Raw genomic sequence first — 142,914 nt, 5'->3', positions numbered from 1 at the left:
TAGGCTTAACAATGCCCATTGGTTTTCTTAAGGTGTGCAGATAACCTGGCTACATTAGAAGATGTGACCTTCTCTTTGCCTTTGCCATCCTGACAATGGTCTTGTTTAAGCATAACAGTAGTGGGCTCAGAGATGACTAGTTTCGAGCTAGTCTTATCAAGGGTAACTGCTTAGCGTCGTACAACCCTTTAAAAGATATATGCTGGATATATATTTATATATATCTCTGACTATTGGCATTGGCTAATTTTTACTTCGGTCAGATGCATTGGACTAGCTAAAGTTCTCCAGGTGAGATTATGAGCTAGAGTAAATCAAAAGGTAGTCATAGTTGGTGAATTCCTGTTCACTGATCAAAGACATTTTATTGACAAATAATCACCAATGGCGGGATACGCTTTCTACTTTAGCAATTTTCTTTCTCTCATTTTCTCTCCCTCTCTCCATTTCTCTCGAGCTTGACGGTTCCTCTCCCTCCCTTTCTCTCGTAGAGCTTCGCTCGACAATTCCTTTTTCTCCATTTCTCTCTCCTTTTTTCCGTTTCTTTGTTCATTGTGCAATTTCATCTATCTTAGTAGCCTGGGTGAATAACTAAACAGCAGCTAGGACAATTGATCTACATCGACAATAGGCAAGTAGACTACCTCTCTGAGACTCTATTTCGATGTCAATATATGCAAGGGTAAAATTTTTTAGAATTTCTCTTTGATCTTAATTCATTTTGTGCTGATCTTTACTCTTGTTGGTTTGATTTTGTTGATTTTAGTGGTTGTCTAGTGATTGTGCCGTACGTTTATTGGATGGATTTTTGATTTCAGGTTCTCTAAAATTAATTGTGTTCTTATTGGAAAGCATGCAAGAGGGGTTTTAGAGTGTCCCCTACTTTGTAACTCAATTAGGCTTCTCTTGAAGCCATGCAACATGTATTATTAAACGAAAAGATAACTAAATGGATTATTTTAATGATGTGGACTCTTAATTTCTTGTCCTTTCCATTGTTGGATGTTGAGAAGAAAGAAGACTAATTACATTAAACTGAGTTTTTTTTTTATAGTCTTATTTCTGTTTCGCATTTCTTTTTCCCTTATCCTCACAAGAATTTAAACGAATAACAGAAATAATAAACTTAAAAGAAATCTTGTTCTTCATTTTTGAATTTAGTGGTCTAAGTTATAGACGTTGTTGATGGTGCATTTTTGAAGTAGATAACCATTTTAATTATAGACATATAAAATCATTTAAAACATGTCACATTAATAGTAATGACTAGAATGACAAAATTTAAAATAAAAAGTGACAGTACTCTGCAAATAATAAATAGGTAGTAGGTACATATATATATATATATATATATATATTTATATATATATAAAATCCTTATATATACTACACCATTCCACCATTAGTCATTATTTTTTAAAAAAAGATGATAAAAAAGTGATGGAATATATCACATTTATACAATGGAATGAATGTCCTATAAAAATATGGTATATAACATTAAGTCCATATTAACTTTTTATGGACATACATACATCCATAGCAATAAATAGTAAAAAAAAAAAATACAAAAAATCTAAATAAAAAATAAGATACACAGATTTACATAGTTTGACACAAAACCTACATCCACAGGTTATTTGAAGAGCTAATTCATTATATTGAAAGCATTTTATAGTCTCTCATGGTCTTTCATACCTCACTTATCTACAATTAGGGGTGAACATTTAACTCGGCCATCCGACCCGACCCGTAGTTCTGACCCGACCCGAAACAAAGTGGATCGGAAACATGTAATTCTGTTTTCTAACCGTTTGATACCCGGGTCGGTTCGGGTAATTACCCGTTAGCCGAATTGGCTTCATTAATCGAATAGAAGGAAAAAAAAAATTGAGTTGAGAGAAATCAACTAGCATGATTACAGTTTGTTTTATACGGAATTGGATATAAAAAATTGATAAAAATTGAAAAAGTAGCAGAAAAGGCAAAAAGGTAGACTCTTAGGCTCTTAGCTCTGTCCTGCACTTACTTTTCAGTCTTTTCCCTCTTCAATGTCCTGTCTCCCTCGATTTCAGATATCACGACAAAGTATGGGTCTTCCATGGTGAATCTATGATGTGCTTCTCTTCCAAAACATCGAGTTGAGTGCCTTCTTTATGTGAAAGTCTTTGATGCCTTTTGCCGAACTAGTCTCATTCGAAGTCAGCAACCCATGATACAGCACAACTATTTCCCTTCGATCGCGTTATCATTTTCGGAAAATCCATACCTCCAGGTTCCACCGGAGACGATCGAGTCTCTTGGACCCAAAGAGCTTCCGATCCTGAAAATCTCTGGTAACTATGGCTTCCTTTTATTGACCCAGTAAAAGATCCACTCGAGTCTCAACTATTTTTCGTGGAGAGTATTCTTTATTATTTATTAAATTATTTAATGATGCTTGAGGTCGGAATAGCCGCTTTCTTCCGAATCAATTTCGGATTCGGTTAATCGGGTAACGGTAGAAATCGGAAATTCCCCTTTTCGGAATTAGATGATTTTGGGTCGGGTCGGGTCGGAACACTATTTCTCGGGTCGGATGAGCAGTCCTATCTACAATGGTCAATGGGGGTTGATAACTACCTTTGTCTAGAGAAAATAATATCTCACGAGATTGAAAATAATGTCACCTTATCCTTTGCGATAAACGACCAAGCAAACAAAACGCACCCATGACTTGATTTTATGATTTACATGATGAAGCAGCTTGGTGGACTTGAAAGATAATTCTGAAAGCTGCTGCTCTATTTGGTTGTTTTCTTCCCATATTACAGTTACTCTCTGTTATAAAGCCCACTAATTCAGATTTACAACAAATTCTCAGCCCGTGTGAACATTTCTAAACAACTTAGGCTTCATTATTTGGAAATCAATGTTTTTTTAAGTATGCTTTTGGTACTAATTTGCTGTATTTTTTGGTATTGCAACATAAAATAAGTGTTTTGGGAATGCTTAATTGCTTTCGTTTGGGATAATTGGTGAATCATGTTCTGCGAAATGTGCTAACATGTTTGGGTAAGAAAGGAAGTTAGTTCCATGTGATGTATCAGGAAATTGCCATTATATAATACTCCCAGTACAGGACATGCCATATGTTAAAAAGTAATGAAAGCATAAAAAGTCTTTAAAATGTAAAAAGATCTAAAAAAAAAATTCAAAATTATAAATCGAACTTTTGAAAGAAAAGGCATTAGAATATAAAGTTCATTAATCCCTTCTAGGCATTAAAACCATATCTTAATCCTTACATCTGAATAGGGGATTTCCCAATTTTGATGAAACCGTCCACCTTACATCACTGCACTAAATTAATGGTCTTGGCTAGCTTTTAACGCATACAGCGCCTTTTAAGCTTCCGGTATAGATGTTCCGTATAATTGTACGAGCTGTTCGCACTTGCTTTCTATATATTCCTCTAAACCTAGATCCTCCCTATACTTTCCACATATCAAAGAGAGGATTAGGAAGAAGAATGACCCAATAACACAAGTGGTAATGGCAAGATATAAGGAATGTGCTAACACAGCATATGCACCTGTGATAAATGCCAGCACCATTGCTCCCATAGCCATCAAAATAAACTGGAAGGCTAGGTTGAGAAAATCGTAGCGAGTTTCTTCAGATTCAGAATACCTAAACAAAAGTGGCAGGAATAGGTGGATAACAACAGCAGTACTAGATAGCACTAAGGATATGGCATCAGTGATAATGAACGCTTTAAAAGCAGCATTTCTCCTCAAAATTGCAGAGCCTTCATAATGTGGGTCACCTCCAGTACCAACAAAACCACCAGGCATGGTTATAGCTGTGGCAAAGGTCACAGTTGTGATGAGTGCAGCCACTACCAAGTGTGCTTCACCCGCTTTGTCTAAATACTCTTTCATCCTCGCCTGCGACTCCTTCTTCCTCTCTTCTCTCATTTGTTTTTCCAGATCTTTTGGAACCTCTTGTTCCTCCTTGAAGAATACCCTTCTCGAAACAAATCGAGATCTAAACCTCATTTGCATCGCCTATCAAATTTGTAGTGTACTGAATAATGAGAGTAACAGTATTTTTCACTTGTTATGATAAAAAAAGCCGTAATCAAGATATAGGAATAATACTACTTGCATTTTTTTTTCTTTACGAAATATATTGTTTCTGAAGTCTGCAAAATTTATGAAACAAAGTGTATTTAAAATCTTCGATCAGGGGAGAGGGCCGAGAGCAGCAGTGAAATCTCAATCATGGGCTGTAAACCCAAGTCAGGCTTGAATCGGTCGTGCTGCATGCTTATTGGGCCATGACCAGGTCGATCTAGTTCTGCCCAGAGAACTAGGTAGATATCCTATACCTCAAATATTTCAGGACCAACAAAAACAAATGAAAGCATAAACTTTGCCAAAAAACGTGTAACTAATTAGTGTTCCATTTTGGTGGGATGAAAGAGAACAGATCGATTTTGAAGTTACCTCTTCTGCCGATAACTTTCCACTAGTTATAGCGACTTGATAAGCATTATGGTTACTTTTGTTGAAGGCCATCTTATCTACTCCGGGGTGATTCATGAGATCTTTCGTCCTGTACGTGAAATTTCCGGAATATTGGTGATGGAGAGGAGTGTTCCCTTCGAAATCCTTCTCGTTCAAAAGCTTGCTGAAAGACAAATTGTTAAGGATCGCTTCCATTACATAATCTGGCCAATCGCCCTCCACCGCAAAGTGCAACGCATTCCAGCCTCTGTTGTCAACCAGTTCGCAACAATCTGGACACATGCGTATAATCGTTTCCATGGCCTCAACATCGCCAAGATGAGCTGCAATGTGAAGAGCTGTCCTCCCCTCTTTGTCTTTCATGTATGCTACTTGTGAATCATGTTCCAGCAACAGCTCTAACCACCCCGAATCTCTGTATGCATCCAATTGCAGTGGAGTCAGGTGCAGTGGAGTCAAACCTTCTTGGTCTGCTTTTTTAGTTATATCTCCTCCAATTTTTTCCAGAATTGCTTTGATCAATTCTACAAAGAATTTGAATACATGTAAGTACTGTAATAATTACTTTGTAACTGACACAACAAACGCCAAGGTGCTTTGGATCAATTGGCAACGATACCTTGCTTTCCCACTGAGAGAATCAAGGATTGAATCCCCCTTCCCCATGTATTAAAAAAAAAACAAGGATATAGAATTCCCAGGATTTAAATTCTCTGGGATTCTTCATCCAACTCTAAGGTTTAGATAGGAAGAGAGATCGAGATAGATACAATGCAGTACCTTTGCTATCCCAAAAACCTGCTATATTTATTAAATATTTCATGTTGTCCTATAAATTCATTTGTACAGCTATAAATGAAGTACCTCTGTTCGTATTAAGAATTGCAGCATGCAAGGCCGTTCTACCTAAGGGACCATCATAAGCGGGTGATTTGCACTTGTGCAGAATTTCCATTGCCAATTCTGTATAGTTTCTCTCAACGGCAATGTAGAGTGGAGTCTCCCCGGCATCATTAACAGTATATGGAAAATCTGGGTCTTCCTTGATTAAAAGTTTTGTCACTTTAAGGTGATTATAACGTACAGCCTCATGTAAGGCTGTGTCTTTCTCTTTGTTTACCATCCTAAGCATCTTCCTTACTGCTTCAGCCCCTCTTTCAAGATCTTGATAATGTGGATATTTCGCATGTTCGATCAGAACCTCAACGATATTAGCACGCCCATACCTTGCTGCGACATGTAACGGAGTTTCATCTTTGACATTGACTTGACATAAAAGCGAGGGACACATGTTGAGTATATCTCTCACAAAGTTATTTTCTGTTGATTCTATCCCATTTTCGAAGGTTTTGATGAAAAGATGGAGGACTGTGTTTTTGTTTGGTGTTAATAATGCTTCTAGTGGCCATGAAAATCTATAATCATTATTGAAATACGAGATGTCGCCTTTTGCTGCAGCATTATAGACATTCCGATGCATGAAAGTGGTGGTCATGGCCTCTCTGTTTTCCACACAAAAGAGTAATAGTCCTGGAAATCTGAAAAATGAAACTGCATGGAAAGTAATATTACACATTTGTACTAAATCGGAGATCACATGGAAGATATTTTCTTTTTCAGTTCATTTTGTTAATTCTATGAATGGCATTCATTTGTTCATTCAAACCTGGCTAATAGCTAGTAACTTGAAAATGACTTATTAGGGGCATGTGATCACTAAAATGATATTTCTTTTAGGGCCGAAAATGTAAAGAAGTTAGTATTTTTTTTTTAAGGCGGATAACTTTATCTCCCTGGATTGCAGAAATTATGATGTATTCTGCCCGGCTAGTTAAGCACCAGAAACTAAAAATTGAGATTAAGAAAACATGTAAAAAAAAAAAAAACTATAGAGAAATATTAATTAATGATAAAATTTGAAATTATTTTATGAAACCCCCAAACCAAGTTTAAATAACTCAAAAACTCAAAATTATGAGAATTTTTCCAAAAATAAAAAATCTAAATTATTGCATAAAAATTAAATATGTAAGTAGGCAAGAATCCTGCAAAACATTTGGCCAAAATTAAAATCGGAATCACTTTCAAAATTTGAACCGAAATATATCCTAAGAAGGCAAAAATGGATGTAAATAGAAGATTTTGAAAAAAAAAAAAAAACAACGTTTATATATTGCCCCAATCGAATATTTAGCTTTTCTTGTCACATTTTTGCAAATTCACCTTCTTATAGCAATTCAATGCAATTAATATAGAATTTGGATCAAGATATCCCATATCAATTTGGGTTTGCATCAAATTCATATTTAGAATATACACACAAAAAAAAAAAGAATAAAACAATATATATATATATATATAGCCAACTAATTTTGCTACAAATAAGCCTGCGTGTTAACACACCACTTATAATACTGTGACCCATTATAACTTCAAAAAAATCAAAATACCAATAAAGTTTTAGCGTAGTTGACGTAGAAAGCTTCTACATGATCAGCAGTGTGTTGGGTGTGGAAAAAATTAGACTTGTAAATAAATTTTCTCATAGAAAATACGCTGAGTTAAAAGCATATTGATTGATAAGTTTTAATGAAAAAAATATCACTTGGTATACTGATTGCAAGACAAATTATGGAGAATGCAGAGTTGTTTTCTTCAAGAACGTCTAAATTGAAACAGATGCAGCACCACTTGACATTTGAAGATGAAATGTAGTATATATAAGCCGAAGTCCTATGTTACTCTTTCTTTTTTACTTAAAATATGTGATTTGATTTCTTCTTCAAACTCAAAACAAACCAGAAATCTTTGCCCCATGCAGTAATTGCCAAACGGCATTTTATTTCAAACTCTTTGAATTGGAAGAAAGCTTATAGCCCTTCTAGTTGTAAAATTATTGAACATATCATTTCAAATTTAAAAAAGTATAATTGTTTTTTTTTCCAATGAAAATAATATAAGTTTAAAAAATGCCATATAGTATGATTCATTATTATAAGAAATAATATGAAGACAATTATTATTTTTTGAAACGATATCCTATAGTAATATAATATTACTCTTTAAATTTAAAGACAATAATTTCATTTTTGACTTAAATATAATATTATTATCCTTTTCAAATTTGGAATTGCAATATCAATCTTACAAAATAAAAGCATGTTCTTACCAAATTGGAACCTAAACCTGATAATTGCATTTTGTAAAATGAAAATATTATTAGTCCAATGACTATCATTTATTTTTATGAATTACTTTGAAAAATAATATGAAGATAATTATTATTTTTTCATATAATATTATATACGAAAAATTCTATTATTTTTAAATCTAAGAAGAAATATATAAAAAAAAAATACAAGTTGTTAATTTGTTCCACAAAGTTTCAATAAACTAAAATCTTCAATTTAGATTATTTGTAAGTTCATTAATATTATTATTATTATTTTAGGACAAAAATATAATTTTGCAAATGAGCATAAAATAATAATTTTACAATGTCAACTCAAAGATTAGAGGACAAAAATGTAATTGCGCAATGTGAACTGAAAGCAAATATGACAAAAAATTAATTGTTCAGGTAATTAGGACAATGTGAAATCAATGAAAAATTATAATTCATCTTTTGAAGTAAAAGGAGATATATGACAAGAGTTTTGTTACACATAAACTCATACATCACACATCACATATTTTTTTATTTTTTTTAATTTTTTTTTGAGTTATTTTTTTTAAACTAATTAATTTTTTTTACTCGTTATCTATATACCAAACATTTGATAAAAGAAAAAAAAGAAAAAAAAAATTAAAAAAATGTATGGTGTGTAGTGCGTAGGCTTATGTTTAGAATTTTTCATATGACAAACACCAGTCAGTACTATATTAATTAATGAGTAATGCTATATATATTTATTTATAATTTTATTTATAAGAATAATTTTGTTAGTTTTCTTTTAAAATTCAAATTTTAAATTTTAAATTTCTTGGTTTTCAGTCTATCAATTCCTGACATGTGAAAAAGTAAGATTTTTATAATAAATACATTTAACATTTTTCTTAATTAATTAAGAAGTTATTTAGTACAATAACTTGATGAAAAAGATATCACTTGGTATATATATGGAGAATACAGAATTAATTTGTCTTCAAGAACTAAATTGAAACAGATGCAGTAGTACTTGATATTTGGAGATCAAAATGGAATATAACCGAACACCAAGGAGACTTTTTTAAGTACTTAAAATATGTGATTTGATTTCTTCTTCAAATTAACTGAAAACACAAACCAGAAACGGCATTTTATTTCAAACTCTTGGAATTGGAAGAAAGCTTATAGCCCTTGATCTACTTGAAATTATGCAGCAACTGACTGGGAACTGATGGAATTAGTATATAAGCACTGCAGTCAAGAGATCGAAGCGGAGCACTACAACATTTTGGTCTGCTCATAAGTTTACTTACTTAGAGCTACAACTACTCTCTGCAGAGTTTTTCAGTCACTTAGAAAAGAAAGGCATATTAATCTGGTGGGGATAGATAGATAAATAGATAGATACGAGATGTATGATTACTGAACAAGAACAAGAGCGATAGTAAAACTAGTAGAGTAGTACCTTACAATTAAGCTGCTCGGAGGAAGACCGGCTTTCCCTTGAACCCAAGATTAATTCATGGAGAGTTGGGAGTTGTGATACTATATATAATGGAAGCTGGCTAGCTAGCTTAAAGATTTCTCTATGATTAACCACTGTGAGTTACAGGGATTCAGCTTGAAGAGAGTTGACGGCATTGACTTAGGTGGGGCATAAACCAAAGATGCAATTCTTTGCCGGCGAAAGTCATGCCTTTGTCAGTTGAGGACTCTGCCATCCAGCTAGCAAGTCCGGCCAACTATTAACTTCCTGAACTTACACAGCTCTGTTCGGTAGTTGGAGTTGGCTCAACATAATTAATAGAATTTCTTATATTTTATTAAACTCAACTCAATTTATTTCATTAATTCAAATCTATATTTTAATTTATTTCTATTTAAATACATCTTATAACATTATTTTTTTTAGTGCTCCTATATTTATAAAAAAATTACATAAAAACAATCTCGTAAATTGATATGACTTCATCTGATTCGTTAGATATATTTTACAATAAATATAATTTTATAATATGATGAATCATATCAAGTTACATCAATTAATTTTATAGTATTACTATTATGTAATCCTTTTATAGTTAGAGTATATTTATTTTTATATTATTGTGAAACCCACTGCAATGATGCATTGGGTGCGTCGAAAAATGGAGCAAAAAAACCATGGATCAAATTCCGCAATCGCCAATCATTAGCCCCATGGGATACCAGAGGTCTATTAATCATGCATCGGATAGGAGTTTCTGTGCTTCAAACATTTTTAATTTGTAATTGTATTATATATATATATGTGTGTGTGTGTGTGTGTGTGAATGCATGTAATTACGATGTGGCAATAAAAAGGATTGCAAAGAGTTTTTTTTTATTAAAAAAAAAAAAAAAACTATTCAAGAGGGAAAACTAGTATGTGAGAAGGCCTAATACTAAGTAAGACAGGAAGAACTAAATGGCATGTTTTGTTGTCACATTCCCAATACTCTAGTAGAAACCTTCTGAGCCACAACCATTAGGTTGGAAGAAATAACAATTTCAAATTAACCAGATAGAAATAGCTTAATACCAACATGGAGGGTTAGGAACACCAAAAGGAACTTCATAAGAAATAATATTAACAAAACTGATGATATTTACATCGGATTCCTCTTTCATAGTTTATACGCGATTTCTGTTTGGCCATTGGTTTGTTTTGATAATTGTACATTCCCAATATATAGATATTAGACAAAAACAAACGACATCCTCGACAATAAATGTTGACTGTGACTCATAACTTGGTGCACAAGAGAATGATGATGGAGTTTGCAAGATCTTCCTAAAACATTGATTTTCATATTATGAATTACTTTGAAAAATAATATGAAAATAATAATTATTTTTTCATATAATATTATATACGAAAAATACTGTTTTAAATCTAAGAAGAATTATAAAAATAAAAATATATATATATAAGTTGTTAATTTGTTCCACAAAATTTCAATAAACCAAAATCTTCAATTTTATTTGTAAGTTCATTATTATTATTATTATTATTATTATTATTTTAGGACAAAAATGTAATTTTGCAAATAAGGGCAAAAAGGTAATTGTACAATGTGAACTGAAAGAAAATAGGACAAAAATGTAATTGTGCATATGAGGGTAAAATAGTAATTGTCCAATGTCAACTCAAAGATTAGAGGACAAAAATGTAATTGTGCAATGTGTACTGAAAGCTATATGACATGTTCAGGTGAGGGCAATGTGAAATCAAAGAAAAATTACAATTCATGTTTTGAAGTAAAAGGAGATATATGGCAAAGACCCTGAGTCAGAACCATATTAATTAATTGAGTGGTTAGTTAGTACAATAACTTGATTATATATTTATATATATGGAGAATACAGAATTAATAATTTGTCTTCAAGAACTAAATTGAAACAGATGCAGTAGTACTTGATATTTGAAGATGAAAATGGAGTATAAACCAAAAGAAAAAGCTTATAACCGAACACCATGGAGACTCAGAAATCTTTGCCCCCATGCAGTTGAAAAACGGCATTTTATTTCAAACTCGAAGAAAGCTTATAGCCCTTGATCTACTTGGAATTATGCAGCAACTGACTGGAAATGATCGATGTATATAAGTACTGCAGTCGAGATCGAAGCGGAGCACTACAATATTTTGGTCTGCTTCTAAGTTTATTTAAGAGCTACAATTACTCTCTGCAGAGTTTTAATATGTGGGGTATTAAAACCAAAGTTGCAATTATTTGCTGACAAAAGCCATGTCTTGGTCAGTTGAGGACCCTGCCATCCAGCTAGCAAATTCGGCTTTTAAGAAAGGAAAAATATAGTTAAAAGTATAATTGTGCACTAATCTGTGTATCAATGTGATGTGATTAGTTAAAAAGTAGATTTTATTGAAAATAGTGTTAATTTAAATTTTAAGTATAAATAAATTAATATTGGTACACAGATTAGTACACGACTGTATTTGTATATAGCAAAACTCTTTAAAAAATTTCCTGGAAGTTACACGGCTGTGATGGGTTATATTGGGCTCAACTTCTACTTTTAAAAAATAAAATAAAAATAAAAATAAAAAAAATTAACTCTTCTAATTTATTTCTTACATTTAAATATATATTTTAATCTATTTATATTTAAATATATCTTATAATATTATTTTTCTTATTATTGATCCCGCAACTGGTACCAATAGGTGGTCCAATACAAATTTTTTCTTTTTTGTCCATATTTTTTTAAACATGTTTATTTTTTTATTTTTTGAAAAAACACCAATTTATTAATAAACACTTTTTTAATTATTAATTTTTTTTTTAAAAAAAAAGAAAACTAAGTATCGTCGATTTGAAGTACGATTCATCGGTCCAGCATTTTTCTTTTATTATTGTGGAACCACTTCAATGATGTATTGGGTGCGTCGGAAAAATGGAGCAATGTAGAAACCATGAATCAAATTCCACAATCGCCAAGCATTAGCCCCATGAGATATCAGAAGCCTATTAATCATGGATCGGGTAGGGTTTCTGTGCTTCGGAAATTTTAAATTTGTAATTGATATATATATATATATTAGTGTGTGTAATTAGGTATGGCTAAAAATAGGATTGCAAATAGAATTATTATTATTTTTTTATATATAAAGGAAACCATTCGAGAGGGACAAGTATGTTACAGTGACTTAATCGTAAATAAAAAGTTTTATGTGTAGTCAATTTTACGTACTCTTTATATAATCTATTGATGTGACTTTCTGTATCACTTTTATTTTAATATAAAATAATTTATTTAGTCAATCACATCAGTGGTATACGTAAAAAGTATGCAAAAACTTGTATATAACAAAACTCAAAACTAAATAAGACAAGAACTACTGAATGGCATGTTTTGTTGTCACATTCCTTCTAAAACTCTAGCAGAAATGTCCTTCTAAGCCATAGCCATTAGCCCGGAAGAAATAACAATTTTAAATTAACCAAAAATAGTTGAATACCAACAGGGGGTTAGGAACACCAAAAGGAACTTCATAAGAAATAATATTAACAAAACTGATGATATTTACATGAGATTCCTCTTTCTTAGTTGATACATGATTTCTGTTTGGCCATTCATTTGTTTTGATAATTGTACATTCCCAATATAGAGACGTTAGACAAAAAACAAACGACATCCTCGACAAGAAATGTTGACTGTCACTCAAAACTTGTGCACAAGAGATTGATGATGGAGTTCGCAAGATCTTCCTAGAACTTTGTCAGCCAACAATTTCAGCAGAGAACAATTCCGAAAGTTTCTGCTATATCAGTAGCCATATGGCTCAGCTTGTACTCAAAACTTGACATGAGTTTTTTTGCATGCAGAAGAATTTTCTTATAATTATCAGAATTTTCTATTGCTTAACTCCAATATTCCTCCTTCCAAGAAACTTTCTACCAATCTCTATAAAAGGGTTAGTAGTACTCGACCCATGTCAAAAATAACCGGAACAAGGCAAAGCTCATCATAATTCTGCAAAAACATTTAAAAAATGGTGGAACTTATGCTACTTTGAACATTGTTAAGCATTATCCGATGCTTGCTCTAATTTGATATCTTTTAAGAAAGACACTGTTGTTTGCATTAATCAAAAATCTTAAAAAATACTGTTGTCTTTCTTGCTTACTTTTCATTTTCCTTCTACATCTAAAGATGAACAAAATTACATATTTGCTAATGACATACTAACTTAAGAGAGGAGAGGCTTCTCTGCATTGAACTCACTTTCTATGTCATATGCTGCATAGTAACCTTCCTTCCCTTTAGCCCAAAGCACAAAATAAAGGCCAGTGAACATAAGGAACATGCCAATAAGGCTGCATTATGAGAGTTGAATTGTAAGATATTCGAATGTATATGTGCTTCTACTTACAAGCCGATGTGGAGGATACACAATCAAGATTTGATATGTAAGAGAAGTTTAAAATCAATTTTTCTTGTAAATCAAAACTTGTTATACTGAGAGTGTATACTTCACACCGACTTGAAAGTTTTCAAATTTTCACTAAGCAGTATCGTATTGAACAGGGGGTTACTAACTAAATTACCTTCCAATATTAATGGTGTCTCCTAAGGTGGCCATAGAGAGAATGACTGAGCAGACTGTACTAATGGGGCTAAACGTGGAAACAAAGACTGGCCCTCTTTTTTTCATTGCCCATCCGTTGAAGCTTACACATACTCCACTCAGAAAACCTCCCTACACATTCAAATGTTTACAAGGTATATATTATATAAATGGAAAAGCAAATTAATGAATATACTTTAGAAGGATCGAGGGAGGGTGATATTTACCAGTAGAGAAAAGGCAATCAAGTCTCTAATATTCACAAGTGGCCAACCAATATCAATTCTGTGATCTTGAATTAGTTGGACAACTGCAGTCATAACCATACCCATCAAGGATGTAATTGCACACAATGACATTGGTGCTGGAAAATCACTCAATGTTTTAGCCTGTCATTCATCACCGTATCCACGGATTTAAAGGAAAGTCACAACACTTTCAATATAAACAAGTGCAAGAATAGGAATCATATTCTTGTACTAAGATTTACCTGCAATACAACATTGCTGGATAAAGCCAAAACTGCTGCAATGAGGTAGAGGCAGCCTATGATCTTTTGTGTGTCAAAGGCAATATCAGGAAAGGGATGTTTTAGTTCAGCCTCTCTTGCTGTAACCCCGGTGCTATGCATTATGCTCATTGTGAGAGCACCTACAACACACAGCAACGTGCCTATAATCTTGACTTTGCTGTACACGCAGCTGAGTTTTACCTTCTCCAGTCTACAATTATTGCAAACTATATCACCAAGCATACAAATAATGTGGCACTCAAAAAACATCATTTGATCTTACTTTTTATACTTTAATGTAATGTATGCCCATGCAGTTTTCATGTTGTAGAAAATTCACAAAATGATGAGATATGGAGACATGCCCCAAATAAAGTGAAAAAGTAGAGTGGCTACCTGAATGTCCATGCAATGACAAAGATAAATCCTGGAGCAAGGTTTGGCATGGCGGTTGCAGTTGCTGCTGAAGTTAGCTTTATCCCCTTTAGAAATAGGGTCTGGAATAATGTTACCCTATAAAACAGACAAACATATAAAAAGAAGAAAGAATCAGAGCCATTGTGCTTGTTTTCCATTTCTTTTTTTAAAATCGGTGTTTTTTGGAGTTATCAGGAGCTGAAACATTCAAATTCAAGGTTTCATTTAATAAAAGATAACCATACACACTTGCATGCATGATGAAATGTTTTAGGGAAAAATACACAAACTCTCTCACAACTACCACCCAATTTGCAATCATCCCTTCCAATCTATCAATTTAGGTAATCAGCCCCCAAATTATAAAGAAATTATAATCTACCCATTTTCCATTTAAAAGACAAAATTATCCTTAAAACATTAATCAAAAAAACAGAAACAAAAAAAATACCCGTACCCTTATTAAATAAAAAAATTAATCCAAAAAATTAAACTAAAAACTCTAAAATATTCTTTTTTTTTTTTTTTTTACGCTTTTATGTTTCAGTTTTTTGAAAAATAATTCTTTTTTTTTTTTTTTTGTAATTTTTGTTTTGAAGAAACTTAACTTTTTTATCAACTGTATTTATTAAAATTTTCTGATATTTTGAGATAGTGATTGCCAAAAGTGATGGTTTGGAGTGATTACAAATTGGGTGGTGCTCTAATTGGGTTTATATATATATATATATATATACATATATATATGCATCTTGAGAATTTGATAAAAATTGAGTTTGAAAACTGACTCTTTAATTTTCTACGTTCCATGAATTGAAATTAAATTACATATGTTGGACGAAGTCTTAAGTCCGTAATTAACTTCATCCTCAGGTTGGGGAAAGGGTAAATAAACTAATTTGTTAGGTCGAGTGGACAATATTTGAAAAGATATATCATCCACTCATATGTTTGGAATTTCTCTCCACGGTGATATGCACAAGCTCTTTCAACACAACTTCCCAAAAACAAAGATAAATCATAAATTCATCAGAGAATAATTTTCAGTTTTAAAATATATAAATTTTGTGTAATTTTTAAAAAATAAATTTAAAATTTAGAAGAAAAAATTATTTTTTAAAAATTTATTTAAATGAATATGCAAGAAACTTACACATTTTTTAAACTATATTTGTCCCTTTTTTCTAAAAAAAGACTAAATAATTCTTTGTTACCCCCACTTTCCCAGCTAACAATAATTAATATTAATCTAAATCAATCAAAACAATCACAAAGACAAGAATCATCCGACATGACGAGTGATTTACTCATTTTTCCGAACTGTTCTTCCGGAAATGAAATCAAAAGTTATCGAAATATATGGATAAAACTTTCTTACCCTCCAAAAGAGATCAGAAGCAGCTGTGTTATTAAGTTGAAGCTGAATTTCTTGGGCCATCTGCTCCTGCAATACATGCATGAAAGCTTTCGTTTGAACTCAGACTTGATATATAACAAGGAAAAGGAAAAACCATACCAAGCATTAATATATCAGAGAGAGAGAGCAAGAACCTTTCGAAATAAGTGGCAACGGGAGAGATGATGAGGAAGGTGGAGAAGGCAGAGAAAATAACAATGGTGAGAGGTCTGATTCCAGTAGACATAAGATAACTTAGCAATACAGAGTTCCCTGCATATACAAATTGCACCCCAATCAAACCCCCTATTATCACCACATCTTCATATATATCCCTCTCCTTCAGCTCCATTATCTCCATCATCTCTACCATGATCTCTCTCTCTCTCTACCCCAAATATCTTCGTCTTTTATGAACCAATTTCCGCAGAACTGTATCTACCTTTACCTCTCCTCCCTCCCTTTTGTTACTAGAAAACTCTTCCCTCTTCTCCCTTTTCCTGCTTTTTCATGAATGCCTATCCCTCTCTGTTTTACCTTTGTGTCTTTCTTGTCTTCCCTTCAGCATGTGGCGGTGGTTCTGTCTGTTTTTCTTCTCTATCCGTGTTTCAGAGTTAATTAAACTCAGCTAACTTTCATGGCCGAGCTCTTTCCTACCAATCTTCTTCCGGTCCTCCGTCCTGAACTTGTCTTGAAAAATGTTGGGTAAGAAAATGTAGGAAGCCTATGTTACTTCAACGGCTCTCCCTCAATCTAGCTTTTTTTTTTTTTTTACACCTCCATCTAGCTTGTGTGTGTGTGTGTGTTTTTTATTTAGTAACTTTCGGACTAATTTTTGTTACTAATTTGCTTCACTTTGGGATTTTTGGTTTAGATGCTAAAGATTGATAGGACATATTGAAATTTTTTTAGTGGAATTTCAGTTAAGATATATTTTGGTGGAGCTATGTTTGCCACCTCAGAGTCAATTTTAAGTAAATCTATAATTTCTTCTTTCAAATTTTCTAATAATATCAGACTTGGTGATTGATTTTCTTTCAGGACCTACTTGGCACAAAATGGGTATAAAATGTTATTAATATCATGATCAAATTATCAATTGAGGGTAAGGACCTATAGCCTATATTGAAGGGAGCAATGTTATATATAGTCGTGATGCATGCAAGCGTTGTGCAATCCTTTTAAAAAAGAGTGAAACTCGCTATTAAAAATTAATTTTTTATCATGTGAGTCATATATTACTTTTTTCAAAGTGATTATGAGGTATTTGCATATTTTACGACTGTAAATATCATTTCTCTATCGAACGTAGTAAAAAGAAAAACACCAAAACAAAACAAGAAAAAAAAAAAAAGGTATAGGCTGTCTAAATTACTCTCAGTGGTTCGTTTGTTTAGCGGAATCTAACATTCTTTTGGGCATCTACGTTCTCATGAATGTGATGTTTGGAAATTTGGATTATTAAGAAGATGACTCAACTCCCATTTAAAAATGATTAAAAATATGACGTAATTTCTATTAATATAAGATTCCTACGTTTGATTTCTTCTTAGAGAGCTTAAAAAAGGTTGTTGGTTTGCAAGTAAGATAGCAGCTAGACATTAGTCTTCAGGGTGCAAGTCTATAGGTATCTCCCAAGGGCCATTTTCTTTTTTAATTCATCGGTCTCGTTGTTTTAATAAATGAATTATACAAATCTCAAATAGATAAATCATGTGAGAGTTTTTATATAAAAATAGACTCCATTTTGAAAAAAATGAAAATGAAAAAAGGAATGAAACCCACTTTTCTATAATGAATCTTTTCAACTTATCTATTTGAAACTTATAATTTGGATTACTCAACTTTTTTTAATGAAAAGGTTTTGTAATTTCATTCACCGCATGTAAAAAAGATAAGAGGAATGGTAAAGATTCGAAGTTAGCTACCAACAAAAATGGCGAGGCGAACGCCCCACCCGGCGTTGAATGGTAAAGGTGGACTTTGTAGTAACAACAGTTGGACTTGTATTTCTCTGGAGGAGGAAAGGGTAGCAGCACGTGCATGCATAAATATCCGGCACAACAAACATGGTTACGGCACCTTGTTACATACGCAACAACTAGGATCTTCCAGAGTATGATGCTAATACTGTGTACGTGTGGTGTAATGTTGTGGTGTTCGAATTGAATGTTCATGAGAAATTATATGCACAAGGATAACTTTCACGGACAAAACATTGATCGGGCATAAAAAGTTCATTGAATAGTGAAATTTATTGGCCTGGTCCATGTTTCTTCCGTATCTGTAACATGACTCGACCTTTTGCTATTTGGAAATGAAAAGTGGTGTAACTACAAAGAAATCTCATAAATTAATACAACTCCAAATGATATGTTACATCTATTTTATAATAAAAATAAATTTTACAATTTAATGTACCATATTAAATCAAGTCAATTTATAAATTTACTTTTATAGAATTTCTTTATAACTAAAGTATTTGTATTTGGAAATAAAGTTCTCCATTATGCACACTTCATGCGGAGAACATAAAATGCACAAAACGTTATGGGCCGCATTGGCAGACTCACTTCTATTTAGGTGGAGGGCAAAGAGGATGATATTTGAATTGGGTTTTGGGTCTTGATGGCTTGGAGGGCTTTGCTCGGTACTTGCAGCGCATCTGAAAGTTGCAATGACAGAATCGGCAAAGGTGAATGATTATGACGATGGCGTTTACTTTCTGCCGTCACACATCAGCATCTAGCTAGCTATAGGACTGGCGTTTTATGCCCCGAGGCTCTCCAAAAGTATGTACACAGTACAACACGATAGCAAGTAAAAACCATGGAAACGAGGAAAAAGATAGTGTAGGTAAGGACAATTCTCTCTGCTAGGAAGAACCAAACCAGTTTTATGGCCTCTCAAGAGTTCAAGCAATATTTAGTAAGACAAAACAAAAACATCTTGCTTATATGTTCTTTCTTATCAAGATGAGCTCTTCTCATCATGGTGATCGAGTATCGAAGTTCACGTGTTGGGACTACATCAAATGTCTCCATGCAGCCTTGGGACTGCAAAGGCAATGCATCAAATTGGCGAGTACAAAGCAATCAACCGGCAGAGAAGAAAATGTGAGAACATACAGGCTTGATGATTAAACATAAATGAATAGGTACTGAACAAATATTTATTTGGTGGGAAGAATCAAAATCAGTATCCTTGCGTGCAAGGTTCAGGCAGTATTGACTGAACTTCAGAAACCAAAACTGTGATCTTTGCTGCAAGATTTTCCGTTCTTGTGTAGATAACATCTCGTCATTAGTGAACTGCTATAAAAAGTCACCTTGGAACTGACAGACCAAGCTCTAAACCAACAAAGAATACAAAGGCATATCAGAAGAAACATACAGTAAAGCCAGTCTTTAAATGGAGAATAGCAGAGATGGTAGCGTTCAGATCTCATCCAAGTGAACTAATCGTAAGTGCAATATCAAATGTATTGATTCTGAGAATATTGTAAATGATATGGTATAAGATATAGCTAACCTAGCCCCCCAAATTCCTCTGAAACCGAGATAACATGTGACCCGATCTTCTAAAGCAGTTTTCCACATTAAATTTAATTTGAAATTTTGAGTACATAGGAGGATAGATGCAGGGCCCACCTCCAAATACAGCACACATGCTCACGTACCATCAACTCCATCTGAGAAAAGGAGCAGCTATGTTACTACAGAATTCTTACTCACTTGTACGTAATTCACACCATGTGAAACAAATTCAAGCCAAATCCCCTCTATCTGAAATGGTATTTGCCTACGACCCCTATTCCCCTATCATCTTTTTTTTTTATAAGTACCTCTATTCCCCTATCATGCAAGGCCACCTTCTTAAACTTTTGATATTTCCAACTCTTACTTATCCTTGCATTGCTTGCACGAAAATAGCTTATAACCAACAGTTTTCTAGAATAAAAGACGCCTATTATTGAACTTTAACACGTTAAAAATATTTTAAAATAATAATAGTAAAATTGAGGCTGGGAAAATAAAAAAGCTAATCCTCGGAGATTATGGCAAATTTATCCACCAAATACTCTAGTGCCACCATGACCAGTTGGTATTATTTATTATACAATCCCATCCTGCAACCGGCACACAGAGTTTGCCAAAAGAGAACCCACTTTTCATTCCAATTTTGGCAATTTGATGATTTAGGCATCTATGGGAACCCTTTACACTCTTTTTTCTCTCTCATGAAAATACAATAATGTAAAATCTAATGGAGATGAAAATAACAATGAGGCCATGGGACTACGCTGAAATTTAATGCTCACTCACAAAATATCCTAGTGGAAGCTGTCTTCTATAAGCTCGGATTTAGCTTTAAAGAAATGGAATGCATGAAGCACAATAGCAAACGGAACTAATTTCACCCCAAAAGAAGATCACCAAGAAATGGAACAAGTATGGCACAAGAGCAAGGAAACTACTGAGTTTACAAAACAATGGCATAATCACCAATACCAGACATCAAGTATGTTTTTTGGTAAGTAACATACCTGGTGTTTGGAACTGGTATGTAAAGATGCATAGGATAGTGTCTTGCAAATTTTAAGTAATCATGATGCCATAGAGAGGAAGAGGGGGAAGCTGTACATGCTATGTATACGGCCAACTTCTTGAAAATTTTTCTTCAGAAACTACATTTTTTATAGCCGCCTTTAGGCTTTCTTAATGCTTTAGGAAATGTTATATTTCCAAATTTTGCTCAAGAAAGCTAGTATTGACAAGTTCAAACTTCATTCTCCATGGGAAATGTTGTGCCTTTGGAAAAGACAGATATCATTAAGAAGACGCTGAACTTTTAAGGAAAGACTATGGAAAAGGATAAAACTTATTCCAAAGGGAAAGCAAATGAATGAAAAGTATAGATAAGGTCAATTTTCCAAGTGAAACCATGTTATTTGTGTTGGACTCAAAGCATTTCAAGAGAAGATGAAGAATCCTCCTTTGGATGAAGTCAAGAAACTGCCAAGGAGTCCAAACAAAACCACATAATTCCTAAGGTAACTAGAACTTTTGTTTCATCTTTTCTTTAATTTTGATGACTAGAACCTTTGGGCTACTTGATGTTTTCTTCTTTTTTATAATTTGTAAGTCAAATGTGGAAATTTACTCATGTAATTTGCAGCCTCGTCTTCTATATTAGACTACCAAAAGAAATGTCCATCCACTCACCTGTCTATCGCAGATTCCATCACAGAGGGCTTTGTGTTTGACTGAACCATGAGCTAGATGTAAATCTTGGTGAAGATTTTGGGTTTTCAACTTGTCGTTCACATGAGTTAGTCAAATGTCTTGGCTTTTTTTTAATAAGGTACTAGTAGCAAGACGTGGAGGTTTCCAAAGGTTTTGAAGCTCTTTCCGGCAGTTCCCTAGCTGTTTATGGTTTTAAGTAATTTTCGATGGGATAATGAGTAAAGGTTCTCAGTACCAAAAATATACCTAAAAGTTTTTTCAAATATTTTTATCAAAGGTCTCAACCAGATGATCAGAAATAATCCTCAAAACACAATTTACACTGATACAAGCACATCCTAAATTTTAACTGCAAACGCTATTTACTAGATTCAATAAAACTTCTTACTAATTAGGGGAAAAAAAAAACTGCAATAACACATAACATTAAAGACTTTCTTATTACCCACCCATGGGTAGCCCAAGTGGTAAGACGAATTTGTTTGCATGAGCCCCATGTCACAAGTTCAATTCCCCCTAGGATCAAACTGCGATTTAAGTAGGGATGTCATGGCGGTGGGTTGTTGTGTTAGTCTTTCCAAGGGTTTAGGTTCCATGGGTGAGTCCGAAGGGCTCTATCGTAGGGTGGTTCCCCCGTCATCAAAAAATAAAAAATACTTTCTTATTATTTTGAGTTTCTAATTAAATTCTCGTGTAGGGTGTCATTAATATATATGAGTGAAAGCTTGATTCTGTAATGTCCCAATGGAAGGCCCAAATCACATGGCCTATACTCCAAAATAACCAGTCAATTATACAATTGGAGCCCCATTGGAACCTTATAAAGAGCAAAAACTTCTCCTTCCCAAGCAACGTGAGATCTCATTCACCACCTACCATTATCCTTATCATATGGGGGTATCACAATCTCCCCTCCTTAAATTCCCGACGTCCTTGTTAGGCCTGTCCGTAGTAGGTGGCACAGCTCAAGTCCCACATTTCTAGTTGGGATAAGCTCTGATACCATTTGTAACACCCCAATACAAGGCCCAAACCAAATGGCCTATAGTCCAAAAGGACTAGTTAATGATACAATTAGATACCCATTGGAACCTTGTAAAGAACAAGAACTTCTCATTCTCAAGTAATGTGAAATCGCATTCACTACCTACCCGTATCCCTATCATATGGGGTATCACAATCTCCCCCCCCTTAAATTCCCGACGTCCTCGTCGAGCTTGTCCATTGTAGGTGGCATGGCTCAAGTCCCACATTTCTAATTGGGATAAGCTCTAATATCATTTGTAACGTCCCAATAGAAAGTCCAAATCACATGGCCTATACTCCAAAATAACTAGTTAATGATACAATTGGAGACCCATTGAACCTTGTAAAGAGCAAGAACTTCTCCTTCCCAAGCAATGTGGGATCCCATTCACCACCTACTCTTATCCTTATCATATGGGGTGTATCATAGATTCAAAAGACTTTCAAGGTCCAGTCAAGCTATACGAACTGCAAACTACCTTCAATTAAGCTACCCAAACTACCCCAAATTACTACCTAGTAAAAGCCATCCATACGGTAACGAGAAAGTGGCACATGTTACAAAAAATGCATAAATTTCATGAGTAAAGGAAACTTTCGTATGTTACCAATTAAGGGCCTCCTTCCCTGAATAACACCCTAAAAGTATGTATGAGTACTTTGATTTTCTTGCGTCATCTATAGCGACTTAGATAGGTCTTGGGCTATGCCTATCCTTATTAATACTACCGTTTACTTATACAAAAAGAAAAAAAGTATGCATGAGTACTTCTGAAACCAATCTCAAAATTTAAGATAAACCTGAAACACAAAATTCTATCTTTATAAAACCATACTTCTTAATGCTACAAATAGGGCATATTTCATACTTATGTATTGGCAGGAACTAAACATTACAGTCAGATAGTAAGATCCTCACTAGAGCGCTTCACTGCCAAACCATTACCCCAATTCACCAACTCATGAAATGGACTCATTAAACTAAGAGCATAAAAACCAACAACTACAAAATCTAATAATATTGCCTCAGTGTCTCTCCCGTCAGTGGCCAGTGTCTGAATAACTGCGACCAGTCTGTACCCTAATGCAGCCATTATACGACATTGGTCTAGGAATAAGAACTAAACTACCAGCCGCTTTAACACTCACGGACATGAGATATTGCGCAAGCCAAATCTATAAAATTCGTCAAAGAGTAATTTTAATTTAGTACTCCACAGTTTCCAATCCCATCATTTTCATTATTCAAAGCAAACACTGGAATAAGTATCCGTGTAATTCAAAGCAGGAGCGAGAAATTGAGGAACGCATTAATTTGGAGGTAGGGGAAGCAAGCAAAAGCTACTGACAATTTAAGCGAAAAAAGTTTTTTGTTTTTTTTTTTTCCAAGTTTTGTACATGCTACTACAGGCCTGGAGAAGTGCAGCAGAGTGTACCCTGCGAGAGCGCTCGAGAACTCCTAGATGTGGTGCTCAGGCACGTCATCATTCTCGCCACTGCCACCGCGCTGTGAAGTGGCAACATTGACTGCACGCATCCCAGTTCCGCGGGACACCTACCGAACTCAAATATAAAATAACTAAATAAATAAATAACTTATTTAAAATGAGAATAAAGTGAAAATTCAAAAGGTATTTACACACAATAATTTAGAGGTAAAGAGAGACCTGGAGAATGAGAATCGGGGAAGAGAACTCGAAGTGGATCTAAAGGGGAGAGGGACGCCCGGAGAAGTGGACGTGGCGGATTTGGTGAACGGAGATGTACGGACATTAGATCTAATGGCGGATTTTACGGAAGATAGGGATGCTCTGCTGACGAATCTGTTGCATGCTGAAGCCATCGAAGGATTGAAGAAGAAGAGGAAGAAGAATACGTGAATGATTCGGGGAGGCTGCGAGGGTTTAGGGTTTTAGCAGATCCCAGACGAGGTGAACGGCCACTGTAGCTTGTTAAGGCTGCGTTTAACCGAGTTTGAGCAATCATACTTAACTATATTTTTACATATTTTAATATTATTTTTTATTTTATTTTATTTTTATTAAATTAATTAAATTGCTATAATTATCATCTATATATTATATATTTATTATAAAATAATAAAATAAATATGATATATAAAAATAATAAATAGAATTAATCATCGATTTTTGGGTATAGCTTATTTTCCATTTTCTTGCAATTTTTAGGATTTAAAATTTTAAATTCAATGTCTTAGATTATTAAAAAATTAGAAGATTACATCCCAAATTAATAAAACTTAACACTTTTATGTTATAATTTAATTAATACAAACTTTAGGTGCGTACCTTGTATGTCCTGTGTAAAAATATAGATTTCAAAAATAAATATTTTGTTATAAAATATTTTCACGAGACTTGTATATTTAATTTTTATACAAATCATTACTCATCAAAATATAGATAGCATCACGCCATTTTTACAATAATTCAATTATAATAATTGAGATGAATGAAAAATAAAGTAATACAATCTTGATGGTCGAATTTTAATAAAGAAGAAAAGTATCAGCTCTAAATAGCTTGATATAACATATCAATTTTGATAATTTGAGATTTGAAGTTTAAAGTTTTTTATAATTGAACATGTAAAATATATCTTTTGTCTATAAATAAGTATATATATTGTTTTTCTATTTCTTTTTACGAGGCACTCGTGTAAACCTCAAATTAATCTGTGCTGGTTTGTTGATATATCTCTGAGCGTTTGAATAATTTTTGTTTCAGAAACTCTTTGGAACAGAAGCTCCGTTCTCATGCATTTAACGGCCACAAATAAATTGATTACACATAAGCAATTCACATAGAAATCACATGAGATGCATCACATTGTACTAAAATCAAAACTAAAGAAATCGGTGTGATCTATCTATTTTCTTCTTAAAACACAAACCCACTCATCCCTCTACCCACGTCATCGCACGCCGTACGACATTTGTACCGACGCAGGAGCTCCAGACGTCAGTCGCACGAACACCGTCAAGAATCAGATAAACCTCCCTTCATTTGGTTTGGCTTCCGGTATAGTTGAATTGGGTCTTATTCAACTGTCATCGAATTCCTTGAAACTCCAAAGTTGATGCACAGCTTTTACTTTCTGTCTTTTTTCCTCTAAAAGAATGCCTTCTAAAAGGTCGATGCTTTTTTCTTTTCTCTAAAAGGGTGTATTTTTTCTTTTCAATTTCTGCAGAAACAGCATCGACCATAGTCATTTCCGCCCACCGCATGCCGATACACATATATAGTAGATTCCATGATTTCCATCTATGTCGCGGCGGAGATTAGTCAAAGGAGTATTAATATCCTTTGGCGTACTGGACGGGTTAACTACTCCTGAGAGCGAAAGAGGAGAGAGAGAGTGTGTGTGTGGGGGAGGGAGGGAGGAAACCTCTGCAGTGCAGTCAGCCGGATGTTAACACGTAAAATCCACGTGGCACACTTCTATTGAAAGGCGTTATTTGGGAAAGATAAGTTATTCTCTTTTTGTTTTCTTTAGAGTCGAGCCAAAACAAATTTTGGAGACCTATATGTAAGCACACAGCACACCAATATGCGGACTAAAGATGATGTGATAAGTTAAAAAAAGAAAAAAAAAAGATAGAAAACAAGAAAAAGAGGAAACGCAGCTTCCTTAAGAATCTTCATCGTTTCGTCTCGTCCAGTCCCTGTGAGAGGTTCTTCCTCGACTAAGCACGTATATTTTCCGGTGAATCTTCTCCACCATTTTCAGTGTCGCCACCAACTCTGCTACGTACAAGCGGGTTGCGCACCCGACCCGCGTATTAATTGTTATTTTAATATTTTATTAGATGTTGTTCCTTCATCTATCCAACCATTCTGCAGCACGCTTCAAGCTCTAACTTTCTGAAACCAAGCCAACCATTCTGTGGGTCTGAATAAAGAATCAACTAGGAAGACTAGGCAGAAAAATATATTCTTACCTGCAGTAGCGACAATCAAGAACGCTACTTCTATAAGATGATTCTCGCCATTTTCCTTACAATAGGGGCATTGACTTCAGTCTCAACTAGACCTAGACCCGCTCTAAAAAGCAGGATTGCTTGAATGGAAAGAACAAAACGGAAAGACAATCATACGAAACCTCTAACAACAGAAGGCAGTATCTATATTATATACAGTAGAGCTTGAAGGAATCGACCTTAACCACTGCTCAGCTTCATCTCGCAGCTCTTCTACCATCAAGCAATACCGTTTGTTCCATCACTACCTACTCACTGTATAGCAACCTAAGCCTCTGTTTTAGCTTCCCGAAACAGAGCATCCACCACCCACTTTTTTTCCGCAACTTCTCCCTCAAGCCGAGCGTAGCCAACCTCAAAGCACCTTTCGCCGTCGCACATCATCCTCTCGAGGTTAGCACTTCGATAGTTTTTTTTCCCTTCTCTCGGTCTGCACTCTAGTTAACTTTCTCTGTCTCTCACTCTAAAATCATGCTCTCTATCTCTCTGTCTTCTACCACACTAATATGCTGTAGCCGAGCCACCCTCTATTCCATCGCCGTTGTACTCCAACCAACCCAGCTCAGTCGTAGTGTTCATCTTTCTCTGTGCCTTCATCTTCGAATGGGTGGGCTGCCGACACCTTCCTTTTTCCTCTGTGATTTGCTGTGCAAATTATAGAATTTTCGAGTTTGGATCGTAGCTTTTCCCCATTTGACTAGTGCATCCCTTCACTCAAACTTTTTGGTCCCTTATCTTCGAGCGTCTCATTCTTCAGCGAGAGTGAGTGTGGGAGGAGATTTCGATGGTAGAGGAGTTTCAGATGGAGGGAGTCTTCAAGCAACCCAGTTTGATAAAAAAAAAAAAATCAAAATCACTCTCTTCCCGCTCTAGACAAAAACGAGAAATGCGCCGTTTCATTTTTCCAGATCAGTATTGGTCCGCGATTGGGTGCGCTGCGCGCATGCTAGAAGAGTTTTCCCAAATTTTGATATTGTACGGATTGAGAGTGGTTTATAGTAAGTAGAGATTGTCTCGGTGAGTTTTGAATAAATGAAATGAGATAGAGAGTTTTAGGTTAAAATTAAAAGTTAAATAAAATATTATAAAAATACTATTTTTTTAATATTATTATTATTTTAAAATTTGAAAATGTTTAATTATTTTTTATATTTTGTGTAAAAATTTAAAAAAATTATAATGACAAGATGAAATGAGTTGAAATTATCTTTATATTTAAACTTAAATTTTTTTATTGAAAAATACAACTCAACAGTCTTACACTACATATCTACTAAAAGAAAAAATAAATAAATAAAAATAAAAATTCTCATCAATAAGTATATAGTGTAGAGCCTGTTAAGTATAATAACTCTTTTGTATTATCATTATATCGAGAGAGAGTTATTGCAATGCTAGCTCTCCTATTGGATTAGTTCCTCTCATTCTCATATCCCAACTACCCTCTTTAATTTGCTAGAAATCAAATAAATTTGTGCCTTAAAAGATCACTTAAATTTTGACTGAATAATACTTAAAGAATTATTATATTTTCAAATTGGTATATAGAATATATCATCCACTTCATTTAAATTGTAAGATTCGATTTATAAAATTTAAATTTTAAAATTTATCTTTTAAATTAAATTATACCATATAAATATTTTATTAAATATGCTTTACATGCCAATTTCATGAAAATATAATTTTTCATATTATCGGAGCAGCCCATATTTTTCAAAGCCCTCGAGTGAAGTTTCTTCGTTTTGATTAGGAAGTATCCTCCTAGCAAGGGAACTTGTCTTTGCCACATAATTATAGATTGCAATTCAATTTCAATGAAATTGGGTCATACTAGGTAAGCAGGGGAGCGCGTCTTCCATTCCACTTTTGGCCATCAACCTTGACGGAATTAGCACTTCCTCCTGTTCTCTTCTAATGAGTTTTATCATTCTTCATCTCTACCGATACTCTCGGGATTATAGATTCGATCTTATTTCAGACATCATGTGTTAATAAAAAATAAAATAAAATTCTATAATATCTATGCAATTTAATTAAAAAGTCACCTAAAACATATCATGTTATTAAAGATAATAAAAATTAGAACTAATAATAACTTCTTCACAATTTCTAAGATGAAAATAGTGTATTTCTCTTGCAATTTTGTTTCCTTTTTGACATCGCGAGCTCATACAGAAAATATCTGCAGCCTCTGGCTTTAGGTATGACAGTCGAAAAAACATATTCGAAATTAGAGCCACATGACAGATGAATAATACAATAAGAAGAAGAAGAAGAAGTGTAAAGAATTTTTCATTGATTTATTGCAAATTTGCCAAGCTTCCTTTGAGTATAACTGTTTGATCTACACCTTTAACACGAAAAATTGAAGAGAGTTTCATGTGGCAATAAACGAACGTAATAGTATCAGACCCAAAAAAAGGGTCAACCTGGAGAATCGTCTCTCCAGGCCACTTGCTTGATTGACAGAATTTTCAGACTCCAACAAAGAACTGTACTTGAAATTAGGGTTTGGCCCGTAAAGAGCCTGAATTCCTCTCACGTCGTCTATCTTCAGCTCCACCTTCTTCGTCCTTGGACCAATCCTCGGATACATGACAGACTCTTTCACCGAACTATGAGCAAGACCCAGTACGTGCCCGATCTCGTGGGTAGCCACCGATTCCAAATCGACGGCCACCTTTGACTTCTCCGATTCGAAGTCCACGGCCCACCTCTCCGCTGCATCCAGGTGGAGATTCCCGTTCTCCGGTGAGAAAGCATGAGCCAACACTCCCAGCACCCCATCGAACGGCTCTCCGTCGTAGTGATCCCCCCCGAAAAATCCAATTCGGATATTCGCCGATTGGTAGTCCATCGTCTCGGTGAAGTTCACCGGAATTACCGACTCCCACCTCGAGAAAGCGCGCCTAAAAGCCGTCCGAATATCGGACGAGCTCAAGTAATCGATCATGTTGGACGGATAGAAGGAGTAGGTTAGCGTCATCGGAGGCGGCCGGAGCCACCGCGGTTGGCCATTAAAGAAGGCAAAGTGACGCGTTGTATGCAAGTTATGCGAGTTGTGATCACTCATGCCACACCTCGGCGATATGATGGCCAATATAGTGTCGGTGTCGAGCTTTCCGGTGACCGGCAATCCAAGGTTTTGCTGGTAGAGAACAACGGCGGATTCGAATTGAGTGTCGAAGATATCATCGAATTCCTCCTTGCGCGGTGGCTTCCGGAGGTAACCAAAACGATTGAAGTAAGTCTTGAGCTCCGACATGCCGCTGACGCGGGAGCCCTTCCCGGCATGTAGGAACCGGATGAAGCCTTGCCACGTGGCGTTGTGGGCATCGACGGTTAGTACAGTTGACGAGTCTGGTGGGGCTCTGGCGGGAAGGCAAGGGCGGGAAAGACAGATGAAGAAGAAGGAGAAGAAGGAGAACATGCAGTGGTAACTGAAAAACGGAAACATAGTTACTACTGCTGTTAGTTGTCTTTTAGGGAAACAGAGAGGTTTCGGGATCGTTGAAATGGAAAAGCTTTATGAAGGAAGTTCGAATTAGAAAAACATGATCATATCACACTGTTTTGTTTCTTTTTTTTTTTCTTTTTTTCTTTTTAATAATGAAACAAATAATAATTCTTTGTATGAATTCTAGTAATCGTCGAAGTTTGGCTTTGATAGGATCGAAAGCACAAGAACATGCCGAGAAAGTTATGAAGATTCTGACGTGCGAGCCTTTCCATTGCGAGTTCTGACTTTGGTTGCGTCAAAGTGGGTCAACCACTGACTCTGTTTTATCGGTTGGGATTTATTTATTTATTTATTTATTGGGTTTATTCATTTGCCTATATTCATTTGGATTCCTCTCTTCTTTCTTGGTCAAGAGTGAAAGTGATCATATGAATAAATGGTACTGGTTTGATTTGTCCAAGTTTTAGGTCAAGCTTACTCCGTTGTTTGTTGACCAAAATTGATGATTTTCGTGTCATCTTCTTTAACTTCTACATTTAGAATGAGACCGTCTGTTGATGTTGGATCCACACGAATCACACAATGTGGAGCTACGTTTGGTCCCATCACAAACTTTACAAAATAATTTTGTGTACATCTTTTTTTTTTTTTTTGTTTGAACAAGAGACATTAGCAAATCGCATGCATATAATCTTATTCCGGTCCGAACCTAAAATACTATTAATCCATTATCTTATAGATAACACAACATCGTTGTGTGTTTTTAGTCCTCAATTTTAATTTTTTTTTTCTATAAATATGAATATTCAATTACAATCCGAATTTTTATAACTGAGTACATACCTAGATTACAGCCGAATTATAAACCCGGATGCAAATTTAAGCGTAACCGGACATCTCGGATCCGCATCTAGTTTACACCCTTAACACCCCTTCCTTTTCCCCTTCTTTATAAGTGGCTAGCCATAGCTAGCAGACGAAAATACGAAAATAAGAGGACTGCTAGAGGTACCCGGCGATGGGTACCTGTTGCGGAATCGGCTGACGTGGCATAATGCCACGTCATCCGATATAATAAATAAATTAAAAAAAAAAAACTGTAAATTTTTGAGGATGCAGTCTCTCCCCACCGCCGGTCGAAATCTCGACAAGTCACCTCTCGCTACATGTCCTCTTCCTCTTCTTCTACTTCTACGCCTTCTTCGACTTCCAATTCCCGACGATGTCTATCGCCGTTGGTTTCTCGGACGACTACGATGATGCCGATGCCTTCGGTATCGTCTCTGGCTAAACGTTCACAGTCAGTGGAGAGGAGGAGGACGGCCACTCCTCGGCCCAGTTCTCTGGACTCGAGAGCTGGGAGCGGCAATGGTGAAGTGTCTGCGGCTCAGAAGCTATTGTTCACTTCGGCGAGGAGCTTGTCGGTGTCGTTTCAGGGTGAATCGTTCTCGCTCCAAGTCAGCAAGGCGAAGCCTGCGCCGTCTCCATTGCCGAGCGTGAGGAAGGGTACTCCGGAGAGGAGGAATGCGACGACACCGACCAGAGCTGTCGATAAGACTGAAAACTCGAGGCTGGGGACGGATCAGCAGTGATGGCCTGCGCTGTGCCCATCGACGACGACTCCTCCAACGGGACGACCTCCTCCACCATCGACGGAAAAGCAGCAAACTGGGTCTCTTTCCAAATAGATTCAAGTTTTTGCTACGGTCTCTTTCGACCATCGACGTCGCAGTGCTCTTCTCCTCCACTTCCCATCGCCGGCATCCTTTCCACCATTTACAGAGTAGGTAAGGAAAATAAAAAAACTGAACAAAATCAAAATGGGTCTCTTTCCAACCAGAATTGAAATAAAAATTCATCAAACTCGACTAAAAAAATCCAGAAAGTTTCGGGAAGGAGATGATAAAGCTTGATCTCAGAGAGAGAGAGAGAAGTTTCAGTGAGAGAAGCAGTTATTATGTGAAAAATCAGTATTGCGTTTTGTAACAAGGAGAGAATGGAGCTTCGTTATCTGTTTGCTCTCACTGTGACGAAGGGAAGGGGGGGAGAACCGGGTGTATACGAAACACACCGTTTCATTTGCACACGTGGAGGGACGTGTACGCAAGGGGTACGCATTGCCGATTGCAAATAGAGTTTTCCCGAAAATAAATGCTGTACAAAGACTGCGTGGACATGGGCCTTTTATCCTAACCCAATCATATTTTTCCTTTAATAATTCATGTGGTTACCAAAATGGCCACGACTCTTAGAGGCTATAATCCTCCACCTATGTATATACAAATTATTGATATTTGAGTAATGCTGTGAGCAGTTTGTAGTCCATAAATGTTATATAATTATTTTAAAAATAAATAAAATTTATTATTAAAAAATTAATTTTTTTATATAAATTTTATATTTATTTATTTTTTTAAATAATTATACGATAATTACACACTCACTAATATAATTATCATTTCTCTTTATATTTATACACCATGATGACCGCATATTTTAGTCTCAACAGGAGTCGTTAAATGTCGGCATCCTCAGTTACGCTTTCTAACAAGCCAGCAGCCACGGACCATCTGGGTGCATGACGCAATCACAGCCACGGAGTTGATCTCTGTGTTTCTCTCTTATCGGTTGTTGCTTTCTTGGATCGATTTGAGTAAATGAATATGTGATCCCTAATGATCCATATATAAATAAATAATCCTGCATATATGCTACCTTTATAAAAAAAACTTTCGAGCACATGTTTCCTTGGAATATATAAAACCCTCAGTGATTTGCAGAGGCAGTAAGTGGAGATCGGTAACAAGTTCAAAGATGGAAGGATGTTGGGATTTTAATTTTCAAACTGTAATTATTATGCACAATATCTAGCTTGTTTAGTTGAACGGGCCAACTATCTTTGCTTAAACACGCCTAGCTTTTCTAGAGCGAATGATGTCATTGTCTTTGAATTTTATAATTGGAAAAGGATAGAAGGGAAAATGATAGAATGCTTCATTTTTCTTTTATTTTGATCGTATTATATATTTAATTAATTATTTAGTTATTTATTTATTTTTCTTAATAAGTAAGAAAGTTATTAATATATTTGTTTATTTTTTAAAAATATTTAAAGATATTTAAAAATTGTGAAAAAAAAGAAAGAAAAAATTTAAAAGTGAGATTTAGCATAGGGGCACGCCCGGCGGTCACCTAGCGTGGCACCCCTAACAATACCCTTTATAATTTTCAAGTTTATTAATTTTTTTTTATCTTTTTAAAAAAGGAGAATACAAGAAGAGAGGACGGAAGATCTTGACAAAAATCCTTTCACAAAAATTAATAAAAGATAAAAAAAAAAAAAAAATTAGGCGATGGACCAATAAATTCAAACGTACTAATTAATGTGTCACACTTCATATATCCGTATATAAGGAGTCGCGTAACTAGGATAATAAAATTTAAGATAAAAATACATTGCTCTTTATTTTAAAAAGTTTTACGAGCAAAATCTTCGTATTTTCTTCCCGCAAAATGAATGATATTTTAAATTAAATAAAAAGATTAAAGTTCATTTGGATAGTAAAATTTTTTTTATCTTATCTAATCTAATCTTATTATTAAATCAATTTTTATATAAAATATAACAAACAATTTAATTTTTTTTAATTCTTAAAATAAGAATAATATTAAAAAATAATATTCTAATAATATTTTATTTAACTTTTAATTTTTATCTCAACTTATTATCCAAACATCATCTAACAAGAATAGTTAATGAACTAGAGATAAGATTATCCTATGGTCTAGGAAAAAATTAAAATTAAAATTTAAAAAAAAAATAAAAAAAGAAAAAAAAAAGAAGACTATTCAACACCATTTTTGTATGGTCAATCTTTTTAGTCAATCTAAACGCTACAAGCCGGCTAACATCTATAGCTTTGTTTTTATCAGCAAAAATGATGGGAGGAGGCGATTAAAGATGATTTTCCTATCAATTGTTTTAAATACCGTATCGTATCAGTTAATATATTCTATATCGATCATTGGTCTGGTATAGGTATTACACCTATTTCATACCGGCCTATATTTCAACTCTTATTTTTTTTTTCATTTCTTCAAACTCCAAATTTATTTTTTAACTCCCAATTCAAATTAAGTTATTTATAATTTTTATATATGTATTATATATAATTTAGCTATATATAAACTATTATTTTAGAATATAATTTATACATATATCAACTATTTCGAAACGGTACCAATATCAAAATATTTCATTCTAATGCTTTGACCGGTACAGCTTCCGATACGGTATTTAAAACTTTGTCCCTACCATAGCTTAGATGACAAGAATAGTAGATGCTCCTTACAAGTCGGACTTAAGCCATAGCCTGACTCCAATCCCACGAGAGTATCAATGGTCCATGAGCTAATGGGTCACCAATAATCCTGAATGTTTTCCATTGCAAGATTCGACCCTAGAACCTAGTGCCTATTGACAAACTTATAAATCACTAAGCCACCACCCTAAGTGGTAACATCTATAGACCCTATTTATAAGTTCATTAAAATGGATACTCTCTTCAAAATAAAGATTTAGGTCTCGTTTAGTAACTTAAAAATACTTCAGTATATCTGTTAATAATGATAAAATAATTTACATGAAAATATTTTATTGAATTTTAAAAAATAAGAGAGAAAAAGTTGAATAAGAATATAAAAAATTTAGAAAATTATTTTTTAATATTATTTTTGTTTTGGAATTTGAAAAAATTGTATTTTTTTTGTGTTTTGTTTGAGAATTTGAGAAAGTTGTAATGATTAGATAATAATTAAATAAAAAAATTGAAAAAATAAAATGAAAAAAAGTGTTTTGTATTTAAAGGATGTTTGAGAATAAAATATTTAAGAATATATGAGAATACTTAAAAACAGTTGTATTGCTAAATATAACCAAACAATCTCATTTTTTTTTAAAACTATATCGCTCTCTATTTATTGAATTTCTCTCCATAAACGAAAGGTTATTGACTTAATTATTGGAGTATGTCCTCTCATCTAGAATACAAGAAATTTTATTAATGAGTAATATTACGTACAGTATTGGATTATATAAGCATCATATAGTCGCTTTAAAAAAGAATAGGGTCTACTATTAAAAAATTAATTTATTTTCATGTAAGTCCCGTATTTATTAACTTTTTTCAAAATGATTGTACAGCGCTTGCGCACTCACGACTGTAACTATCATTTCTCGTTATTGATTGATCGCAATTTTGAACGAAAAGCTCTTAATTGATTGCTATTTGAAGCGCCATACCAAACAGTTCATCGTCAAAAGAACAACAATGGGTTGTAGTTATTTGAGGTTGCTGTTCTTTCGTCCGTATTGTGTCGATCCCATACCAAGATGAAGAAGTCCAAGCATTGATCATAGTCATGCTTGTGGAAGTATTGCATTCTCTATTCTTAACCAAACAAGCACTATGTCTTCTTTACCCTCTAGCCAAGCAATGCAATGTGAATCCTCATGACTGAAACTACAAGCACCAATTCTCCTTGAACACTATGACACTCCTCCAATCACCACCACCATTACCATCTCGGCACGATTGCCCCCACAGCAGAATTGCAGCATCAGAGATTGACCAAGATGATGTTTGAAGCAAGGCTTGACAAATTAGAATCGGGTAAGGATTGATTTAATGTTGGAAGATTTAATTTGTTGAATCGGTCGATTCATAACAATTTTGAATTGATTATTTTAATGTTGATAAAAAGTACTAAAAATTACATATAATGCAATTCAAGCATATATCAAAACAACCACCTTTCTCAGCACAAGTAATTATTGGAAGTCTCGGTATAATCAGGAAGTGGATGTCCAGTAGGAAATTGGGCATTAGTTCCGTCAAGATTCTTGTTTTTGACGAGGCTGATCACATGCTAGCTGTGGATGGATTTAAAGATGATTCCTTGAAAATAAAGAAGGATATTGAAAGAATTCAAGTTCTCACTGCTAGGTTCTTCTGTTTTCTGCTACATTTAATGAAACCGTGAAAAATTTTGTATCAAGGATAGTCAAATATTACAATCAACAACTTTTTGTCAAGAAAGAAGAGTTATATTTAGAGGCTGGGAAATAGTACAAAGTACATTGTCCTGATGAACGTGCCAAGAATCTAGTGATTAAAGATAGAATGAATATTCGAGTTGGGAGAAAACTTGGGGCGGACAATAATACTTGTACGCATGAGAAATAGTCTTGCATAGGCACTTGTTGACCTTGGTTATAGAGTTATTACTGTAAAGGTAAAAATTGGCTAGGATTACATGACTGGATAATAAGGCTTGTCTTATGGGTGGGCAGCGGGGCCCTGAAACCCGCTGACCCGCCCCGTTCGCCCCGCCCCGGCATAGGGCAGAGCGGGGCCCCCCGGCCCGTATGGCCACCCCAAGCGGAGGCAAGGGACGGAAACGGACTCCCCCCGATCCGTTTTTCCTCCACCCCACACCGGTTATATCTATATATATAATATATAATATATAATATATTATATATTATATAGCTGGATACTTAAATGAAACGGCGCAGTTTTGTGGTAGACAAAACGGCGTCATTTCATTTCAGGGGTTTTATTATTAACCCACTAACTGAAATGGCACCGTTTTGTCCACCACAAAACGGCGCCGTTTCATTAATGGGTTAACCCTAACCCATCCCCCCCCCCCCCCCCCCGATCCCCTGATTCCCATCCCCTCCCCTCCCGAGTCCCGAGTCCCGAGTCCCCCTTCGGCCTTCCCCGTTTGCAATGCCCCCGTGTTCGGTGTTCCCTCCTCCCACCTGCAACCAGTCCGTCTGCCGCACGTGTTCCATCCTCCCTCTCTCTCGCACGACGCACGACGCCGAATGCACGCCGCACGGTAAATTTTCTCCTCCTCTTTTGATTTTCTCCGTTGATTTTTTATTTTTATTTTTATTTTTTTTGAGTTTTGATCGGAGATTGGAGATAGGATGGGGTTGAATCGGAGATGGAGAATGGGATTTGTGAATTGTGTGCTGTGGATTCATGTGATTGTGTGATTGTTTCGGATTGGTATTTTTTTGGATTCATTGGATTGTTTTTTTTTTTTTTTTGTAAATTTTATTGAAACCCTAAATTAAATTAGAGTTCCAATCCGAAACCCTAATTTTTTTATGGGGTTTAGAAACTAGTTTGTAAACTATTAAAAAATTGAGAATAATAAGAAATGTAACAATTAAATTCAATATTTCCATTGCATTTAACGGGATTAATATATTTAAACTGGATAGGGTTATAGATTCATATCAGTTGTCAAAGTCAGTTGAAGGTTTGTTGTGATATATGCTGAATATGAAATATAATCTCTATTGTGAGTTGTTTTGAGCTCTTTTTATTTTTTATTTTTATTTTTTTGAAATACTATTGGCAATTAGCTTTCTTTTAAACAGTCCAAAGTTGGCAATTTTGTTGGAAAGAATTAGTAGATCTAGACTGTTTGATCAACTAATCCATTGCACTAATTGATTCAATAGGTTATTAACTACTCATCATATGTTTTACGTGGAATAGTTTAAGGGTAGGTTTGGTAAATAAGATAAGAATTTTGAGTTCATGAGATAAAAGTTTAAAATATTATTTTTTAGTATTATTATTGTTTTGAAATTTGTAAAAAGTTAAATTATTTATTATATTTTATGTGAAAATTTAAAAAAATTATAATGATAAAATAAAAATTTTAAATTAAAATGAGAATTTTAAGTTGAGATGTGTCTTTTAAATCTGTCCTAAGTCATTACTATTAAGTGATTTGCACATCAAATCATTTAAAATGTATATACGTACTACATCATTAATTAAGTGTAATTAAAAATAATAAAATATATCATTCATGATATATATTTTTTTTATTAAGGTATGCTAGCTGTATGCCTCAAGATAATAATAAATTATCCTTTTATTATTGAAGGCAAGTACAATTTTCTTTTGGAAGGAAACCATAAAAAAAAAAAAAAAAAAAAAAAAAAAAAAAAAAAATCGTACAGCTAGCGGTATATATATATACACACATTAATTATAGGTGTTTAATTCTTAGGGACAACTTTTCCGAGGTACATCCTATTCAAGCATCTCCTTTCTTCTTTCCGGGGTGTTAACTTAGCTTGCATCAAAGGTGAGCACTTTTTTTAGAATTTTTAATCAATTCTATAACCTACTCTAGCTTTAAAATTCTTTAAATATATATAAAATATTAACGTTAAATAATTATACAGTTGATATTTTGTTAGAACAAAATTTGTCACTTTCAACATATATTTATAAAATATCGTACATATTTAGGCGACAACTATTGGGATGGTAACGTTGATCATGTAAGAAAATCATATTCATTTATTGATGCATGACACATTAATATGTTTAAAATTATATTTGAGGGTCCTTCTCATGCTGTAAAGAGTTAAAATAAAAATCTTTATATTTATGTATGTGAGTGTCGGAAATGTTGATTTCACAAAATATTAGAATAAGTATTTGAATTTAAATCATAACATTATGTTAAAATAAAATAAAAAAAATTGACAGGTTATTTATTTATGACAAAAGAGTTGTAAGAATTAAAGATCATAATCAAGAGAAAATCACTAATTTGTATAGGTTATTAATTAAAAATAATACATGCATGAATTGAGACGTTTGGTGTCTGTCAAGATCATAATAAAGTAAGTGAGTGAATATTCATTTGTGTAATCATGAAAAATAATATTAGGGGTTTCAATCAATAAGGGGCCTAATTTGATTGTCGGGTTTCGGATTGGAACCCCAATCCGGGGTTCCAATCCGGGATTGGGGTTCCAATCCGAAACCCAATTATTTTTTTGATGTATTTGGTTTTGTATGCAGTTTGCCCTGATTGTGTTGGATTGCACTTAGAATTTTATTTTTATTTTTTATTTTTGTTGGAGAATCAGGAATGTCTTCGGATTTCAGTGATAGCTCGCCTTCCCCAGCCAACACCCCTACCCCAGAAACTAATCCTACTCCTACCCCTATAACGAGTACACCTTGCCCTGCTCCGAAGCCCACACAGGGCAAGAAACCTGTATCCATAGTTTAGCAACACTTTACCAAACTAGAGGGTAGTGACCCCAACAACCCACAAGCTAAATGTAATCACTGTGAAAAAATGTATGGATGTCACTATAGGAAACATGGTACATCCCAACTAAAGGTCCATCTAGACGAACAATGCAAGAAGAGTCCAATTTTAAAATCTTTCGTAGAGAAGGGTCAATCTAGACTAGATTTTAAAATGGCGGATGGGAGTAGTGGGGCGGGGGGGCCAACATTGAAGGGGTATACGAAGTATAACACCGATGAGTGTAGAAGGAAGTTAGCTCGTATGATTGTCATGGACGAGCTGCCTTTTCAGTTTGTGGAGGGTAAAGGGTTCCAAGAATTTGTCCAAGAGTTGGAATCGAGATTTGTACTTCTTTCTCGTCACACCGTGGCAAAGGATATTAAGAAGATATACCTCAGTGATAAAGATGTTTTGAGGAGCCAATTGGCGGGTTTGGTAGTTTGCCTCACTACCGATACTTGGACTTTAATCCAAAATATGAATTACATATCATTGACTGTGCATTTTGTTGATGCTGATTGGGTTCTGTACAAGAAGATTATTAAATTTTGTCAAATAACTGATCATAAGGGTGAGACGATTGGGAAGGCCTTGGAGGCCACAATAAAGGAGTGGGGGTTGGAAAAGGTTTTGTCTGTATCAGTTGATAATGCGTCGTCTAATGATGTCGCATTGAGATATCTAAAGAATTATCTTAAAGATGCAAATAAGACATTCTTGGGTGGTGAATACTTGCATGTTAGATGTGCTGCACATATTTTGAATTTAATTGTGACTGAGGGGTTGAAAGATGTTGATGACTCGGTTGCACGAGTTAGAATAGCTGTGAAATGGGTGATGTCTTCTCCTTCTAGATTAAAGAAATTCAAAGTTGCTGCAAAGGCTGCAGGCATAACATCGAAGAAGGGTCTTTGTACTGATGTTCCTACCAGATGAAATTCAACTTTCTTGATGTTGGAGGCGGCCCAAGAATATAAGGTAGCCTTTCAATTATTGGGTGATGAAGACATCCAATATGTCAAATACTTTGATGAGCACGGGGGATCACGACAGCCTAATGATGATAATTGGGTGGTAGTTTCTACTTTCGTTGATTTTCTTGGATTATTTTATGATGTCACATTAAATATATCTGGTTCTTTGTACCCTACATCCCATAAGTTTTGTCAACAAATATGTAGGGTAAAAGAAGAATTATGAAATATGCGTAGGAGTTCTAATGAAAGGATGAGGGGGATGACAGTAACCATGATGCTAAAATATGACAAGTATTGGGAAGATTTGACTAGAATGAATATTTTCTTATATGTGGCTGTTATTTTTGATCCCCGTCTGAAAGTTTCAAGCTTGTTATATGGGTTGAGACTTGTTCACGATCAGGTATGGACTGAAATTATTGGTGAATTGGCCTGAGATACCCTGAAAAAATTGTATGACGAGTTTATGGCAATTAAGGGTGGTACTACATCGAAGACACATACACCGACCCCAACGCCTTCTACAGATACCGTGATCGAGCCTCCTACAAGGAAGCGCAGAATGCCGTGGACTAAGACCCTCGCACAGAATTTCACACTAGTCCATCAATCTACAGGGGTCGTTTCTGAGTTAGACAACTATTTGTCAGCGGATATGGTCCAAGATGATGATGATCATTTCGATATATTAGGATGATGGAAGAATGCCTCAAAGAAATATCCCATCATTTCTGAAATTGCCCGCTGTATTTTGGCCATTCTTATTAGCACCGTTGCCTCAGAGTCAACCTTTAGTACCGGAGGTCGTATATTGGATCCTTTCTGTAGTTCATTGTCTCCTACAACTGTAGAGGCATTGATATGCACACAGAGTTGGACGATAGGAAAGGATATTCATGTTCCAGATATTTTAGATTTTAAGGAGACCGATGAGGGTGGTGATCAGTCTGGATTTGGACCACCTGGTAATTGTTTTTTATTTTATTATTTTAATTTATTTATATTCATTTCCATTTCATCATTATTAATTTTAATATTAATTTTTGTAATAACACATGAGACGTCTAGCACCTCTACAACATAAAAATGTGCGCAAGCCCGGGACGCCCCAACTGTCACACCCCTTGACTCAAAGACAAGTCACAGTTGACAAGCCTCTTTAGAATATTCAATTTTTAATTATTTGTTCAAATTTTGTATTCAATAATTTGTAATGTTGATACAATGTCCATTGGACACTTTTATGTTTGTAATTGTTTAGCCTTTCAATTTTGTAATAGTTTAGTTATTATTATTAGTTTATCACGTATTAGACTCTTAGACTAGTAACTTTTATTAGCCATAAAATCAATTACCATTCATAACACTTTTATTTTTATTCTAGTTTTTAAATTTTTTTTTTTCCTTTTTACTTATAATTTTATGGGCTGAAAAATGAAAATGACCTACAAGCTTTTTTTGGGCCTTTCAATACATACTTGTGGGCCATTTTGGCCCGTTGCTAAGGTTTCTGGGCCCAAAATGGCCCAAAAATTGCTTCTGGGCCATTTTCGGCCCAGAAAATGTTTCTGGGCCCAAGGCCCAGAAGGGGGGTGTGGGGGGCAGATGGATTGCCCCCCCACCCCGTACCTCGTCATGCCGGACGGGGTACCCTGCCCCCGCACACCGGGGGCAGGGGATGGGGGAGATTTTCCCCATCCGCCCCATGCGGGGGCGGGGGAAGGGGGGAGGGGTGTACCCCGCACCGTATGGTGCGGGTAGCATCCCTAGCTTGTCTTATCATATTATTTGAAATTGTTGAATGAATGTAAAAATAATTATTTATTTCTAAACAATGTTGAGTTTATCTAGAAGTCTTAGATATTATTTAGATAAGTTTTTGAGGTTAAAATCGAGTCCTGGTAAATTTGTATATATCCAGAAGAAAGCTGAATATAGATTAGTCAATATAGAAGAATGTTATTGTAAAATGTTAGCAGTCCGTTAAAACATATTTTCGCGACTATTGTTAACCGTCAGCAGAATCCTACTATGACTAAAACTCTTTCCAGACTTTCTATTTAAAGGAATTTGGTTTTGTATCTCACCAATGATTTTGAGCCATGAATTTTAGAGAGTATATTCTGAGCATTTATGAGAGAAAATTTACTTGAGAATTTTTATGGAGTTTTTCACCTCTTATTGAGTGTGATCGTGTTTTGAGTGTGAAGTAACATTGGTTAGATTTCAGCCTCTAGAATTCCAGAAAGGAAGTCAACATTTGAAAATCGCCAGAGGTTCTGGCTGCTACTACGGTAGAAGACAAACGGATCGTTTATCTAGGCAAGTAAGAGAGTCGAATTGTAAAGATTTTGTAATTGATGATTGCTTGTAATTGTTCTTCAAATAATAAGATTGACTTTCCTAAATTTGGCTGTCCCATAGGGCTTTACCTTTAAAGAGTTCTTTAAATGGTTTTTCTTCATAACCAATCATTGTGTCTTGTAAGTTTGATTATTTATTTTAAATATTTGATTAGTTATATAATCTTGATAATTGAGATCTAACCAATTTGTTCAAAAAAATTAGTAGATAATTTCGTAATTCATAGGGGTACGTTGGGAATTTTAACTACCATTCAAGGTGCTGTCAGTCCCGAGACAGAGACAAAATACATAGTCCAACTGATCTCCTTTGACCAATAACAAGTTAATCTGGTTATCAACTATAATCTTCCGGTGAAACTACATGAAACTTCCTCAGCCAGATTATGAGGTTTACTTGCATAGGATTGGTAGGGCTAGGCGATTTGCCCGCAAGGGAATTGTCTTTAACTTGTTGTGTGGTGATAGGGATAAGATGCTCGTCATGTCCAAAATTGAAGATTATTTTGGCACCCAAGTAACAAGGTTAATAAAGTTGCGTTTAGATGTTGAGCTGATATGAGATGAATTGAATTCTTTATGAATAATAATGAGTTTAGAATCTTAGATGGTGGAATGAGTTTTGCAGGTCCATCTATTATGAGTTTAGATGTGTTTAAATGTTAAGATGAGTTTATATTGATTTTATGGAAAGTTGAAAAATGATATGAATCTAATGTGTAAATAGGTGTTGAGTTAAAAAAAATTGTGGTCCTACATGTAAAGATATCTTGTTAAGTGATATTTAGTAATTTAAGAATTGTTTATTTAAATATTGAGTTAGGTTTAAATTTAAACTCAATTGATTCCATGTTCCAAACTTAGCTGAGATGTGATAGTGACGAAGAGTTCAACAATGCCCTCAAGGCAGCAGGATTGTTGTGATGAGTCATGATGTCCAGTCTAAATTCTTCACGAGGCCGGATGGAGTGATATTTTCACAAGAAATTTGTTTAAGAGTTCTTATAATGTTTTTGGCTTCTTGGAATGTTCAATTCCCTAGACTTTCTATATTCGTCTTGCATGGGCGAATCTTGTTTTTGCAGGTTGTTTGTGTTTCTTTGACTTTGATTGTCATGTTTCTTTTGATTTATTTTAGATTATTTTGTACTATAGTTTTATGATTTTTAATATTTTGATGCCTGAGTTTAGATCTTATTGATTTATCTATAACTCATAAGTGTTTAGTTTGTAACTACGATTTTCATCTACTACAAGTAAGAGCTATAAATAAACTTGAAGTACTGTCATCTTCCTAAAAATAAAAAATTAAAGTAATAGTATATTCAAGCTTTTTGATCCGTAATAATATATATGTATATATATTGCCCATCACCAAAACCAATATATATATAATGTATAAAATATAAATTTATTCACTGGTTTTAATGAAAATATTATATGATTTTAAATAATTTTGATATATATGTAATTCATGTATTTAATTTTGATATATATATATGTAATTTTGATATATATAAGTTATTATAAGCATATGAAAAATGTAGTATTTTTTACAAAACCACAAATTTAATATAAAAAATCGCATTCATCTCCTAATTGTTTTGTTCAACTAATGAAAATAAATAACTATATGTTTCATCTTTTCAATTTTTCTATGATTCTTTGATGAAAAATGTAATATATATTTACTTCTATCATATAAAAAAAAAAAAAAAATCTCAATTGTTGGACAATTTAAAAGTAAATACAGTTTTAATTCAGCTGGAATCGGTTCAAACCAATCCAAAATGAAGCAGTTTAATAAACAATTAAAAAATTCACTAAGATCGGTTCCCTTTCTTGCCGATTCGGGATGTTTGAAGTGAAACAACGTGCATCTGAATGATCTGATGGTATGGCAAATGAAATTAGATTTTACCTGTATTTGCTAGGAATTGTAGTGACTGCCAACAGGAAACGAAGAGCATGAGGCTTTGAGTCGGCCCATGTCGTTAATGGGCTTGGCCTTTTCTCTCAAGGGGTGTCATATAAAAAGACTTCTGTATACAAAAAACAAATATGAAATCACGTGCTGTATTGCCATGAATTAAGATCTTCTAATATTCATTTTGAAACTCAATACTCTTTTATTGAATAGGTATTTGGATAAAATTAGACAGTTCATGGCTCCGAACTTGATTTATTTACTAACATGATACAAATTGTCAAGATTTTTTAAAATACTTTCACGAGTTTTACGATCCATACTAATAAACATAAATATTATATGTGGACAAGTATTTCAAGAAATTTCAATCAATTGATCCACAATTTATATATATATCTCTACTTATATATAAGCGAGGATATATTAGCTACAGTATAGTACAGTAACTTTCTTTTCCATTTTTTAATTTTGTGTTTTATACGATTTGTCTTTTTTGTCCTTTTATCTTGTTCTTGTGTGTGCCCGTGTTTTCAGTGTGTTTGGGGGTTTTATTGTCATTATAGGTTGGGGCTTTATGGTCATTTCGCACGGCTGAGTAAATGTCAGTTTTGTACTGATTCTGATCATTTCGCCTGTTCGTCTCTCTGGTTGTCTGTTCGTCTCTCCCGTTCGTCCCTTCGGTTCATTTGGGTTTTTGGGTTTTCTATGCCGATTTGCATCATTTCGACCGTCCGTCTCTCTCCTTTGTCCCTTCAGTTCATTTGGGTTTTTTAGTTCTCTGTTTTTTCTTCTCCGGCTGTTGTTTGGTGTTTGTTCTTTCGTCTTATGGGTTTTGGGTGTGTGTGTTTTGTTGTTGATATGGGTTCGGTTGCTTTGGGTTTTCTGGGTTGGTTTTCGTTAGGTTCTTTTGGGTTTTGTGGGTTTTTGGCTTTGGTTATGGGTGTGTTTGTTTTGGTGTTGTTTTCGGTTTATTTGGTTTGGGTTTTTCGGTTGTCTCATCGTTTTTTACCTCTGTTTCATCTTTTCTGTCTGCATTTTGCTCTGAGTTTTCTGGGTTGGTTTTCGTTCGGTTGCTTTGGGTTTTCTGGGTTTTTGGGTTTGGTTATGGGTGTGTTTCTTTTGGTGTTGTTTTCGATTCATTTGCTATGGGTTTTTCGATTGTCTGTTTGTTTCTCACTTCCGTTTCGTCTTCTCTGGCTGGGTTTATTGATGGATGTTCTCTGACCGTTTGTTTATGGTTTTTGGGGACGTTCGAGGAGGGAAAAAAATCGTTTTTGGGTGTTGCATTTTCTGGGTTTTTTCATGGTTGTTGTCCGAACGTTTGTTTATGGTTTTTGGGAAGGAAAAAATTGTTTTTCGGTGTTGCTTTCGAGCCGTTTGTTCATTTTTCTCACTTCTGTTTCATCTTCTCCGGCTGGGTTTATTGATGGATGATGTCCAACCATTTGTTTATGGTTTTTGGGAACGTTCGAGGAGGGAAAAAAAATCGTTTTTGGGTGTTGCATTTTCTGGGTTTTTTGATGGTTGTTGTGCGAACGTTTGTTTATGGGTTTTGGGAAGGAAAAAATCGTTTTGCAGTGTTGCTTTCAAGCCGTTTGTTTATTTTCATTTGTTTATTTCATCTTCTTCGGTCATTTCTTTGATGTTTGTTGTTGTGGTTTCTGGCTTTTCAGATGGATCTTTTCCGATGGTTTCTTTGTCGTTTTTTCGAATGTTATAGAAGCGAAAAAATGAAATTTTTTAAATGGTTTCTGGGTTTTCGGATGCATCTTGTCCGGCGGTTTGTTGGTGGTTTTTTAAAGTGGTTTTTCCTGTCATTGTTTGTGATTTTTCGAAGCATGCCAAAACGAAGAAAAGAAATTTTTTTGTGCTCTTTGTGTTTCTGTTTGGATTTTCCGTTCTCTCTTTCGTGTATCTGTCCTTTGTTTCATCTTCTGTTAGTTTTTACATTTTGTATTTGTTACTTTGGCTTTGTTTATTTCACTGTTGTCTGTGCATTTTTGGTTCTGATTATTTGTGTTTTGCTATTGTTTACAAGAGGAAGAAAAGTTCTTTTTGCTACTATTTGTTTCTGTGTTTGTATTTATTTTTATTTTGGGTTTTTATGCTAAAATTCTTTTTGCTACTCTTTCGGTTTCTGTTTGTGGTGGTTTTCTGTTTGTTCTTGTTCATGCCGTGGTCAATGATGTGTATTATTTTTAAAGTTGTATTATAGTTGGATTTTAATGCCGTCATCAATGATGTCATTTGCATTTTTGCTGGGTCTTGATCCGGTGATCAATGATGCATTTTCTTTTTGTTGTTATATTTTGATGTTGCTTTAGAGTTTACATATTTTTTCGGCTTTTTATTCGTGGTGAATGATGGATTTGATATTTTCGTTTTTTCTGCAATTTTAATATTCGTTTAAACTTAACATATATGTGCCTATACTTATGTTTTTGAATTAGTGTATTAAATTAAAGTTTGCTTTTTTGTTTTATTTTTGGGTTTTATGCTAGAAGTTTTTTTGATATTATTAAAAATTAACATATATCTGTCTATATATACTTATACAAGTTTATTTACATATTTTTTGGGCTTTTTATGCTGTGATGAAGGATGCATTTGATATTAGTAAAAATTAACTTATATCTGTCTATACTTTCACATATGTATGGATATATGGGCTTCTACTTCTACTTATATATAAGCGAGGATGTATTAGCTAGGCTGATGTACAGTAACTTTCCTTTCTGTTTTAAAACCTTGTGTTTTATACAATTTGTCTTTTTTGTCATTTTATGTTGTTCTTGTGTGTATCCGTGTGTTTGGGTTTTTATTGTCATTGTTGGTTGGGGCTTTATGGTCATTTCGCTTAGCTGAGTATATCTCTACTTATATATGTATGCCTGTCCAATGTTGATGGGATGACAACTTTGGTTATGGTTTAATTGTTGCGTCAGAGATTTTTTTTTATCCTTTCATTAATTGTTTTGTCAGAGAATTTTTTTTTTATCCTTTCATTAATTGTTTTATTCTTCTGTCGTCCTTATGTTTCAGTTTAACTTCTTCATTTATCTTTCCAGTTAGTATCCTGTTCATGTTTCATTTCGTTACTTTAGTGTGTTTCTGGCCCGTTTGTTCAATCTTCAATCTGATGCGAACGGAATCAACCTGTTTGGTCATATTTCTTTGTTAATTTACTGTTATAGTTTCAATATGGCGTAAAGTGATGCAGCTGTATTTGCTTTTTAATTTGTAGGCATGTCAGAGATTTTTTTTTTTACTTTTTCTGAGATTTACCTCCTTCTGAAGGATTTGTCTGTATTGGTAATCGAAAACTCTGATTAATTTAAAATAAACTGTCTGTTCTCTCTCTCCAAAAGTCATTTCTTCTTTATTTCATCTTTTATTACTTGCCTTTTTTATCGCGTATAAAGCTCTATATATTTATAACTTCATTTATGACTTTCATCTCTATCATTTACTGCCATAGTTTCTCCTCTCTCTGCCGAAGTTCTTCTGGTTTTAAAATTAATTTTTCTGTTCAGTTCAGAAGTTCGCCTTTTTATCGTTCAAGGTTATTTCTTAAATTGTTTGTGAGGTTCTATTATTTCTTTAATGATTGTTATATCTTCTTTTCATTTGTTTTTATGTTGTTTATATCTGAGAAGTTATCTTCTTTATATTTTTGCAGTTATATTTATCTGTTCATGTATATTTAAAATGTTTTTATGTTCTGTTAAACTGTTGGTTGTATGTTCTGTGGATGAATTTTCTTGATTTATTTGAGGTTATATTTAATTTCCACTTTAGTTTTAAAGTTTTGGCACTTTTTCTGTTGTCACATCTAGGGCACATTCTTAGAATTTCTGCATTTTTTGTTTTTTGTTGTTTTTTGGTTTTATCCTCTAAGACCACGGGATCTTTTGGTTTTTTCAATGTGTTATTTTCATTTTATCTTTCTGACACGATGAGATTTTTTTTGTTTTGTTATTTTCTGATTTTACCCTCTGAGACCACGGGATATTTCGGTCTTTTCATTGTGTTATTTTCATTTTATCTTTCTGAGACGACGGGATTTTTTGTGTTTTGTTGTTTTCTGATTTTACACTCTGAGACCACGGCTTTTTTGTCTTGTTTAGTGATGTTTTTTACGGTCGGTTTTTAACTTGCCTTTGTTAATTTGTGATTTCAAATTTAGCTATATGATTGTTGGAATTTTGCTGATTGAAATTTTGGGCACTTTTTTTTTTTTTTTTTGTTGAATAAGCATATATCTTCTATTCACTGATGGTAGTTTTTTTTTTTTTCTTTCTTTCCTTTTGGTCTTTCTGGTGTCCGTTTAACGTTTCTAATTTCTTGATATTTGCTGCAGGGAATCTGGATTTGTTGTTTTGTTGATCAATTTCTTGAAGGTTTGTGTCTTATAGTTATAATTTTGGCTGTCTATAAATGTTTGTTGATTTGTTTGAAAGTGTAGAATTGCATTATAGATTCAAGTTAATTCATAATAAACTTCATTTATTGTTATATTGGTTGTAATGTTTAGAGTTTATATACTTTTATTACTTTTATTTTCTGACATTGTAAGTTCAGTAGCTGTTCTTAAAGAAGTTGGCTAATTCTGCTGGCTGGTTGGATTTTGTGATGGTTCAGTTTTTGGCCATTTATACGAACTTATAAATTGCATGATATTTTGCATGCATAACATATACAATGTTTTGTGAAGGTTATAACATATGCATAACATATACACTATTATACTTTTTATAAATATTGTATATAATTTTTATTTGTTTTTACCGAATTCTGTAAATATAATAAATGTTCTTTTTTGTTTGGTTTTATTGATAACCTGAAGTGTGGATGTATATAGTCTAATTAACGCCACCTTCACTAATTGTAGTGACTCTTGTATCTTTGGTTCTTTTTTTTAGTTATATAGTCTAATCATATCTATACATATTAGATATAATTCTTTTACTGTTTTAGCTATTCTGCTATTTGTAAAAAATTTATTTTTGTATTCTTTTACGTTTTGACATCTTCGCAAGGTACTTCATTTTGTACCACGTCAAAACAAATGTGCCAAAAAAAATGTTCTGAAACATACAAGTACACGGAATGGTTTAATGTGATTTTACTTTCTTTTGATCTCTTCCGATTTTACTTTCTTTTTCTTTGAAGACGTAAAACACTGTAAATTATTTTTAAACCAAGGCCGGTTATTAACATTTCCGTTTTTTTTTATAATATCTATTTGATTCTAAAATGAAAGGCTGCAAATATACGTTCCTTGTTTTTAAAAATAATAATTGAATGGACCACAATGAATTTACACGTTTTAAACTAACCTGTTTGAGTATTATTCATGAGCTGCCTTTTTTTAAATCTTCAAATTAAGTACAAAAAATTTGCGCATATTACACGAACCATTTTTACTACTGTTTATTTACTTCAACTGATGATTTAACGTATTATATCTTTCTGCAAATAACTAAAGCAATCTACGTTCTTTCTGCTTTTTAAATTTTCTTTTCGAAACTGTTTTTCATGTTTTTCCCATTTCCGTGTTAAATTGAACATGTTATTTTATTTACAAAACGAAGTGTCATTATGTTAAAGCCGTATAAGTCTTTTTGCAATATTAATAATTATCTAATTCATAAAATTTCTATTGCTGCAAGAATGCCAAAAAGAGGAACCACTTATATTTATTTGGGCGAAGCTATTCTATGCGTTAAGTGTTCCTGTAATGCGTCGGTGTGCATATATAATTTGTTCCAAAAATATTTTGAGAAATCAGTTATTAATCTCTTATTTAAAAAAATTTATATTTTGAGGTAAATAAATTTATATTTTATCTTTTAAGTATATTTTTAAAATTGTTTTCATTAATTTATAATTTAAGAGTTTTACCTAATAGCACTTAAACTTTAAATATTTAGAACATTTCTTCCTATACAAGAAATAAAAATTAAATCTATTTAAACGGGTATATGTAAATATTTGGGATTTATTTAATTTACATTGTAAAATGAAAATTCATTTCGATCCCAGTATAATATTTCCTATAACCCTTATAATAGATTTTTTAATTTTTTTTTTATGTTTCTTGTAAATGAGGAATGTTCTCAGTATTTTTAGTTAGAATTGTTATTTTTTCCGTAAAATTCTTATTAAATAATATGTTTGTTCCTCAAATTTATGAAATTAAAAAAATTTATATTTAAATATATTTTCGCTCATTTTGTAACTTCAAAAAATTTCTCGCTCAATAGACAATTCTTATTTTTTCTGTAAAATTCTTATTAAATAAAATTTTTATTCCTGAAATTTAAAAAATTAAAAAAATTTATATTGAAATATATTTTCGCTCATTTTCTAACTTCAAAAAATTTCTCGCTCAATAGACAATAAAAAACAAATTGAGTTATATCACCAAGCTGTTGTGATGTTCGTAACTCAACTTAAAATTAATTTTTTTTTTTAACATTTTTCCAAACGTTACTTTCTAAAATCCATAATAATACCGCAACCAAAAAAGAATCGGCCGAACATATTTAACTAAATATATTTCTTTTTAAATGGATACATATAAGGCAATATTCAGATCTAAGATTCAATGTGTTTGTTGTTAAACATAAAACCTTTTATTTATAATTTATAAATAATCATAAAAGTATAATATTTTTATATATAATATTTAAACACGACAAAGCATCCATAAAACTAAATTAAAATTTAAATCGATATTAATTTTCATACAAACTATAAATATAAAGTAAGTTTATCATTTTGTCTAAAAAAAAAACAAAAAACAACTATCCCAACCACATTTTTATACAAATAGTAAAGCCTGAACTTACAACAAATTTTAGACAGAAAAAAAATTTTTGAAAAAAAATTTTCAAGAAAAATAAATTTTCAAATCTAAAATGTCACTATCTAAAAAACAAGTTTAACTTGCAAAAAAGATAAGCTTAACATATAACAAACTTTAGACAAATAAAAACAAATTTTGAAAAAAAACTTTGGAGAAAAATAAATTTTCAAAAATGCAAAATGTGAATTTCAGATAAACTATTCACAATTTAAAACATTTTGAATAATTATTTTTTTTTAAAAAAATATTTTCGTACTTTTAGTTTAAATTAGTATATATCAAAAAAATTTATATGTTACGAGTAAAATGAAGGATTTAACTTTTTGAAAAAAAAAAAAAAAGTTGAGAATGTGATATGGTATAAAAATAATCTTCAAACCAATGAAATTTATTAACAATAAAATGTATTCAAAAGTAAAGGGATGGCAAAAAAACTAAATTCTATTCTAAAAGTTATCTTTATATTTTTTGACGGGTCTAAAAATTGAAAATATTAATCTAAGAAAACTTAAATTATCTTTTCGATATTTAATTCTTAAAAATTAATTCTCATTAATAAATTTTTGTAAGCTAAAGTTTTATTTGTAAAAAAAAAAATTAATTAATAAAAATATAAAATGTACTAATTACTATACTTATCAACTTATCAAAACTTATAAAAAAATAATTATCTTCTCTGTATGTTTCTCTGTATGTTTTTGTCGTATAATATTTCTTCAATGTTTTTTTAAAAACAAGCCCTTTCAAAATTAAAAAATTATTATTTATTCAGACAGTATCAAATATTAATTGTAAAAAAGGTTATTATTCTTTTAGAATTTCAATTGGTACCAAAAAGATAAAAATATGAATTTTAATAACAAGTTGTTATACATTTGAAAGTTATATTTAGTTCAATTAATAAAATTGAATTCTAAATTTTATTTTATAATGTTTTTGTGTGAAAAATAGGAAATATATTTTAAGTCAAAGGAGAAAAGTCAACAGCAGCAATTATTGGGAAAAAAAAGTTGTAAGTGATTTTTTATAATGTTGAAAAAAATCATGATATATTTTTTTACTTCTATAATATTTTTGTTTCTCAAGCTGTTACAATCTTTTAAATTATTGCTTCTCGTATCATATACTAATATTTTAGAATTGTCTATCATAATAGAGTTTACTCTTGCCTTCATTATTGATGTGCAATTTTTTTAGCCTCCAATTTTTTTGCTTGATTTGAGATGAGCATTACTTTTTTTAATCAAATTATAAAATATTTATTCAATTCATAAAATTAAACAAATTCTTACTATAACATAACATTTAAAAAAATGTGATTGAAGCATTTCAACAAGATTCAAGAAAAAAGATGTTATACAAAGGTTTGCCTGAAGAAAAAAAAGCAGAAATTCGTCAAAAAGCTAGAGAAAGATATGCTCAGAAAAAAGCTGCGAAGAGTAGTTTGATTGGGCCAATAATTTAGAGCCATCCAACATAGATCAAGTCATTACATCTATTGATGGAACATCCAATGATTATCAGTCACAGATCTGGAATGCCGAAAATTGTAATTTCCAACAGACACAACTGAAAAGATGTCGTATTTCTGTTATTAACAACAACAGTGATGGAATTTCTTCCTTGCAAGGAGCATCTGTTTCTACAGACATCAATCTCTCCATGACAGATTCAGATGAATCTACATTTTCAAATTCTATGTCAGACTCTTCGATGATTCTAAATTCATATTTAGATTCATTCAATGAAAGTTCAACAAATGCACAGATTCAAACACAAATATCTGAACATTTAACAATCCAACAGGTTTAATATTTTTTTCACTATTCTGTTTCTTATTTTGTCACATTCTTTTTATCAAAGAATGATCTTCTCGCCCAAATAGGATCCTTCTATTTTGCAAGTACAATCAGCTTTTCAAAGGACTTCAACGACGACATATTTAGGTAAGTTAAAAAAAAAACAAATTTTATTTTTTTTAAACATTTTATCTTAATTCCTTTTTTTTCAATCTTAAGATAATAATTTAACAATTATTATTTTATCAACTCTAAACAATTTTCTTTTATTATATTTTTGAATCAACTTAATAGGTACAAGAGGTCGTCGCTTTTTTACACATAGGCATATACTGCAAAATGTTCCATTTGAAGCTTCTTTTTTACCAAATATGCCATCTTGTAGACATTGTAAAGCAAAGAATTTTTTCCATGAAACCAACAACTTCTGCTGTGCTGATGGATCAATCTCTTTGACAACAAATGCTGTTCCTAAACAACTGTATAGACTGTTTGTTTCAAACGATCCTAAGTCTATCCAATTTCGGACATACATTCGAACATACAATAATAAATTTGCTTTTACATCTTTTGGAGTTAAATTTGATAGAAATTTGAGTCAGAGAAACAGAGGTATCTATACATTTCGAGTTCAAGGTCAGATCTATCATTATCTTTCTGATTTAATTCCTTCAAACGGTCGGCCTTCAAATTTACAGTTATATTTCTATGATATTGAGCATGAATTCGAAAATTGTATTGTTGATTCAACAAGAATGGATCCATCAATTATTGCACAGCTTATGGATATTCTTCGTGTCAATCCATATTGTACATTTTTTCGTTCTCTTGGGGATCTACCAAGTTTGGAATATCAAAAAATACGCATCAGATCTAATCCTGGTTTAGATCAACGAGTATACAATGCTCCTACATCATCAGAAGTTGCAGCAATTTGGGTTGAAGATGACACTCTAGAGCAAGTAACACCTCGTGACATCTTTGTTTATAACCATGTTGGTGGAAGTCACATAGTTCAATATTATTTTGGATGTTATGATCCACTTCAATATCCATTGTTATTCCCTTTTGGCGATATTGGATGGCATCAAGGTATACAAAGAATCAACAGACGAGGAGCATCTATATCTAATCATACTCATGCTGCACAATCAATTGATCCACACCAATCAATATCTGCAGAAGAATTACTTAGACGAGAAGAGCAAGGTTATATACACCACTCCAAATGATTTATATATTTCATCTACAATTTATATATTAAAATATATAAATTACTAAATTTTTAACTATGATTTTCTGTAGTGTTGAGGAGAAACAGAAAAGATCCATTTGTTTCATGTCGTGAATACTATTGTTATAAATTACAAATCAGAGAAGATGTGAATTCAATTCTTCTACTGTCTGGTCGATTGTTTCAAAAATTTGTTGTCGATATGTATATTAAAATTGAAACATCAATATTAGATTATTTTCGCAGTAATCAACAACATATTCGATCTGAATTGTATCAAGGCATTGTGGACAGTATCAGTGTTGGAGAAACAAATGCTTCTAGAATTGGAAAACGCTTGATTCTACCATCATCTTTTATTGGAGGTCCAAGAGATATGCAAAAAAGATACATGGAAGCAATGACTTTAGTTCAGCGGTATGGAAAACCAGATATCTTTCTAACAATTACATGCAATCCAAATTGGAAAGAAATCTCAGCAGAGTTGAAACCACATGAAGAGACTCAAAATCGTCCTGATTTAATAGCTCGAATCTTCAGAGCAAAATTAAAAGAATTGAAGAATCAACTATTCAAACGAGAGATATTTGGAAAAGTTTCAGCGTATGTTTATGTCATTGAACATCAAAAAAGAGGACTTCCACATGCACATTTTTTGATCATCTTACATCGAGATTGGAAATTATATGCACCAGAATCTTTTGATCAGATTATTTCTGTAGAATTACCTGACAAAGACAAGAATTTGCATCTATATACAGCTGTTATAAAACATATGATGCATGGACCGTGTGGAGCCTTGAATCCAACAAACGTGTGCATGAAAAAGAATGGTCATTGCAAGAATAATTATCCAAGACATTTCGTGCCAAACACAACCATTGGGAATGATTGTTTTCCAATATATAAACGATCTGATGATGGAAGCACTGTGAAAATTAGAGGTCATGATTTAAATAATCGTTGGGTTGTTCCATACAATCCTTATTTGCTTGCGATGTTTGACTGTCATATTAATGTAAAAATTTGTTCTACAATAAAGGCAGTTAAATATTTTTACAAATATATTTACAAAGGTCATGACCGTGTTGCCTTTAATTTGGTTTCTGAACAACCAAATCAACAAATTGATGAAATTCAACAATTCTAATCAGCTCGATGGATTGCTCCGCCAGAAGCAATGTGGAGAATATACGGATTTATTATCAATGAAGTACATCCAGCAGTTTACAGCTTGCATTTACATCTTGAAAATCAACACCAAGTAACATTTCGAGCACATGAAAACTTGAACAATGTGATCAGTTCTGATCTTTCTGCAAAATCAATGTTAACAGAATTCTTTTCAACAAATCGAGTTGATGAAAACGCCAGAAAGTTGTTGTATAAAGAATTTCCAGAATTTTATGTTTGGAATCAACAATACAAAATATGGACAGTTCGAAAGAAACAGATTGTTATAGGCCGAATTGTAACAGCAAATCCTTCTGAAGGTGAAAGATATTATTTGCGAATTCTATTAAATCATATAAGAGGTCCTTTATCATTTGATGACCTCAAAACAGTCAATGGTGTTTTGGCCACTACATTTCGTGAAGCTGCTACAATGCATGGTTTATTAGAAAGAGATGACAGTGTAGAAGAATCTTTACAAGAAGCATCTCTATATCAAATGCCTTCTAATTTGCGTCAGCTATTTGCAACTATCTTGGTCTACTATAATCCAACAATCCAAGATATCTTTGGGAACATTTTGAACAAGACATGTCATCTGATTTTCAATTAACTGAAGATTCTCAATCAAATGTGAGAATGCAAGTTTTACGCTCCATCTCCATGACACTTGAATCAATGGGTAGAGACATTAATTCATTCCAACTTCTTGATCGAAACATTCATTTTGATGGAGATGAATTTTTGTCTAGAGAGATTGATGATGAACTAGCTGTTTTTATTCCAGAAGAGGATATCACTGCATCAACACTACTTAATCGAGAGCAACAAATTGTTTACAATTTGGTTCTAGAAAAGATTTTCTCAAATCAAAGTGTTGCATTTTTTATAGATGGGTCTGGCGGAACTGGAAAGACATTTTTATACAAGGCACTTCTTGCAACAATAAGGTCAAGACATTTAATTGCTCTTGCAACTGCTTCATCTGGTGTAGCTGCATCAATTCTACTTGGAGGTCGAACAACACATTCACGATTTAAAATACCCCTAGACAATAACAAAAATTCCATGTGCAGTGTTAGCAAACAAAGTGGACTCGCAAAACTGCTATAAATAACAAAATTGATTATATGGGATGAAGCTCCTATGTCAAGAAAAGAAGCAATAGAAGCATTAGACAGAATGTTGAAAGATGTCAATGATTCAGAACTATCTTTTGGTGGAAAAGTTGTTATATTTGGAGGAGATTTTCGCCAAATTTTACCTGTTGTTCCAAAAGGAACAAGACAGCAACAAATTGACGCTAGCTTGGTTTCTTCTTATCTATGGCCCACATTAATAAAAATTCGTCTGACTGAAAATATGCGCGCAAGATTGAATCCAGATTTTTCAAACTATATATTGGAATTAGGCAATGGAATGCCACCAATTACAATCGATAAACATGTCAAAATTCCTACAGCCATGTTAATTCCATATCAGAATGATACTGCTTCTTTGGATGAATTATTAGATGCTGTTTTTAATGATATTTCAGAATATTCGGCAAATATTTCAAGCATGATGAACCGTGCCATATTGACGCCGAAGAACAGTTATGTAGATGAGATAAACAATTTGTTGATACAGAGATTTCCAGGAGATATCAAACAGTATTACAGTTTTGATGAAACAATTGATGCATCTGAACAAACAATCATGGAAGATTTCTTAAATACATTGACTCCAAATGGATTCCCTCCACATCAACTATTACTCAAACAGAATTGTCCTATCATGTTGCTTCGAAATATTAATCCTTCTGAAGGATTATGCAATGGAACACGGCTGATTTGTCGTAATTTTGATCATAACATCATTCATGCAGAAATTGCAATTGGCCATCAAACTGGCAAAAAAGTTTTTATTCCAAGGATCCCTTTTTTGTCCAAATCTGATGAAAATAGTGGTTTTCCATTCAGAAGAACTCAATTTCCTATCAGATTAAGCTTTGCAATGAGTATAAATAAATCGCAAGGGCAAACGTTAGATTTTGTTGGAATATATTTACCTCAGCCAGTTTTTTCACATGGACAGTTATATGTTGCTTTATCAAGAGCGAAGACTATTTCTGCAGTCAAAATTTTAATACGACCAATCTCAATGGAAGAACCAGAGAATAATTCTACAAAAAATATTGTATATACAGAATTATTATCAATTGCAGCTTCCGATTGAAATTATACAGGTAATTAAATATTAATTTTATAATATATTTTTATCTCTAAAAGTAAATTATAAATTCATTTTTTTATATTTATTTCATTAATTTGTTGTTTTTATATTGCATTTTTAGTAATTTTATTTTTTATATGTTACTTTTTTATTACAACACTTACACATTTTTCGTTGTTGTTGTAATTTGCAGCTTTTCAAGATGCGGCTAATTTTCACATCAATCAAAGATATTTCTCCAGCCGTAAAAAACTGGAAAATCAAAATGATTGTCGCAGAAAAATCGCCCAAAAGAACTGGACAACACTCACCAGTCAAATACCAAAATTTGACATTAATCGATCAAGAGGTATAATATCTATTTTTACAATTTCTCTTTTATTACACAAATTTAACTAAATATTAAAATATTTATATTTTCTATTATTTACATTTTCCTCATATTTAATTCTATTTTATTTTCAAATTTATTTTTATTTTTTTTTAAACCAATCATTTCAAAATCATTTAAAAAAAATTATTATAAAAAATTCTTACTTAAATTTTTTCATATAATGCAGGGAAATCGGGTTCAAGCAACCATGTTTGGAACAGATATCGATTCAAGAAAAAATTCTCTGCATATCTTTCGGTCATATTATATCACAAATGCATTTGTCAAACCACTGGATCCTAAATTCAGAACAGAATCATATGAATTTCAATGGATTTTAAATTCCAAGACAATCATTGAAGAAGTACCAAACGATGAAACACATTTAAAGCTACCAAAATTCAATTTCATCTCTATTGATCAATTAGATCCCTACAAAGACTCAATTGCAGAAATAGGTAAATTCTTATTTGTTTTAAATTTTTTATTGCCAATTAATTAACAGTTTGTATATTTTTAATCAGATCTACTGGCAGTTGCAATTCAAATCAGGCCATCCAAAGAGATAACATTAACAAATGGACCAATTACCATTCAAGAAATTTACGTCATAGATCAGAGGTAAGAAAATCTATTAATTTTTATTTTCAAAATTATTTTTGAATTTAACATTTATAAAATTTTTATTAATTGTTTTCTTTGATATGTTATAGTTTAAATCCAGTCAGCTTAACTATGTGGGGACGCTTTGTGAAAGATGAATGCCAAAAAATTTCTGAAATAATTGAAAAAAAACCAATCATCCTTGTAACAAAACTGAAAGTTCGGTCATATAATGGTATCTTCAATAATTTTTATTGTTAAATATTTTTATAAATAATATATTTTTTAAATAATAATACTCAACATTTATAATGTAGGTTTGTCCTTATCATCACGACCAACAAGTGTCTTCACAATTAATCCTGATCTTCCTGACGCAGAACAACTACAAAAATGGTAATTAATCTTTAAACAATTTTTCATAATTTTTTTTTATTACTTTCTAACTTTTAGTTTCCTTCCATATCAATTTATTTATTTTCAAAATTCTTCATGTGCATATATTCAATATTTAAATTATTTCTTTTTTCATCTTTTTTAAGGGCAACAATTAATGATGCAATCCTAGATAAAATTATTGCAAAATCATTGACATCTCCGCCTGCATCATTATCATCAATTGGTCTGCGTGAAATAACAAAAAATTCTGATGTTGATGCATTGATGAAAAGTTTACAACCGATGGAGGTAAAATACTCTTCTTTACTACCAATTTCAAATTGTTACTCATATATTCTATCTAACATATTGTTTATTATATGTTACAGAAAGCAAAATTCTGGATTAAAGCAAAAATAAACATCATCAACTTTCGCCAAATATTTTTTTATATGTCTTGCATCAATTGTAATAAAGGAACTGGACATGACCACAATGAAAGTTTCCTCTGTTACCACTGCAAATACCAAACTGTTGCTCAACCACAGTATATATTTTTAAATTTTATCATCTAATAATTCACTCTAGAAATTTTAAATATACTTCTTTTTATCAATTTTAACAAAAAATCATACTCTAATTATTTCTAGGTGTCGAGCATATGTTGAACTTGATGATGGGACAGGAAAATTACCTGCAGTGATGTTTGGCGAAATTGCTGAGGAAGCATTAGGTTATTCTGCAGTTGATTTCATGAATCACAATGGAGAGGTAAATTTTTTTGTTTATGTAGTTTCTATAGCTAACATAAAAAAAAAAAATTACTTTTTTATCATGATAAAATACTAATCATTTTTTTATTTTTATTTTTTTTATCAATTAATTATATAGAAATTTATTTATTCTCTAATTTCATTAAATATAAAACATATAGGAGCACCTGCCATTTATTGAGAATCTTGCAGTACAAGTTTCAGAAAAACAGTGGATGCTCCAACTTACTACAGATTCAGAAATATTCAATCAGCAACAACACAAAAATTTTAATGTTCTCTCTATTGGCCCTGTCCAATTTGGTCCAGAACTACAATGAACATGCAGCAGAAAAACAAAATCTTGTTTATATTTCTATTTTTTTGTTTAAATATTGTCTGAACAAATTTTTGTATGAGGCAACAAAAACGAACAACTAAGCAAACGTGCACAGCACGTTCAGCCTCCCCTAGTATATATATATATATATATGTGTGTGTGTGTGTGTGTGTGTGTAATATATATATATATATATATATATATGTATATATATATGATGTGCATGTCTCACATATTTTCTTTTAAAATAGTGAAATCTACCATTAAAAATATATATTTTTTCCATGTAATTTTTAAATTTATCTAATTTTTAAAAGGGATTGTATGAGCCTTACAACCTCAGTCTGAAATTTTACAAATCATTTCTCTTGATCTAGAGGAGTTTTTAGTTGTGGAATTATTTCCATTGTATATGTCATGAGAAGGCGACATGTCTGCTCAATATTTAGTGGGTGTAAATGACCTCATTTTACACATCCTCACATCATAAGCATACTTGGGAGTTGGGGGTTCAGGTTTTTTTTTTCCTTTCTAGTCAATTATTTTTATTTTTATTCGTAAGTACTCGTTTGATTATATAGATAAAATAAAAAGTATATAAATAATAATGAGATAGTTTATAAATAGTAGTAAAATAATTTTAATTGAGTAATACTACATACAGTTATGGAATGTGCAAGTGCCGCTCAATCAGTTTGAAAAATAGTAAGATTTAATATTAAAAAATTAACTTTTTTTTTATGTGGATCTAGTATTTATTCACTTTTTATAAATAGATTATGTAATATTTGCGTACTCCACGATTGTGGACATCATTTCTCAATTTTGTTATAATATAACTTTTTAATATTATTTTTGTTTTATAATTTAAAAAAGTTGAATTATTTTTTATGTTTTGTTTAAAAGTTTGAGAAAGTTATAATGATTAGATAAAAATTTAAAAATTTAAAATTGAAAAATATTTATGATTGAATGATGTTTAGATATTAAGATAAGATATGATGAAATTGTTTGTAAAACCAAACGAGCCTAAATAAAAGTGAGAAGAGTTGTACATTAGATAAGATGAAATAAAATGCATGCGTGTTTCTTTTAAAAAAGTTGTAATAATTAAATGAGATGAGATAAATTAAGAAGAGTTGTAAAAAAAAATGAGGTCTAAAGCTAATAGATGAGCATGTGTCTTAGGGGTGGCAATTTGTTACACGACTCGTTAACCCAACACGAACACGACATGATAATAGTGGGTTAGAGTTTAGTCTTAATGAGTTCGGATCAAAACGGGTTGACCAGTTAAGACACGATTGCTTAACGGATTAATAACGAGTCAACCTGTTTTGACCCGTTGTAACCCGTTATAACACGTTAAGAAAATTAAAATTACAATTATACCCTTCTACTCAAAAGTAAAATTATTAGAATTTTTATTTCGATATTTTTATTGTTTAGATTGTAATTTTAGACTTGTAGTTAGTTTTATAATTTTTATAGATATTGTGATTTTAACATTTACAGAAAAATTATGTTAAATTTAATTAAGTCAAACAGGTTAATTTTATGTCTATTCAACTCATTTATATAAACAATTTGAAACAGGTCGTATTGTGTCATGTCAACTTATTTAGTAATATTCATTAATAGGTCAAAATAGGTTGACATAACATGACATGTTATGTTAGTAGGTCGTGTTAGGGTTTGAGATTTTGACACGATAAGCTTAACAGATCGGGTTAATGTTTGCCTATATAGTATAATATACATACTTTGACACGACACGAACACGACTCATTAACACGATTTGACACTCCTAATGTGTCTATTAATTTTGTCTCTTAGATTTGTCTCTAGACTCATGCTAAGCAACTGCTGTGCATGTCATCTAGCACAAAATTTTTATTTTTTTAATTATTTTTTAATTTTTTTAGCATATTTAAATATTTTTAAAAATATATATATATATCAATATATTAAAAATTATTTATTATTATTATTAAGTAAAAAATTTAAAAAAATATAAATATATTAGTAATCAAAATGAAAAGAAAAATCCAGAAGATATATAAGGATTTTCCTTGTCTCTAAGCTTCCCATGTGTCTGTCAGTGTCTGACTAGGCTTTCGGTGAGCGAAGACGCCCATTATTATAAGCAAAAATGTATTTTTCATCTTAAGTACGTAAATTGATAGATTTAAAGAAATGGTTTCTCAATTAATAGACGAGCATCCTTATCCACAGTGATGGGTCCATGTTTTGTTCCCTTAATAAGTAAATAAACATGTCATCGAAGGCATGTTTTGCGTCTTTTTAAGAAAGAAAAGGAGTCATTTTCAAAAAGATAATGCAAATAGACACTCCCCACATTTAAAGTTGTGATGGGAACTTGGATCAGAATTAATGTGGTCTTCCTTACTTTTCGTATTGATTTTTCAATGAAATATTAAATGTTTATTAAATATTAAAATATTTCTTTCATGTATGAAATATAAGAATTTTGACATGCTCTTAACTTTTAGGTGTTAGGTCAAGTGGTAAAAGTTTTAAGGGTATGCTCCCATAAAATCTAAGGTGGTTTAAATTTATTTTTGGATATAAATAATCTCTATGGACTATTAGATTGAAAGAATTTTTCTTTGAATTACTCAAGATACACTTGCAAGAAACTACTTGCCGAGAGCTTGTACATCTCTAAAATTAGTCAAAATGCTATTTCTGAACACCCGGTGCCTATAAAAATAAAAAATAAAAAATATAAAAAGAGTTTTGACAAGATCTAGATTTTTTTTTTTTATTGGTTGTTATAAAAAAAATTAGAAAAAACTAGAAGATCAAATGAACTAATAGAAACTTCAAAATTTTAGGTCAAGTCTTGTGTTAATTAAGTATACAAATTTTAGATAACTATACATGTTTGAGTCAAAAGATTTTCTAAAATTCTTTCTTAAATTTAAGGGTCGAAAGTGGAAGAGACAGAAAAAAAAGTAGGCATTGCAGTACATAAAATTCTTGTATATATTAATATTTTAGACAATATTAAGAGAGTAATAAATATTGTAGGGTCTGCTTTATATATTTATTTTTTACTTAAAATTTCAAGTTGGGACAAAATTTTGTTTTCTTGGTTTATCTTTTACTCAAAGTTCTCAAGTTCGGACAATGACCTTCTTTTTTTTTTTTTCGTGGATAAATCGGACAAGGAGTTGAAGAAACTATATCTTTATAATGTTTACATCCAAATAATTGCCGAAGATTTCACAAAATGGCACTCGATCACATTCTCATATCCAACAAAAAGTGGGGCAGTTGTCATTTCTTGTAACAATTGTGTTGAAAACTCTGCCATTAGGAAGAAAACCTTTACCAGTTTTTACTGTTTCCGGTAGCATCATCTTAGATATATATGCTTTGCACGTTTTTAGCCAAGGTTCGAATCTCCTAACCCTTATGTGAGTGACAGCTAAAGCATCCATGGACCATGATTTACCTATTTTGGTTGGTAATGGTTATGATTGAGATCTACTCAAATTTATATGTTCATGCTTCTCAAACTAAGTGGGAGAGATAAATTCATTGAGATAAATGCATTAGAATTTTCTGCAACATTTCTTATTGTCCATTTAAATATTTTAGACAACATTAAATATTCAATAAATATTTTAAGACCCATTTGATATGTTTCTCTGTGAATTGAGATCTTCATAATGGTCTGCCTTTTCTTTCTCCATATCATGACAATCACAAGAAAACTATTTAATTGTGGTCAGTTATTTTTTACGAAAATGATTATTTCTTATCAAAATAAATTTATTTTCATCATAGATAGTTATTATCATCGTAAATAATCTGTCACAAAACTCATTTTTCTTGTAGTGACAAGTGAATTGTTTAAAGGGTAATCCGAACAAGGACATGTCCCATACAGTGGCACACCCCCACAAACCATACTCAAAAGAATACAAAACTTATACATATTGGTCTGAATATAATAGATTGTGGAGAAGTTTGGGTCACCAACCAACAAAAGAGAAGGCAACAACTTAGGACCACTTGAGTAGCTAAGAGTTCCTTCGACGGTTGTGAAAACAATAGTTCGTAGGTATCTTGGTTGTACATGTACGAACAAAAAGAACCCCGACTCCTTTTCAGGCCCTTGGCGATAAAGTAATGCATGATGACCATTGACCGGTGCTTCTAGTGCCGTCGCCATTCGTGGGTTCCATTGTTTCACGCACGAGGAAAAGACATTAAACTCAATTTTCCAAAATGAAGACAGCATAGACTGCCATAGAGATTTTGCATGCAATCTAGGATAATGTCTATAACTTTTTTATTTTTATTTTTTAATTTAATGAATTGGACTTGAGGAGTTTCGATGACAGGAAGTTACAGACGATGTTTTAACTCGACTTAGGCTACTTATAGATGTTAAGCTAAACTGACTTGAGTTAAAAATGATTGAAATAATAGTGAGTTTAGTAGATAGAATGAATTATGTGTGATATATTTAAAATGTATTTAAATATATTTAGATATTCAAATGAGTTTAGTATTATTTATGAAAAATAGATAAAAGTTGTAGATTTCAAGTGTACAAAGATATGTTGAGTTGAAAAATATTGTGAATCCCACGTATAAGGAAATTTTAAGTTGAAATGAATTTAGTAATTAGAGAATTGAGTATTTAGATGTTAGTCTCAGTTTAAAATTAGACTGAACTAAATTGATTTCAGCTGAATCTTGCAATTAAACGAGGCTTTAAACTCAATCTCACAATTAAATTTAGGTTTGGTTTAGTTACACAAAATCAAACTATTTCATCATTACAATTTTTTCAAACTCCCACACAAAATATAATAAACAATTTAATATCTTCAAATCTTAAAACAAAAATAATATTAAAAAATTATATTATAATAATATTTTATTCAACTTTTAACAAAATATCTCATCTCATCTCATCTCATCTCATCTAAATTGCATAATCAAACGAGGCCTTAATAATTTCTTAAACTGTTAATATTAATAGTCTAAAGAAAATTCAAATTCGAATATTAACTCGGGACCTAGTATATGTCAAATTATTGGAGAGTAATCCTAAGATAATTGAGCCACTACCCTCTTTATGTAATACTCAATATAAATTTTGTATGTTTTCTATTTTTCTCATAAGTTACTAATTTATAAAAAATTAAAAAATATTCTTTAGTAAATTCTAAAAACCAAATTACCTGCAAGTGATGCGGTGTGATGGTCACGGTAAAATCAAATTGGAAACAGAAATGATTTGTGCAGTCGGGAAATGCAGTCGGCGTGCAGTCGGCTGTAAAAAAAAAATTAATACAGGACCTATATGAAAAAAAAAATTATTTTTATAGCTTTTTATAATTCATGCAGGTCCCCTTGAATATAAAATAATTTTTTTATAATTTTTTTTTATTCATTCCGTACAGCCGACTGCACACCGACTGCGTTTCCCGACTGCATGTAGCAAAGCCCAATTGGAAATTTGTTGAGCTCACAGTTCCTTCGTTAATGTTTTGAATAAAAATTCAAGAGAATGGTGTACTTTTTTCAGCATATAAGGGATTTTTTTTTTTTTTGGTCAAAAAATTATATTATCAAACTGGTGTAGAACACATTACACAAAATATTTACAAGACATAATTTAATTTAACAAATAAATTTTAAAATGTAAATCTTATAAATCTAATCTTATTATTTAAGTGATGTGAATGATATAATCTTCACGTACTTGAAAATAAAATAACTCATTTTTATCCGAATTTCGCGTGTTCATATTTTGGTGTTAAATTAATAGACAGTTCCTTTCAATAATCATAATAATAATAATAAGAGAAATGTTATAAAAAAACTACAAAATATTTCTTATATACTGAAGTATTTTGATTTAATATGTTCGATTTTAATTTTTTTTCTTATAAAATAAATGTAACATATAACGTCAAATCGCACGAGCTTGTACTTTTTTTGTAGTTCTTACGGTATTTCTAAGGGCAATGCTAGGGATTCCGCTAAGGGATCCGCTAACTTGTCCCGTTAACCTCTTTTTTTTTTTTTTTGAATTTGTTTTTTACAGAAAGATTAAGAAAAATATATTTAATTATATTATAAATTTTATTCATTTTTTCAAAATATTTAAAAGTATTAAAAAAATAATATGAAAAAAGTAAAAAAAAAACACTTTTAAATTTTTTTTTCATATTATTTTTTAATACTTTTAAATATTTTAAAAAAATGAATAAAATTTACAATATAATTAAATATAATTTTTTAATCTTTTTGTTAAAAAAAAATTCAAAAAAATAAAAAAAGGAAGAACGGGACAAGTTAGTGGGATCCCGCTGGGGATCCCTATCATTTTCCTATTTCTAATAAGAGAGTGGATGGTTTTAATACAGTCTAGGTGGCCGACTGTGACAAAATAGTGAAACATTGACTTACAATTTTATATACAATATATATATTATCAGTTTTTTTTTAAATTCAAATTCTTAATTTTAAATTTTATAATTTTTAATATATCAATTATCAGTACATATTATTACCTAAATAAAAATTATAAATACAAATAATATTTTCGGTTAAACATTGCTACGAGGTTAGATACACTATGCTTTACTATTCTACGACTGGTTGATAGAGAGATCCACTTCTCTTAATTCCCAACAGATTAAGGACTTGTTTAGATAGCCAATGAGGTGAGAAATATGTAAATAATATTGAGATGGTTTGTGAATGGTAATGAAATAATTTAAATTAATATTTTTATTAAATTTTGAAAAAGGAAAGAGATAAATTGAATAAAAATATTATAAAGTTAAAATATTGTTATAATATAATTTTTTGTTTAATTTGAAAATCTTGAATTATTTTTGGTGTTTTATATAAAAGTTTAGAAAAATTATAATGATTAGACGAAAAAATATAAAAAAATAAATTCAAAAATATTTATATTTAATTAATATTTAAATATTAAGATGAAATTAATTTTATTTCCAAAAAAGAAAAAAATAACTACTTTTAAAAAAAATGAAGAAAAAGTGACACGTGTACCACACATGCCTCTGTTTAATTTGACAGAGTTCGTTAAATCAGGCTTTCATCCTTACCAACCATTAAAAAGAAATAAGAGAGGGTTTCGTCGAACCCAAACAACATAACCATATATAAACTCAGCCTCTGTGGTGGTCGATCTAGGTTCCACTAGTCGAGAAAGTTTCACATTAATAATATAAATTTAATTTAATTATTAGTTACTGTACAGTGGTGGTAACGTAGGGGCCGGGTGGTTTGAAAGTTGTGTGAAAGCTTTGTTGTTGTTATTTATTTTTTGGTATTTTCAGATTTTACTTAATTAATGGTTTAACAATTTCCTTATAATTAATTTTTATTTTTATTATTTTTTTAAAAATAGTATTCCGCGATTTTACGGCAAATTAAGAAAAGCAAAAAAGTGTTATAAAAAGAAAAAAAAGAAAAGAAAAGAAAAGCAAAGCAAAAAGTGCTTCGTTCTCTTCCTTCCTTCCTCGCTCTCGCTCTCTCTCCTCTCTCTCTCTCTCTCTCTCTAAAACCACTCACAGTTTCCCCACATTCCATTACAAACCTCACAATTTACAACAGTGATTCATTCACATAAACACGCAGCGCGAGCGCGCTTTAATTAGGGCTTTCTTTCCTTCGTCATTAACTCACTTTGATCACCGAACTCCGTCTGAGATTCGGTAATGGCTTTTGGAGTTATTGTGTAATGGAATCGAGGAGGGGGTGGAATCTAGGGTGTCTTGATGGCAGTGGCTAAGGCCTGGAGGTTTAGCTTGATATCGGCCAACAAGCTGGCTCTCTTACAGAGCCACAATGGCTATTATAGCAACGGCAATATCTCCCATAATAAGCATCCCTACTGGAGATCGACGGCGACGGCGTCATTCCACCGGAAGAAGATCTCCTGGTCGGTGGTCTGCGGGTTGATGCTTTTTGGCTTGGGCTTGATTTCGCTATTCACCGGCCACGTCGCCTCTGATCTTGACTGGTACTCTCAGCACTTCGCCAACCCAAGCTTCTACTCTAGACTGGTACAACTTCATCTCTCTCTCTCTCTCTCTCTCTCAAAAACGGTGTTTTAGTTTAACTGAATTCAATTGAAATGTTATCATTGTCTATGTGAAATTAACTGTGCCGGTTTTGAAACTTTTAAAAAACGTTCGCTTCGCATTTGTGGCCTTACGTTGATCTTTTTATTATTGTGGAAAATTGAAGGGTGGGGGTCGTCGTGAGCCAATTGATATATGGAAATCCAAGTATTCTAAATACTTCTATGGCTGCATCGAGCGAGGGCGGCATTTTGCTCGTAAGTTATTTTTTCTAATTCCACCGGGACAGTTCTCCAGTAATTACTTCGACTATGAATATTGGCCACTGGGAGCAAAGTAGTGTTCTGGAATGCAATGTAGTACTAGTGTTGCGAGTACCATTCTGTCAGCAATAATTGGAGTTTCTAAAATCCTTTTTAGAAGTTATAGTGCAGTAATCACAGCCTCAATTTCACTAGACCTTTTTGAGGTCCATCTGCCTTCGATTTGGCTTAATTATTTATGTAATAGATTCTTTTGATGCAATGAACGAGTTCCTAGCTTAGAAAGAAATTTCTCTTCATAAATGAACCGCTGTACAATTTACCACCCTTGCCCCTCATTTTCTTACTTGACATGTTGCTTAGTGGTACTTTTTTAAGCTTTTTGGGAAACACCACTTTGCGCCCTCAAACTACCATCCATTTTGCTATATGTGCCCCAAACTTTTTTATTTCAGTATTTTCAACTCTCAGCCTGGTCCAATGTACCTTTGCTTGCATTATTGCCTTTTTTTGGCAAGGGCACTTTGGGCATTTCAAATCCTAGTAGTGGTCGTACATTGCAAATTTTATTAGTTTTGTTTAAGGTAATCGATGATTTTATTGAATAATGCAAAAACATTAGTCCAAGCACACAGAGAAAATACTGAAATTGAAACTGCGCATCTGTCTATGTGTTGTTGTTAATTCTCAACTTAATTTCAACGCTACTCCTGTTTTTGCTCAAATTTTTGGTGTAACACAGGAACACTACTGCAGTTCTATTTTAATTCATTAATTGACTCCTAGTGGATTATCTTTTATGATAGGAACTTTTTTTCTTGGTCATCTCCCGTGCTTATTTATATATGATATGATATGAAAATACCCACACTCAACATTGGGTTTGTTTTAGTTTGACATCTGAAATTTACTTTTACATGTTTATCGGCTAAATGCTAACATTGCTTATATGAATCTAGCTTCTGTTCGTGAGCAATCATCAAATGGCTATTTGCTTATCGCAACAAGTGGAGGGCTGAACCAACAAAGAACTGGAGTATGTGAAAGCAACTTTTGTTGTGCTACTTTTACCTGAAATTTCTTCCAGTGGATATATTACTTGCATCAATTACATCAGCATATGCGAAGAAATTTCCTTCTTTACTTATTTGTTTAGACCTATTAATTTTGGTTTTAGGGATGGCAGTTTGAATTAGGTTCCATCTTTCTGTTTCAAAATGAACGTAATATGACCAAAACACCGAACATGTTAGCCTTATGGAGATGACAATATATTTCCTGCCCACAGATAACAGATGCTGTAGTTGTTGCACGGATTCTAAATGCTACGTTAGTTGTACCTGAGTTGGATCGTCACTCCTACTGGAAAGATGATAGGTAAGTGGAGACTCTAATTCCTTGGCAGTTTTACTTAATTTTAATTGTTGACCCCCATGTTTGTGAGGATGATATTTGACTTCACAATAATTATCTTATTGAGGGTACCTTATTTGGCATGCAGTGAATTCATCAACATTTTTGATGTTGATTGGTTCATTTCTTCCCTTGCAAAAGATGTGACTATTGTCAAAAGAGTTCCTGATAAGGTCATGCGATCAATGGAGAAACCTCCTTATACTATGCGTGTCCCAAGGAAATCTGCCCCGGAATATTATCTTGATCAAGTTCTCCCTTTACTCTTGAGGAGACGTGTAAGGACACTTTTCTCAATTCATAATTCATGTCCTTTTAATTGATTGGATATATGCATGATCAAACGCTTGGTTTCAAATTCATTTTAGGCACAACTTCAAGTTTCTTTCAAGTTCAAACATTTGGATGTTGTTGACATTATAATGCATTTAATCCCCTATAACTGTCAATGTAATGTTCTGATAATGTTCTAATTTCATAATCCCTGAACTAAACACAAAGGAAATTTTGCAGGTTGTGCAACTGACAAAATTTGATTATAGACTTGCAATTAATCTTGATGAGGAGCTACAAAAGTTGCGTTGCCGAGTTAATTATCATGCCTTAAGATTCACAAAACCTATACAAGAGCTTGGTCAAGGACTTGCCTTAAGAATGCGAGAGATGGCAAAACGTTTCATTGCAGTTCACTTGAGGTTTGTCCCCATAACTTATAATTAGAAGCGTTTTTTGATGAGTAGCTTAGTTAGAATATTTTTTTGATGCATAATAGAATGGACTGACAACTCCTAAATTCAACTACCATATTGATGAAAACGAATCATACCAACAGTTCAAGGTAAGTACAGAACGTTCTCAAGTATGGCGTTGGACATTTATTCATTAAATCACTTGGAAAAATTTATTCTATCTGATTTCATCTGCTTCAACGACTGTCTATTGGTTTTCACAAGGCAATTGAAGTGTTGCATAGGAGATACCGTACACATCTGTAGATGTCCAACAATAAAAAAGTGACAATGTTGATGTTGTGGGATTATACTTTTGCACAATGCCTCCCTCTTCTCTCCCCCCCCCCCCCCCCCCAACTTTTTTTCCTCTCTCTTCTTTGAATATTCTTTTGAACGGTTTCCTCTCCAAGTTTGCATTTTATTAAAATCTCTAGTTCACAGTTCCTGGCTGAGTTAACCGCCACAGGATAATATAACCTAAAAACTAATGTAGTCCTGTAGAACATCTACTTTGACTTGGGTGGAGATCCCCTGTACCTACCCTCAAAATTACAATCATAGAAGCTAATGATAAGACTGCTCTATTATCTCACCCTCACCTCAAATGTTTTTCTGTTTAGATAGCTGAATCAAATGCTCCATTTTTTAAGGCCATATACTTTGAAGTTCTTATCAAGTTACCAAGGATTTCAGTCACATTTTCACTAACAGATAAATGTAAACAAACATTCAGAAATGCATGCATACAGACCTATATATTAGCATCTGTACACATACTTGTAATTTCCTACAGATGCTTGGATTCAAAAGTTTGATTGATACTGTTTGGTTACAGGTTTGAGCCCGATATGCTAGCATTTTCTGGGTGTTATTATGGTGGGGGTGAGAAGGAAAGATATGAGCTTGGTGAAATTAGAAAACGATGGGCTACATTACCGGTGAGATTGCCATCATTGCATATTTTAAAGTGCATGCTGTACCCTGTTGTTCAATAGTAGTTGTGCCAAAGTAGCATGCCTATATGTTAAATCCGCAATTATCCCACAAACATTAAGTTAAAAGGAAAAGAGTGGATTTAGTCTCTTCTTGACATGTGGGCCTAGGCACTTCAATTAGTGAGGCCCCACATGAATAGTTGAATAAAGATTGAAGTCTAGGATAATTTCCACGAAGCCATGTTTAATCTCCAATAGTCTCAGACTGTGGGAAATGAATAGATTCAATTTCTTTATTAATATAATATGAGAGAAGATGCTAACTATTCATTCTGCCCAAGGATTTTTGGACCCAGTTACGTATAAATAAGGGATGAAGTATCGGGTTAATGGTTTAATTTTATATGTTATTGATAAAATCTTCGATTATTTATACAAAAAAAATATGGGTTTGTAACTTGTATTTTCAGTTTATAAGAACTTTAAATTCTCTGCAATCTGAATTACATGCCGTCTCTTCCCTGGTTATTATGCAGGATTTAAGTCCTGAGGATGAGCGGAAGCGAGGGAAATGCCCACTTACTCCTCATGAAGTGGGTTTGATGTTGCGGGCTCTTGGTTTTGCAAATGACACTTATCTTTATGTTGCATCTGGAGAAATATATGGTGGAGAAGAAACTCTAAGGCCTCTTAGGGAACTCTTCCCAAACTTCTATACAAAGGAGATGCTTGCCAATGAAGAGTTGAAACCTCTTCTTCCTTTCTCTTCGCGCTTGGCTGCCATTGACTACATTGTCTGTGACAAGAGTGATGTGTTTGTCACTAATAATAATGGAAATATGGCGAAGATTCTTGCTGGTCGCAGGTAAGAAATCCGGTTCATTTTGTATCTTTCCAAGAATGTTGATGCTGACAAACTTTACTGCAGTAACCAAACAAAAGATGAGAATAGTGGACATGAATTGGGATATCTGCAAATGTGCTGAATTTTTTCATGTAACCTTGATTCCCTTTTATTTATTTTCCATTTTAAAAAAATACTTCCTAAATTTTGGTGTCTGTTTGATTTCTGTACCATGACTAAGGCTTCTAAGCTCTATCCCTATACCGAGTGCTATTCTCTTAAATGTACTTCGGATAGTTTGATTCCTCAGGAGACACAAAGTAAAGAGGGCATGGAGTGGTGTGGAATGGGTGAGGGCTCTATCTAGTTGCAAGTGATATAGATTTTAGATTGAATAAGTATGGATCTAGCTTTTCGGTGAATTTGGAGATCATGACATGACTGCTTTTGAAATTTGAAGCCCATGCTCTTATCTTTGAACACCGAACTCAAGAATTTGCTTTGCCTGTTAGTCATTATCGATGTCACTGTAAAACTAATCTTTCTTGTGTTTTCAATCTTCTGCTTGTTTAGTATTTTGTTTTTCTAATATATTCTGAACTATTTTTGGTTAATTTGATTTCATGGATCAAAGGAGGTACATGGGCCATAAGAGGACTATCAGACCAAATGCAAAGAAGCTTAGTGCTTTGTTCATGGAAAGGCAAAAGATGGAGTGGGATACATTTGCAAGAAAGGTAAAGTCATGCCAAAGAGGCTTCATGGGAGAGCCAGACGAGATGAGACCCGGACGAGGGGAGTTTCACGAATATCCATACTCCTGTGTCTGTGAGAAACCATTCAATGATGATGACACTAGCTACGACAAAAATCATCACACAGAACAAGTTGCCATGGAATCCGTAACGAAAATTAGTTCCATGTAGGGTTAAGGAATCAAGGTAGAGTCTTCAAATACTAAAAGAGAGATGGTAGAAGAGCTTTCTGATGATGGCGAAGAGGATGCATTTTCTTTTAGGCAAGGTGAGATGATTGGTGAAAAGAATGACCGACTGGAAAGATGAAGAAAAGAACTGTCCCAAATGTAATATGGTAGATGGAACTAGTTCTTACATTGAACAGAGATTGCAGTATCTCTGGCAGCCTGTTCAACTCTAGTGCGGCAACTTTTTATTAATCGTGACAGGGAAGTTAAAAGTCTTACTCACAACAACGGCAGGCATCTAGTTGCCGTTCAGTACATCTGTTGGATTTGCTAATTTGACCGATATTGTCCATTGTATAGGGGCTTCAAAGGAATGAAGCTGCAATTGTTTATAAATAGTTCAGGGTACCCTACAAACATAACTGCGGCAGTATTTTGCGTTAAAAAAAATGTCTATTCGTGCTATGACTTGGTATTCTTCAGATGGCATTTTTATTTGGGGTTGATGCCAGTAAAATCTGCTACATCTCAGTCGATGATTTTAAGTAAATGAGTTGGCAGTAGTCAGTTCTCGAATGCTATCGATGGTTCTACATGGTTATTTATCATTTCTACTGCAAGTGAAGTCAGCGTGAAGGAAGCCAACGTGTCAACGAAATAAAAGATACCATACTGATTTGTAAATATAGAATTTTTCATGGCAGAAATTGCTTAAAAGCTGAATATTATTCGTTTTTTAATCCAAAGACGGTACCAAAACAGAACTCGGGAGAGAAGTGCAGGAGTAATACAAAAGTAACAAAGATGGTTCTTAAAATGGGAGGGAAGGGGATACGGCTGCAGTGGCAAGGAAACAAACGCACGCACACACGCATGCATGCAAGCACAGAGATGATCGCATCGAGGAAGTTAGCATCGGGTAGGCGCGCAGCAGCGACATCTCCTGATTGAGATCATCTACAAGCTTCCTCAGTAATTCTCAAGCCGAATTACATGGAGAATTTTCCATATACAACTTACCAGGGGAGGGAGGACCTACAGTAATAATACTTGTGACGAAACTAAAACCAATATTTATCTACCGACTACATATTGACTAAACCACAGGAAGTAAGAATTTCCATTCCTAACTCTTCCCTCCTATAAATATACACAAACTATTCTTGGTGTTGGTCATCCAATAACTCTGATTCTCTGAACAGGAAGCCTTCACTGCAAATGATCCTTTCAACCCTGGTTACTCCCTGTAAAAATCCGGCAATTAGTTCTAGTTCACATGCAGTACACACCAGAGAAGACTTGAGATTGCCACGACATTAAATTATAGAAGTCCTCAGGTAACATCTTACCCCTAGATGCAGTCCTAATAAGACTCTTGTGACCCTTGTCATGCGAAACAGAAGGAATCTTTGAGATGGTCAACGAGCTTTGCAATCCTTCTAGTAGCTGTAGCCAGCAAAATCAACAAGCAGAAAAGGCACAAAATCAGAGAAGGCATATGAAGTATTTGTTATCTACTGCAAGAAAGGCAATTTATTGTTTTAGAATTATGATCGATGGTACACTATACTGCCAACTGTAATTCTACCATTCCACTCTAGAACTTTTTCATTTCCTTCTAGTGCTGCCAACCCAGCGGTGAGACCCAAAATATACAAGTATTTCTGGCAGGAAAAAAAGGGGCAGAAATTACATGAACCAATTCTTGATAAACTGAGACCTTGAAGCAAACACGATTTTCACTTTTGCTTTTTCTTTTAAAAAAAAAAAAAACAAAAGCAGTCTTCTAAGGATTCTTATTTACTTATCAGAGATAAGTGTTCAAACAATAGATACAAGATTTTTAAGCCCCATTACTACAAAAACCCACAGCTAGTCAACGTGATAATTAATGAACTAAGGCCTTATTCACAAATAACCTCTCACATATCTCAACCTTAGTAACCAATCAGACTAGCATGTTCAAGCTACACCATGAAGTCCTAGCATATAAACTTCAATAAGTAGGTCATATTCATTCAGCATCAAACAAAGATGTCGTTCTTTTTGTGTTTTAAACATCTATTTCAAAATAAAAATAGACACCCTATACAAAGTAGTAGTTCATATTTCTAGGTGTCTATTTTTATTGAGTAATGCTACAGACAGTCCCCATTTGGGGACTGCAATACAGGCCTAAACAATTTTATCTTTAAAACTTCTTAAAATTACAAAAATATCCCTCCTAAAATGATGCTTTTTCTCATTAAATAAAGGGCCTGCACATCCCAAGTACTTGGGGACTGCAAATAGAATTCTCTTCCTCTTGTATACTTCCTGTGTACTTGGGCTATCCTATCTACTTGCATTAATAAAATCTCTTACTACTTATAAAAATATATATATATATATATATGCAAGCATTCAAACAAAAACATGAAGGCACGTAGATGCATTACACATGCCATTACAAGGAGCATTTTGCTTCTTTACTAAGCACACATGCCCCTGGTGGATCACGGACCCATGATTTCATCCTCTCGTGATTTTAAGAGGGGCAGAAATGCCATTTGAGTTAAGGTTTGTTGGCACCGCACCAGAACAATATATTCTAAAATCAGACAAATGTTATTAAATACTTACTCTTGATGTCGGTTGAATTCTGCGATTAGATCTCCGAGGCTCAACAACTTCAGAGGCTGATTTTGCAGGGTTACCATTAAAAACTTTCTCCTCTTCAATTCTAGCCAACTTTCCACCGGCAGGGGCAATTTTTCCTTTATTTGCCCTTACAGATTTGGCATTTGATGTGGAAACTTTCTTGGAGGATCCATCCGAAGAGGGAGCCAGAGAAGAAAATAGAAGTGGTCCCTCTGTAGTTCCCTCAACGCTAGAAAGTGATCCAATTTCCAACTTGTTATTCTTTCCTGATGTGTTCTCAGCATTACTTGTAGAATCCTTGTCTTTTGCTGAAAGATCTGCTAGGGTGGCATCGTCAGGAGCAGAAACTGCATTCAAAAGGTTGTCCTTTGCTGGAATAATTCTCTCAGAGAGACTTTGTGCTTTTCCGGACTTGAGTGCTCTGGGCTTGGTTTCAGCTCGTTGTTTTTCCTTCAAATCATTTTTTGAACTATTTTTCCATCCACGGGATCCTGATCCTCGCGGCATTGTATATTTCTGAAATTTAACTGAATCATTTGCTTCAGTAATCTTATTGCTCTGATCTACAACATAATGTTTGCTTACTTCCATGAATTTTCTCTTCTTTCCAGGCTTAGGAACCCCAAAAATAACTTTGGATCTTTCCTTCTGCAAACCACTCCGTAAAGTTCTGAGAGCATCTGGCTTATTCTCATTTCTGCTGTTTTTACCAATGTTAAATATCTTATCGGTCGCTGATAAATCCAGTAATCTTGACTCTTCCAGTTTTCCTGATTCAACAACAGACCTACTCTTGAACACCTTATCCTTCCCTTTGGCCTCTGTCACTGGACCGCCCAACTTGACTCGCTTTTCCTTCGGCGTATCATCCTGAACAACAAATTTAATATCAGTATCAATCAGACAAATAAGCAGAAGAAAAACTAAAGTTCACCTCAAGGGAAGTGCGGACATTCTCTCGCAAATTGGACCACTCGACCCATTCCCCATCTTTCCAAATGAGAGAAGGCCGAAGATGCCAGGCTCTCACAACTGATGTTTCTCCATGAACTGCAAGAACACGATAGTGTCATTCACAGTAAATGCACTATGCAAATAGGGAGCAAATAAAAATAAGAAGTATTCATCCCCCCGCCCCAAAAAAAAAAAAAAACCAAAAAAGGCGCATATACCTGGAAAATGGACATTTAATGCTGTCTCATCTTTCTTGTTCTTTTCAGTGACAACCCCTTCCCGCCAGCTGAAAGACAAAATCAAAGAAGAAGAGATGAATTATGCTATTGCTATATGCAGCATACAGAAAGCTGAGAAATGGAGTCATGGACCCAACACTGATAACTGCAAATGCCATATGAAAATAATGAAAAACAACCTCAATTGAGGGTCGCTATATTTTCTTTAATAAGTAAAAATAAGCAGCAGCAGCAGCAGAACTGCAAATCCAAGCTTCACACTTGACTCCACACAGTAGAAGAATGGATTAGAAAATTGGGTCCTGTTTACATCATTTCAGCTAAGGACCCCAATACAAGACAATGGAATACAATAAGGAACAGTGGGATTAATCCTTCCACTTTATTTTCCTCTTATAATTGAAGGTAGCGTGTTTAGTAGCCTTCACATACTGGTTTATCATCCATGAAATACAAAGATTTTCAAACAGTATTCAACATGTTCATTCCCATATTCAATTAAATTTCAACCTTTTATTTCTGGTGACCGATCCAGAAAAGTCATTCATACAGATATATGATCAAATCATCCACCAAGTTTGATCCCAAAATTAGATGACTTTTTTTTTTTTTTAGTAAGTAAAATTAGAGGACTTTTTTTAATATAATAAAATCGTTTTTAGATCCAAGTTTTCAATTTTTACTGTGCTAAACGTGTAGAAATAGTTTTTTTTTTATAAGTAAAATGAACTGTGCTAAACGTGTAGAAATAGTGTAACAATCATAATGGTAGAGCCTACATATTTTTTATGGTAAAACTACTGCCTTTAAGTCCCACAAGTGCCCACACTAGTATGAAAAACCCATATAATTAACAAAGCATAACTAGGGGTGCTCATCAAGTCAGCCCTACCGGCTTCTTTCTTCATGAAATGTTTTTTGATCTACTTGGTATTAACTTATTTTTATTTTTAATGTTGTAACTAACCAAATACTGTAGAGGACGAGTGTCCAAGCCAGGGAAACTAGCATCAGAGCCTTTACCTAGAAGAAGCTTTTGATAAGTGCTTGAAGCACAGTAGGAATTTATGTTTAGTGTGATGTTTCAGATTAAAAAATAGTACTACTGTTGAATAGCGAGTGCTCCCTATGCAGTGTCGTTTCTCTTATTAATAAAGCTCATAAAAAAGGTAGGACTAATTTTAAGTTTCTTTTTATGAGTTGTAGTGACATGGGTCCTGGGATGGTTAAAGTTTCTTGATAAAGGTTGCTTGGGCTTTCATTTGCATGCTTCTTTTATCTTTGTGCTAAGCAAGAATAATGTGTAGCATCCTTCCTGGAGTCGTATCCAATATGGCACATTCTCAAACTGTCTCTATTCTAAATTCTTTTAGAATAGGATTCCATGTCTTGGTTTCCAGTTCTCATATATATAACTTATATACATGGACATTATAACCCCATACCTGTCTTCAATCAATGCATCGACTCGATCTCCAACAGACCAATTATAATCTCCCATGGCTGCTCTACGTCTCTTCCTCGTTCCTTCATATTGCAGTGCAGTAACAGTACGGGCAGGGCGTATTCTTGGTGGTTTGTCTCCTTCACCTTGAAGTGCTACATATTCCTTTAGCTGTCCCTCCCCTAAATAGTTGAGAAATAGAAAAAGTAAAACAAATCAATCACTTTAAATGCTTGAAGCATAATTTATTTATTTTTTTCCTGGAAAAATTGCCTTCCTAGATGGATTACACCTCTGGCAACCAACAGTTGCGACAAGCAAGGGGTCCATGCATGTAATAATACATATATAATTAGGCTGGCTTGTTCAAGCATCCCCCTCTTCAAAGATAATGGAAAGAAATACCCATGGCATAGGTAAACTAGCTCACGGCTGACACACCGATAACAACTTACCATTATCTGTTTGAAGTTCAGTGTAAGACACATAAGCTTTCCCATCATCTAAATTCAATACATTGGCAGTGAACCAGGCAGCTTTAAATCCATCTGTGGATTTAAGAACCTAAAATACACAATCACTAAGTTAATAATAAGAGTAATGCTACCCACTATCCATTTTACCATCATCCTCCCATCATCCTATGATGTGATATTAAATGTTTGGAGACCATTTATTATGTTTCAGTCGTGGGCCAATCATTTGATGTCACATCAAAGTATGTTGAGAGGATGATAGTAAAAAGGATTATAAATAGAATTTTTCTAATAATAATAACGATAATAAAGGAATATGAACCCCCTGCAATCCAACAGAATCACCAGTTGACTTGAAGGCATAGAAGAGCATGCAGATATTTGAAAAATGAGAACGACTTTAGTCCTGATCTGGTGTAAAGCTTGCTTTACACCATCAAGTGATGTCATCCTCCTACTGGTTTCTGAGAAAAAGCAATGCATCCCATAATTCCCTAAAACGGTTTTGTTTTCCAAATATATTCTTTCTGCCATTGCCAACCTAGTCAGCTCCCCCCGCCCCACTCTGATACCCAACCCCACATTTGATCTCTTTATTTCTGCCATTGTTGCCCCACTGGACATTAAAATCTGATAAATATTAGAGCTAGTTTGGCAGTTTTGGGGCAAGTGTAGTTGGGCATTCGGTTCTGAAATTTTAGCAAGTTTTGTGCAAAATCTTGTTTTAGAACAAAATTGCAGAATGAAAAAGTACGAACATAAATGGAAAAAACAAGTTTTTTTTTTCCCTCGTTTGATTTTTGGCATTGATCGACACTCCACGGTTGGGTGACTTCTGTTTGTAGTGCAGCATACTGGCGCAACAATCAGAGTGGAGTGACTCAAAGGTTGGAAAAAAGGCAGATGGGGCATATTTCTGTAAATGAGAGTGTACCAGTTTTTTCAGAAACCAAAGGAAAGCTGATGTGTCAGGTTCCCATTGGGTGGTGTAAATCAAGGTATAACACCACATCAGGACTGAAGATTTTCTTGAAAGATTGCAAGGATCAAATTAGAACTCAAGTCGTATGAATTGCAGGAGGGGGGGGTGGGGGGGGGGGGGGGGGGGGGGGGGGGGGGGGGAACTATGAAGTTCGGCTTTACTTTTAAACTAATTCTAATAAATATGGTTGACAGACCTCTACAAGTGAACCCTCCTTGATGCAGCTGAGTTTAAAATTTTCTGCAGCCTTTTCATACTCATTCTGGATTGTTATTGAAGGTCTTGATCCAATCTCAGATTCAGGAACCACACCAATAGTCTTGGCTAAATCCAAAGCTCTTCGGCCCTTTTGCCCTCTTGAATCCTTTTCGTTAGCCATGACAATACCTGAAATTCCATCTGCCAATCTCATATGATCCTCCATCGACCCTTTAGGCATCTCTGTTGTAATTGGTGATTTCTCAAGTGTAGTACTCTGAGCTACTTTCTTATCTAAGCGTCCCTCTTTTGAATGCTTTGTAGAAGTATCTGGACCCCCTCTAACACTATCCCTGTTTAATTCTTCTCTATTCATGTTGCTTGCTTTCAAAACTAGCTCAGAAGAATCTCTGGAACCTTTCCAATAGCCCCCTGGACCAGCTTCTACCAGCTCACTTAATGGCAAAGAATCGCCCATAGCAACAATCTTCCCAGCCTGTGAGATGGCTTCTGCAGCCAGCTCAGCAGCTTTTACAATTGCATCCATATTTTCAGCTCTTTTTGCAGCAGCCGAAGCAGAGTCAGCCCTCTTTCTAACAGCCTCCTTAGCAACTGTAATGATTGAACCGGAACTGTTTGTTCCATTTTCACCCGTCAGGATGGATGCAGGAGTAGCCTTTCCTAAAATATCCACACTATCAGGAAGAGAAGCTCCATTACATTGACTGGGATCGTCATTAACATTTGAAAAAAGTGCTTCTTCTGCCATTAGCTGTGCTTGCAATGCAGCATTTGATGCAACGTTGGCAGCTGCAGCTGCTGCCTTAGCAACTGCAGCAGCTGCAGCTATTGCAACAGCTGCAGAAGTTAATTTAGCTTCAACATCTGGTACCAAACCAGAATGTTTTTGCTTTTCCATCTGACTCCATATTTTGTGGCTGTGACTGACCGCATCAGCAGAGAGAGCAGCAGCATCCTCTGCCTGTAACCTAGCCTCCTTAACTTTACGAAGTGTCTCCTCTGACAAAGCAGCCCTCCGCTCTACATCCTGGCCTGCCCTTTTGAGGATATCAGTGGATGACAAAGGAGGCTCAGATATAATGAATTTCTCTGAAGTTGTTTTAGAAGCAAAGCCTGTTGGAGTTGTAACGGAAACAGAGGTAGATGGATGACTAATAACAGCAGGAGCAGAAACAGGTTTTGGTTGAGATTGAGATTGCAAAACAAACTGACCAGGATCAGAAGAAACTGGAGTCTTCTTCCTTCTTCTAGACTTTGGATCTGTAGAATTCTGTCTAGGCGACGCTTTTACCTCTTTTGGATCAAGCAAGGGAGCGCTAGTAGGAACCCCACTCTGAACCATTGGACTGGCAGAGACATGCTTTATTGCAGATGTATGTGGCATGGATGATTCTCTTATTGGAGTTGATTTAATTATTTCTGCATTAGGTAACCCAGAAATATGAGTGGTAGCATCAGGTGCAGAAGTTTGTGGTGAAGCCATCCAGGGACCACGAAATGGGACCTGAGGTATCCACGAAGTGTTATGTCCAACAAAGTTCCTAACTGGAGAAGTTTGATACGGATGCAATGGAGAAAGTGCCTGCTGATAATCCATGACCGAACCTCTTGGCATGACACTAGATTGCAGAGCATCACAAGGGGTAGGAATGCTCCACAGTGGTGATGAGAGAGCTACCACAGAATTTACAACTGTTGGAATACCCTTGCTGCTGGTTCGACCAAGAGGGGAGGATATGCCTTTACTTTGAAATACATTTTGTTTAATTGCTTGTTCAAGAGCCCTAACACCTGTAGATATGAATATTGAAACTGACTTACAAACTCAATTAAATCAGGAGAGTAATAAACAGCTCACAATCCAAAGAATCACCTGGACGCAACTGCAAAGGGGTTTCAGGGGTGATGGGTTGAGACTTGTGAATATGCAGCCTTTCCGCACTTGCACGCCAGGCATTCTCCCAAATGCTCTTCCCACCATCTAAAAGCACAGAATGCCAGAAGTTAACATACATTTGCAATGTGTCAAAAGGAAAACATATAGGGAGATAGAAAGCCAACCAGGTCCACCAAAAGCTGATATCATATGTGCCTCTTCAGGTACCGTTCCTTGACTGCAGAAAATTTCATATACATAAATTTGACATCTTGAATACCCAAAAATTGTAGAAGTAGGAGAACATCCCATTTAATCATACATATCTTCATCCAAGAAACCTACAGCAATATTATATATAAAAATATAGAAAATCACAGGACTCACATTAAAGCTCCATAAACAAAGATCTGAGCACGCAATTGCACTTGCTGCAAATCTGTGAAAGGCTGCTGAAACATTGTAGATGGTGAAGCTGAAGTATTCAAATCTGGCAGATTTGATGTCGATGCAGTAAGAACAAAAATTGGTTTTGTATTACTGCCTTCTACATGCCCATAGTGCTGCATTTCACTGGATTGCACAAACTGGAAAATTGCAGATGGACTCACGGACACATTAGTTGATTTGTCTCCTCTTTCTGACTGTCTTGCAGGAGTTGTTTCTTTCGCATGATTTCCTTTTTTAGCAGTTTCCTTTCCAGTTGCCTTACCAGACCGCCTCCTTGTTTTACGCTCACCAGAACTTTTCCCACCACGTGTAATCTGTCCTTCAGACACTTGTGGACTTCCATGAGAAATCTCACGTGAAATCTTTGCTTCCATTGGGACTAAGCCAGTAGTTGAAGGAGAACCCTCTACAATCTTCAAGATTAATTATTGGTAAGGATAGAAAAGTATAAATTGTGCAAGGGCACGATAAGATCCTCCAAAACCCAAAAACATATCAACATAAGAATCTTGCCCGGATAAACAAAAAAATAAGCAAAGAAGAGAGAGAGAGAGAGAGAGAGAGAGAGAGAGAGAGAGAGGAAACAATACAGACTCTGTATTGGAGTAACACTACCTTAATAAAAAATTTCATACTAATTAAAATAAATAAAAGAAATAACAAAAACGTCCCAAGATAAAAGGTTACAATAAAGTCAGTCATGAACAACACAACTTACGGGTGTCACTTTGCCAGCATGCATAAAAGGAAAGGGTTGTGAATTCTTGGCAGTGTCTTTTCTAGACAGATCTGCCAATGAACTGATCTCGAAAGTGAAGTTCTGTTCCTGTTCAAAGGTTTCGTTTCTTTTTGGATCCCCAGAAATAGGCAAAATATTGCTGGCATCCACGTCAATGACCTCAGAAACAGGGGCATTCTGATCTGTGGGCCCATTGATTCCCTCCTCCTTAGATGCCTTCTCTTGCTCATTTTCATTTTCTCTCTGAGATTGCTCAGTAGCTCTTGTGATATTAGGGGAACAAGTATGTTTATCAACATTAGCAGAAGCGCTTACACTTTCTAGTGCACATAAATCATTTTGAGATTCAGGCAAAAGAGCAGAGGATAAGGAACCTTCATGAACTTTATAAACATCACCTGCACAATTGAATCCAGTAATTAGAAAACAGCTGAAGTACTTCAATACAATCGTCTACCAAGCAAGAAAGAAGACTCCAAGGAACAAGGTTCTTAAATTTAGTCAATTGTAAACGAATATAATAACTCAAAACAAATTTAAAACCAAAATAATTGAAACTCTTACTTTAAACCTTTCCCACAACATGTTAAAGTCCCTTTTATTGGTCCTACAAATAAATCCTCAACTTTGAATGCTAGTTGGTACCAGGAATACATTCATTTAACTATTTTTTAATTCCTCTCTTCTTTGTTTTTTACGGATAGTTGTTAACAAGACACTTAAAAAGGTAGCGAACAAAGCTTTGCATTTTCACACTACAGAGTTTTTGAGCTAAAACATATTTCTTCAAAGAGATTTGGCTTCACAAGGGGTCTGCTCAGCATGCCATACCTCTCTTGCAAGTTGGAACACGAATCATGTGTACTGGGAAGGGGAACACGAATCAGATTCTACTTTCCAGTTGTGACAATGTGGAAAAGTCATAGGGGCATGTGCATAATGTGGATAGTATGGCTTCTATCTTGGTATGTAAGCTATCTCATTTACCCATGAAATATCTTGGCCTCCCCATTTGGTGCTCATTACCAATCACTGTCCATTTGGGATGATGTCCTAGAAAAGATGGAGCCAAAACTTGCTAGTTGGAAGCGGATGTAATTATCCAAAGGTGACAGAGACACTCATCAAAAGTACCCTCTCCAACCTACCGACTTATTTCCTCTCTTTATTTTCGCTTCCATCAAAGGTGGCTTACTGTATGGAGAAGATACAGCGAGATTTACTATGAGAAGGGATGAATGATGTGTTCAGATCTCATCTGGTAAAATGGGCCACAGCTTGTCCCCAATTTCCAAAGGAGAATTGGGTATCTGAGATTTGCAGCTTTTTAATAAGGCATTGTTGACCAAATGGCTATGGAGATATCCCATAGAACATGGAGCTTTGTGGAGAACAGTTTTAGACTCAAAGTATGGTAGAGCATGGGGAGGTTGGTGCTCGAACGAGGTGAGTGGATTACAAGGGGTGGGACTCTAGAAGCACATCAAACGAGGTTGGACTAAATTTTCTAGTCTTAACATATCCCAAATCAAATTCTGGCATGATACATGGTGTGGTGACGGGGCACTTAAGGAAGCCTTGATTGCGGACATCCTTGACCAATCTAACAACACTCCCCGATGGAATGTCACATTTGCTAAAGCTGTCCATGATTGAGAAGTTGAAGCAAGTTCTGAATTTTATAACCTAGTCTATTATGTTCCTATGAGAGGGGAAGATGAAGACAAGCTTTTTTGGTGCCCCTCGGCGAAAGGGAAGTTCACAGTACACTCCTACTAATCCATCTCTAAGCATAATGCAAATCCATTCCCATGGAAGAGTATTTGGAAGACAAAGGCCCCCTTAAATGCATCATTATTTGTATGGACAGCTTCTTTGGGGAAGATTCTCACTATCGACAACTTAAGAAAACGCCGAATCATAGTCTTAGATTGGTGTTGTTTGTGTAAAAAAAGTGGAGAATCTGTCGATCATCTACTAATACATTGTGAGATTGCCACGACTTTGTGGATTGAGTCTTTTGCTAAGGGGGGTGTAGCTTGGGGCTTCATGGAGAGGTCTCCAAGGCACTTCTCAGATTGCCGCAATTTGGAAGATGGTTCCAATCTACCTATGGTGGTGTCTTCGGAGAGGAACAAGCGAAGCTTCGAAGATCATGAGTGGTCATTGGATGCACTTAGAACTTTATTTTTTAGCACTTTTGTTCCAATGGCCAATTGTAATTGACTTTAATGGCATGACCATTAATGATTTTCTTGTCCACTAGAACATCACTAATAGGCATTGCTCTTGTATATGACCCATGTACTTGGGTTTTTGCCTATTCCTTTTTTTGATAAGTAAACGATTATATAAATATGAATAGGCATAGCCCAAGTACACAAGATGGTATACCAAAGGTCACACCTAGTTAGAGAGAAGTAATAGAAACAAGAAAATCATGAAAACCAAGTCCACGACAATATATAGTTGTGGCCCAAAGAAAAAGAGTGCTAACAAAAAATAATTCAAGTTCTTCTAGTGAGCGCTCCTTGTCTTCAAATGTCCAGTCATTTCGCTCCTTCCATAGGCACCACATGACACAAATCGGGATCATTTTCCACACCACTGAGATTTGTGGGAAACCTCGTAGATTCATCCAACTGGCCATGAGCTCTGTCACTGTGGCAGGCATAACCCTTGCCTATTCCTACGATCAATAAAATCTTATTTACCAATTAAAAAAAAAAATCTCTCTATATCCTAAATCATTTCTCTTACCATACTAATCCTAAGACATAATCTTTATCCATTTGCAAAGCAACCAGAAGCATATGCAGGCAGGTTATCCAAAATCTGTCGAACAAAATAACTACCCAAATTTATTATTCTATCAAAGATCCAAAAGTGGGTGGTAACCCAGACTCAAGCAGCAATAACACATTGAAAGAAACTAGAGAATGCCTACAATAGGAAGTTTTTCCATCTGCTATCATTGAACCAAGGAGCACTGAAGGTTTTTGTTTTTTCTTTTTTGATATACCAGAGGAAAGAAAGATTGCTGATATTTCTCACACAAGAAAACAAGAAGAATACCTTCAGTCAATCTCCTTGACTTCTCTAAAGGTACATATGGGGCTAACAATCACACCAATCGGCCATGCTTACCGCCTGGCCCAGCACATTGCGACAATTATAATAACTGTAATTTGGTAACCTTGTCTTTTTTTTTTCACCCACCAGAAAATATGTCACAACCCAAATAAATCAAAAGATTGGTTGGCGCCTTAAGTGTAGACTAAAATATTTTCCCTACATTCCCTACATTTACCATGCATGCTAACCTACCGTTAAGTTGGGACAAAATGCGTCATAAGATCTGGTTTCGGAAGATACTTTAATTTAAAACTAAATAATGGATAATTTTTCATGTCCATTTGTGTGTTTAAAAGGCCTCCAACAGAAACCTAATGGATTTAGAACATATAATTTTTTTTTATAAGTAAACGGTGGTATTAATAATGGATAGGAAAAGCCCAAGTACACAAGATGGCATTCAAAGGAGAAGGCCTATCTAAGTCGTACTAGTGGAAACAAGAAAATCATGAAAATTTAGGTTTAGAACATATAAATTCAACCACCTCCACATTCCTATCTGGGTAAGAGGTAACATTTTAGCCATAGCTCACTAGTCTAACATATGCTATTTTCTTTATAATGATAGAATATATGCGGTGACTAACAAAAGGTAATACCCAAAAATAGAAATGGCTAGGAAAGCCTGCAAAATTAGCTCATTCTTATTACTCTAATTACTCTAATAAATATACATACACACACATATACACACATATAACGTTTCACTACTGGTGTTTGGCATAACAATTTGCTTGCAATAGCCATCTCCATAGTCTAAAGCCATATCATTGACTTCTGGACAATTTTGGCTAGTCTCAGTGATGGAAAAGGCACCATTTGTGTGAGCATCATCTCTCTTATTTTCAATGAGTAATCAAGAATTTATTAATGAAAACAACAGGCATAACCCATGTACACAGGTCGTATACAAGATAAACACCTAATTAGGATTAACAATCGATGCAAGAAATTGGTTCTGCATCAGTCAAAAAAATTATTTGGTGATATCGATCATTTGGAAGCCCAAAACAGGAGCTGCATGGAAGATATGCCTCCAGAGGGAAAGAACAGCGGCAATATACCTAAACTAAGGACTGTGATTAGCAATAATTAGGCAAGATGAGGTAGCTCCACAAGATTTATTTATTTTTTTATATACGTAAGATTCTCCACAAGATTGATACATAGATAATGATATCACAAGTAAATCATTTGTGGTTTACAAGATACTGTCAAACCTATGCTAAAGGAATGTGGTCATGCACGTTGAGCCACAAAGAAGTGACCTAGTGAAACATAGTTCACAAGTAGTTGCCTCTATCAGATGCCTATTAGTAAAATAAAGTTAAAAAACTTGCCAATTTCTGATTACTAAACATGCATATCAGAAATATGTAAGAAAGAAGACTCGAGATTTCAAATCACTTCAACATTAAATGAAAAAAAGAAAAGAAAAAAGGAAGACACTGACATGCCATTAGAAACTACATATGCCCACCTGAAACTTTTGAGGGTGTATTTTCAAAATCACCCACTTCTGTTGCTATATCACTGCTAACAGCGTGCACTTCCATCCTCCTAGGGCATTCCTGGTTAACTCCACCAGTAACTGCCATTTGAGCCTCACTCTGGCTTTCTGCATTACAACTTTCTGCCATTGGCAGAGATCCATCAACTGTTTCTTGCGACACCTTACCAGATGCATCCTTTTCAGTTTCAGAAACAGGACCTAGCTCATTTTCCACTTCTGAAGATTCCATCAATATAGATATGCTTTCATCTGTAGATATTTTGGTTGCAGGTGGCTCTTTTTTATCTGAGTGAGTATATCCCACAACAGAAGCTGTCATTTGAACCTCTCTGCAGTCAATTACTCCATCTGTAGTCACACCATTATCAGAAGGCAAGAGAACTCCAGACATTGTGTCACTGGATGCCACCTTAGCATTTTCCAAGATAGCATTTGATGCTGCAGAAGAAAAAAGAAATAACCTTAGAATTTATAAATTTCAAACACATATTTAAGCCTCCATCAATACCGTATGAGATATGATATACCTGATTCATTTCCAACATTGGCATCAAATTGTAATTTTGACATTATCGGCTCATTTCCTGTACTCTCTTCACAAAAAAATGAACTCCCAACCCCCTTATCAATGATAAGAGATCCACCAACTACACTACTGAAATTAGAAGGTAGCTCTGTGCTTTCATTTGCAGAGACAGAAACATCTATATCACCTTCAGGAACACCACTCTTCCCCTGAATTTTTTCTTCTCCACATGTTTGACTTGATTCATTCCCGGTGGAGGACAAGACATGATCTTCGGTAATTAGATCCTCCCTCGAAACTCCAAAACCATTGTGAATTTCTTTCAGGGATTCAGTCTCATGTGTTTCCTTAAGCAATTGAGGTGAAGAACACACCAAAGCAACACTAGAAGTTCCTCCCTCGTGACTATTATTGTTTGGATCACCTTCAACATTAGATACTTCACGGTTCTCCATGGACAATAAAAGTGCCTCAGATTTACTTGCTAACATCTCATTATCTAACTTGCAACCACTTTCTAACAAATCATTCTTCTCACCAGGACTTTCTTGTCCATGTGTTAGTAACACTTTAAAATTTCTAACTTGTACTGCATACCCCTCATGATTAGTATCATCTTTAATGGTCAGTGGAGAAACCTCCTGTGTATTTACCTTTGATGGATCACAAACATCGGTATCTTTAACCAAAACCAAATCATGTTTCCTGGCCTCATCCGGAATTCTGATACCTACATCCTCTAAGCATCTTTCCGCCACATGCAAGTCCGAATCACTGTTGTCTACCATACTAGAAGGCTCAGCCACATTACTGGTACGATTTCCAGTTGCATTTCCTTCTTCCACATATTCTAACTTTGAGGTCAAGCCAAGATGGCTTTCTGAATGGGAGGTACTACTTTCAACTATATCTCGATTCAAATTTTGATCAGCTATTTCAGCCTCTCTGCTTAAAAGATTAAATTCCTCCTCTATCCCATCATTTCCTGTTTCAACTCCATTTGAATTCATACTGCTAAGATCATCGAACTGATGTAGTAAATCTTCATTGTTCACCTCACTGCCTCTTGCAATGATATCTTCTGTATACACAACAATACTACCAACTTGCATCGCTGAATCAGAAGAATCTTTACGTGTTTTATCACTCAGATATTCCTCAGCCAAAGTATCAACGTCACTTCTATTTATAGAATTTGTATCCAGTTCACCTGATGTTCCACCCACGGAAAGTGCAACTTCATGAGATAGTGAAGTATCTTCAACATGGGGCTGCTCTTCTGGTACATCCCCCTTCAACCCAGAAGAGTTTTCAGGAATCTCATTCTGCAGTAAAGTAGACTGTAAATTAGTAACATCCACTGTTCTGGAAATGTTATTGTCATGAACCGGATTGGGCTCCATTTGCTTTGCTAAGCAGCCCAGTTCATCACATGCATCTGACTCCTTAACAATAGTTTGTCTCAGAATAACTTCTTCCTGACCAACAGATTTTAATAGCATCTCAACAGATTCAGAGGAAGTGGCCTCAGACCAAACATTGTTACGCCTTGCTATAGTACAAGACTCTGTTGCACTTGGATTAAACTCTATACCACTACTCCCCCGAGAGAAATCTTCAATCCACTGGTTATCTTCGTTACTTTCTATACCAAGAAAAACCTCTGTTTCAACCAGACTATCAAACCTTAAATGTCCCTGAAGACTGTCATCAAAATCAAACTTGGGAAGAGCATATGGAAGTAAAACCGGAGGAAATTTGGTGCTTCCTTCACCAGTTAAATGAAGATTCTGGCTTTGGAACTCATTGTCATCATAATCCATGGGTATATCCCTACAAAAAGAAAACATGAGAGAGAAACAGGGAGAGAAAGAAATAGAGACAAACATAACAGCAAAAAATATTATGTGGATCATATCTTCAAGATTTTAAAACTATCCTGCACCAGGATAAGATCACCACAAATAGAATACATAAAAGCCATGTCACCATGCCTACAATTTTGTCAAAAAGTATCAACCTGAAATGACATTTTGCATCTCAAACAACCATCTCTGATTCAGTGTACACCTTAGAACTACAAAAAATGAGAATTTGTACTCTAGACTATTGGCAAGTTACACCCCAAGTAAAATCTAACAGTTTAGAATCTAGAACAATGAAAATGGGACGTGTGGCACAATCTTATATCTGATACATATACAAAAATATCTAGTTAAAAATAGAATACGATGCAAGAAAATCATGAAAAACCAGCCCATTCCAGTATCTAGCGGCTATCCAAAACAAACAAAAAGCATCTAAAAAATGAATTTAAAGTTCTTCCATCAACTGCCCACAAAATTCAAAATTTCTATGATTCCTTCCCCTCCAAATACATCATACTAGACAGAAAGGAATCATTTTCAACATTTTTACAATTTGCGTATTGCCATATAACCCTCTCTGACTTACAAAGAGAACTACTAACCTTCTGAGATAACTAAAGCCAACCAAACTTTACCAAATGAGTCGTTCCACAAGATTCTAGCAAACTCTCACAAGGCATTCTATTGATTCCCCACTTTTTCTGCACATGAAGCACCGATTAATCACAACAATACAATGTTTCATTGAGTTATCCCTTGCGATGATCTCCAGTAAGGAGGGTGTCCCAGCAAAGAAAGTTGCTCTTAGAGGTGCCTTATTCAGCCAGATACTCCTCCAGCAAAGAGCCAACGTCTTGTGTTATAACAATGAACTTCATTTTCTTGGAAATGGTACAAATTGTTAACACCTCCACAACATAATCTCTGAGTATAAGAGACTGAAAATTTTCAAAGGTGTCAATCCCCAAGTACTAAGGGGATCCACTGGATAAATCCAATAGATTAACTACTGAAGCCTCCTGTACACGTGCAATGCTTTAAATTTCTAGGAAAGCTTCCTCAAGAGCCCCTACCTCCACTCCATACACCATGCCAAAATATAATATTCGAGCCATCACCACCTCAAGTCCAATATGACCAGAAAAAACCCCAAATCAAACCACACCCCATGCGGTCCAAGTAACTCATGAGTATACCACCCGCCCCAAGCATAACCATATTTAGAGCCCACTACAGCTTTCCACAAAGCCTCCATCTCATGCTATCACCATAGACCTTTTCCCAATAAAGCCAACTAAACACGAGAAAATTTTAAACTCCTAAACCTCCGTCTGGAAATTAGAGAGCACGCTTTAATCCACTATGTGAAATTTGATTTCTTCACCTAGTCAGTTGCAACTATTATGTGATTAACCACATTTATAGGGGAGGGGAACAGGGGCAGAAAATCTGAACGAAAATTGGATAAGAGTACTCTTTATCAAGATGATCCTACCAGCCTTCGCTAGATACATCCTCTTCCAGCAAACCAATCTCCATTCAATCCTCCCAATAAACCCATGTCATATAGACTTGGCCTTAAAATCAGCACCCAAAAGAAGTTCAAGGAATTTCTTAGGCAACGTGGATACTTTGCACTCCAATATGCTAGCCAAGCTATCCACATTAGGGACACTTCCCACAGTAACCAATTCTGACTTTTAATTTAAATTTCCACCACAAAATGTCACAGTATCATTTGCAAAAAAATAAGTGGGAAATGTTAATGGCATCAAGATAGTAGCCCCCAAAAAAAGCCCGAGATAAAACCTCCATCAGATGTAGATTATAACACTTGCTGAGAGCCTCAAAAAAAATTCCCACTATATTTTCTCTATGCGATTAGCCATATTAATAGGGAGGGGAAACGCGGATAGGAAATATCTACAAAATTTGGATAGAGTACAAGGAAGAGGCACATTCTTCCATAAAAAATGAGAAATTATGACCATAGGTGCACATAAAACTTAAATTAAACTACTGTAACTTAAAGAAAGCAGGCCAAGCAGCATTCTCCTTAATATAATACTACATGAACAAGTAAACCTATCAACTAAAGGGCGGTTATCTTACTAATAATTTTTTTCTAAATAGGTGGCTATTTTACTAATAAGAATAGATATGCATAAAGAAAGGGTTAAACTTTCTAGTTTTTTATAATTGAGTACCGAAAAATCAAACCGTATCCCTTTTCTATTAAATAATGAAAATTTTATTTACCTAGCAACACAACTAAATGACAGTAAAACCAATTTCTCAAACTAGTTATACAAGCACATATGCCCAGAATCCAGATACAACCTGAACGACCCAAAACAAATATAAAGAAAAACATGAACTATTTTTTCAATCAATTTAGGGATTACCCTATAAACATTTCTATTTCGTGCCAAGTACGTACCCGATCAAGCTATAGGTTAAAAAAATTGCGTAACGGTTTGAAAGTAAACTCACCATTTGAAAGCAAACCAAGCAAACATCTTTGCTCTAATTTACATGCAAAAAAACCCTATCACTTTATGAAACGTGGGAAATGAACAGTACCAGAACAAGTAAGTCTAGAGACGCTACCTCCCTCCATCCGGTGACGAAATCCGACCCGTTTGATCTCTCAACTGATCCCCAATCGTTCGGTCATCTACTGCTCCAAACCAAAAAAAAAAAAACTCGACGGTAAGTCTCTTAACACTCTCGACCAGAGGCACACCTAAAAAACCTAACAAAGCCAAACCCAGTTGTCGCCGGAGATTGTGTACCAACCTGAGTCTTTAAGTTCCCGGCGGATCGAATTAGGGTTCCGGCAAATCGACGGCGTGATATGAAAATAGAGCAGACGGAGAAGAGACAGAGAGAGCACGAGTGCGTGTGATATCTTCGCAAGTGACTTTGGCTGCTTCAGTTTTCTTCGTTTGGGGGAACCGGCACTTGTTTATTTGTCTTGGGGCGAGCGACAACAATATATATCTATACAGATATGTAATGGGCCAACTCGTAAATTTACCTTATGATCCGACGGGTATAAGCGGACGAAACAACACGTGTCCTGTTACGATTCGGGTCGAAAGTACCTATTGTTTAACGTGGTCCACGAGGTGGTCACCGATGATTGGGTCACAGGCATCGTCATGATTATCGTGCAAAATTCCAACGAGATCGTCGTGATCGGTTGTGATCGGACGGTGCTATTGAGTCTGTGATGAAGGAGAATCTAAACTACGGTGAATGGTCTCTAAAATAAATATAAAATTATAAAAAAAAAGGCGTTATGTCTTATGTGTCTGGGTGAACACGTAGCAGGAGACCGTTAGATAGGGTCCAGACTCTAGATGCGGGACCTTGCCCCTTGTCTATCTAGGACCAAAAAGTTTGTGCTGCGATAAGCATCATTTTTCACCGTCCGATCTGTCTTTGAATATCTTATATTCTATATTTTTCTCTTAAAATTAAATTTTTTCGAAAATTATTAACCCCTAGCAAAAATCACAACCTTAAAATTATTAAACAAGTGCCAAATCTATAAGATAAAAATTACTAAAATAAATTTGTAATTTTAGGTTATTTGTTGTTTAAGGCTCCGTTTCGAAGTCAAGTGCAGTCTAATGTTAAACTAAATTTAATATTCAATACCTAATTTTCAAATAATTAAATTTATTTCAACTCAAAATTTCTTTACACGTGAGACTCGTAACCTTTTTCAACTTCTTATAAATACATAAAAAATTATCTTAACATCTAAATATATTTTAAACCCATCTTAAATAGATATCATAAAACTCACTCCACCATCTCAATTCACTATTATTTATAAAGAATTCAATTTATTTTAACTCAATTCAGCATCTAAATGAAATCTAAATGATTTGTGTAATCTACTTTAACATAAAAAAATATTTTATAATAAAAGATTTTATAATCTAACGTATTTATATCGAGATACGGATTTTTTTTATAATACCTCTTTATAAATCAAACATTTATCAAATTATTAAAATTCGACGGTTAAGATTTTAACAAATTATCGATTTCAAATGGAAACTAATATAAGGATGATTATTAATATTTACTTTTGTATTAACAATTTTTTTGAGACGAAAATTAGTAAAATACTGTTTATGATGATAAAAAGGCATATTAAAAACTTTTGAAAAACAACAATCTGATAGGGAATTGCAATTTGCAGAATAGTTTTTTTTATTAAATTTTGAGAATATTGTATACTCAATTCAATAGTTTTACCATTTTATATTATTTTCTTATTCTGGCAAATCAGGAATGCATTAGATTCTACTCAGCATCTGAATATCATACTTCAGATGCTTTGTTGTTTCTCTTATTTTTTTGTGGTTTCAGTAAAGAGAAAAATTTTACTCGTCATCCATACACCGCACGTGATTTTTTTATTTTTTTTCTTGACAAGTATGTGGTATAGGAATGATGAGTGGAATAACTCAATTAGTTTAACAGGAATAAAAAAAAAAAAAAAATTGTATGTAGCGTGTGGGATAAAGATCAACGAAGCTCTTTTATCAAACCATGAAGAAGCTACCTACCCTTCCCTTCCCTTATCCTAATAAAACAGATAGCTTAATGATATTACACTGAAAGTCTTTTTTACATGAAGAGGGTCAAACACAGTCACTGCAAAGGCTATTAGTACTACTTCAAGCAATTACAAACGTTTAGTTCCTAGAACTAGCAATCAGCAAACTGACAACCACTATTTCAAATTAGATTACAACGGACCAACAGAGAGTGGCATGAACCTTGGACCGCATACAGCTACAAAATGGTAGCAATTGTCTCACATTCACAATGAAAATGGATTAGTTTGACGTACTTAAAAGTGATTTCCCTGCTCAACCTGATACAGATATAATCTTCAAGTGTAGTCAGAACATTAGACCCACCATGGCTTCTCTGTTAGATCCTTTGAGAACACATACCGGAACCTTGAACTATAAGGCAGCCACTCTATGATCTGAGATGCCTTCTTGCCAGATTTATGATCAATGCATTTGTGTATCGAATCACGTAGCTTCTTATCGACATGTTCAGTGATCCATGTTAGAAGATCATCTGAGCTGAGAGATGCTTCTCTAGCATATCTCTCGAGCACCTTTGGTAGAAACACTTTCCTCGACTTCTTTACGACTACATTTGCTTGAAGAAATTCTCTTTTTGCCACTTCTAATTCCTCTTTAACATTTGATGCTGTGTAGAGTTTTAGCTATGAAAATTTAACAACAAACTCTTAATTGACTGTAAGCGATGTAAGAAACCAATCATGACTTACAATCACAGAAAATTATAAAAGACATTCCATCATTTAAGTGCTTGCTAAAAGCAGTTAAAATCCAACTAATTTTAGAGAAAGAGAAGTGAGAAGTTACCACAGGATCAGAAAAGCTTCCAGTACAAAGACTAAAGCAGGCAAGGGGTTGGGAACTCTGAAGACCCACTTTTGAACTGAGTTGTCTTTCTTCACCATATTTTTTTCTCAAGGCAGTGGAAAGGATGGTTTCTAGCCACTGAAATTTAAGCAAATGCGGATAAAAGATAAGTGTGGGTCAAGTGACGCCATCTGTTGAAACTATGCCAATATGGCAAACTAAAGAAGAAACAAAGCAGGAACTGTTCGCCATGAATTTTAATATCGGGTCCATCTGCAATCATCTGTTGGAATTAAATTAACAACAATTTCCAAGATTATGTCAGGGCCCATCTTTTCCACTTTCGTGCATGTGTATCTTTGTGTCTTCTTAAGTGAGAGTAAGGAAAGTACCCTTCCCATTCGAGGTGCTCGAAAGCAAAATATTGAATGCTCTATTGCATTTGCACTTATGACATGGCCACCAATGTTGTATGCAGCCTGCACTATACGAAGAAATCTATCAACCAATATTTCAAACATCAGAGAAGTCAATAGGTCTTGGTCAATATTTCAACCAATATTGACCAGGACTTTCTGTTTTCAAAGTCTTGGTCAATAGGTCATATTTCTTGTAGAATAATTCGGCTGATATCTATTTATATCCATAAAACAAATAATGGAAAATGAAAAGATATCCACATAAAAGATCTTAATTTAAAAATAAAAAATAAAAAAATAAAGAACAAAGAAAAGGGTATGATTGCCCTCCCTTGCAAGTAGGCAGGAGCCATGGAAGTAATCTGAAAAGATTTTGCTCTATTCCAGAACAGGGTGGACAGGTGGAACTATGAAAGCATCTTTCAACAATTTCAACAAGCCCCAGTTACTGACATCGTTGGAAGCAAGATTTGGTGGACACGGAAAACAGAAAGTACACATTTAGTGGATTTTTAAGCGGCCTTTTTAAATGGTGAGAGGTGCTTTGGCAATGTACAGAGCTGATATTCCTAATCTCCGTAGTAAATGAAATTCTTCTCATTTTATCGTAATAAGGTTATTGATAATGGTTTTGACACCTTGTTTTGATGTAACCTCAAGGCAATGATTGTAACTACGGTTTTTTATTCCTTTGAAAAAAAAGGCCTTTTTAAGCAGTCGTAAAGTTCTCCGCATCCAAAAGTTTATATATCCCAGTAGTTTTTCCTATACACAGTGAGAACTAAAAAAAATTATTTTAACCAATGGCATCACAAGACAAAGAAGAGCGCTACCTTGTGAAATAAGGCTAACCTTCTCAAAGAGCTTTGGGGGATTCCATATGCTAAATATGCCTGTGCAAATCATAAGAAAAAATTACATGTAGTACAAATGGTAAGATCAAACCAACACCTAGGATTATTCTTACATGCATTAGAAGGGCATTGTACACATTGATCCAAAATGCAATTTGGGCATTATTTTCCATCTGACTGGCATTCACCCTTTCCAGTTGTTCCACCAGAACTCTGAGAACCATCAATCACATAACGAGTCAACCCTACTACATGAGATTAAACGATACAAGGAAATGGTATATTTTATGATGAGTCGTACCTATAGGAAATAAGTATTTGCAGTGCACATGCTAAAATGATTGACCCACCAAAAGATTCAAAATTTGCGAACTCAGATCAGACCAATATAATCAATTTGCTTCACTTAATGGCATTATAAGATGTTTACCCTTAATCGTACTCCATCCCCAAATATTTGAAAAATATTTTCTCCTTGCTGGAGATCTAAGATACCATAGTTCAGGGGATGTTTTAGCCAAACCGTCCATTGGATAAACGGTCAAAATTTTAGAAGTCGGACTTCCCTAAGAAATACGTAAAAACTATGAAGAGCTTTAGATCAATTTAATCCCTAGGGGTTCGCTCGAGTGGTAAAGGCCTTGGTTTTGGTGTATGCTCCCTCCAAGTTCTAAGGTTCGAGTCCTATTAGATGCAAACAATCTCTATGAGCGATCGGACTGGAGGATTTTTCCCTTGAATTACCCAAAGTGCACTTGTGGAGAACTCCTTGCCAAGGGCCTGTGCACCTTTGGGATTAGTCAAGATGCTATTCTTAGACACCCGGTGCTAATAAAAAAAAAATTTGTTGATGGCATCCTTAACTTTTTCTTATGATAGAGAAGCTCCAACCAAAATTCTGAGCAGAATCACAACATACAGGCCCAGTAAAAGTAGCAAGTGGAACTTTATTCAAATGATGCCCCAATGAACACCTTCTTGTTCTCCAGATAGAGGACTCGTAGTTATTAGTCTGTATTGTTATAACTATGTCTATTATTATTGAAAATCACAACCATGTTTAAGGAAGAAACCTGTAGTTGTTGATTGCATACGAAGCATGAGAAAAGTGGCTCTTATCATTTGATATCCAAGATATTTCAATCATTGGTTTGCAAGACCAATCTCGGTTCTCCCCAATTGTACATCGAGGCTGTATAACATTCCTGGACGACCTTGACGACAAAGGTGATCGATTCTTTTCATTATTTACAGATGCTTCCTGGCTAAGCCAACAATATATAGCAGCCATGCACCTGACCATCTCCTCGGATAACTTGCTTGGACACTGGTACAGATGATCTTTCAAAGTTCGCAGCACAGCTGCTTTCGGCAAGGCCGGAACCTTTTCTCTGACCTGAAAACAATTCAAATACGAAGGTTTGGATAACCACATGGGATTATATGGAAACCTGGTGACAGGAAGCACATGCTAATAATTCAAAACATGAGCAAAGAAGCTTTCAGGATCTCCCACTGAAAGGAAACCTATCAATTTAGTTGAAATGATGTCACTCCATGTAATCCTAATATCATCCCATACATTTTGAGTGATAGATTTGCTTCAATGAGGAGGATAAGGGGGTAGAATTGCTTCCAAATGCTGTAAAAGACAACAGAATGATTTTCTTAGAGATTTACGTCATATAATCTAACTTTTGTGTTCATCCTATTTGAGCCGTTGGGAAAGCCAATGTTGAGCATGCAGAAGCCTAACCTAGTTGATAAATTGAGTGACCACCTCCAGATTGCCACACTCAAGCGGCATAAATAATACATTTCATTTAATTCTAGATTTGGATTTTTCAGGGCTTTGGATTACTCATCCAACGGATTTGCTCCCTTCAAGTGGCCCTTAAGTTCGGGCAAAAACTTGAGGGACCTTCACAAAACTTGAGGGACCTTCACAACATTTTTTGTTGCCTGTATAAATATTTCGGGTAATATTAAATAAGTAATAAATGTTGTAGGGTCAATTTCATATGTCTATCTCTCTCCCACTTAAGACTCTCAAGTTTGGGAAAGAATTTGAAGGAATCTTGATCTGCTAAGAAAAATGACTTGAATTCAGCCTTTTTTTGGTACATCCTACTTTTTATAAATAGTCTTGCACCAAGCTTACACTCTAAAGCCCATCTGCCCATCAGCCATTAACACTATATGCAAGATCCAGAAGCCAGTTGCCCCCAAAACTCAAATGCACTAACATTTTTCACACTGAAGCCTTTCACAAGGTATTTATGTTCATCTAATGATGAATTGACATGAAAAGTTCGAGGTGACTATCTTCATAAGTGCCACACTCCCATCCACCTGGCAAACCACTCTATTCAGAAAATATATGTATATTATCATATATGGAGAGCACACTTTTTAAGTTTTACAAGCAGCCCCAAAGAAGCTCCTTGTTTTTAAAACCACAAGAGACATGAGACACTTTCTTAAGTGGAGGACAAGTTAGATCCATATACCAACATCTACAAACTCTCTTGATAGATATTTTCGACATCTACTGCAATGAAAAGAATAATCATGTGTCAGACAAACCCAAAGATCTGAATATTAAGTTCATGTAATTATGTAAGATCTTTTTTTCTTAATGATAAGAACAATATTTCAATTAGAGAAAATAAAAGAAAAAAAAAATCAAAAATACATTTGCAAAACAAAAAGGGAGATAAGTATACATAGCATACCTGAGCTGGGTCAAACCAAGTCTTTTCAAAATCCATGTTTTTGCTTTTGCCACTAGATGGTGGTGGATGACTACTCTTAGAGAATCTTTTCCATGGATCATCTAATGAAACTAGAGCTTGTAAAGGGTGCAATGGAAACTTTTTGGAGGAACAAAATGCACTTGAAATGATACTTGGATGTTTCCTGGATCCATGCTTTGTATGGGCTGGGGAAGTTTTGACTGAGTTTTGCTCTGAAGGTGGCCTACTAACACAGTTATCGAAAATATTCCTGTAGAGAGAGAGAACGTGCTGCTCGCGGTTTGCAACCTCTTCTTCAAGTAATTCAATTTCAGAAATCAATTCCTTTGTCTGAAAATAGGACAATAGTTTGCAGGTTATTATTAACTCACCATATTCACTGATGATAACAATTAACATGTACCAATTCTGCCACAAAAGTATGCATCAGGTGCATCTGACCAATTCTCATGAAGAATGAAAGTGATTTTTCCCTTGGTAAATGCAGCAGAAGCCTCACACACTGGACAATAGAATTTTGAGCAAGTAAAAAATGGACTGGTACAAAAGATTCTCAATTGATAAAACACCTGTGAATTGGTAAGGTTAAAACTCTACCCTCCCATAAGTTGGGGCATAAGGAAATATGAAGAATGCACGATAACAATAACAATAATAATAATAATAACAATAACAATAATAAAAAGGAGAAGAAGAAGACAGAGAAGAAGAATGTGATGGTCTAAATTACAAATGGAATATTTCCTTGATTTTCAACTTAGTGTTCATCTGAATACTGGACAAGTATGAAACATTCTTCTTCAAGCCTTGGTTATGATGAAAAAAGAATAAATAAATATAATGCAGTAAAGTAAATAAACTACTATACCTGCATACATATGTACATACAAATTCCCACATATTTGTCTTCGTGCATAAAAAAGAAAATCTGAAGTTTTGAAAAAGTCGAAACAGCCCTTTGGAATTGAAGTATGAATCAAAGGCAAAGTCACCTGAACAGTGAAATGCCGATGTCCAGGAGATAAAGTACTTGAAGCTCGGCCCATTGCCCTCTCAAGCATTATGCGCATAGATTTCTCTTGCTGCAAACGGAATTGCAGCAGCTCAATCTGTAGAGCAGCAAATATATTTAGATTAACAATAATAACATCAGCTCTACAACCAAATAACTGCCATTAAAAAACTATGATATGCTATTCAGTTCTAAATTTGGATGTGAAAAACAACCACAAATTAAGCATAGAGAATTTGTATTTCCATGTCTTAGAATATAAAGAGAACAGGAAACCCACTTCCAGCACTCACATCTTTTTCCAAGGAGGCCCGTTGATTTGATGAAGTATTCTTCTTAATACAATTCGCATTGTCATGATAGGGACTTTGTCCCCTAGAAGCACAGGCTGAATGTGGTAGCACCTGTTATGTTCACATTTGGAAAAAAAAAGGGTAATAAATGCTTTAGGCTATGTTCACCCAAGATTTTAAGCATGGTCATTATTGCCTTGAAAAATGGCACAAGATGATTATTAATAAAACAAAGGTCTGTGGTCTCACAAATGTTTCATTTTGTTCCCTTTTTATGGAATGCAAAACTCCACCTCTTGAAACACTTGCATTCTTGTCAGAAGCACTGAAAGAAAAAACCAGAATTAGATTATCAAAAAGGATGGACCTGAAGATGTTGACTCTGAAATGTCTGAGAAGAATTAAGAAATCAGTGTATTGGACTACGGAATCTCCTATGCACTACTCTACTTGGTTGATGCATCATCAAAAAATTTTAGATTGGTTAGACAAATCATCTTTCACAAGAGCAATCACCTGGGACTAAAACATTCATCAAGTCATATGCCAATAGTCTGAATTCAAACCAGGGAAACTTGAATGGAAAGTCACTTAGAGGAAGAACGCAAACAGAAACAGGCACAGATGAGAACTCACTCTGGCATAGCTATTTTTTTCACCAAACATGGTGCTTTAAACATTTATTTCGCTGCATGGATTTCCTGAAAAGTTACTTGTCAAATCTTAATTACCAGTTCAAGCATAGTTACTTCTTATGCATCGACAAGCCAAGGATCCCACGGCTCCCCCACTCACACACACAGAGGCTCCCCGAATTCGAGCATACTCATTTATCTTCAAAATCTATTAACCTCAACTTTTTGCCTAAAGACCCAAATACTACAAGAAACCATAAGTTAGCTCATTAAGCAATCCATTTCCAATAAATTTTGTAAATGTAAAAGAAAAGAAAAAAAAGAAAGAAGAGGAAGACCGTATAACATCTAATCGTAGCAATTCAACTCAAAAAGGTACAAAAAGGGAATATCGGATTTTCAGCTAACATATAATAACGACAACCGAAACAAATTAAACTATAAATAGTAAGTAACAACGTTCAAATGAGTTCAAGAGCTAGACCTCTTAGAGCGCCTGTGGTGGGAGTGAACATGCGAGTTTCCCAAAGTATCTCCATTCTTTCTCTTCGCACCTGCTGTTTCTTCAACAGCACTAAAACCACCCATTATTCTTTTACTTACAAAAAATACCCCAAACCACTCACATTCTTCTTCTAGTAAATAAATCTATTACACCATTCATCTACACCGACCATAAAGAAAAGCATCTGAAATAGATAACATAGAATAGATCATATGGGTGTAATTTGAAATGGGAAACGTACACCGACGGAGAGAGAGAAAGAGAGATAGAGACTTGACTAACTAGCCTGGATGTCTGGTTGAGACATGGAATTGTTTTACCATAGCGGGAAAGAAAATGAAATGAGAAGTAAATAGGAAGACTTACCCCAGAGACCGAGGTAGCGGTAGCTGCTCTGCGAATGCTGGGATTTCAAAGTTATTACTTTTGGGGTCGTTGGGAGCATTCAATGATGCAATTTAATGCCTCTGTGTTCAGCGACTCTTTCTGCGTATCGCTCTTGCTCTCCATCTCCCTCCCACATCGTGTTATTTGGTTTTTGAAATGAACGTAAATGGTTTGGAGACTGCTGCTTATGTTTATGCACGCGCGCGCGTTGCTCCCGCCAGAATCTCTGTATCTGTTATGCGGCATGCCTGTGGCTGTGGGTCCCGCACGGGCACGCCTATTGCATGCCCGGAACATTCCAATAGATTTCGTAAGATTCTACAAACGAGGTACTTTCAGTATTGAGTTTTGTTATATTTCAGCAGAGTCGCGCATTAATCTATGTACTAATACTGATTTATTTATATTTAAAATTTAAATTAACATTATTTTTAATAAAATTTATTTTTTAACCAGTCACATCATATTAATGCACAAATTAATGTACAATTATACTTGTAACTATATTTTTCCTTCAATATTCTTGGTTAACATATGAGATTAGCTGAGATTTTTTTTAAAAGATATATAAAATATTATTATTATATAATATTTTAATATTAATATTATTTAAAAATTTAAAAAATTAAATTATTTATTATATTTTATATAAAAATTTATGAAAAATATAATAATAAAACAAGATATTTTGAATAAATAAACGAGATTCAAACAAAAAATATATATAATAATTGTAGTTGTGAGTGTGTAAATGTCGTATAATCATTTTAAAAAAATAAATAATTATGGTATTTTTTTTTTAAAAAATAAACTTCACTTTTTTTTAAAACGACTACATGGTATTTATGCACTCCACCACTGTATCTAATATTACTTAAAAAACTCATGAGTGGCTTGGTAGGATTTTTTTAATTAATTAATTAACTATTATTGTTTTAAATGTGGAATCTTAAATAATTTCTAAAAATAAATTGTTTGCTTTAATTCTGGAAATGCACTACAATAAAAGTGACTTTTCCCAATAAAAATTTTAGTCGAAGAAAGTGCTAAAAATCGACGCCTCTAGCTTTTCCTAGCGATATACACCTCGTTGGTTGTTCGCCCGTATTATTCATTCACTTCTAATCTATTACAATGAAAGTAAAAAATCACTGCTAAATGGTTATCTTTACCAACAATTTTCTTTTCCCCAAATAGTCCAAAATATCACTAGAGTTATGATCTGTGATTTAGTTCAAAATCGTTCAAAAAGATTAATTTTGGCAATTTTTACCATCTCCAAAAATACTAAAATTGCCACAAAGCCATATTTCCATCGTTCTCAAAACATTGCTGCAACTAACTAATTAGTTTTGAAAACTCATTTGTGGTGATTCTAAAATCATTGGCAATGCATCTTTCTCAGCGATTGAAAAATCGCTACTAAAGATCTATTCCTTGTGGTGAAGGAATGTACCCAAGAGTCTCAAATAACAAATCTTGACCTCCAATGCTTCAAAAGTTATCAAAAAATCCAATTAAAACATGACGAATTACACGGCATAGTATAGGGAGGAGACAAGTTCAACCTAGGTTTTTGTAGGAGGAAGATGGGGTGGAGAAGAAAGCTCGAGGTGGCAATATATTATACGACTCGTTAACTCAACACGAACACGACACGATAATAGCGGGTTAAGGTTTAATCTTAATAGGTTTGAGTTAAAACGGGCTGACCCGTTAAAATATAATTGCTTAACAGGTTGATAACGGGTCAACCCGTTATGACACGTTAAGAAAGACTAAATTACAATTATACTCTTATATCTAAAAGCAAAATTGTTAGAATTTCAATTTCGACATTTTTCTTATTTGGATTGTAATTTTAAACTTGTAGTTAGCTTTATAGTTTCTATAAATATTGTGATTTTAAAATTTATATAAAATTATGTTAAATTTAATCAGGTCAAACTCGTTAATTTCAGATTTATTCAATCCATTTATATAAACAGTTTGAAACGAATCGTATTATATCGTGATAACTTATTTCATAATATTCACTAATGGGTCAAGATGGGTTGACACGACGTGACCCGTTATATTAATAGGTCGTGTTAGGGTTTAAGATTTTGACACGATAAGTTTAACGGGTCGGGTTAAGGTTGAGCTATATAGTATAATATACATGTTTTGACATGACATAAACACGACTCGTTAACACGATTTGACACTCTTTAAGAAAGCTATGGGTGGTGAACAAAAATAGAGATGAAATTATCATAGGGTAGGTGGAGTAAGCAGGTAAAGAGGAACTGGGTGCTCGGGATGGGGAAGAATAGAGAGAAATGGAGAAGGAAAGAACTCGGGAGGGAGGGGAGAATAAAACTTTCGTGTAATTTTAGCACCCCAGACATTCTTTGAGCATTGCAATAGGTCGACAACATTTCTCAATGAAATATTTAATTGCAAATATGGAAATTAGGGGACCACCCACCGATCGGCGTTCGAGTTAAAAATATAGGAACCGACGTCGACCGGTTCGATTCGCGGTTTGACTTAGGAAAAACCGCTAAACCGGCCGACGTCTGTATAACTTTTTTTTTTCCTACTTGTGAAGAACCGACGCCGTTTCACTCATTAAAGTGAAAACGGCGTCGTTTAATACCCTCGGATGGCAAAAAAATTTAGTGGAACGGCACCGTTTGGCTTAAACCAACTCGCCGTTGCAAAATAGCATTAAACCAACTCGCCCCCTTCCTTCTTCGTCGTCTTCTTCGTCGAGCTCTAGGGTTTCGTCTAGTCTAGAGCTTCGTCGCACTCCCGTGGCAAAGTCGTAGACGCTGCTCCTTCGTCCCAGACGACGCCGACGGCGAACCGAAGACCGCCCCGATGCTAGTCGAGACCGATGGAATCGGTTCTCTCTCCCCCAGTCGATCGGTTTCAGCCGGTTGTAAGCAATGTTTTCCCACGTCGGTGGGGTTTCGGTTTGACACCAAAACTGACGCCAATGCATCGGTTTACACCCCTAGCAATAGGTGGTTTTCTTGTAGTTTCTTTTTTTTTGGGGGGGGGGAGTTGATGGTTTTAGTAATTTGAGATGTAATTTGAAAATGTAAAATGAAATTTTGCTATACTGCTATATTTTTTCCATGTGTTGGAGAAATTGGTACTGACTTTTTTTTCTCACTAGAAAATTTATATTATTAATATATAAAAAGATAAAGGAATATTGAATACTGATGAACTAAATAAGGAATTTGAAAAACAAGCAAATATATTCCCTTTTGCAAGATTATGATTGTAATGACTTGAAGAAAATCCAAATTGGATTTATGGTTCACATGGACTAGTTAAGATCACAATTGGTCGGGAAATTCTTTATCGGGGCTATGCACTCCTATAATTAGTCAGGATGTTGGTCCCGAACACCCCGTGCCAATAAAGAAAAAAAGATCACAATTGACACTTGCTATAATCATTATAAAAGAAAAACTTCTCCTTCCTAGAATGTAAAATCCCATTCACCACCCAGATATACTCTATCACAATCTCCACCTAAAATTTATATATCCTTGTAAGGCCATTCAATAAATGCAGCAGCAAAACTCAACTATCTCATACTTTTAAATACTATTGACTATGTTGCCATTTATAACAACTAGAGGAAAGTTCCAATCACATTTCAAGTCTATACTCTATAAAAACTAGCCAAAGATATAATTGGAATCTCTTGAGATTATTATAAAGGTCAAAGTGTAGAAACTTCTTCCTTTCAAGCAAGGCAGGTTCCTATCTACTACCCTTCTATACTCAAGTTATTCAATAACATGGTTTGGTGATTGAAGGAATTTAAAAATTCATGCCACAAAACTATGATTGCAAAACGAATCTAACATATTTTATGGCATATTCAAGGACCAACTATTGTTAAAGAGTGTACGAATTGAGATTTTCATGAAATATGACAATTAGAGATTGATTTTTATGGATTGAGAGTGATAAAAATCATTATTACATCGGCCATGAAATGTAACTATTCACCATAAAGAGGGATTAAAGATGGGGGTAACAGGTCAAGTCCATGCATGCAAATGATGCCCGAGCCGAGATGGTCGGTACAAAGAATTCTTGCAGCCACTTCAATTGATCAAATGACAAAGTCATAACTGAGTTGAGAAAATGCAGAAGAGGAGAGTGCCGATGTTGATTATGTACTGGCTAAGCATTTCCAGGTCACACAGTACACCAAAAAGAATTGGATAGAAGGTGTACAACTTCAATGGGTGTCGATCTTGTAGTCGGGATGATATCACCCCATCACACATCCACCTAGTACGTCCATTGCAATAAGTGAAAAAAAATAAGGAGAGAAGGGTTAGAACCAACAATGATCAGTGTTCAATATGTTAATTCTTACAAATTATGCATATCCATTTTGTTTGGTTTTTATAAAAGGGAAAAGAAAATTTCCCCTTTTCTAGTTTCTAGTGAGAAATTATAAACTTGGAATTTACTTGATAAGTTTCTAACGTTTCAGTATGTTGTTAGAATTCAAATCTGTGATGAATGTGTTGTGTAAACAAGTAAAATGAAGAGCAGAATGTACATACAATTAGCCCCCCTTTCAATCACTTTACATCCTTCCATACCTTTAAAACACAACAGTCTTGTTTTGTTCATAAGGTAAAACTCGCAGCTCGCAGTATGATTTTATAGCCTTAGCAAGGCATTGTTTCTCAAGGTTCTCTGATTTCTGCACAAAAGTCTGCAAGTTATCTCTGTGGGACACTCTCTCAACCTGCAACAGAAACTTGGATGTATTTTGAGTTGTTCATAATGGGACAGAAATCATGTCTATACAGGTTACACACGCACACACATTATTTGTCCACCAAATACTGCAGAGGAACTTATGTGAAGTACTCTACTATTTCTTTTGCACCTTTGTGTTAAGGTTCCATTATAATTTGACACACTAGAATTTTCCTGGAAAGAATATTATGAGAGATAGTAACTGAGACAAGAACCCTCGAGTGTACATCATTTAGTCAAGCAATTAATTTTACATTCTGGCTAGGACGATTATCATTCCTAAAACTTGCACAAAAAAATACTGTACTTCTTTGGCATGAACTTAAAATATTCTCAAAGCCTCAACAATATGCAACATTGGCTAGGTGCGTCAGAGAGCTAGTTGCTTTCATATCTGACCACCCTTAGGTGACTTTTTCCTATCCTAAGTTCAGGTAATAACTGTGAAATTCAATGAAGTAGGTTCTAAGTATGAAGCTTGACTAGCCAACCTCCAGAAAAAGGGATCCAGTATTCTTCAGTTTTATATGAAAATCAAAATAGAAAATGGATGTTAACAAATAGCTTAAACAAGTCAATAATAACCACCAATTATTATCATCCACAATCATAGAATCACCATTTTAAGCTTTAGAAGACAGTCATAGAGTAAATGGAAGCAATAATTGCTGAAAACATTCCCAAAATCACCATCTGTTCAATAATAGGCCCTGCATCGAGTTCTTCAGTCACAAAGTGGCTTGTTGCACCAATCAGTTTCACACCTGCGTCAAAAGCCTGCCAACATATTCCAGTAAATTAAACAAGAATAGACAATTAGTATGCATAAATTGATTGGAAGGGTGACAGAATATATAACCTATGAACAGGTAATGAAACAACCTGTTTAGATGGATTCCCGCCCTTGAATGATGGCAAAAGGCCATGGTGAATGTTTATTATATCCTTTCCATAGCTCTTCAAGAAATTACCAGATAGTATCTGCAAAGAGAAACTTCAAATATCATATTGATCATTCAATTACATCTCCCTCTCAGTTTCTGTTTCTTTCCCTTTCGGAGAAAATTAGCACTAATAAAAGCGCACACGAAAATTAAAAACAAAAAAACCCATTTATTAACAATATTCTCAATTATTAGAAAAGAAATACTTTAGACACAAAGGGATTACACAAATATAAACCCATAAAGTGACATGACTTGATGTAGTACGTTAGATTGCTTTTATTATAAAGTAGATCTAATGGAACACATGAAGTCACATCACTTTGTGGGTTTACTTTTTTGTAAACGCTTTATTAGAATAATTCTATAGATAACAGAGTGAAAGCCTAGAACCACAAATTTTGGCTTACCTGCATGTACCTAGCAAGTACTAAAAAATGAGTATTCCGAACCAATTCCAAGATGTCCCCTTCTCGTTTATTCTCTTTGGTTGTGCGTAAATAATGATAAGGAATACCATGCCTTTCAAGAAAACGAATCACATGGGTGTTTGAACCTCTATCATGATTGCTGTTGAGAAAAATATATCAAGACCAAATCAACTTGAAAATGATACAATAAAAGGGTGGCCGTCCTGAAACTTCACCTTATCACACAAGTTATATCTAGCGGAAGTCTTCCATCCTGCCATCCATGTAACAAATCAACCAGACAATGGTCCTGCAGCAAGGCAAAGGCAGCTTAATTTTGCATAAGATTAGCTCAAGTTACACTAAAAATGACAACATATACCTGCTTTGAAGCGAGGACAGCAATCTTGTATTTGGAGTCCAGAGCTGGCACCCGGACAACAGATCTCATAGCATTGAACATTTTTGATAGCTTAACAAAATCTTCATCCATTTGCTCCCGAGGCCATTTAACAGGATCAAAAATAAACTCACTGCCAAGTTGCATACATTATTTAGTAACAGTACCAAAAATAAACCCACTGCCATGTTGCACAAAATGTTCAGCTCAACCCATGAGAGTCTAGTCGCCAAACAACATTGAATTCTTGGCAAACCACTACCTGTGGGATAGCATCCCACCATCAACCTCTGATACGTATCGAGCCATTTAAAACCAGTGTTCAACATCCAAATAGAAGCAATCCAGCCGTTCACCCACAAGAATCAAAACCAATTTTTCATTAGAACATGTGTACTGTTACCGACATTCACTTTTTTCCAACACAAAGTCAAGAACTACTGTAGAACATTACCAAACAACTGACAAAATGCTTTCTTTTCTGTTTCTGCATTTTATCAAACTACTTAACGTACCCGCAAGAAGCAATTCACTATATAAACCAGACCGAACTAACATACTGGAAAGTTAACTAAAAGATAAACAATAGCAAAATGATCAAACAGACCCAGAAAAAGTACCTTCTGGAATAGAACACGCGCTTGTTTTCGGGTACAAAAACATCCGCGCCGAGTATATTCCCTCCTCTACTAGCTATACAATCCGATAGCTTCGCAACAATCCCGACCGCATCCTATTACACAATCAATTCACGTCCCATCTCAGAAGCTCAAGACTTAACCAAACGTATTGAATAAGAAAAACCATGGGTAGCTGGTTTTTAAATCATGCCCCGTTTGGTTTTGGAAGAAGTTGCAGAGTCGCGGTAGTAGCTGTGAAACTAAAATTTTTATTTTTACCGTTCTACTAGTTTTTAAATTCCTGGTATTATCTGAAATCAAAAGGGACAATGGGGGGGAGGGAATTTCACAGAGAGAGAGAGATTACAGGGCACTGGAAGACGTGGATTCCATGGCTAAGAGTAGATGGTGTTGAGGAATCGAGAGAGTCGCCCGGGAATCTGAAGGATTTGAAGGACCTGTTTGCAAATCCAATAAGTTGGGGGAGGCTCGCAGAAGCTCGTCGCATCAGAGCCATTCTCTCTCTCCCCCTCTCTCCCTATCTCCAATGCAATGTCTTCTTAGCAGTTAGCAGTTGAACATCCACATACCAATCTCGGTGCTCTTGCCACACAAACACGATTTGAAGCTTACGTTGTACCCCCTTGATGTCGTTGTTGAGTGGCCGTTGATACCTTGGAGCAAAGATTCTGATTTCTGAAGAATGTCAAGGAGTGGGCTTTTCTTAACAGGAAATACTCTATCGAGTGGACAAAAATAATACCACAAATACATATGGTTTGATCTGATTAGGAAAATTATTTTATTATAAAGTAATTAATTTTTTTATAAAATAATTAAATAAAATTATGCTAATTTATACAATTATTTTATATAATTTATTTATGAATGAACCGTGGGTGTAGCACGAGAATGGTTTTTGAGAAAAGAAATTGTTCTTTATTTTTTTGTTCATTTTTTTCATATCTTATTTTTTTAAAAAAAATCACAACATTATTAAAAAAATATACTTTCTTAATTAATAAATTAAAAAAATATTGGAATTCATACTCGGTGGAGTATCGTTTCCCTTTATGAATATTGAATATAACAGTATTCTTTCTTTAATTTGGGTTGAATTAAAAAAAAAAAAAAACATGAGTCCAATATGAAATTCAGTACTAAAGTTCTCCCCAGAATAGCCCATATATATCAGGAAATTCTATAACTGCCAATAGTCTCTTAAAAAAAACTGCGAACAGTGGGATAACTGCAATAAAAATGTAAAAAAAAATGGTAAATTTATAACTGTCTTATAATTATTTTATGATTTTATTTAAACGGAAACAATTATGTAAAATTAAAATTATTAAAATAGATAAATTTTTTAGTCTCAAAAAGATTTTATAAAAATAAACTTAAAAATTGACATAATTTAAAGTAATATATTAGATTGTAAAATTATTTTATTATAAAATAGATTTGAACTATTGTTAATTTATAAATTTACTTTCATGATTTATTTCTACGAGGCAATATTTCTGTTCACAATAAGGAAAAAATGTCATTTTTTACATAATAAGGTTGTCATGTGTTTTTTCTTATGAAAACAGTACTCCCACCAAATAATATCATCGATTTTTTGTTTCAATTTCTCTCTTTTTTAACTTAATAATTAAAGAAAGTTTTTAATAAATTTTTAATTTTTAAAATTTTTTAAAAAATATTTAAAAAATATTAAAAAAAAACACAATAAAAAACTATTTGACTGATCTATGGGTTCTCAGTATCTATGTGGGTATAGCATCACCCTTTTTGTTAAGGGAGGGCTACCAGTCGGATGGGTGTAAAATGAAGTTACACACCTACTAATAACACTATGACACGTATAAGCTCCAACATGAAACACATAAGTGCATGTAGTGTAGCTGTCGGTGCATGTAGTGTAGCTGTCGGCCCTTTTCTTCCCTCCCCCTCTCAAGAACCCCAATATTCACTCTGCTCTTCCCCCCAAAAAAAAAAAAAAAAAAAGAGGCCTATCTTCCTCCCACCTCTCATCGCTCATCATCTCCCCTACCAAAAATCAAAATATGTTAGCCTCTCTCTCTACCTCCCTAACCGTTAATCTCACTAAGATTCTCTCTCTCTAAACGTCTCACCACTCACTCTCCCTCAGTCAAACGGCTGTTTACTCTATAAATAATGATAATATTGCATGGTTATGGTGTATTTTAGGAGCTGGATTGGGTGTATTTGTTTCTCTATAATGGTTATGGTGTATTTGTACTTTTTTTTAATTGATTGAAATTTTACATGTTCAATTCTTACATATTTATATGCCATCCTTTCATTTATTCATTGTGTTAATTTCAATGTCCACTTACAACAATTCAACTATTCAATTTCAAGATCTAACTCATTCAAAAAAGTTACATTATTTTTTAACCTTATAATATAGACAATTGAAAACCCGTCAACAAAAACCTTTTGGGTTGCCCGATGTCTGCATTTTAGAAGAACTGTCGCAATTGCATAATGGTCGTCATCCTAAAATCACTTAATCTCCTACTCATAAGTTAGAAATAGTGTCTCCTCTACTACTTTCCATATTACTATAAAGAAAAAGAAAATACTCCATCAACTATTGTTGGTCCTTATAAAAAACAATCGGTGAATTTAAAAGGCTGCTAAACTCACATGGGTTTGAAACAAGCACAAGCTTACAATAATCACAGGTCATTGGTGTATACAAGCATAAGCATGTTTAAGTGATAAAGCATCATAATTTAACAAATACAACGTGGGTTCAAAACAAGCTTCATAGGTCGTTGGTAGAATTTTATACATTACATATAATAGAACTTGAACGTCTGTAATTTGAACCTCTAGTTGTTATGGAGACATGTCGTAATCTCCTAACAGTAATGCTTGCATGGAATTCCAAACAAATACATGCAAAAAAGGAAGACAACTGAATCAAGAGTTAGTTAAAAGAGCAGTGTTACTATACCGCTTGTATATGCCCGCTTCGTTTGACCGCCTAAGAGTATTAGCATTGGCTTGGCCAAATGCATATCCAAATTTAGCCAATATCAACTTGAAAATATATTTGTCTATTCAATCTAAATTCAAGTCCCACATTGAATTAGCCATCCATTCTATATATAATAATAAAATAATATTAAAAAAATTTTTTTTTAAAAAAATTTTTGTTTTCTCACATTTTATAATTCTACCAATTTAATATTAAGCAATATTATATTATAATTAAATTAATATTAAAAAAACACATTTTCAAAGCTCATTTAGGAATAACAAAATTCTATCAACTAATTTTTTTACTAAATATCTTAACCAAAATATCTAGCAACATATGAGAAGTCATGCAAAAAATAAAAAACTGCACTTACATAAATCAAAAATAAAAAACTGCATTTACATAAATCAATATCAAGAAAATCTGTACTACAGTTACATAAATCAATATGAAGAAAACAACAACTTAAGGTTACATAAATCAATATGAAGAAAATCTACACTGCACTTACATCTACATAAACAGAATTAGGAAATCTGCACTGCATTCTTAACCTTCTTAATTACAAAACATATACATAAACACCTAGAGGAAATATACATTTCCTCCACCATCTTAATTACAAAACACTTACATAAACACCTAGTGGAAATCAAATATTCAAACACCATCTTAATTACAAAAAACACTTACATAAACACCAAGAAGAAATACATAAATCTGCACCTAGTTATCATATACAGCAGTTCAAATATAAACCCCTATTAACATATAACAACAGTTACAAGTTTCAATATACATCCAAAAAATCAGTTAGTGGGTTCCAAGCTGTCATGAAGTTTCAAAAAGTAGACTTCAATGCAAAAAATAGTCTTCCATTTCATAAAGCAGCCCCAACTGCAAAATAGATAGACAGAGCAATATTAATCTGTATTTTTTGATCCAAAAACAGCAACTAGTAATTGTTTTCAGGTGTGCAAAACCATCAACTATTCAGTTTATTAACAAAAAACAGCAACTACCAAAAATGACCAAAAAATAGCAACTACCCACTTCTCTTTCCTCCAGCTACTGCATTTCATTCAATTCAGTCCTATGTTTCTCTAGGATCTCAATTTGAATTGACTTGAAGTATTCTCACTGCACTGCATTCATGTTATCAACATTCAACATCATGACTTCCATCTCCATCTTCTTCTTCTTAAGTGAGATTATCTCAGCCCTGTCCTTTTCAACCTTCATTGCCGTCTCCCGTCGCTCAATCATCATTATCCTCCTATCAGCTTCCATGTTACTTAACTTTTCATCAAATTGACTATTACAAGATTCTTCATGTTTCCTTTTCCTTTCCCATTGTTTTTCAGATTTCTTGCCTAGCAGCCTCTCCAAATTGGTAGACATGCTCTCATTTTCCTCAACATCTATGGCAATGGCAGCTGGAACAGTAGGGCAACCCGTCTTTCTCTTTGTTGGCAAATTATCCATATGCACTTGCCACTTTGGTTGGTGCCTCAATAAGTTCCAACAATGATCCAAATTGTAATTGTTTTTTTGTGTCGATCTGTACAATGCCTTTGCCTTGTCAATCTAAACACCAATCATAAAAATATTAGTACATATTACAATCCAAATTTATGATAATTAGAAACATACCTTATCTTGTTCATTGGTACCGCTTGGATGCATTGACTCGACTTGGGCTAAGAAACCACAAAACTTATTTGTGGCTTTTTGGATAGTTGACCATCGATTAGTCAACGACCCCATAGAACGTTCAGGCCAATTAGCATTTTATAAGTATTGAAGTAATCATGGATTCTTATCCACAATTGGGTTGACTTTTGATCTGTCCCCCTAATAGCGTCTATACTAATATTGAGCCATCCTGATACAAGGAGGTTGTCTTCCTCCACGGTGAAGGACACACCCCGTTGGGATAGTTTAGTTCGTGCCCTTACTTGTCCTTTGGGTTGTGTCACTTCAACTTCAGGAAACACATTATCATGCAAAACACGAGCCATGGGGGGTTAATAATACATTCTCCACCACTTTGCAATAGTGTGGTGAAAAGGGGATCGTATTGACAGTGTGAATCCATCCTAGATAAAACAGTCACCAAGTAATAAAATCAACAGTCAGCAAGTAAGCATGGAAGACAGTCAAAACAGTATGCCAACACACACAACACAACATCTGAAAAGTTACAAGTTTGACTATTAACAATGAATTTTCCAGGTGTGCAAAACCATCAACTCTTTAGTTTATTAACCAAAAACAACAATTACTAAAACAGTTAGCAAGTAATTAAGTCAACAATCAGCAAATAATAAACATAATAGTCTTAAAGTAAGCAGAGGAGACAGTGAACAATATATGCCAAAATGACTAAAAGAAATAGGTTGACTATTTAGTATTTTATTTAAACTACCATACCAATTAACAATATATGCCCAAATGGCTGGAAGGGAGTGTTTAATATTTGAGCAATAGCCAGCAAATGGCTGGAAGGGAGTGGTCAACAGTCTCTTCATATATACAATATTTCGATGTTGATACACACATTGTCTTAAACAGACTGATGAGTATTTGCATCAGTTCAGCAGTTTGAATGGAAATCCATTTGATATTTTAATATTCAATGTAGAGTTGTATATTAATATGATAAAATTAATTTAGAAACTCAATTTCATGAAAGCACATATGGAAGACTGGTTGTGCACTTTAGGTGACATTTTGCATCAATAAAAAGCAATGAAAAAGAATGATGATTCCCTATTTCCCATTCCAATTAGGTGTCCAAAGGGCATGAAGCAAACCTCTTTTCTTTTTTATTTCTTTCTTTCTTTATAACTCAACATATTTCCTAGAATTATAATTCCTTATTCCCTTGCCTAATTAATGAGATGAGTGGGAAGGTGACATTACTTGCCCAATTCAAACTACAAATATACGTGCACATTATGGATGAGGGGGCATAGGATAAGAACATATCAATGCCTTTGCCCTTCCCAATTTTAATTTGAAGATCAAAGCAAACAATGCAAAAGCACATTATAAATCAAACATTGCAACTTCAATCTGAGCCTATATTATATCTCATTATCTACACTACTTTAGCAAGCGGATCCATCGTGTTTACCTATTTATACATATACACATATGGACTTTAGAAAGTTAATATATATATATATAATCACAGATGATGAAACTATAAACCAACACAACGATAACATCATCAACCTCTAATTATAAATTAAATTAAAAACAACACCACCAATCTCCAACAAGCATTTCCAGAATAATAATTTAAACGAAATTCATAAACCAACACAATGATCACACCATCAAGGGTTAGGGTTAGGGTTGGCGTTTTTGGTCTTTATGGGAAGCGGATTTAAAATCTGGGTGGAGAAGACGAAGGGGGGTGACAACGAAGAGAAGACCAGCAGCTTCGTGGATTCATGGGTGTGGCTCTGTGGCTTCATAGAGAAGACGAAGAGAAGAGACCAGTTGTGGTTCGTGGGTGTTTTCGTGGCTTGATGGAGACTGAGCGGTGGAGACGAAAAGAGGTCTGGTTCTTGGGTGTTTTCTTGGGTTGATGGAGACAGAGTGATGGAGATGAAGAGAGGTTTGTCTACAAAACCGAGCTCAAAAACTCAAGAGGCCACAAACCCAGTTATCTTCCCTCAACCAAATAGAGCATCAAACCTTACAGAGGAATCGATCAATACAAACCAATAGTTCATTTCTAAGTGCAAAACCGAGAGCATAAAAAGAGGGATAATTTACGGAAACTTATCGATCGGGATTGTCTGTGAGAGAGACAGAGTGGAGGGGCGCAGCCGTGGGAGTGGATGTGCGCAGCCGTGGGTCGTGGACCTTTTCCGTGTATGCGAATCGAGAGAGGAGAGAAAAAGTTTAGGGAGAAAGGGGGCGGATACGGAAATGGAGGGAGAAAGGAGAAAGGCCTTTTCCTTCCCGCGTTCTGACCCTTGCTCGGTCGTAGGAGTGAGAAAATATTTATTTATGATTTGGTGAGTGAAAACAGTCTTCCATATTTGGCCATCAACTGTAGCACAAGTCCATAATATTTGAAGTTGCCCAATCCAATGTGAGTATTTTCTAAACCAATTTATTTCATATATAGTCGAGCACCTCATTTGGCCAAGCCAATGAGGATGCTCTAACGTGGCATGCAGATAACATATTAATTTTTTTAAAACAAAAAAAGAGAAAGAAATGGGCTGAAAAATCAAATCAAGCAGTATGATTTTGAAGAGAACCCTCCTGTCAACTGCACCGTCGGCCTCCTATTGCCAAACACTATTAGAAATTCCTTCCATTGCTGAACATTGGTTCCCTCCTCCACAAGTACTACCCACCCAGATATGGCCATACGGTAAGCATTGACCGCTCCAAATGCCAACGCTCTTTCCAAACCCTTCGGGTGACCCACTTGAACTTTTCTACCTCTTTGCTTTCATCTATTTATAGCAATGCCCACATTTTCTCGACAAACAGTCTACTGCTTGGAGTTACTTTATTCGTTGTGAATTTGTATGCCTCTTCTTGAGCTAATCAAGAAGTCTATTATTTAGGCGTCAATAGGTAAGCAGTTTCTCATTTTCTTTGAAAACCATATAGAGGACATTTGTGTCTTTTGCTTTTCAATTTTATTTGGTTACTGCCGAACTCCTTAACATGGGTTGACATTAATAAGATGCTCAGAGTCTTCACTCGTTGGTATTTTGCTTCACTTTCTCTTATCTCTATATTTTTCCTTGGGAAAAACAGAGTTTGGGCTCCTAAATTTGGGACAACGTGATTATGTCATTTTACTAGTCTTCTCCATGGGCTGCTGTAGTTTCTTGCTAAAGGCTTATTTTTTTTACAGGATCTAATATGGTAAATGATATGTTGTGCATGACATCATTGGGAGTGCCATTTATAGCTCATTGTAATGTTTGAGACCTATATTCTGAAAATTAATCTAGGTTATTTTGCTTTTAAGCTTGTTTACAGCGTTGGCGTGGAGTGCAGCATAAGGGAAAAAGGTCTATTGCATGTGCTAGATGGAGGCAATGGACATTCTTGTGGGGTGAATCATGTGTTTCTATATGAAAGAAAAACTCATCGAAGGTAGGGCCGAGAATGGTGGTCGGCTTCGTGAGGGAGGGGGCAAGTGGTTGCGAGATGGGAGCTAAAATTCGGAGTTCACACGAATCGGGTTTTGCAAAGGGCCTGAAATTTTTTACTTCCTTCCTTTTTTTTAAAATTTTTTTAAATTTTATCTTCATGTGAAGACGTGGCTTGTGACACGCTAGGTGGTAAGATGAAACGGTTAGTTTCAAGCGGCATGCTAGCATCACTCCAAATAAAATAATGAAAGCTATTTTATTTCTACAGAAACAGAGAACTTTCCACTATAATTACAAAACAATCTCAATTCTCGACTGTGGCAAAGCTAGCTGGAATGATATATACACCTTAATTAAGATTACTTCTGTATGACTCATCATGAGAGAGAAATTCATTGCAACTATGCTTAAAAAACTGTTTTATGTCGAGTCCCAAGTGCTTATAAAGCCAATTACCATCCCTACCTTTTGAAGTAATATTTGCCGTAAGAAAATTATGTTAATTATCTGACAAATAAAACAATAGTGCAGTAGTTTTTTTTCATATATACATCTCTCTGAAGCTAATATATATATGTACAGAGACAACTCATTTAGGAAAATAGATAACCTAATTGATCTAATTACAGTAATTACAAGGAAACACTAATTACAATATCAATTAGGAAAGTCTACCAATCTTTCCTCTAATTAACATGATCATATGATACACTAAAATCTCCTATAATTAAGCACAAATCATGCTAACACCCCTCCTCAAGTTGGTGTATAGATATCTTGCATGCCCAACTTGTCCAGTGAGTTGGATAACACACCACTTGAAACTGCCTTGGTTAGGATATCGGCTAACTAGTCTTCAGATTTCAAAAATGGAACTTCAATAATATGAGCTTCCAACTTTTCTTTAATGAAGTGCCTATCTATATCTACATGTTTGGTGCGATCATGCTGTACAGGGTTCTGAGCTATTGCAATTGTAGATTTATTATCACAATATAAAGGCATAGCACCAATAGGTAGAAAACCCAAGCCTTTCGTTACAGTCTTCACCCATAGTAACCCACATATTTTGAGTAGGTGGGTGATAACAACGGTATCCTTTCTGATGAGAACCATATCCCACAAAAACATATTTGACATCCCGAGGTGATAGTTTGCTACGTTGATGAGAGTGAACATGGACGTATGCAACACACCCAAAATTTTTGGAAGGGAGATTAGAGACAGGGGCATATTCTTTATCTTTGCAGTGAGAACCTGAAGTGGAGTTTGGAATGCAAGAATACTAGAAGGAACTCAGTTGATGACATACATAGCAAATTGCAAAGCATCACCCCATAAATATTTAGGAACATTCTTTTCAAATAAGAAAGCTCGAGTAACCTCTAGAAGTTGGCGATTACGCCGCTCAGCCACACCATTCTGTAGTGGTGTATTAGCACAAGATGTTTGATGAACGATACCTTGTAACTGAAAGAAAATAGCAAGGTTGTTTGTGAGATATTCACCTCCATTCTCTGAACGCATTACTTTGATAGTTGCAGAAAACTGATTTTGGACCATAGTGCAGAATTGTTTAACAACATTGTTCACATCACTCTTCTGCTTAATTAAATAAATCCATGTAATCCGAGTGCAATCATCAATGAAGGTAATAAACCATCGCATACTACCAGAAGTAGAATGATATGAGGGGCCCCATACATCTGAATGAATGATAGTAAATGGCATTGATGCTTTATTATCACTTTTTGGAAATACTGTACAGTGGCTTTTAGCTAAAACACAAGTCTCACAAGTAGAACATTTGAATTCTTTATTACAAGAATCAAACAAAGTAGGTAAAAGATGCTTTAAGTAGGTAAAAGATGCTTTAAGTAGCCAAACGATGGATGTCCAAGACGTTGATGCCATAACCAAATTAATTTCTCATTCTCCAATACATGCTTACTAGTCTGGTTTGCTAAAATATTCAACTTTGAACCATGATGAAAGTACCACAAGTCCCCTCTCTTAAAACCACGTCCCATCTCCTCCTGAGTATGAAGATCCTGAAAAAAGCAATGATTTGGAAAAAATTGACAGGAATATGAAGTCATAAGTTTAGACACAGATAATAAATCAATCTCTAAAGTGGAAACCAGGAGAACATTGAGCAACATGATGTTGGGTATAAGTTGAATGGTACCAATCCTAGTAACAGAGATTATTTGACCAGTGGCAGTTCTAACATAATATTTTGAGTAGTTTTTAGTGAGGGTAATGAATTTCTTAGGGTTATTAGTCATATGATCTGTTGCTCCAGTGTCAATTATCCATGCATTATTACAACTAGAAGTAGGAGTACATAGAGCATAATCAAAGTTACCTGACTTGGCCTCATCTGCATTCTCAATGGTTGAAGTGGTAGCAAGTGATGCTCTACTTCCTTGTTTTATAGCAATAAGCTCATCTGCCCAATCAGCTCGACCATGAAGTTTCCAACATTTGTCCACAATATGATTTTTACCACAATGAGAGCATTTACGTTCATCTTTAGCCAGATTTGATCCACTAGATTTGGAGAAGAGTTTAGGAGACTCATATAAACTGCCCTCCTTCCCTTTACGTGCAGCTAAGGCACTGCCACTTGTCTTTTCCTCACTCCCCATAGTTTTTAAGCAAGTATCCTCCTCACAAATCATGGCATAAGCTTCTAGGACATTAGGAAGAGAATCAGAACGAAGCACATGGGCACGAGCTCCATCAAGATGAGAATCTAATCCTGCCAGTAAGATGTAAACATGAAAATTTATGACAGTTGCTAAGTGGGTGCAGAGATCAATTTCATTCTTGATCTGAGGAGGATTAATAGCATCGAGTTCCAGCCAGATAGTTTGTAGTTCTTCATAGTAAACTTCAAGGGTACGACCTTCTTGTTTGATGTTGACAGATCTCTGTGTTAACTCATATACTCTGGAAGAATTGTTAGTTACAATATATGTCTTCTCTACAGCACACCAGATAGTCGCTGCTGTAGGAAGACTATCGAAGAGAACTCTCACATGTTTCTCCATTGAATTAAGAAGCCATGTTTGAACAGTGCAATTTTTCTCCTCCCAAGTTTCATAGGCTTCAGCATTAGTTTTCTCAGGGGCCTTCTTGGTACCAGTAATATAGCCAAGTTTTTTCTTGCTAGCAATGGACATGCGAGCAATACGAGCCCAAGAATCATAGGTAGTGCGACCCGTCAATTTTTCAGGAGCAATTTTGAAATTATCAGATGTATCATCAACCATTTTTGTAGAGAAAAATGTTGTCAGGATAGCAGCGGAAGTATATTGTAAATAATTTAGTAGGGGTGGGTAGCGGGGCCCCGAAACCCGCTGCCCCGCCCCGCATAGGGCGAGGCGGGGCGTCCGCACCGTTAGGGCCGGGGCGGGGCCCCCCGACCCGTATTGCCCCCCCAGCGGAGGCGGGGGACGAAAACGGACTCCCCCCGGTCCTTTTTTCCCCCGCCCCGCACCGGTTATATATATATAATATAATATATTATATTATATATATATATATAATAACCGAATACTTATATGAAACGGCAACGTTTTGTAGTTGACAAAACGACGCCGTTTCATTAATGGGTTAAGTTTAACCCTAATACCCCCAATCCCTCCCCCCCCCCCCCCCCCCCCGGGTCCCCTCCCCTCCTGAGTCCCCCTTCGGCCTTCGCACTCGCACGAAACCCACTCCCGTCGACGCCCCCGTGTTCCCTCCTCCCTCTCGCAACCAGTCCGTCCGCCGCACACCGTATTCCCTCCTCCCTCTCTCTCGCAAGACGCACGACGCCGGACGCACGGTAAATTTTCTCCTCCTCTTTTGATTTTCTCCATTGATTTTTATTTTTTTTATTTTTTTTTGAGTTTTGATCGGAGATTGGAGGAAGGATGGGGTTGAATCGGAGATGGATGATAGGATTTGTGAATTGTGTGCTGTGGATTCGTGTGATTGTGTGATTGTTTCGGATTGGTATTTTTTCAAATTTTATTGGATTGTTTTTTTTTTTTTTTTTTTTATAAATTTCATTGAAACCCTAACCCCTAAATTGATTTAGGGGTTAGGGTTTTGGATTGGGATCCTAAATTAAATTAGGGTTCTAATATGAAATCCTAATTTGATTTAGGGGTTTCATTGATTGAAACCCCTAAATCAACTATTGAAACCCCTAAATTAAAGAGCACGTATTGCTTGATTAGTTAATCCAAAGCCCACAAATTTTGATTTTATTTTATTTTATTTAAAGAAAGTATAGTGATTCAGATTTTATTAACAAAAAAAAAAAAAAGTTAATAAATGGTGTTTTCCACATTAGATGTTTTTTTTTTTTTTTTAATCTATGATCATATTTGCTATATAATACATTCTAAATAGTTGCATTATTATGATTAACACATAAAGCCAGATAAAATGTACCATATCGATATAATTGAAGATGATAAACTTTAAAATAAATTCAAAATTATATATATATATATATGCAAATATGTTGATATATATATAAATGAAAATAACGAACTCTTGAGATATGTTGATATATATATATATATATAAATGAAAAGAACGAACTCTTGAGTTTGATGGATATATATATATATATATACTAGGTGAGAATAACGTGCAAAGCACGTTTGTCTAATTTTATGAAATAATTATTTGTACAAAATAATATATATTTTATAAAAATTATTGATGTCACTTAATAATTTAAGGCATATTAGAGAAAATAAAAAAATTAGTTCAAAATATCATATAATTCAATATATGTTTATAACATCTATAATTTTAGCAAAGATGTATACAAAAAATTTAATAAATGTCTAACACAAACGGTAGTTTAAAATATATGTCGTTTGATGTTTGTATTATAATTCATCAATTTATGTCATCCTGTAGACAATCAATAGAGACAACATTGAAATTCTTATTTTGTTGTTGGTTGAGTCGATCAGGGACAATATAAAGTTAAAACATAATCTTTTTATAAAACTTGTGGTATAATATTTTCTATATATAGCATATATATAAATCATAAAATATATTTGGAAATTGTTGGCCGAATTTACTCTTTCTTGATTAGCTCAAGGATCATAGCGTTTGTCACGTGCGTATCATAGCAAGTCCACGTATGGAATATGACTTAGCGGAAACTACGTCCTACTACCATGGGGAAAAAAAAACATTTTGATTAAACACACTTGTATTATATATTATATGAGATTTTTAAATTTGGAATACTCAATAATCTGAGTTAATGAAACGTATAATACACATATATTATACTTAAGGATTCACGTCTTATGCACCTAATACACTTGTATATGTTAAGGAGAAAGAGAAAAATATAATAACTAATCTTTAATTACTTATTATTATATAAACTATTAAGTATTATAATTATTGAGATTAATAAATCATATAACAACATTGAATGCTATCTCTCTCAACATTTATGTCTTCATTTTATGTGCCAAACCGTTAAAACAAACGGTGTTAACTTTAACGGAAAAACAAGAAAAACCGTTAAAACAAGATTTTCTGTTTCATACACACTTTTTATATATAGAAGATATAGATGCATTCAATGTTAAAATAGTCTCTTTGGTTTGGTTTTAAGATAAATTACTCCCTAATTTTTAAAAATAAATTTTTTTATCCTCAATTCCAATTATAAATAAATAAATAAATATAATATTGACTTTGGATATTTGTAAGGGCGAGTTTAGCATTGCCTTTCCTGAATGCAAGCTGGACCACTAGCTAATAAATCAGTTCTTGGACGACCTTTGTGCCACCCCAAAGGTCTATATATATTAATTAATAACTGAAACTGCCCTCCACATATTTTATATATATATATATATATTAATTACAAAAGAATTACGTCATTTCTAATAGTTTGTATCATCATCGTGGAGGTCATCACCATCATTACCAATATCGTATTGTCATCTTGGTCTAAAATATAATATATATATATATATATATTTATATGGATGGTGGCAAATTTTTCATTGTCTTGTATTTTCCTATAAATTAGTCTCTGATCGATTGTACATGCATGCATGCTGACAAGTGACAGATACATTAGTATATTCAATGTCTAATATGGCGATAACAGTTGAACCACATGTTTAAGCATCATAGTCTATCGACTAATCAATGTCGATATTCCTCATATATGCATTGCATTGATTTTTTTATCCGTCTACATTAATTGGCCCAAATTTTTCTATCCCTAAAAAATAAAAAAATAGATCTCATTAATATTAAAAAATAATTTGAATTTTATATATGTTTTGTAAAATAAGGTCTACTTTTTCTTTTATAAAAACATGTACGAGACTTATCTATTTAGAGGTTATACAAATCATTTCTCTACCTTTAATTATTCCGGTTTGCATCTTTTGGTAACATAAATGAGGGGCCTAATTTGATTGTCGGGTTTCGGATTGGATCCGAAACCCAATTATTTTTTTGATATATTTGGTTTTGTATGCAATTTGTCCTGATTGTGTTAGATTGCACTTTGAATTTTTTTTGTTGTTGGAAAATCAGGAATGTCTTCGGATTTCAGTGATAGCTCGCCTTCCCCAGCCAACATCCCTATCCCAGAAACTAACCCTACTTCTACCCCTATAACGAGTACACCTTGCCCTGCTCCGAAGCCCACACAGGGCAAGAAACCTGTATCCATAGTTTGGCAACACTTTACCAAACTAGAGGGTGGCAACCCCAACAACCCATAAACTAAATGTAATCACTGTGGGAAAATGTATGGATGTCACTATAGGAAACATGGTACATCCCAGCTGAAGGTTCATCTAAAGGAACAATGCAAGAAGAGTCCAATTTTAAAATTCTTAGTAGAGAAGGGTCAATCTAGACTAGATTTTAAAATGGCGGATGGGAGTAGTGGGGTTGGAGGGCCAACATTGAAGGGGTATACGAACTATAACCCCGATGAGTGTAGAAGAAAGTTAGCTCGTATGATTGTCATGGACGAGCTGCCTTTTTAGTTTGTGGAGGGTAAAGGGTTCCAAGAATTTGTCCAAGAGTTGGAACCGAGATTTGTACTTCCTTCTCGTCACACTATGGCAAAGGATATTAAGAAGATGTACCTCTGTGACGAAGATATTTTGAGGGGCCAATTGGCGGGTTTGGTAGTTTGCCTCACTACCGATACTTGGACTTCAATCCAAAATATGAATTACATGTCGTTGACTGTGCATTTTGTTGATGCTGATTGGGTTCTGCAAATTTTGTCAAATAACTGATCATAAGGGTGAGACGATTGGGAAGGCCTTGGAGGCCGCAATAAAGGAGTGGGGGTTGGAAAATGTTTGTCTGTGTCAGTTGATAATGCGTCGTCTAATGATGTCGCATTGGGATATCTAAAGAATTATCTTAAAGATACAAATAAGACATTCTTGGGTGATGAATACTTGCATGTTAGATGTGCTGCACATATTTTGAATTTAATTGTGACTGAGGGGTTGAAAGATGTTGATGACTCAGTTGCACGAGTTAGAATGACTGTGAAATGGGTGAGGTCTTCTCCTTCTAGATTGGAGAAATTCAAAGTTGCTGTAAAGGCTGCGGGCATAACATCGAAGAAGGGTCTTTGTACTGATGTTCCTACTAAATGGAACTCAACCTTCTTGATGTTGGAGGCGACCCAAGAATATAAGGTAGCTTTTCAATTATTGGGTGATGAAGACATCCAATATGTCAAATACTTTGATGAGCACGGGGGATCACGAAAGCCTAATAATGATGATTAGGTGGTAGTTTCTACTTTCGTTAATTTTCTTAGATTATTTTATGATGTCACATTGAATATATCTGGTTCTTTGTACCCTACATCCTATGGGTTTTGTCAACAAATATGTAGAGTAAAAGAAGAATTAGAAAATATGCATAGGGGTTCCAATGAAAGGATGAGGGGGATGACAGTGACCATGATGCTAAAATATGACAAGTATTTGGGAGATTTGACTAGAATGAATATTTTCTTATATGTGACTGTTATTCTTGATCCCCGTATGAAAGTTTCAGGTTTGTTATATGGGTTGAGACTTGTTCACGATCAGGTATGAACTGAAATTATTGGTGAATTGGCCCGAGATACCCTGAAAAAATTGTATGACGAGTTTATGGCAATTAAGGGTGGTACTATATCGAAAACACATACATCGACCCCAACGCCTTCTACAAACATCGTGATCGAGCCTCCTACAAAGAAGTGCAAAATGTCGTGGACTAAGACCCTCGCATAGAATCCCACACTAGTCCATCAATCTACTGAGGTCGTTTCTGAGTTAGACAACTATTTGTCAGCGGATATGGTCCAAAATGATGATAATCATTTCGATATATTAGGATGGTGGAAGAATGCCTCAAAGAAATATCCCATCATTTCTGAGATTGCCCACTGTATTTTGGTCATCCCTATTAGCATCGTTGCCTCAGAATCAGCCTTTAGTACAGGAGATCGTATATTGGATCCTTTCCGTAGTTCATTGTCTCCTACAACTATAGAGGCATTGATATACATACAGAGTTGGGCAATAGGAAATAATATTCATGTTTCGGAAATTTTAGATTTTAAGGAGACCGATGAGGGTGGTGATCAGTCTGGATTTGGACCATCTGGTAATTATTTTTTATTTTATTATTTTAATTTATTTATATTCATTTCCATTTCATCGTTATTAATTTTAATATTAATTTTTGTAATAACATATAAGACGTTTAGCATCTCTGCAAAGCAAAAATGTGCTCAAGCTCGGGCCGCCCCAACTATCACACCTCTTGACTCAAAGACAAGTTACAGCTGACAAGCCTCTTTAAAATATTCAATTTTTAATTATTTGTTCAAATTTTGTATTCAATAATTTGTAATGTTGATACAATGTCCCTTGGACACTTTTATATTTGTAATTTTGTAATTGTTTAGCCTTTCAATTTTGTAATAATTTAGTTATTATTATTAGTTTATTACGTATTAGATTCTTAAACTATTAACTTTTATTAGCCATAAAATCAATTACCATTCATAACACTTTTTTTTAATCTGGTTTTTAAATTTTTTTTTCCATTTTTACTTATAATTTTATGGGCTGAAAAATGAAAATGACCCTTAAGCTGTTTTTGGGCCAAAAATACATACTTGTGGACCATTTTGCCTCATTGCTGAGGTTTCTGGGCCCAACATCTGGGCCATTTTTGGGCCAGGATGGCCTAGAAAATGCTCCTGGACCCAAGGCCCAAAAGGGGGTGCAGGGGGCGGACGGATTGCCCCCCCATCCCGTACCCAGTCATGTGGGACGGGGTACCCCGCCCTCGCACACCAGGGGCAGGGGACGGGGGAGATTTACCCCATCCGCCCCATGCGGGGGTCGGGGGTTCTACCCCGCACCGTATGGTGCGGGTAGCACCTCTATAATTTAGGACAGTAAAAATCCTAGATGTTTAGGATTAAAGCAAGAGGTTTGTAGTGAACGGACAGTTTCAGAAGCAGGTATATCAATTATGCTTGCTCTGATACCATGACAAATAAAACAATAATGTAGTAGTTTTTTTTTATATATACATCTCTCTGAAGCTAAAATATATATATGTACAGAGACAACTCATTTAGGAATATGGATAACCTAATTGATCTAATTACAGTAATTACATGGAAACACTAATTACAATATCAATTAAGAAATTCTACCAATCTTTCCTATAATTAACATGATTATATGATACACTAAAATCTCCTATAATTAAGCACAAATCATGCTAACATTATCTAGGAAGGATTCCCTAACAATACCAAGTTTCCAAATAATCTGTAAAGCTTGGCATCGAAATAATCTTTAAGGCCATTGTAAAACTATGATTTTGTGTCCATTTGTGCAAGATCGACCAACAGAGACTTAAAAAAAAAAAAAAAAAGAAGACATAACTAGAACCAACTTACTTTCCATTGTCCTACAAAAATGTCATAAATAATAATTTCTCCCATAAGTCCATCAATACTATAAGATTATTCAATACAGACCAAGCTTTTCATATATGCTAAATAATACAAACACAATACAAATCCAAACAATATATCACAAGATACACAAGGGAATAATATTATATGTAGAATGTAATAGGAAAAAGTTATGGATTGAGTTGGTTCAATCGGTTTAGTTGGTTCCAAAGATGAGATGGGATGGATTCGAGGGTGGGGGTAGACATTTTGAACGAAGGGACAAAGCTCTAGCGAGAGAGAGGTTTTCGACAATACTAGAGAAGAGAGATGGAGATGATATTGGGTTTAAAGATAGAAGAGAAAAGAGGGAGAGTTACGGGAGAGAAGGGCGAAGAAGGAAAAGAGGAAGCGAGTAGACAGAAAGGAAAAGGGGAGGTTGGACTCACACCCCCAGTAATTCCTATAAAGGTATTACGTGTTGTAATTTAACTGAAGGGTGTAAAAGGAGGAAAGACACCTAGACCTTTGGTTTGGCACCATAAATTTTGTATCTCAAACTCAAAATTCTCATCTCATCATTATAACTTTATCAAATTCTCATATAAAATTTAATAAATAATTCAACTTTTTCTTAATTTTTTCAAATCTCCAAATAATAATAATTTCATCTTAAAACTCAAAATTAAATTCCTATAAGGCTATTATGTGTCACAATTTAACTGAAAGGTGTAAAAGGGGGAATGACACCCAGTCCTATTTCGGTTTGGCACCATAAAATTTTCATTTTAAATTTAAAATTCTCATCTTATCATTACAACTTTTCTAAATTCTTATACAAAATATAATAAATAATTTAATTTTTTCTTAATATTTTTAAATTTCAAAATAATAATAATATTAAAATATAATATTTCATCCTAAAACTTAAAATCTTCGTCTCACTGCCAAACCAAATCGAATCTGCTTTTTCTTAAATAGGATCGAAAATTTTAAATCAAAAGATTTTAATCAAAATTTATTAAATATTATTTTAATGATTTCTACACTTCTGTCACGTTGCATTGGAGATGATCCAGGCCCGACTCGGTCCAACCTTTGGTACGCTGCCGAAACGCGGGCGTTCAAGAAACCTCACCGCCACCGGACCGATCTCACAGGAGAGAACAGAATCCACGGAGATCTCTCCGTGTTAGGACAAACGTGGCCGCATCGAAACGTTCCCTTTTGTAGCTTCATCATCCAAAAATGCTCGTAAGCTTCTCTCTCTCGCTCGCTTAGATCTATCTCGCGCACGCACACACTGGCACTCTGAAAATTAAGGAAATTAAGGTAAATTATTTTGGGTTTTGATCGTGTGATGATGGGTGCAGTTCAGGAGGCTGATGGAGGTGGAACCGCCGAGCCTGGTAAGATACATAATCGGAGCGGCGATCATGATGATCGGAGTTGTATTGCCCGTCGGATATATGATGTTCCGAAACAAGCGTGTCTCCTCCTCTTCTTCCTCTTACTCCAAACAGACGTAGGTGTGCCTTTTTGGACTTTTGTTTTCTTTATCGACCACATTGTTATTCATATTGGTGGAGAACTGTGCGATTTCTGAGTGTGCATCGATTGGATCCGTGTTTTGAATCACGAATTTTGAAATCTTAATGTTCTGAGAGCCGCGTTTAAATGACAAGAAATTTGAATTTGAAAAAGAAAAGAGAAAAAAGACTATCAGTTGACCGCGATTAATGCAAAGTTTATAAATATTTCAAACCTAGGTCTATTAAATTTGTTTGAACTTAAAAATATATGAATTTTCACCCTATTGGAATTAATGTACTTGATTAATTCTGCTGATCATAAAAATGTACTTGAATAATTCTGTTGTGATGCTATTTCCCCAGGAACAAAGTTTTCATATAGAGAGACTGAAAATGAGAGCATTGGATTCGATTTACAGGTCGTAATGTATGAAGAAGAAAATAGAAGGAAAAGGATCTAACAGATCTTCCAAGTAAATGTAAAGTAACTTCTTTTTGATGGTATTGGTTGTTCGGGATTCTAGCATTGTATTTACCAAATGGCGTGTGCACTTCAAATCAATTTTCGTGTTGGATTTTATGATGGGGCTAATTTGATGTTTATTATGCATTTAGTTTCATATACCAGGATAGATTTGGTCCCTCTTTATGTCTTGGCATTTTGAGCTGACAGTTTTAGTGGTTTCCTATAGGAATCTCTTTTATAATTTTATTATTAGCTATCATACTTAGGTTATTTTTCAGCTCTATTGAGATTAGATTCAATCTGTGGAGTGGTAATTAATAGAATCCAGATTTAGCTTCTGTAGCATGCACAATTGATACATGAAGTGGATACGCATGTGAACTAAAACTGGGTAGTCAGATCATCATGGGAGAAATTTCATTAGGAGTATTGTAAAGGAACTTTAACTGTCTGGTATCATTTCATAAGATATGCATTTTTTATTTTTATTTTATTTTTGATAAATAAACAATTTTATTGATCAAAGAAAGGCAAAGCCTGAATTACAACTCTGATGCCCCACCTAAGTAGGCACATTAGAGGCAAGAAAATCTTGAAAGGCCAAACCATTAAAATCTATAGCTATGGCCCATCTACAAAGAGTTCTAAAAAATAAAAATTTGAGCTCCTCCAGTGATCTTTCCTGGTCTTTGAAAATCCGCTTATTACACTCCCTCCACAAACACCACATAGTGCATATAGGGGTCATCTTCCACATAACTTTAATTCGTCTGCCTCTTATTCTTGGCGAGCTAGCCAACATTGTCTCCACGGTTTTAGGCATCACCCAGGCCATTGCCAATCGAGTGAAAACCTCGTTCTATAGAAACCTTGCTATTTCACAATGCAATAGTAGATGATCAACCGACTCACCTCCTCCTTTTACACATGCAACACCAGTATGCGATAATGATCCCTCTTTTCTTCAAGTTATCAATGGTAAGGATCTTATCCAAGGATACTGTCCAAACAAAGAATGAGGCTTTGGTTGGTGCCTTGTGACTCCATATCTTCCTCCAAGGGAACTCGGTATTAAGCTCAGGAGTGAGGGCTTTATAGAAGGATCGAACGGAGAAAATACCTTTACTTGTTGGAATCCACCAAATGGCATCCTCTTGCTGGCTGTTTAGTCTCATGGAGTGAATGAAACTGTAAAAATCTGCAATGATACTTATCTCCCAGTCCTGTACTGCCCTACTAAAATTAATGATCCAAGTAATCCGTCCCCCTGATAACTCCATAACATTTGCCACTGAGACTTCCTTTTCACTTGCCAACTGGAAAAGGTTAGGATACAGATCTTTTAATGCCCTGTCACCACACCATACGTCTCTCCAGAATTTTATCCTGGATCCTTCGCCCACATGAAGCTTAACAAAGCGGTTAAACACCCCCTGCCTTTTCTAATGTGTTTCCACAACCCTATTCCATAGGTCCCTCTAACTTCTCTAGTGCACCAATCCCCCCATAAGCCACCGTATTTCTTCTCAATTACCAGTCTCCATAAAGAGTCTGGTTCCCTGGCAAATCTCCATAACCATTTGCCCAATAAGGCCCGATTGAATACCCTTAGATTTCTAACCCCCAGACCATCTCCCTGAATAGGCTGGCACACCTGCTTTCACTTTACTAGGTGGAATTTGAACTCATCCCCCAAGGCCCTCCACAAAAAATCTCGTTGGAGCTTCTCAATATGGGCTGCCACACTTGCTGATATCAGGAAAAGGGTTAAAAAATAAGTGGGTAGGTTGGAAAGTGTACTCTTTATCAAGGTAATTCTTCCACCTTTTGATAAATACATTCTCTTCCACCTCGCCAATCGCCGCTCTATTTTCTCAATCACTGAATCCCAGAGCGAGGGAGCCCTCGAAGCATTCCCCAATGGGAGTCCCAAGTAAGTCATAGGGAGAGAGGTTGTCTTACAGCCCAAAGTTCTTGCCAAGTAGCGAATATTCGGAACTAGCCCAATTGGCACCAATTCTGATTTGTCCAGATTTACCTTCAAACCAGAGACTGCCTCAAAGCAAAAGAGATATGATATGCTAATAATAGCTTGTGGCAATTCTTCACTGATTGTTATCATACAAAATCAGAAGAGCTGCCACTTCAATCAGATGACAATGATTTTATATAGGAATGTATTGAAAGGTTTTACTTTTTGGGATACATGTGCCTCGCATTTGATTTATGCAACATGCATTCAGTTGTTAAGGAATCTAGGGCAAGTGTGTTTGGTGCGTGTGGAGACTCAGTGCTCCTCAATTTCATAAAAGGTAAGTCACCCATTTAATTGCTAAGTTTGCTACAGCTAGTATCACCTTTTGCCATGTTGCTTATCCGGCAATGATGCCAAATTTGTAACCAAAATTTTCAAAATCAGCAGTAATAGGGATGAGGGAGTCCTGAAATATAGTTTGGTGGTAAGAGATGGGGTGGCCGTACATCTAAGGTTGCTGCGTGAGGAGTCCAGGGTCTGGGGTCACTGTCTAACATCTCAAAATGATCTGATTTTGGTGGAATAGGCTGTTGGAATGGTAGTGAGGAATATTAAGGCATATTGATTGGTTGTGCATGGCTTTAGAAAGAAAGGAGAGCTCTTCAGAAATTCTAAATCAAAGATTTGATATTTGTCAGCCATCAATATATTCTAAAAGTGTAATATCACGTTTCTGCAGAAATTCCACTATGTGGAATCTTGTGGTATGCATGTCTTCTTCAAAAATTCTTGGTGCAGAATTTTCAAATTTAAAGTGGCATGTGTTAACCTGACCAAAAGGCTAGATGAAGGGTCACGACGCTTTTAGTTAGTCTGTATAGCTTACAAGTTTCAAATTACAATTGCGTCTCATCTTTAACGCTTGCAGGTGAATTATTACTGGTTTTGAGTTGTTGTGGTAAGGACAGTGGACATTGCAATTTCTTTTCAGGCAAAGATGCAATGTATCAGTGACTTAGTCATTTACATACCATGCAGCAGTCTATTTAACTAGAAAATAAAGAGTCTATTCAAACAGATATTACATGAAGCGAACTGAATGGACAAAAAAAAAGAAGTGCCATCCCTCTAGGATTGTGATAAGTGCAGTGTCTGCATAACATCATTTGTTCCTTTCTACAGAGGGACTTTGTTGGAGGATGCTCTCTTCTCTGAGTTCTAGCATGCTTATTTTGTGGGTCAATTGCCATAAGCGGGAGAAGATGAGGAGCTGTTCAAAAGCTTCTCAAATGAAATTTGTTCTTTAGCGAGAGGGAATGATTGTATGCACTGAAGTTGGGGATGTTGTATCGACCAGGAAATGAGTATTCGGAACTGAATATTGGCGTTGTTGGCATTAGAAGTGGACAGCTGCCGTGCTTCGCGCACCCGAGAGTTGAGACACGTTTCATGTTTTTAATAGCAGTAAAAAAGTAGATAAAAAGTAGTAATAAAATATTAAATAGTAATAGAGTATGTTAAGAAGTGGTAAGACACTCTATACACTCAAACACAGCCTAAATCTACAGAGTACGGACACAACCAACGAAATTGCAAGGGTTAAAACAACCATTAATTCTTGAGATTGAGGTTGACGGTTGAAGCCTTCCTACTTGGGATATCCGGTAAGGTCGGGAAAAAATAGAGGGTTTTTTTACAAGATCGGAAAGATACTTGGCTGGGAGTACTAATTATCGGGGCATCCAAGCATTGCAGGATCTCAAAAGAGCACAGATAAAAAAAAAAAAAGGTTTGATAAATGTTTTAACCATAAAAGATTTTTCAAAATTAAATTCATTAACTAACATGGTTTGATATGTTACGTTAATTTGTAAAATTATTTTTATAATAAAATATATCTAATGTATCGTATGAAAAATCGTCAGTTTGTGAATTTACTTTTATAAAATCTTTTTACGGTTGTAGCACTTTTAAAAAAAGTTTGTGTAGAGTGTTTTTTTTTTTTTTCTTTGGAACTTTTCTTACAAATCTAAATTGAAATTTGGCAAAATTTGAAGCAGTTTCATGCTAGTAAGTAAGGTTGTAAATGAATCAGTTTATTTGATAGCCTGATATTAACTTGATTAAACTCAAATTAAACTTACTCGGAAAAGAAAAAAAGCTCACCCATGATAGTAAATACCTGCTTAATTAATAAATGACATGTATCCAATTAAAGTTGACCCGACTCAACTAAGGCTATTTAAGATTGCTCATTTATGCTTAAGTCGAGTTGTTAGTTTGACCTGAGTAAAATTCATTCATACATTAATAAACAAGTATATATATTAGTCAATAATATAGCCATAACACATTTTTATAACTAAATATATAGTATATAACATAATTACTAAGGTCTATATATTGAATGTACTTCATAGTTATTTTATAATTTGTAAAATAGTTAGATGGTAAGATTTTATAAATTCATATACTAATAGGTAGGAACCATATATGAAATGTTAATATATACTATCATATTATCTATATGTATTGATAATATATGTAGGGATATAATATAACATTATTATAGATAAATATAAACTAGTCATATATTAATTATTTATAAATTTCTACAATTTTCTATTCAATAAGGGTCTACTTGGTAGATGTAAATTTTTCATTAAATTTAAATTTTTTTATTTATCTTATTTTTTAATTATTAAATTTTAATTAAAAACTAAAAATAAGCAAACTCCAACTCAAACTTGAGCTCAAGTTGAAAAATTTGCTTACTGAGCTGAGCTCGAGCAACACTCGAGATTTTTTTCACTTGAACAAGGTTAGGCAATCCTAAGATCATTTAACTCATTATAACCCTATTAGCAAGGATGACAAAAATATTACAAGAAGAACTTTTGTACACCCCAAGATTCAACGCACAAAATACTTTTGCTCGTCAATACACGCATTAAATTCGATTCGTGCATCACAAGTAAAGGTGGATTCGATCCATTTGTAAGCAATCAGTACCAATTTTCATATTTTAAAAATTAGTTTAATTGAATGAAATGGTATATATATAATCTCTTATATTGTATATAATTTTTTTTATTTATGTTATATATATTATATGTTAAATTACTAATTAATATATATACAATCATGAGGCTAATTTCGAGCATTCTCACCAGATTAGCTATTTTTTAAATTTATTATACTTTTTAACTATTAGATCTAAAACAGAAAAACTCAAATTTGGTCTATATTGTACATATTGCAAATCTTATTTTCTTATTTTTTTATAACACTCTCTTCTTTCTTTCTAAGTCAACAAACTTCTACAAGTTTCTTTAAATTAAATAACAAAATGTGATAAAATAAAATAAACTAATAATTAATAATTAAAATATGATAAAATAAAATAAATTAATAATTAAAAAAATTAAATATTTTTTTAATTATTAATTACTTATTACTATATAATAAATAAATAAATATCTAATGTGAAAATTTGATGTGAATATTTAAAGTCAAATTTATCTTATATTATTTTATTATTATATAATAAAAAAAATGACTATTCCAATATAAAAATTTATGTAAATAGAATAGTCAATATTTAAATTCACCTTATATTCATAAAAAATACCCGTTACATATGAATAATCCAATGAGAGTGCTCTTAGTTATATAAAATTAAACTATTTTATCTTATATAATTATTACAAATTTTTTAAATTTTCACATACAATATAATAAACAATCTATTTTTTTAAATTTTGAAATTAAATTAATTTATAAAATTAAATTATAATAATATTTTATTCAACTTTTAACTAAACGTCTCTTACCATCTGAAATGTATAACCAATCATGCCTAATACTTGAAGTCACCTCTTAATAGGTTTGACGCAAGTTGGTAAGTTGTTTAGACGGAAATGCAAAACCTCTTCAGTATTAGTTGACAGATCCGACGGCAGCGAATGATGCCGGTAAACATGGCTAAAACACCAAACCACTTGAGCCAAAAGCTTGAGAATCATGCAATGAACGAGCAAACATATATTAAACATTAAGCAACTCAATGATCTGCAGAGTCCCAAACTCAAAGCAACTTGGTAGAATTTTAACTTAGAACACGATTTCAAATATTTCAATCTCCAAAATTTCAAACTCCAAATAACCACTAATGTTTCCTCCAAGTAAATGCCCCGAAAATGATGAAAAACACAAAGCGAAGTAACTAGGATCAACGGTAGCGACGGAGAGAAAGGGTGTTGTTTCTCTTCCAGTTTGCCCTGCGAGAAGGTCGTTGCTTGTGGTGGCGGTGTCCCTTTCCACGCAGTCCCCTGTATTTTTTCCCAGCAGAAGTAAGCCCACGAAGCTCTCTGTGCTTGTGGACGGGATTGCATATCCAGTTGATTCTTGGGTCATTTCGGACGGCATTATGAGCAACATCAACCAGAATCACCTCATAGTACTTATAAGTTGAATCCTGTGATGGAACAACAGCATTACATCAGAACAAGACATCACTCCAAGCACCCGATAAAAACACAATAAAAAATGAATAGGGTAGGATGGGCAATAAACCTCATTAAGCCAGTATGAATTCACAACCCTGAGACCTCCCAGCTTCCGGCCAGCACGTTCCTCTGCAACTGACCTCTTGCTGCGCTGAAACTTCAGTTGAGTTACACCCTGGTTTGTGGGCTTCCCATACACAATACCCTTTGGAACAGGCCTCTTCCGACCACCGCGCCTGACACGAACACGATAAACTACATAACCCTGCAAACAAGTCATCATTGATAAAGATTCATCAATGAAATTCTTTCTGTGAGTGCGCACTTAATATAATTCAAATATGATTTTTTTTAATGAGTATATAAGTCACATACGATAAAGGCGAAAAAAATCATGCAGCAGATTCGTGGCCAGTAAATAGAAGTATTTTTTCCTTTACAGAACGTGCCTGAACTTCCAATTTAAAATTCACAACCTAACAAGTCATTGTTAGAATCACAGCTTACTCCCCAATCGGCCAGCAATTTATCAATTTAATTGAGAAAAAAGCAAGATCCAGAAAGATATCTTGCATGGTCAGATGATCGACCGTAAATTTATCACAACTAGTCATAATAGTTAATCCAACAGAGAAATGTAAACCAATAAAGATGTAGCTCAACCAGCAATAAACTACTCTGCATTGTAAACCATTTATAACGGATGGTTCAATTTCATGTTCTTGTGAATGCAGAGGGACTCAATACAAGCCCCTAGTCCTGTAGAATGCTAGAGTGGAAAAGAAACAGACAAGTTGGATGGACTATATTTCTATAATGAACAGATTGTCCAAGCTAAAGCCATAAACTTCTTAATATCCGCTAATAGCTCTCTTAGAATTTTTTATAAAGCATATTTCAAGCATAGGGCGAATAGAATCTCTACAAAGAACCTAATGTCATTGTCACCTGCTTTGCCTTGTAACCCAACCGACGAGCCTTGTCAGGGCGAGTTGGCCGGGTAACACGAACAATGGAAGGGTGCTGGCGATACTCCCAACACCTCACCCTCTGCAGGAACCTCATCACATCGGACTGCTTCTTCCTCCATAGCTCCGACACATACTTATAAGCCCCTATTGTCACCAAAACCATAAAATAAAATAATGCTATACCATCTATTACGCTTCAAAACAAAAGAAAAATAATATACCGCCAATTATACTCCAAAATAGCATATAAAAGCCACCATCAGTTTCGACCATCTGCTCGGTTCATAGAAGTATACAAAACCAGACCCATTCTCTTCGCTAGAAAAATAGATTTCAGAAGCTAATACAACATATGTTTTCAGAACCCTTTATGCAGCCGGTCAGAGAACAAGTATATATAATTAGTGAGCACAATAGACTCAATACATCTTATGTAAACTCTCATTCATACCCGATCAGGTGTATTTGAGAATAAAAATCGATCTAGACCTATACGACAATGTTTAGAAATAATTATCCAATGAAAGATTGCCAGATCTGCAAACACCAGAAACTAAAAATAGCCTCTTATAAGCCATGCGCCCGAGTCAATGAGTTCCTTGAACATATACCCAAAAATGAGCACAACATAAACCACATCCCCGAACCTTAATCTGCTAATTTACCCTATTTTTTCAGAAACTAAACGTGGAGCAAGAGAAATATAAAAATATCACAAAAAGGAGAACCCAAGAGCTTCCGAGTAACGAGTGTTTCACAAAAAATGAAACAAAATTCGAAAGAAATAATTGATTCTACTCAGAAAGAAACAGAGATAGTTGATTTCTAGTAATGAAACTGAATGTAACGTTGCAGGGAGAGGAGAGAGGAAGAGTACCCATGGGATCTGCAATAAGCGGCGAGGCGCAGTCACGAGGTAGGGTTTTTGCGTAAAGAGAAGAAACAAATGGAGGGTTCGACGAATAAGGATTTATAAATGTGGGAGAGGTCAGGGACGTCGAATCTGGGCCGTCCGCTTCACTTGCAGTCTCCATCCTACCCATCTCATATTTACAGTGTCCTTTGGGTTTTGGGCTGAATTTGTCCTACGTAAGGAAGCGGCAACTTGGGCTCAAAGGAAATTGTGAAATTGAATTGAAAACTGATGTTTGTGTCTGAATCATACCTGATTTAGGTTCACTTTTGGGTAAGAAAAATTATATTAATGTTTAGAACATATTTAATAAAATGATTAAAAATATAATTTAATTTAAAATTTAAATTTTAAAATTTAAATCATACAAATCAAATTTTACTATTTAAGTTATGATGGTGATATACTTTATATATCAACTTAAGAAAAGAATAACTCATTCGAAAAAAATGACATTTTACTTACGAATCGAACCTTCATTTTATATTATTGATATGATATACCAGCAAGAAAAATTTAAAACTAAACTTGTGGAGGGTGTGTAAAAGTATAACTTTTCTATGGTCCCCAAGGCAGCAGGTTCACATCATTTTCTCTTGAAGTAAAGTATATGTGTGAGATATTTGAGATGTGAGAACTCAAATCACAAACATCTTCAGTCAAAGAATTATGCGAGTCTATATAATCTATATCATTTTTGTTGGATTATAGGATCCAACGATCTCTTTTAGAGACTTACTAGACTTATAAGAGTCTATTGGCGCTTGACAGCCTAACCCGCCAATGTACCTTATGTTAACTGCGAAGTCCCTCATGCTCACTCGCAGCACATATAGATGTAAGATTCTGTGTTATCTATATGTGCTACCAAAGTGTATAAGAAAATAAAGTTACGCATTTACTAATAGCAATTGCTTTTGGCCTAATGGTAAGCGCTTGGTCCTAACAATTTTCAAATCATAAGCCTTGCTCTCTAGAGTTGTACCGTCTACTATCTTCTTTTATTATTCAAGTTTTTCATTTTGTGATCATTGTTTTAAAATTAACTATTTTTATTTAAAACTAAATTATTAAATGAAAAAAATAATACATATACTTGAGTTAATTTTCTTTTTATTTAAAACTAAAAGTCTATTTTCATTTTTTAAAATAATATATTCAAAACTTGCAATTGCCTTGGACAATTTAGAATCTGTACATACTTTTCTATTTTTATGGAAACTTCTTGCAATACATGGCCAATCATGAGATAAGACAATTGTTTGGTATCATCCCGATAATGTAATGTTTAAATGTGTGGTATTGATCCCGACAATTCATTTCAACTTATTTCATTTCATATCATCTAATTATTATAACTTTTCAAAAATTTTATATAAAATAAAATAAATAATTCTAAAATTTTAAATTTTAAAATAAAAATAATATTAAAAAAATATTTTATTCAACTTTTTACTTTAATCTAAACTCATTCCATCTCATATATGAAAACAAACCAGTGTTTATTGGGAAAGAACATTTAAAAATAAAAATAAAAAAAAGGGTGATCATCTTACGACCAAGCCCAATGTAATAAACGTTAAGAGTCACAGTTGAACGTGCAATCCCATCAGGAACCCTGGCATATGTCAAGATGCCAAAGCTTTCAAACCATCTGACGGAATGCATTGCGGTTTAGCCCCACATCGAGACATTCTCGGACTCAGAATTTGGAAAATCGTTAGGCCCAACTGACCAACATAAGAACAACCCATGTAAGTGCAGAACAAGGGATAAAGATCGAGCTAGGTGATAATCTAGACAAATAATCATGTTATTTATCAAAACTAAAACAAAAATGTTGAGTATGTTATGCATTCATTGAATGAACAATGCCACTGATTTTGTGCTGTGCTCATCAGTCATAACCTATCCAGCCCCAATCCAAGTAAGCAAAACCAAGACCCAAAAAAGAAAAAAGGGTCTGTCATGAATTATGGAATAACATCGTACCGCTAGAACAGCACTAAGAAAATCCAAGTTGAAGAAAAATTCCACACGCTAATCACATCTAACGGATAAAATGAAGTCATGACAAATTGACAATCTACCTTATTACGAAATAACACATCATTTGTCACGTTGCCAAACAGCTCAGGAAATATAAAACAGAATGTGCAATAGACTCACACGAACAAGTAGTCATTTGTATTAATGTTTAGGGATATTTCAGTATTTTGCATTATATAGGTTTAACCGATTCCTTCTATATATTCGTAGTCACTGTACAACATGAAATACACAACATTTTACAGACTTGTTTCCTTTTCGTGCTCTGCCGTTTACTATCTCTTGCTCTGTTTTCTTTTCACCATTTACCATGCTTAATGTTGCTCAGCTCCATTTTTGCCAACTTTGTCATGGTATCAGAGTGGTGAAATATGGCCGCCGAAGATCCTGTTGCCAAATACACAAACCTCAAAAACCCAAACAACCCATATAGACTTGAAACCACAAACAATCCCGGCACTGTGCTCGTCACAGAACTTCTTACTGCTGAAAATTTCCCCACCTGGTCTCGTTCGATTCATCAAGCTCTTAGAGCCAAAAATAAGCTCAGATTCCTAAATGGAACCCTTACGAAACCATCCACACCCGAAGACCCCCTTTTTGAACACTGGGAAAGATGTAATGATATGGTTGTATCCTAGCTGCAAAATTCAATCAGCATTCCCCTTCGTTCCTCTGTTGCGTTTGTTGATAATGCTCACTAGATTTGGACTAAATTGGAAGAACGCTTCTCACCACAAAATGGGCCACGCATCTATAAACTCAAGAAGAAGTTGGCAACCTTATGCAGGACGATGACTCTGTGAATACCTATTACGGTAAACTTAAATCTATTTGGGATAAATTAAATGTTTATGACCCCTTACCTGTTTGTTCTTGTGGCTCATCTAAGCTGGCTTCGGCTCGATATCAACGCGACTACGTCATACAATTTCTCATGGGTTTGAATGACTCATTCAACAACGTCCGAGACCAAATTATGCTGATTGACCCCCTTCCCCCAATCAATAAAGTTTTTTCCCATATACAACAGCAAGAACGTCACCGTTCCATTACTTCTTCCACCCCACCTACTGATTCCATCGCCCTTGCTGGTTGAACCATCCCCTCAAATTATTCCCAACATCAGAGCAAAAGAGATAAACCATATTGCAACCATTGCAAGATCACAGGTCATACACTTGCTAATTGTTTCAAATCAGGCAACGCAGCAGCTCCCACTTGCAAGCACTGTCAAATGACTGGTCATACGATTGAGCGTTGCTATAAACTCCATGGGTACCCTCCAAACCACAAACTACATAAATCAAGAGCCAATGCTGTTTCCTCAAGCCCACCTACTGAAGTTACACCTGGAACAAGTTTGTTGTTGATAAAAGAACAATATCAAGACCTCATAGCCTTGCTGCACAATAAGGATACTTCACCATGTGCCAATCAAGCTCAGGCAGTTATTTCTTCCAACTCACACTCCTCTTCTGCTGCTGGTATGTCCTTCTGTTTTTCTTCTTTTTTACTCTCCTTTGCCCCTTGGATCATTGACGCAGGGGTTACGGATCATATGATTTGTAGTCCTTCCTTTTTCACCACCATTACTTCATCCATTTCACAATCTGTGAAACTCCCCAATGGGGAAGTTGCAGCAGTCACTCACGTTGGTACCGTGCAAGTGACAACCACCATATTACCTCATAATGTTCTTTGCATACCTTCTTTTAATTTCAATTTATTGTTTGTTTGTAAACTAGCTCATCAATTAAACTGTTGTCTCATTTTTCTTCCCACTTTATGTTTTATTCAGGGCCTTTCTCCCTGGACAACGATTGGGCAGGGTAGCATGGAACATGGGCTTCATCACCTCATCCAAGATCCAGTTTCTCCAAATGGATTAACCAACACTTTGTCACAGAATTTTCATTCACAAAATTACATCACAGCCGCTGTCCAACCTAACGATTGTGCTCATAATTTATGGCACTATCGATTAGGCCACCCCTCACCCACTCGCATGCATTTGATTCCTGATTTACATGTAACTACACATATGAATACAAAGCAATCTTTACCATGTATAGTGTGTTCTCTTGCCATACAAACTCGGCTCCTCTTTAATTCTAGCACTCATACTACTACTTCATGCTTTGAAATCATACATTGCGACTTGTGGGGACCTCATTCCATAATTTCCCACGATGGTAGTAAATTTTTCCTCACCATTGTCGATGATTTTTCGAGATGTACTTTGGTCTATTTACTGAAAAATAAATCCGATACTCTATCATGCCTCATATCTTTTTGTCACCTGGTCAAAAATCAATTCAATACTCACATAAAAATGTTACGCAGCGACAATGGAACTGAATTTTTCATGGCCGATTTCTACTCGGATTAGTCGAGCGCAAACACCAACACCTTCTCCAAGTTGCTCGGGCTCTTCGATTCCAATCTAAAATTCCTCTCCATTTCTGGTCTCATTGCATACTCACTGCCACATATTTAATAAATCGACTTCCCACACCTCTACTCCAAAATAAAACTCCATACGAAATACTCTTCCATAAACCACCATCTTATTCCCATTTGCATGTCTTTGGTTGCCTTGCATTTGCCTCTACCCTCTCCCAACATCGCCGTA

At 34.5% G+C, this 142,914-nt stretch overlaps 12 protein-coding genes and 1 long non-coding RNA gene across 29 annotated transcripts; 3 read left to right on the top strand and 10 right to left on the bottom strand.

Moving 5' to 3' along the window:
- Positions 1–3,225: 3,225 nt before the first annotated feature.
- Positions 3,226–9,352, bottom strand: LOC122288979 (ankyrin repeat-containing protein At5g02620-like). 4 transcript variants are annotated; one of them, XM_043095824.1, is made up of 5 exons: positions 9,125–9,350; positions 5,376–6,062; positions 4,491–5,035; positions 3,575–4,049; positions 3,226–3,471 (listed from the first exon to the last, which is right to left on the bottom strand). In XM_043095824.1, exons 2-5 carry the CDS (start codon positions 6,004–6,006, stop codon positions 3,461–3,463), a joined length of 1,662 nt encoding a protein of 553 aa, XP_042951758.1. In that variant the 5' UTR covers positions 6,007–6,062; positions 9,125–9,350; the 3' UTR covers positions 3,226–3,460. The 4 variants fall into 4 exon arrangements, with proteins under 4 accessions (XP_042951758.1, XP_042951759.1, XP_042951757.1 ...); XM_043095825.1 differs by having other exon boundaries at positions 3,226–4,049; positions 5,376–5,741; positions 9,125–9,352; XM_043095823.1 differs by having other exon boundaries at positions 3,226–4,049; positions 9,130–9,351.
- A 3,791-nt stretch (positions 9,353–13,143) lies between these two features.
- LOC122288987 (WAT1-related protein At5g47470-like) lies at positions 13,144–16,838 on the bottom strand. The gene is made up of 7 exons (XM_043095846.1): positions 16,249–16,838; positions 16,076–16,141; positions 14,677–14,793; positions 14,260–14,491; positions 13,997–14,158; positions 13,750–13,901; positions 13,144–13,518 (listed from the first exon to the last, which is right to left on the bottom strand). Exons 1-7 carry the CDS (start codon positions 16,464–16,466, stop codon positions 13,392–13,394), a joined length of 1,074 nt encoding a protein of 357 aa, XP_042951780.1. The 5' UTR covers positions 16,467–16,838; the 3' UTR covers positions 13,144–13,391.
- Positions 16,839–18,966: 2,128 nt separating this feature from the next.
- Positions 18,967–24,334, bottom strand: LOC122288826 (protein NONRESPONDING TO OXYLIPINS 2, mitochondrial). 4 transcript variants are annotated; one of them, XR_006236031.1, is made up of 4 exons: positions 24,033–24,334; positions 23,802–23,920; positions 19,625–19,784; positions 18,967–19,443 (listed from the first exon to the last, which is right to left on the bottom strand). XR_006236031.1 is itself a non-coding variant. In XM_043095615.1 (4 exons), exons 1-3 carry the CDS (start codon positions 24,206–24,208, stop codon positions 19,765–19,767), a joined length of 315 nt encoding a protein of 104 aa, XP_042951549.1. In that variant the 5' UTR covers positions 24,209–24,334; the 3' UTR covers positions 18,967–19,443; positions 19,744–19,764. The 4 variants fall into 4 exon arrangements, 3 of the variants coding, with proteins under 3 accessions (XP_042951549.1, XP_042951548.1, XP_042951547.1); XM_043095615.1 differs by having other exon boundaries at positions 19,744–19,784; XM_043095614.1 differs by lacking the exon at positions 19,625–19,784.
- Positions 24,335–28,643: 4,309 nt separating this feature from the next.
- LOC122289105 (metalloendoproteinase 1-MMP-like) lies at positions 28,644–30,087 on the bottom strand. Its single transcript, XM_043096048.1, has one exon. It carries the CDS (start codon positions 29,823–29,825, stop codon positions 28,746–28,748), a length of 1,080 nt encoding a protein of 359 aa, XP_042951982.1. The 5' UTR covers positions 29,826–30,087; the 3' UTR covers positions 28,644–28,745.
- A 1,332-nt stretch (positions 30,088–31,419) lies between these two features.
- Positions 31,420–55,296, top strand: LOC122289344. The gene is made up of 5 exons (XM_043096325.1): positions 31,420–31,611; positions 52,638–52,919; positions 52,977–53,059; positions 53,298–54,121; positions 54,218–55,296. Exons 1-5 carry the CDS (start codon positions 31,420–31,422, stop codon positions 55,294–55,296), a joined length of 2,460 nt encoding a protein of 819 aa, XP_042952259.1.
- Positions 55,297–67,487: 12,191 nt separating this feature from the next.
- LOC122289435 (O-fucosyltransferase 29-like) lies at positions 67,488–73,663 on the top strand. The gene is made up of 9 exons (XM_043096412.1): positions 67,488–68,069; positions 68,254–68,344; positions 69,310–69,386; positions 69,639–69,727; positions 69,852–70,041; positions 70,277–70,458; positions 71,330–71,432; positions 71,966–72,294; positions 72,908–73,663. The coding sequence occupies exons 1-9, from the start codon at positions 67,782–67,784 to the stop codon at positions 73,197–73,199; spliced, it is 1,641 nt and encodes a 546-aa protein (XP_042952346.1). The 5' UTR covers positions 67,488–67,781; the 3' UTR covers positions 73,200–73,663.
- Positions 73,664–73,896: 233 nt separating this feature from the next.
- On the bottom strand, positions 73,897–93,244 carry LOC122289433. Of its 6 annotated transcripts, XM_043096408.1 has the most exons (17): positions 93,059–93,244; positions 92,870–92,939; positions 88,393–90,224; positions 87,833–88,303; positions 83,197–83,615; positions 82,416–82,891; positions 82,214–82,266; positions 82,026–82,133; positions 81,365–81,943; positions 80,130–81,265; positions 78,931–79,039; positions 78,477–78,657; positions 77,011–77,078; positions 76,773–76,888; positions 75,821–76,708; positions 74,548–74,644; positions 73,897–74,442 (listed from the first exon to the last, which is right to left on the bottom strand). In XM_043096408.1, the coding sequence occupies exons 3-17, from the start codon at positions 90,212–90,214 to the stop codon at positions 74,426–74,428; spliced, it is 6,540 nt and encodes a 2,179-aa protein (XP_042952342.1). In that variant the 5' UTR covers positions 90,215–90,224; positions 92,870–92,939; positions 93,059–93,244; the 3' UTR covers positions 73,897–74,425. The 6 variants fall into 6 exon arrangements, with proteins under 6 accessions (XP_042952342.1, XP_042952338.1, XP_042952337.1 ...); XM_043096404.1 differs by having other exon boundaries at positions 80,130–81,943; positions 92,843–92,939; XM_043096403.1 differs by having other exon boundaries at positions 80,130–81,943.
- On the bottom strand, positions 85,576–87,825 carry LOC122289436. The gene is made up of 2 exons (XR_006236159.1): positions 85,978–87,825; positions 85,576–85,906 (listed from the first exon to the last, which is right to left on the bottom strand). It is a non-coding gene; the product is annotated as an uncharacterized LOC122289436 (long non-coding RNA).
- Positions 93,245–94,860: 1,616 nt separating the features above from the next.
- LOC122289434 lies at positions 94,861–102,689 on the bottom strand. Of its 3 annotated transcripts, XM_043096409.1 has the most exons (13): positions 102,529–102,689; positions 102,142–102,346; positions 101,272–101,347; positions 101,023–101,133; positions 100,710–100,826; positions 100,121–100,219; positions 99,697–100,047; positions 98,035–98,357; positions 97,075–97,174; positions 96,941–97,000; positions 96,081–96,167; positions 95,689–95,826; positions 94,861–95,525 (listed from the first exon to the last, which is right to left on the bottom strand). In XM_043096409.1, the coding sequence occupies exons 2-13, from the start codon at positions 102,243–102,245 to the stop codon at positions 95,196–95,198; spliced, it is 1,896 nt and encodes a 631-aa protein (XP_042952343.1). In that variant the 5' UTR covers positions 102,246–102,346; positions 102,529–102,689; the 3' UTR covers positions 94,861–95,195. The 3 variants fall into 3 exon arrangements, with proteins under 3 accessions (XP_042952343.1, XP_042952344.1, XP_042952345.1); XM_043096410.1 differs by lacking the exons at positions 100,121–100,219; positions 102,529–102,689 and having other exon boundaries at positions 102,142–102,515; XM_043096411.1 differs by lacking the exons at positions 94,861–95,525; positions 95,689–95,826; positions 102,529–102,689 and adding an exon at positions 95,833–95,971 and having other exon boundaries at positions 102,142–102,522.
- A 3,785-nt stretch (positions 102,690–106,474) lies between these two features.
- Positions 106,475–110,453, bottom strand: LOC122290403 (formyltetrahydrofolate deformylase 1, mitochondrial-like). Of its 4 annotated transcripts, XM_043098056.1 has the most exons (10): positions 110,079–110,223; positions 109,712–109,824; positions 109,354–109,381; positions 109,074–109,224; positions 108,928–109,001; positions 108,692–108,851; positions 108,220–108,318; positions 108,028–108,114; positions 107,175–107,323; positions 106,475–106,854 (listed from the first exon to the last, which is right to left on the bottom strand). In XM_043098056.1, the coding sequence occupies exons 2-9, from the start codon at positions 109,752–109,754 to the stop codon at positions 107,177–107,179; spliced, it is 789 nt and encodes a 262-aa protein (XP_042953990.1). In that variant the 5' UTR covers positions 109,755–109,824; positions 110,079–110,223; the 3' UTR covers positions 106,475–106,854; positions 107,175–107,176. The 4 variants fall into 4 exon arrangements, with proteins under 4 accessions (XP_042953990.1, XP_042953988.1, XP_042953987.1 ...); XM_043098054.1 differs by lacking the exon at positions 109,354–109,381 and having other exon boundaries at positions 107,136–107,323; positions 110,079–110,452; XM_043098053.1 differs by lacking the exon at positions 109,354–109,381 and having other exon boundaries at positions 110,079–110,451.
- Positions 110,454–118,714: 8,261 nt separating this feature from the next.
- LOC122289343 lies at positions 118,715–121,143 on the bottom strand. The gene is made up of 4 exons (XM_043096324.1): positions 120,007–121,143; positions 119,809–119,916; positions 119,178–119,413; positions 118,715–118,967 (listed from the first exon to the last, which is right to left on the bottom strand). The coding sequence occupies exons 1-4, from the start codon at positions 121,141–121,143 to the stop codon at positions 118,715–118,717; spliced, it is 1,734 nt and encodes a 577-aa protein (XP_042952258.1).
- A 7,771-nt stretch (positions 121,144–128,914) lies between these two features.
- On the top strand, positions 128,915–129,977 carry LOC122289027. The gene is made up of 3 exons (XM_043095909.1): positions 128,915–129,119; positions 129,239–129,394; positions 129,761–129,977. Exons 1-2 carry the CDS (start codon positions 129,114–129,116, stop codon positions 129,392–129,394), a joined length of 162 nt encoding a protein of 53 aa, XP_042951843.1. The 5' UTR covers positions 128,915–129,113; the 3' UTR covers positions 129,761–129,977.
- Positions 129,978–135,862: 5,885 nt separating this feature from the next.
- LOC122290146 (60S ribosomal protein L15-1-like) lies at positions 135,863–138,366 on the bottom strand. The gene is made up of 4 exons (XM_043097707.1): positions 138,195–138,366; positions 137,295–137,461; positions 136,414–136,611; positions 135,863–136,315 (listed from the first exon to the last, which is right to left on the bottom strand). The coding sequence occupies exons 1-4, from the start codon at positions 138,358–138,360 to the stop codon at positions 136,070–136,072; spliced, it is 777 nt and encodes a 258-aa protein (XP_042953641.1). The 5' UTR covers positions 138,361–138,366; the 3' UTR covers positions 135,863–136,069.
- Between the last annotated feature and the right edge of the window lie 4,548 nt (positions 138,367–142,914).

This window comes from Carya illinoinensis, chromosome 12, assembly GCF_018687715.1.
Source record: "Carya illinoinensis cultivar Pawnee chromosome 12, C.illinoinensisPawnee_v1, whole genome shotgun sequence".
Taxonomy (NCBI): Eukaryota; Viridiplantae; Streptophyta; class Magnoliopsida; order Fagales; family Juglandaceae; genus Carya; species Carya illinoinensis.
The sequence above is the reverse complement of the archived record's forward strand: the minus strand, read 5'-3'. Positions and strand labels throughout refer to the sequence as shown.

Excerpts from the sequence above, each read along its gene's own strand:
- LOC122288979 (XM_043095823.1), bottom strand. The coding sequence starts at position 6,006 with ATGACCACCACTTTCATGCATCGGAATGTCTATAATGCTGCAGCAAAA. Across the intron at positions 5,036-5,375 it reads AATTCTTAATACGAACAGAG|AATTGATCAAAGCAATTCTG; the intron begins GTACTTCATTTA and ends AATTCTTTGTAG. Across the intron at positions 4,050-4,490 it reads GAAAGTTATCGGCAGAAGAG|GCGATGCAAATGAGGTTTAG; the intron begins GTAACTTCAAAA and ends CAAATTTGATAG.
- LOC122288987 (XM_043095846.1), bottom strand. The coding sequence starts at position 16,466 with ATGGTAGAGATGATGGAGATAATGGAGCTGAAGGAGAGGGATATATAT. Across the intron at positions 14,492-14,676 it reads GTCATTGCATGGACATTCAG|ACTGGAGAAGGTAAAACTCA; the intron begins GTAGCCACTCTA and ends CAATAATTGTAG. Across the intron at positions 13,519-13,749 it reads GACACCATTAATATTGGAAG|CCTTATTGGCATGTTCCTTA; the intron begins GTAATTTAGTTA and ends CTCATAATGCAG.
- LOC122288826 (XM_043095613.1), bottom strand. The coding sequence starts at position 24,208 with ATGGCTTCAGCATGCAACAGATTCGTCAGCAGAGCATCCCTATCTTCC. Across the intron at positions 23,921-24,032 it reads CCCCGATTCTCATTCTCCAG|GTGTCCCGCGGAACTGGGAT; the intron begins GTCTCTCTTTAC and ends TGAGTTCGGTAG.
- LOC122289105 (XM_043096048.1), bottom strand. The coding sequence starts at position 29,825 with ATGTTTCCGTTTTTCAGTTACCACTGCATGTTCTCCTTCTTCTCCTTC.
- LOC122289344 (XM_043096325.1), top strand. The coding sequence starts at position 31,420 with ATGGCCTGCGCTGTGCCCATCGACGACGACTCCTCCAACGGGACGACC. Across the intron at positions 31,612-52,637 it reads TCCTTTCCACCATTTACAGA|TCACAGATCTGGAATGCCGA; the intron begins GTAGGTAAGGAA and ends AATGATTATCAG. Across the intron at positions 54,122-54,217 it reads ACTTAGACGAGAAGAGCAAG|TGTTGAGGAGAAACAGAAAA; the intron begins GTTATATACACC and ends GATTTTCTGTAG.
- LOC122289435 (XM_043096412.1), top strand. The coding sequence starts at position 67,782 with ATGGCAGTGGCTAAGGCCTGGAGGTTTAGCTTGATATCGGCCAACAAG. Across the intron at positions 69,728-69,851 it reads TCCTACTGGAAAGATGATAG|TGAATTCATCAACATTTTTG; the intron begins GTAAGTGGAGAC and ends TTTGGCATGCAG. Across the intron at positions 70,459-71,329 it reads TTCATTGCAGTTCACTTGAG|GTTTGAGCCCGATATGCTAG; the intron begins GTTTGTCCCCAT and ends GTTTGGTTACAG.
- LOC122289433 (XM_043096404.1), bottom strand. The coding sequence starts at position 90,214 with ATGGATTATGATGACAATGAGTTCCAAAGCCAGAATCTTCATTTAACT. Across the intron at positions 83,616-87,832 it reads TACACCCTCAAAAGTTTCAG|GTGATGTTTATAAAGTTCAT; the intron begins GTGGGCATATGT and ends TCAATTGTGCAG. Across the intron at positions 76,709-76,772 it reads ATGTCCGCACTTCCCTTGAG|GATGATACGCCGAAGGAAAA; the intron begins GTGAACTTTAGT and ends TTTGTTGTTCAG.
- LOC122289434 (XM_043096409.1), bottom strand. The coding sequence starts at position 102,245 with ATGGGTGGTTTTAGTGCTGTTGAAGAAACAGCAGGTGCGAAGAGAAAG. Across the intron at positions 100,220-100,709 it reads ATCGGCATTTCACTGTTCAG|TGTGTGAGGCTTCTGCTGCA; the intron begins GTGACTTTGCCT and ends TCTATTGTCCAG. Across the intron at positions 98,358-99,696 it reads CTTGGTTTGACCCAGCTCAG|GTCAGAGAAAAGGTTCCGGC; the intron begins GTATGCTATGTA and ends AATTGTTTTCAG.
- LOC122290403 (XM_043098054.1), bottom strand. The coding sequence starts at position 110,228 with ATGGCTCTGATGCGACGAGCTTCTGCGAGCCTCCCCCAACTTATTGGA. Across the intron at positions 109,825-110,078 it reads TCCACGTCTTCCAGTGCCCT|GATGCGGTCGGGATTGTTGC; the intron begins GTAATCTCTCTC and ends ATTGTGTAATAG. Across the intron at positions 108,115-108,219 it reads GCGGGAATCCATCTAAACAG|GCTTTTGACGCAGGTGTGAA; the intron begins GTTGTTTCATTA and ends ATATGTTGGCAG.
- LOC122289343 (XM_043096324.1), bottom strand. The coding sequence starts at position 121,143 with ATGGTTGATGATACATCTGATAATTTCAAAATTGCTCCTGAAAAATTG. Across the intron at positions 119,414-119,808 it reads CAAACCAGACTAGTAAGCAT|TTTTCTGCAACTATCAAAGT; the intron begins GTATTGGAGAAT and ends GTCCAAAATCAG. Across the intron at positions 118,968-119,177 it reads GATGCTTTGCAATTTGCTAT|AAAGGATACCGTTGTTATCA; the intron begins GTATGTCATCAA and ends GGTTCTCATCAG.
- LOC122290146 (XM_043097707.1), bottom strand. The coding sequence starts at position 138,360 with ATGGGTAGGATGGAGACTGCAAGTGAAGCGGACGGCCCAGATTCGACG. Across the intron at positions 137,462-138,194 it reads GCTTATTGCAGATCCCATGG|GGGCTTATAAGTATGTGTCG; the intron begins GTACTCTTCCTC and ends TGGTGACAATAG. Across the intron at positions 136,612-137,294 it reads TGGGTTACAAGGCAAAGCAG|GGTTATGTAGTTTATCGTGT; the intron begins GTGACAATGACA and ends ACTTGTTTGCAG.